The following is a 124,559-nucleotide window of genomic DNA, read 5'->3' on the forward strand; positions in this document are numbered from 1 at the left end:
TAAAAATATTTTCTAGTATATCGTCTCCTATCTGGTATAATCCTGGCTACGCCATTTATACAGTTTCATGGATTTCGTACTTACAGAATGAATAGGACACATAGATAGCATTGCGATGTAAGATTTAAATATTTGGTCTGTTATCCAAAAATAATAAATAAATAATTTATTGTATTTTAATGTAATTTGTTCAAGGTTATTGTAATTTTACTTCTTTTTGTTAATCTACCAAATTATTCATCTGATTACATCTGATCATCTAACCGTTATCACAATCAATATCTAGATGAAGGGCTCAGAGTTCCACTCATCGAGGTAAAGGGATAGGTATTGTGGGGATTGTGGCATAAGGCCTGAACATGAGGCATAATCAACATGAGGGATGGAAACTATATTAAGTGAATTATAAGTGTGGTACAATAATTGACGTTTATATTTATTTTAACGTTGCTGCAACATAACAATTATATTTTTTATAAGTCGAAATAATGAAAATACAGATATAAAACTATTTTCGGGTAATCGTTTTCAGTAGTTTTTATCAATTTTCGGTAGATGGTGTAAATTCAGTCGAATATCATTTTATCTCCATGATTTCGATATTTGTTTATAAAATTTGAAGAAAATTTAATAATAATTAAAATAAACTCTGTATCTAAACAAAATATATAGTGTACGTCTATATTATTATTATAAAATCATCTTTGCCAATATTCGTTAAAATAATTTTGTTTGGCAGCAGTTATATGTTAGCTTAATGTACGGTTTCTCTGTAATGTGTGTATTTATCTGACCGCATTTCGTTATTAAAATAAATAAGCTTATTTCTATCTTAGACACACATTATTTTTTTTTTTTTGTTTTTTGTGACAAGGTGAAGTGGAATCTCTACGCACTGACCACAATCCGGCGTCTCGGAAAGTGAGTGTCTGACTCGCACGGGCTAAATCACTCCCCATCATTCCTAGACACCTTGTCCTACCCCGGGACTAAGTTAGTATTACTTCGAGCTAGGACCGCTATTAGTCATTAAAGATTCCATCTGTGTGACCTGCGTGCAGGCCCCGCTACTGATCTTACATATACAACAGTATTTTATTATATTATTATATTAAATAATATTAAAACTTCAACCATTTAAATATCTTTGAATCAATACTAAATCAGTATGGATCTACATTATTATTAGTTATTTGAGAGAAATACGCGAATAAGTAAACATGTAATTTGTTAATAGCTAAGCGGTGTTGAAGAATAGGACGCTAATCATAAAGTAACAAAAGAAAAACCCATCCTGATCATTTTTTGAAGTCTACTTTCGGTACACAGGTTTGAAAATAACTACAAATACATGAACAACAGCAAAAACTTAATCTTGATTTACAGTTAATAACACTTAAGGCGCACCGTGTGAATGGGCTATAATGTAAGTTTATGTTTTGGCAGTAAACTCTTGACTCTAAGGAAGTTCCTTTAACGCAATGATCTTAAATAAAAATATTGGTAAGAAATGGTAAAAAATACGAAAATCGAAGAGGTGAGAACTTAATTAGAATTAATTAAATTAATTAATTAAAGAATTAATAAGAAAAATTAAATACAAGAGTGCAGTTCAGTGGACTTAAATTTCCTTTTAGACGGTGTAAAGTGTTAAAATTGTATAGTGTAGCGCACCGACTTTGTCAGACAACTGGCGAACCGCACGTACCACCGCGAGCGATCATATACATAACTTAGCAGGAATCATCCCGCACCATAAAAACGACAAACATTTTACCCAGATTCTTCCACAAAGTCATTTAATTGATAACAAAGAATACAAGCGAAAGCAAAAGCAAGAGCAAAGCCAATCGCAACAAACAAACAATCAAGCAAATAACAACAAAAACAAAAACAAAAACAAAAACAAAATTTATGAGAAGCACAACAACAAAGCAAATTAAAAAACAACAACACGAAAATAAACAAGATTTCAAAATAAATAAAATACGTACAGTTTCAAAGCTTCGCCTCATTCGCACTCAACTGTCAGCGTGAGCGGACGGCATAAGCTTGAGCACCGACACCGATACCGATACCGGTTTTAGCGCGTTGGACTATAGTCAGTTAACGGCTGATTGAGTTCCTTATTTCTTTAATAATTGTGGTTTCACTACGACAAAAAAAAGCTAATCAATAAAAATTATTTTATAAAAATTCGATAATAAAAACTAAGAGAAAAGTGCGTTGTTATTCGTTTGTGGTTTGTGGTTTGTGGTGGTCTGTGCGAAGACTGTTCTAACTAATTTGTATTGACATTTTCTTTTAATCATAATCATAGCCATAATCATAGTTGTACTAATTATTAATTTAAATATTTTTTAATTCTAAAATCTAACGAAAAAGCCAACAAAATGGCGCGAAAAATACTGCTCGCCTATTGTTTTCTGCAAATCGTGGTATTCGCGCTTGGAGCTGGGTTAGTATTCCAATACCTACTTTTATATACATATTTAATATATACCGAACACTCAAGACTTTAATATTACCTGTGTTTAAACAATATATAATAATACTGTATGTAATAAGTGCTATAGTTCAAGCTAAAGATATAGTTTGAGGTACTAACTGATTTCAACAGGACAAAATGTGATTTGGGTCAAAGCCATTTAATAATAATATATGGAAATACTATATATAATAAGTGCCATAGTTCAAGCTAAGGATATAGTTTGAGGTACTAACTGATTTCAACAGGACAAAATGTGATTTGGGTCAAAGCCATTTAATAATAATATATGGAAATACTATATATATTAAGTGCCATAGTTCAAGCTAAGGATATAGTTTGAGGTATTAACTGATTTCAACAGGATAAAATGTGATTGGGGTCAGAGCCATTTAATAATAATATACGGAAATACTATATATAATAAGTGCCATAGTTCAAGCTAAGGATATAGTTTGAGGTACTAACTGATTTCAACAGGACAAAATGTGATTTGGGTCAAAGCCATTTAATAATAATATATGGAAATACTATATATATTAAGTGCCATAGTTCAAGCTAAGGATATAGTTTGAGGTATTAACTGATTTCAACAGGACAAAATGTGATTTGGGTCAAAGCCATTTAATAATAATATATGGAAATACTATATATATTAAGTGCCATAGTTCAAGCTAAGGATATAGTTTGAGGTATTAACTGATTTCAACAGGATAAAATGTGATTGGGGTCAGAGCCATTTAATAATAATATACGGAAATACTATATATAATAAGTGCCATAGTTCAGGCTAAAGATATAGTTTGAGGTACTAACTGATTTCAACAGGACAAAATGTGATTTGGGTCAAAGCCATTTAATAATAATATATGAAAATACTATATATAATAAGTGCCATAGTTCAAGCTAAAGATATAGTTTGAAGTAGTAATTTTTTGGACAGGAATAAATGTGATTTACTTTCTAAAAACATTGAAAAGGAAAACCTGACAACAGCGAACTATACGTAGATGAGAACATATTCGAATATAGTGCTTAGGTTCATTTGCTTAGATGTAGTTTGATAACATTTTTCTATTCAACACTTCTATTCCAACTTGTTGAATTCAATCATAACGATTTATATTTAAGTGCATTTCTTAGTGTTATATGTTTACCTGAAGCTTAGCGTAGAGGAGTTTAGTTAATATTATATAGAGGTCTTATCCTGTCCACTCTCCAAACAGTGTGCGATTCCTCATTAATATTAATACGTAATTAAGATATTAATAATAGATTATGTTAGCACTGGCCATATGTAGTGTTTAATACTATTAATTAAAAATATAAATTTCCTGACTGCTCAATAAATGTCAATGATTCGAGGTCCATAAAAATCACTTCTTCAATCATAAATTTAAGAACAAATATTTGCAATTTTATCAGTATTTACAAATATAAGTACAAGATTATAAAATATACGCAATGTATTAAAGGATATCCTTTTAAAACTTTTCGGTTACTTTCTGAAGTGAACATTTTCATTCGTGCCGAGAATCATAATTTATACTCCATTAAATGCAATGTAATAATATACTTAAATTTTTATTTTGTTGTATGAGATTTAAAAAATAAGTTAAATTGAAATCGACTTCTTTATTTCCGATATTATTTAAAAAGTATCATATATTCACTACGTTTTTATTTATTTATTTTTAAGTTAAGTTTAAGTTTTATTTATTTATTTTTAACACCATATCAATTGTTACTTTTCTGCCTTCCGTTCCCCTAATGCCTTTCCGATATTACTATTGTAAGCAGTGAAGACATTGTAATTTCAGAAAATGGGTTCCCGGGCAGAAACAAGGATATTTTTATCTATGCATCTAAATCTTGTCTTCAAATGGGCGAACTGCCATTTCGATCTACCATCTTTGAATATATTACTGCCTTATTATAATATATTGAGTGTATTATTTTCTAATTGGAGAATTTATCTATTATATTAAAAAAAATTTATAAAAATTTTTATACAAATGTGGGTTACAATCTTGTGCAGACCCGAGGAATCAACTGTAAAAGCAAAAGCATTTTAAGATCACATGCTCAGTAAATTGAAAATTGAAAAATATCAAATATCGATTATTATAATTTCTTTATATCCACAAATTTACTTACTGAGATTAGAAGACTTTTTTCAGAGTTAGTACAATTGATTTGAAGTTGCCATTGTATTATAGTACGTGTCGTTCCGTTGCGCCGGTACACATTTAAAACCCAAATAGAAGTGTTGAGTGCACTCTATTCATCAATAGAGTCTACAGTCCATAATAGATTTCATATGTGATCTCTACTTTTTTCATTGAGTTAAACTAGTGTAGATTTTACAAACCACAATAGTGGCAATCGGTCAGTCCATACAGTTCTAGTCTCTGCTGTAAAAAATGCAAAATCGACAGAAGTGGTAAAAAGCACATCGATCAACAACAGAATATTCAAGACATCACATAACTTTATCATATTTTCGAGTAAGTCGCCATCATCTTTATCACAAGTCTTGGCTCTACAGTTCGTATTGTGCAACATATTTTATTTAATTTAAGTTTTTATAATTTGAATTGTGAGAACAATATTAAAAATAAATATAGGTTTTTTTCCAACCGGAACAAACACTGTATATTATTATATTGTGGGGGTTTTTTATAATTCTAGAAAATAACAAAAAAAGAATTTTAATCATTGGTTTATTCTTGAGGTACTAAATAATTCCAGTTATTTAATTAATCAATTATTTAATAACAATTTTAATACTTAATTATATCACAATATCTATTTTTATGAATACTATGTAAACTATCTTTAATATTGTATTTGTTAGAAAATTTGAAATCGTAGATCTTTGCTACAGACCGCTTTAGATCTTATAGATCTTATATTAAGTGCATTCTTTTAAATAATATCAAATCTAATCTGCTCTATCAGTTCTATCATTGATTGTTGATTGAATTCTTAGAAATTATATTGTAAGAGTTTGACCCGTTCTCTCTTAAATAACTTTTACAGTTTATAGTAAAATCTGGAGATTAATTAAATTGTTATTTTTCCTTTTACGAATCTTCTGTGTACCTTCAATACTTTGTTGCTATGATAAACAATTTTACTATAAATCGATCGATTCCTAGAATATTTGTTATTATATGATAACAATTCATGACGAATAGATTGTCTAATAAAATGATCTATCTCCTTTCTTTTTTGGCTAATATACTCTGTTTGTTTCAATGTTGCATGATATGATAATACATAATTCAGATGAGATCCGGTAGTTGTGGATACAAAATAGACAGTAATATTGATTTTAATGGAAAAAAGTAATGAAATTGTGTAAAATTAGAAAAAGTAAATCACTCCCTTCTTAGATGATGCAAACTTTAAATATAAGGACGCTGCTTAGTGAAATAATAATAATGTTGTTAGGGAACAGAGGTTTCCAATTGAGTAAAAATTCTACCTTTAATTTGTCTACATGTTTCTAATTACATGTAGAATCAAGTATCCCCTGACTATTGTCAAAACTGAAAGATTACTCAAAACGTTATAAAATGTCCTCTCTACATGGTCCTCTCTACACGTCATTCTCTACATTCTGCACAGTCCCATCCTTTTTAAATAGTAGCGCAGAGAGAGATTAACTTTGTTCTGCTGTTAAATGTGTGTCTTTACAGGGAATTACATTTTAGAATTACATTCTTTGCTTAATGGTAACTTTTCGTGTTGTGTAAATAGTGACACTTTATGCCTATTATAATTACTATCTGGTAAAGTGATTAGCTTGTTATGGTTGACTCCTTTCAGTTAAAGGATGGACTCTGTAGCAACCACGACCAAATCAATTGGTCCTTATATTGGGTTAAGAAATTAGAATGTGAAATTGTTATTAGATTCCTGATAATACAAAAGAGTCTATAAATAAATAAATAAGATAAATATAAAGAAGTTGATGTGGAGAATATGTGGAGTTGAAAAGCACTTTCAAATGCGATTCCTAAAAATTATCTATTGTTACTATTAATTTGTGAAATTAGTGTGTGAAACTGATTACAAAACCAGGTTCCAGTTTCTTGATTTTGGACAATTTTTTGAGATTTATGTTTGATATTCAAATGCAGTAGTTTATTTATTCGAGCGTAATTTATTTAGTTATGAGGGTATATGAGTAGTAAACTATGATAGCAGTTATTAGTAGTTAAACGTGGATAATATGTTAGGTTCTGGAACAGTTTGTAGTGTAATTTGCTGAATTTATTCGTCGTTGTCATTGAATTTGATTTGCAATTGCAATATAATATACATAAGTGATGGAAAATTCTTTCAGGATAATTGTTTAATATTATACTATATGCATCCTATAATATTTTACAATCTTTTCGGCTTTGTTTTTTTTTTTTTTGGGTTGGCAGCTGTCCACTTAGCTCTTGCGTTATGATGATGGAAACATGATTAACTATCGCATAGAATGATAAATATCGTAGTTCTAAACAGCGTTGAGAAGAACAGATGCTTTGATTGCTTGTGCTAAAACACAGTACCCACTTTGCAAATACTCGTAGCTTTCTTATGACTGTAAATATTTAGAAAAACTGGCTCATAGTATCTTTAAGATATCAGTTTTTGTTAGAAATTTGAGTTTAATGTCCCTTGAAATAACTTTGTTGACTAACAGAGCCGGAGGCAGCACTATCTGTTTATCCTTTTTTCACATAAATTGCAGATTTGACATCAGTTAAGAGTATCTACAACCAAAAAAAAAAATAATAAGCTGATAAAAGTAATAATAGTGAGCTTCTAAAAAAACTGATAATAGTGATCTATGATAATATTAGGCTTATTTATTTAACTCTTCAACAGATCTATAAATGAATTTCTCACATTCTTTAATGAAAAAAGGCATATTTTATTAAAAAAGATCTGCTCGTAAACTGAAAATTAAGAAAATGCATTTTTCTACTATTGTTGATAAACACATTCACATAGACACCACATTTCTGGATTTATTTATTTTGATTGATTTATTCGACTCTGCCCCGGTCGTTCAGTTTTGGCTTGGATTTTTGTCGCTATTACAATTCAGCGCGTCTCATCTGAGTATTTGGTCGCTGCAGTTCAAGTTGATTGCCAAGTTGCCTGCCTTAATTATTTATGAAATCTTTTTTTGATGCAAATAAATAATGTTGAATAAAAATTCGAAAAGCTGGGGGGATTAGCAAAATATTTAATAGTTCCTCAATATATCTCTTCTCTACATGCCTTAGTATGTTACGTAGATTAGATGTGCAGAAAGCATTTAGTAATGCGGTAAATTTTAAGATATTGCAAATTTTACTTGAAAATAAAGATATTAGTTAGGAATACAGAATTTAGAACTTGGAACTTGGATTTATATAGTTTTTATTTATTAAGTTATTCTCAGTACCTCGCATTGCAGTTCACGATGCTTGACGAGAGACGCTTAAAAGTTTACTTAGACGTTTTTTGAAAGATGTAGTTACTTGATTTCTTCCATTTGATTTCTTGCATGTACTCAATTTAATAAGAAGAATTATAATATAGACATTTAAAATAAAATAATTAAAGGTGAAGATAGCAAAAAAGACAGAAAATGCTTTATTAACATAAATGACTTAATGTGGATGCTTGTTTTTGTTTTGAATTAGTGACTTATATTGTAGTTCTATAATCAAAAAGTTGGAAAAAAGAAAAATTATAGCTCATCAGTTAAGCACTTTAATTACTGATTGTAATTAAATTTCAGAAATTTTACTATAAGTTACTATAAGTTCTTTTTTCAACAACAGTAACATATAAGTAATATCTATAACTTTTGTACTTGTCTCATTTAGGCAGTTTTGCTCGTTAAGGCCGTTGGTTAGGATAATTTACCATACGAAGAGCTTTCATATAAATGAGCTCATTATAAGTAAATCAACTTATTTAAGGCGAAAAATGTCGAACGCATTCCTCAAAAATGAATTTTCCACAAGGGAATCATCAAAATTTAAAATATTTGTCACATGTTATGTAAAATGTAAACAAACTAGCCATTTTACTTGTACAAGTCAGCTCGTGCTGATCTTAATCTTCTGAATCTTAATTTCATTAACATAAGTAGTTTAAGCCAAACTCCAGTTTAAAAATTCTTCAAAGAGAGCAAAATATCGCCTTCAGAAAATTGAAAAACGTCCAATGGTACATAAGAGGAGCATATATCCATAGAGATCTTAGAGTCGATTGAGTCGAAAAATACATTAAAGTTCATGCACTGAAACTGTTAAATATAATTGACAGTCACAATAACCCAACACTCAACAACCTAAAAATAAAGCGAAATCTGATACACACTTCTCGCTTCTCTTCCATCTTGTTAATCTGCCCCTTTCCTGTTGTTCTGCATAACAAGTCATTTGAAGTAGTATTTTTCCAAGTTTTTGGGCACCTAACTGATCCTCTGTATATCGGGTATGAAATTATTTTGAACAGCCGGCCAATAAGCGAGAGTTAGAGAGAATACTTTTCATTTGAGTACTTAAAAGATTAAATATTATCCTTTCTCTACTTTCACATATTGGGAACAGATTTTTTACCCCGGTATCTCAATATTATTTTAAATCTATTTTTCAGAATCCATCCAACTTTAATTAACTTCTGTTAAGTTTGATTTACGTCTGTAAAAGTTTCTTATATAAAAGTATGTATTGTCATATATTTGTTGATGGACATATAACAAAGTATTCGATGGCTAGCTATGCAGTTATAGGAAATCCACTTCTTCGATTAGTTTATTTTGTATGAATAACCGGAAAATGTGATTATAATCCGTGTTTCGGTGTTTGATGTAGAAACAAAGCTTACTTTTGTCTATTAAAAAAGATTTTTTGAATAGATTTTCTATTTGTTATTAAATATTTTTAAATAGATATTCATTTTTCTGTAAAGTTTTTTAAGGCAGATTATTAGTTTCTGCTAAGAATAGTGTTTAGACTATATAATTTATGATATATAGCACCAAGTTTATAATTTATAACTTGTTATATTTAATATAAAGCCCTGAAATTATTTACGAAAACTGACAGGCTTACCAACACCGCATTATTGAATCTCCAAATGGTTACAGGCTCCTCGGGGAGGTATGCAGATCTGTCAGTTATGGCTTAGTCTGATGAAGTGATGAACAATAATCCAGTCAAGGCGTAGAGAGAGGTTATGAAGAAACCTCGCAATTAATAGAGAGTAAAAGTGCTTAAGTGCACTGACTCAACTAGTGTCAACATAATAATAATAATATTATACATAAACATTGTTTCATAGTTTGATACTATTTAGAAGTGAATAATATGTTAGTGAGAGTGACGCGTCTTTATGACGAAAATAAACTATTTAAAAGTTAGACGGATTCGAATAGCAAAGAAAAGACAAGGACAAAAATTTATTTAATTTATTGAAATTTGGCTGGCCATATTATTTGGATGAATAATATAATGTTTACTACTCAAAGCTTAAGATACAATTTTAAAAAACTATTTGTTGAAATATTTTTACAAAGTTTGCTTCTTCATACCATATATAAGTCATACGTTCTTTTGTAGACAAAGATAACTTGTCTCTTCGTATATTTACATTTATTTATATCTGTTTTGTTTGAAATGTTGTGTATTTGCACTTCAGTACTTTGTTTAAGTCTCTGAAAGTTTTTTTTAATTATTTATATACTATTTTTTTTTGCTATTAGCATTTAATGATGTTTTTAAGTTTTTACTTTTTTCAAGTAAAGCAATGATTAACATTAAAGTGTGAAATAAACTTGCTTGCAAAGCCAGTGAGTCGCAGAATTCTGAAACTGCACCAGTCGCAAGTATCTACAGCCTCTTCATGTAAACTTTGTATCTGTCAGATCAAATTTATGACCAACAAAATTCCTAGAAATAAACTCTTTCGACTTCGACCACGACTTCGAAGTGGCTAAATTTAACTGCTATATATTGTTTAATTTAAAAATTATAAGTAAAAGATATAGATCAGAAATGAAGCTTATGCATATATATGTATATTATGTGTGCGAGGAAATTGTACGTGTTTTAAAATTAATTACAATAATTTATTCTAAAAAAAACTGACTTTTATGCTCTGCATAATTTAGGTTTTTTAATTCGTGTGAGCTGACAAAAAACGTTACTAAGATAAAATATTTTATTTGCTTTCTAAATATGTAAATAAATATTTATGTTCACACAGGCTGGAATAAATGAAAAATTTAAATTTTTATTTTAATTTTGAAACAAAATTTGTTTTAATTTAATTAAATATGCGCCATCTGGAAGCATCAATTATGATAAAGATGCTTTGTTCGAGATAAAAATACATTTTTAAATTTTTCGATGCTTTTCGATGCTTTTCGATTTTTTTTAATCATTTAAACTTTTTTTGCTTTACCAAAATAATTTTATGTTCTTAGACTAAAATAAACCATACAGTGAAAGCTCTCCATAAGCGAGAAGCTGCAACTTTTATTTATGTTAAGATACTTAACATGGCTTTCCTTTATAGTTGATATGCAACTTAAATGAGTTTTTTGGAAGCTGGAGATGGTAAAAGATATGTGGATAAAAGATAGAAAGAGAAAAACCTAAGTGGACTCTTGAATCACGATACATTAAAAATGCAAATAAAAATCAAGTACTGTTTGTTCTAACTAAACGGACAGAAAGGTCAAGTCGGGTGAAAAGAAGAGCTAGACAGCTACAGTTATCAACTGCTCCGACTGGCAGTTACCATCCATTAAACATTAATCGACTAAATTATTATCCACTAAATGAGTGCATGAAGAAGATATAGGAAACCATGCCTTCGACATTATTGTTTTACCAGATAGAGTGGTATCATGTTTAACTATTTCATCTCATTTAAATTATTCCCTTTCAAAACTAAACTAGACATTCGCCGTGTTTTATTTTTAGAGTACATATAAATGCGTCGGTGCTAGTATTTGCAAGTCAGTATTATATAAATTATTTTTTTTAATAGTTCAAAACTAGTCAAATTACATTGTAAGGTGCTTCTCCACCACTCCACCAACTTTACTAGTTTGAACGCTGTTCCTGTTTTTTCCAAATTTACGAAAAAACACGACTTTCTGGAAAGATATTTTAAGCAAATTCAAGCGTAGTCTCTGCATCTAATGAATGCAAGACTTTTCAGAAACTTGAAGAATCTTATTTTTAAGAAAATGTAAAAGAATTGAACTAGCATTGCAGCAAATCTATAGAGCCCAAAAGAGAACGATTTGAACTTCTTTCGTTTATCACTGGCCTATTGAACAGGTTTCGAATAGATTGAGGTTGATTTAAACACCCAATTCCCACTTGGTATTAAGTTTACAGCCCTAAGAGCAGTGATTCAGAATTGTGCTAATTTCAACTCCTTTAAATGGATCTACACTGACAGTTAAGCACGAATGGGTATTCAGTTTGACGTTTCTGGCAAACTATAACACTACGCTGCAACTATTAGGAAATCTATTTTATAAAGAGGTTCTTCCAACAGTAGTGAACTACAACAACAAAAATTCATTTTAGGTATATTATATTAATTAATTGAATTTTTGGCTGACCATACAGCTGTTAAGAGTATTGCCAAACACCCATAATCAGAGGTCTTGGAAATAATTATGGTATTTAATTATTCTTGAATAATTTTTTTTTGTTTTTTTGAGACTGCAAGTACCAGGAATCGAACTCCGTTTTATATAGAATTTGCTATACATCACTATACATCATATAGTAACTACATGGTTACATTTGTTTACATACAGACCGATTATCTGTATGTCGTATTATAACAAAAATAAGACAAAGTTGATGTAATAAAAATAAATTTTTTATTCAATTCAATTTTACGTAAAATTATTTTGAATTAATATTTTAAATGAAGTACTAATGATTGATTTTGACAAATTATTGCTTTTTAAATTTTGACAGTTTCAAGTACTTACAGAACGTCGTTAATGGGCGCCATAAACCCTGATTATTAATCATTGTAATTTTTTTCATAGATTTTAATTATACGTTGTAATTATAGATAAAAATGAATTAAACTATTTATTCTAAGAAACAAAACAAAAATGTTTTCTCCTAGAAACATAAAAAATTGGAAAAATTCATTATAAAAAGTTGTTCTAAAAACAAACAAAAGATAAGAAACATTAAATTAACATTTATTAAGATTTATTTAAACAATTAGTTCTACTGATATACAACAAATGAAAAACAAAAATAAAAAAAATTAAAAAATATATTAATAATGTATGTGGTTTATTACAAAGAAACACGATTTGCAAATTAGCTATAACTTATAACTTATAGATGATTGTTTGTTGTGGGAATTCCCCGTCAAGTTGTTCATCATTACGGCCAATACGATCATCATCATCATCATTAGCATAGAATATTCATTGTATTGAGTACATACAATGCGAGATAATAGTTTGCTTTTGAAGAATGATGACTCTAGGCAATTGTTTATGGGTGCCGGCAAATTCAGCCAAATCAGTAAATTGTAAATTTTAGTTATACTCATAGTCAATTATGAAAAATTATTTACTTAAATTTATTTTTCACACAAACTCGTACAGGCGAATATTTCATTCGATTTAATTTAAATTGAATTGTAAACAAAGTTTGTTGTGGTTTCATGCCCTTGAGCTTGATAAGCAGTCGCTCTCAGTGACCGGGTTACGTGCTTACAGTTCATAATCGCGACTATATAGACACAATGCATCAGCTAAAATCTTGTCTATCTAATATTAAATGCCATATGCCATATACCAAACAAATGGGATTCTATCTTACTCTGATTACAGAACTATTAGAAAGTCCATCAAAATGAATATGAACCTTGTAGAATTGTATCTTCCGTTATGAGCACAAGTTAATACAAAGTTTTTATCTGATATTCGAAGAAGAAAACAAAAAAGATTCAAACTAATATCAACATAATATACATTTGATGTATTCTGATGAATTATGGTAATTTAGTAATACTACATTTACACTAAAAACCTGATCTGTTCACACCGCAAATCTGAATTTTATATTAACTTTATCTTAATTTTATTTCTCTTGATTGGATTGATTTCTTGGCAATGATATTTTTCATTCATTATGTATTTTTCATTCTTATTTTAAACACATATTCCTCATTAAACTATGTAAATGTGAACTAGATGAATAGTTCGTTCAGTTCATCATCATTGTCAGATCATCATTAGTTGAAACACAGCTATTATTGACTGCAGTAGCCCATCCTACTAAAATGTCGACAACAGTTTTGATAATTCTTGATCCTGTAGCCAACTATATCGGTTGCTATATCGTGAGTTGGGTATAATGGATATATACGTATACGTACGTATACGTAAAATTGGTTAAAATAAATTCAACTTTTGGAGATGATAACATTGTTATTAATTACAACGCTGTGGTAATTAGTCAGCTGTCAATCAATTTGCTTACAGTAAGCAATTCACATATATCAGTTGTAATTATTATTTTTAAAAGACAGAAACAGAAATTTGTGGCTATATTTAAAATACTAGAAAATTTAATAAATCACTTTGATTTGGAAATACGCACAAAATTTTTTTAATTAATGAAACAGAAATACCAAAGAGTCAAAAACTCTGAAAAAATATAGGTCTAAATAGTTGATTGGATCAGATTCACACAATATATACACATCGTGTAAATATGTGGTGAAAATATTGTTAATTTATAATCATTCTAATCGTGTAATGTCAATAGACCTTAGAGTTTTCACACAAAGTGCGTTTTTTTAAAGGGGCAGCTCGTTTAAGTGGACAGTAGTACTAGTTCTGTCGATATCTGTTCAAGAGAGCTTTAAATGTGTATGCTCACAGCAAAAGTTGCAGGTTTTATAGTAACATACATGCTTTTTAGCAGCACTTATTAGCTCAGAAGCTCAAATTTTTAATTTTGTCATTTATTTTCTTTTCTTTCCATTTACACTGGTCCATCTTTATAGATATTTTTATAAATACATATGACTGATAGCTTGAGGCGATTAAGGAAATAAAATATTTTTTTTTCTTCTTGTACTAAAAATACCTAGAGAAAGCAACAAATCAATCTTTGATAATACGCTTCACTGCCGAAGGTTATCAAATAAAATTTAATTGCATTATAAATTCGAACCATGTGTCTACATACATACATATACATTAAAAGAAATTTAACTTAATATACTTCAGGTCATACATAGTTTATGTATTCTATATAGATTTAATTTCATTATATTTTAAATAATTTTTTAAAAATTCTTGCGTTTAAGCAAATATAGAAACTACTATGACACTGCTTGCACTTGATAGATAAGACCTAGGAAAGCTGACTTTGACTAAAATTACCGCTTGACAATTACTTAGTACATTATTTATTTATTATTTTTAATTAATTTGATTAAAGATTGTAGTTTTAAATAAAAAAAATAAACATTTTTTTAATTATTGATAGAAAGTCACTTTTCATTATTTTTCTAAAATATTTTTAATTTTTTAACTTTTAGAATTTACTCTGTAGTGGGTCCTGGTACCATACATTCCAATTTCAAATACAGCGTGGCTATTTCTCTACATAAAGCCGAAGGCCCGGCAAAAATTCAGGTTGGCATCACTGGTCCATCTTATAATGAAAGTAAAATCGTACAAGTCGATCCTATGTCTACTAAGACAGTGGACTTTGATGTGCCAAACTTAAGTAGTGGCGAATACAACTTAACATCAGTTGGTTTGTCTGGAATCACATTCGAGAATAGCACTTCACTGAATGTAGCAGATAGCAAACCATCAATATTCATACAAACCGATAAAGCCACTTACAAACCTGGAGATCTTGTACAGTTTCGTGTTATATTCCTGGATGAAAACACGCGTCCAGCTAAAATTAACACGCCAGTCAATATAGAGATAAGTGTAAGTATTGTTTTCTCAGTTAAACTTACAGAATTGCATTATAATGATAATTTAAATTTTTTTCATGCTTCCGCAGGACGCATTAAAGAATATTTTAAAACAAATAAAAAATGTTAAATTCACGAAAGGAGTCTACACTGATAGCTTCCCGTTATCAGCCGAGACTGTACTTGGTGACTGGACAATTTCAGTTTACAATAACGGCGAAAAAGCTGAGCAGAAAGTGTTCGAGGTAGCCAAATATGTGCTACCAAAATTCGACGTGACTATTGATACAGCTAAAGATGTTGCCATACCATCTAATGTCATTAAGGCAACTGTGCGCTCAAAATATACTTACGGAAAACCCGTTAAGGGTAAGGCCGTTATTTCTGTAAGCCCCTCATACCATTATTATGGAAGCTTCAATGATAATTTGGTTGCTGAGAAGACCATTGATGTCGATGGTAAAGGACATGTTGAATTTGATTTAACGAAAGATTTGCGTTTATCAGCTGATCGCTCTTATGTACCACCATTAAATATTCTCGTTGTTATGGAAGAGGCTTTGACTGGAAATAAACAGAATACTTCAACTACTGTAAATTTGCATATAGAAACTTATCGTATTGAAGGTGTTAATACGCCTTATAGTTTCCATCCCGGAAAACCAGTTGTTTTTACTATAGTCGTTAAAAATTTAGATGGTACACCAGTGCAAGATACCAAAAATAGTGCTAAGTTATTAGTTGATTCACCAAGGGGTTATTTCCATCGTACTTGGATACCAACCGATATGAGTCTTGTTTCGCCTGTACCAGAACCTCCAACAATGGAATTTGAGTCTAAATTAGATAAAAATGGCATGGCTACATTTGAATTTACACTTCCCACCAACGCTGTTAGTTATTACTCAGTGAGAGCAAAATACCTTGACTCAAACGCTTACTTATCTTCTCTATCGCAATATAGTGCACCGGTAGAGCAAGTCGAAAAACTAAAAATTACCGTAACACCAGAAAAGTAAGCAAAATAATTTCCCTTCAAGTTTCATTTATTTATTTTTTTTATTTAGGCCTCATTTGAAAGATAATGTCACGGTAGAAGTGTTGTCGAAAGAAAGAATTCCTTATTTTGTGTACACGATTGTAGGACGTGGTAACATTTTGAAAAGTGAACACGTAGAAGTTCCTGAAGCTTCTAAGTCACATAAATTCACAATTGTGCCTACATTTGAAATGATGCCCAAATTCAAGATCTTAATACATTATGTCTTTGAAAACGATCTGCAATTTGAAGAACATACTGTTAATATGGAGAAAGGCTTTGAAAATTCAGTAAGTTTTTTTAAGATTTTCAATTAAAATTATAATAATAATATATATTAACATTAAAACAATATTCTCATGTAAGATTGAGTTCTCCACCCTTTATAAGAGGAACTATATAAACTATGTGATTATGGAACAAGAATGAAAAAAGATAATCTACTTACAGTTCCGTCAGTTAATATGAAGGAACTGTATGACAATATTTGTCTTTATAGAGACTTATTTTTAATAGATAGATAAAGTAATATTTATCTATTGCTTGAAAAATATTATTAAAAAAAAAAATGCAGTCTTAAAAATATATATTTTTACAAATATTGAAGTCTTAACTTATATTTCCCAATCAGTTGGATGTATTTATTTAAGAATTTAAAAATTTTATTATATAAATTAATTTCTTTTGGCGGTTTTTAAAAAAATATATTAGACAGGTTACTATGTTTGTATATCGAAAGTCAGTTCCAGACCCTAAGAATTAAATCATCTCTACTACATAGCAAAAACTCCGACACTTCTCTTAGACTTTGTAAAAGGAATGGTTGAAATCCACATTGTTAGTAGGAGAATGGTAGGAAATGGAAGAGGATAGGAAAATTAACAGAGGGTGATACTTAAGATAGATTTGTATGGTTAAGCCAAAAATCGAACTGTGAAAGACGTCATATGGTGCATAGCTGCAATTGAGGTAAAATTTGAAATAAATAGACTTTGAGAGAGGTGGCCACAACCGAATTTAAGGTAAACTGGAACAATTTAACTTATGATGCACAGAGTTTTTCTTAGAAAATGTTAGTTGAAGGGTTAATGCAACCCTAGTATCAACGCATGTGAAGTATAGAAGATAATTCTACACCGATAAGAAACACTGATAATTATTGTATCTAATATTTTCTTTATTGTGTTGGTTATAGCAAGTTAAATACAAGTTACAAACGGAGGGATACACATTTAGAGGTACAGAAATCTATACTGCGAAATTAATATAAGTTGTAGACTAAACTTAAGCTGAGCCCGTTTCAAAAGAAACGATAAAGTTATTGTCAATGCTTAAAATACATTTCAAATTTGATATATAAATGTGTCTGTATAAAACTCGAATCTTATTTTTTAAGAGCTAAAATGTTTGACCTATTTTTAGATTGCCATTTCTGCACCAGTTGAAGTAAAGCCTGGTGACGATGTGAAACTTGATGTACAAACGGATCCAGATTCATATGTTGGATTATTAGGCGTTGATCAAAGTGTGCTGTTGTTAAAATCTGGCAATGACATAAAGAAGGATGATGTTTTCAATAAAATAGAAGGCATCGACACAAGCACACCATGGATGCGTGGTTATGGACGGTACCCTGGACAGCAAACCGGTTTGGTAACAATGACTAATGCTAATTATCCTTACAATCATGGTAAGTATTTTTTTTTTTTGATTTTACATCTATCTTCTAAATTACTACGAATAGATAAAATTAAAGAGAAAAAAATTAAGAGCAGAAAAAACTTTTGTGAAATTATCGAGATATTATAAATGTAAATTTTTTACATTTTATTATTGAATTGATTTGCTACTCGTTTTGTATTTCGAACTCCACATAGAGACACTTTATTATGAAGATGGTTTTTTGAATGATGAACCCGTCTACTATGCTGGAATACCAGAAGCAATACCTCACACTATTGAAACTGCGGATATTACCGTGTCTAGTACGCGAATACGAAAAGATTTTATTGAAACTTGGATTTGGCATAGTGTTGATAGGTTTGTCAAGTGATTCTTGTGCAGCTTAGAATGAAATAAGCGGCATTTTTTACTGACACGTATTACTGCAGTACGGTGATGGATATATGTATGCGGATTGAGGCTAGACTATTTTACTAATGTCAAAAAAAAAAGAAAAAAAAACAAAACATATTAAAATTTAAAATGTATCTGAACAGAACAGATTTAAAGATAACAAAACCTAAACTTTTTTAAAAGAAGAGCTTAAACATTAGTATTACGTGGTTCACGATTCTGACATAAGTAGTGTTTGCAAACATTTGTAATTTTGTTTAAATAAAACTTATTTGATAGTATCTTAGTACAATTGAAAGTTTCAGGAATGGTTTTTGTAAATTACAAGGATGAAGTAGACTCCGAATCATCCATAGATCGTTATGATTCAGACATAACCAGTTTCGCAGACCACGTTGAAGAATCGAATTTAAAAATACGTAAAGATTTTTCGGAAACATGGATTTGGCTTCAACATCACTATGTGAAAAATCGGTTAGTTTTCTTTTTTTTTTTGGGATAGAGTGGTTGAGCTAGTCCTCTAAGATATCACAAAAATTGTGTACAATCGTAGACAATCGTATCCAATACACTATATCTCTACCACTAACTGCACAATTCTTCCTTTGGACTGTGGGTGAAATATTTAAGTAAAGCACAAATTATTTTATGAGTGCTAAACTATTTTATCGAGCACTGCTCTGTACAGAATCTTACTTTGCTGTCGTTAGTTAGTATTTGTATAAATGTATTGTACTTAATAAGTATTATTTAAAACAGTTTTTTTGCATGTCAGCACTAATAAAAAGTAATTACTAAATACACAATTGGCTGTTAAGAATATTAAACTAAATACACGTAAAATACAAGAAAATATGAATAAAAATACCCAGGGTTATTTAATAGATAACACATCACTTAATAAGTCATGTGACTGACACACAGATGGCGCTGTTATTGTCAAATCCCTATGACGTTTATGAAGTAAGTAAGTCAGGATAATTTCTCGGGAATGTTTGTCTATACTGTTTATTTTATTTGTTGATATAAAAAAATATCGGGACCTCGTTGCTATGCTGATTCTAATAAAATTGTTAAAAGGGAAAAACTACTTAATATCTTTAATTAGTTTTTATTTATACAACCGTATCTTATTTTATATTTTTGTCAAATCAAATTAATAAGAAAATATACAGTTAAAGGTTTCGATTTTATAAACGATAGAACGTCTACACAAACGTTTCCTTTATACTATCATTATTAATATAACTTTTTCTGCAAACGTTCCCAATTAAAAGGTACTACTTCTAATAGTTTTATTAAGTTTGTGAGTTCTTTAGAATATAAGAATCCACTACTAATACATTCAAATTTCCGAGTATTTAATACGACTCAATTAAGTTAGCTCAAAAATAAATTTACTTACTAATGTCTTAATTAGTTGAATTCGTTATACAACTTCGATATATACTTTTCACTATTTTGAAATGATATACATAAAAATTATTAGGAACTTTATTTAAATAAAGCTTGGATCTATAAATGAATGAATCTAAGTGAGTCAGTCTTTTGCGATGAGTTATTATTTGTATTCAAAAATTTTTCAATTGTTAGAAATAAATTGGCAATTCTACAACTGTGTAGGTCTGCGATTTTTAAGATATTACATCTGCAATATCTTAATAATGTTAGTTCGATTGTTTCACCAATATAATGATGTTACTATACTACTGTATTATATTACCTTTATATTCCATAAGATCCCGAAACTTCTGTTCATTCACACCAACAAACATTTATTTTTGTATATTTTTAATTTTTTTGTAATTTCATTTATTTTTTTAGCCAAACGTTTAAAATATTTTTCGAGAGGGTTTAGAACTCGTATCGGTGGCGATCTTCGTAAGGCTGATTTAGATGAAATTGATATAAGAATAGCGGATTCGCCACCCTATTTTGAGCCAAATTTAATAAATATACGCAAAGATTTCTCAGAAACATGGATATTTGAAAATATCAACCGTACTGAGTATGCGAAAAATAGAAATTAAAAAAATATATTTAAGATATATTGAATGAATATACGTTTGCACTGCTAAAATGTATTTTTAGAGAACTTTTCCCTACCTCCCCCTTCCTCTTCACACTCGTTTCATCTGTTAATAGACATATAATTAACCTTGCATATATGCATTATTTATTGTAGATTTGTTGTAAATTTGTTGTTTTACCCAGATTTCTTAGATTTGGTTAAAGACAGGTCCTTTCGGACGAACAAATTAACACACACACGAGTACTGAAGCATTTCGAAGAAATATAAATTCTTATTTCAACATTAGCAAATAATTAAAAAAGCCGGGGACTAATATTAGAATTTTCAAAAAAACATTAATCATGAAGAATATGCAGTTATTTGTTTTTGTGTGAACTATATAGGTTATATATATTATTTGTTAATTTATGAACTTAAAATCTCCTTTAGTTACGAATTTTAATCTGCATAAAAGACTTTTTTTTAAACCATTAGAACAGCGACCACTGATAGCATATGACAGTCCTATTGCTCTTCTTGCAAATAGAGTTGTAGGTATAAATGGTCCAATGCCTGGTACAGCGACCGCACCTCCAACTATTGCACCGACAGTACGGAGAAACTTTGAAGAAACATGGATCTACGAAGAAAATCTAATGTAAAAATTGTTGAGATATTTTATATATGGTAGTAAATAGAGTAATTGGTTTTAGACTAATTGTGCTTACGGTTGGACTTGTAAGGATTTTCCAAAAAGTTTTTCCACTTTTTTCGAATCACATTATCATATTCTTCTCAGTTGTAAATATTCCATTCATTTATTAAATTTTTAAGTGAAATTTTTACTATAATTTACTACAATGCACTTTTAAAAAAAAGTTGTACACAATTATGATATTATATGTATGTTATTGATGTCATCGCAAACGGTAATTTGAATATCATTGCAGTCTTTAGTCAAACGAAGGATTCTGTGCTTTATAAGAAGTCGGCTGAAGATTATTAATGACGATAGATGTTGAGTTCAGACTCTCGTGTTCTTGTTTTTTCTGGTGTTATTAAGCCTAAAAAAAGTCTTGTAGATTGTAGGTAATATGTATTATGTATTGTATTGTATTGGTATATGCATATTATTCTTCAGTTTTATAGTTTCAATTGAAAAAGCTCACGAATGCCTAATATTCCAGCAAAATTTTTTATCTTAGAAATTTGAAATTTCATATATTGGAACAAAATATAATATTTTCACTCCATAAGTCGTTGCTAGGTTGATAAGTTGTCTCCAGGACTAAATAAGTATCTACTAATTGTAAATTGAATTGTAGGTGGTAGTAGATTTGGAGGCGACTTTAATGACGCAGGTGTACTAAATCATGACAGCAAGAGAGTTATTAGTATTAGTTTGATGCATAGTTAAGCTAAAACTCGTAAGGATTTTAAAGAAGTTTGGATGTTGTACGAAGATCCTAAGTAAAGACAATGACCATTTTTTTTGGTATTTTGCTTCTAACTCAACCTACACACTTACAGTTTTCTTAATCTGTTATAAAAGCATATGTATGTTATGTGTTGATGTATTCTTTAACTGATCACTTTTTGGTTTGCACTTTCATCTTCATTAATTTTCTTCCAGTCAGTTCTGCTAAAATCTGAAGTCTGTTTATGTATCATTGAAAAAATAATTTTTTTTATTAGATGATATTTACTTCGAGCAACCAATAGATGAAGAAACGGAAGGAGCTTATTATCTAGAATCACTCACTGAGTCATTTGAAACCACAGCTTTGTCTGTTAATGAAGATGAGGTCGAAAGTGAAAATACAGAGATACGTATTCGTAAAAATTTTGAAGAAAATTGGATATTCTTCGATCAGAAAATGTAAAATTGATAATGACTAAGTATTGAAATCGTTAATATTTATTTTTCATTTCTTTTTGGTTTTGGGTCGTATAAAATAACAGTTAGGTTTCATATTTTCCAAGAATTGCATGTTGGATTTGTTGATGTCTTGACTATTGTATAATTTAGAGTCTGTGATTTATACAAACATATTTAATGTAGAACCTGATTGATTTTAGCTTGATTTTACAAACACATAGTGCTGTCAAAGTATGAATAGAAACTGCATCTTACGGAGCTCTTAAAACTCGAATGACTTCATTTGAATTCTTTCCAAAAAAAGGTGAATTCAATCAATTCTTGAAACTCTTCTTCAATACTGATAATAACCTTAGTTTAATAAATGATGGTATGTACAATGGGCAAATGCTTAAATGGTTGCAATTTCCGTATTGACATGCATAAAGATTTTCCTCTATTGTGATTAATTAATGGAATTAAGAACGATATGGAGGAAAGAAAAGCTACTTAATTTAACTATTTTGACTGGTTCGTTGCAATATAATCTGAGTCGCTTATATTGTAAGATTTGTTTAAGCAAAAACTATTATATTCAATTTCCCTTTTTTTAATTTCCTGAAATTGCCGATAATCGATTTGTGGCGGTGATTTAATGATAAAGTCATACTTTAAGTTTAGATTGGTTGCACAAAAGATCTATTATAATCGCTATGTTAAGTAAAGATGAGTTGGAAATCTGGAACCCATTCAATTTTCATTTTATTTTTTTTATAAAATGTCAGCTATTTTTAAAAATTTTAGGCTATTTTACTGACATTACTACAGTACTTTTGAATGCTGAAATGGATTTTATTCGGAGGCAATTTTTACATATGAAATGAATGTTAAAACGTCTAAGCATATTCTTTATGAATGCATATAATATAACTGGCCACCAGCTGATGTATTTATCAGGGAATTTCCGTTTCATATAGACAGTCCTGTTAATTTCTTTTGGTTTTTCAAATAGAAGATTCAAGTAAATTCTGATAACGCAGTTAGTGTCATAGATAAGATCCGATGAGAGACTAGTTAGAATTAAACATTAATAGAATTAATAAGTCGTTGTTGAGAAATAAAGTCATGTTTGTAAGTTTTTGTTCCAATACTTTTATTAACATTTTAGAAGTCTTTACATACTAAATATGGGGAGTTCCTAATATTAGGAATTCTGTTGATGAAGGCAAATGCAAATTTGCTGAAATACGTACAGGAATATACTAAAAACGACGATCGAAATAAAATTTTTAATCTGAAAAAAACAAAATCGACTTTAAACTATTTTTGACATAACACCTTAAAACAATTTAAAACAAAATACGAGGGCGGTTTGATAAGTCAGTGACTTTTTGAATAAAATTTTTTTCGGGAAATAAACATTTTATTTTTCTATACAATCACCTTTTAGCTCGATACATTTAGTACAGCGTTTTTCTAATTTTCTTATTCCCTCCAAATAACAGGTTTTCTCAAAGCTCTCAAAATACGCGTTTGTTTCATCTGCATAAAGATTTCTTCATACGACTCAAATCTCTTACCGCCCAGCCATTTCTTTAGGTTTGGAAACAGAAAATAGTCGCAGGAGGCTAAATCTGGAGAATATGCTGGATGGGGTAGCAGTTCGTATCCCAATCATCGTGACTAGACAAGTGTGCACACGTGCATGGAACAGCACTTTCTTCTTCACCAAATGCGGCCGTTTTTGCTTCAAATCAATGTCGAATCTATTCAAAAGCTTTGAATAATATTCGCCGGTGATCGTTTTACCTTTCTCGAGGTAATCGATGTGAATGACGCTTGCATCCCAAAAAACTGTGGCCATGACCTTGTTGGCTAACAAACTCTGATGGATCCATGTTGCGTCCACAGTAACAAAACGGCGCAAAAATTCGTTCGAAACATCGCTAAGCATTTTTTTGAAGTGGTCACACGATTGCGCTTATGGTTGAGTGTGAGCAATCGCGGCACCCATCTCGCAGAGAGTTTTTTCATATCCAAATATTCGTGTAAAATATGATGTACCCGTTCAGTTGAGATACTTACAGCATGAACTAACTCACGCACTTTTATTCTCCGATCATCCAATATCATTTCAATATCATTTATCATTGGTACGACCACAATGGAACTCTGTAAATCATTAAAATTGATGGTGCCGAGTCCCTGTAGTATTTATCAAGTCTCTCCTTAGTTTCAGTGATGGATTTTTTGCGTAAGAAGTAATGCTTAATCAGTACACGAAATTCGCTTTGTTCCATTTTCGTAAAAAATTCACAAGGTTGTCTGCTTTGAACGGCTATCAAACGCCAACTGAACGACGTAGCTTGCTCAAAATTACAAAGTTGCCCACTGGTAGATTACAGCTGATGACAGCACTGTTGTATTTGGAGGAACTGCGCGGGAAATTTAAAAAGTCACTGACTTATCAAGACGCCCTCGTATTTTCCGACTGTTTTTATTCAATATTACTTGTAATGGGTCTGCAAGTATGGGCGGGTGATCTTTTGAAAAAATAAACCACAGTGTGGAAGTTGAAGAATCAGTACTATGAATCGGTAAAGAGTTCCCAGAGTTCCCAGAGAGTAGGCTTTTTACTGATTGGAAAAAGTTATTACCTCTTCAATATTATTTTTAGATTTATTCTATAAATTAGTTTACATAAACAGTTAGGTTCTGTAAACTCGTGTTATTTATAGAGTATCACTCTGAAAAAACACTCAATATTCAATATAGATTTATAGAACTACTAAAATCTCAGTTAGTTAAATTTCTTATACGACTTCGATATTTATTTTTTACTATATTGGAATAAAATGTATAAAAATTATTGGAAGCTATACTTAAATAAAGCGCAATGTGTGGATCTAAGTGAGCCAGTTTTCTTGCGATGGACTATTATTTGTATCCAAAAATTTTTCAACTATTAGAAAAATATATTAGCAATTCTGCTACTTCATAGGTTTGCTATGTTTAAGACGCTAGTTAGTTCTGTGGTTTTATCAATATAATGATATTACTGTACTTTTGTATTATATTACCTCCATATTCTATAAGATCTTGAAACTTTTGTTTATTCATACCAACATAATTTCATTTCTGTATTTTTTAAATTATTTTTAATTATAGTAATTTCATTTATTTTTCTAGTCAAACGTTTAAGATATCCTTACGGACGAAGTAGAGTTCGTGTTGGTGGTGAATTTCGTTATGCTGTTTTTAACGTAAATGATAAAAGAATAGCGGATTCGCCACCCTATTTTGAGCCAAATTTAATAAATATACGCAAAGATTTCTCAGAAACATGGATATTTGAAAATATCAACCGTACTGAGTATGCGAAAAATAGAAATTTAAAAGATATATTTAAGATATATTGAATGAATATACGTTTGCACTGCTAAAATGTATTTTTAGAGAACTTTTTCCTACCTCCCCCTTCCTCTTCACACTCGTTTCATCTGTTAATAGACATATAATTAACCTTGCATATATGCATTATTTATTGTAGATTTGTTGTAAATTTGTTGTTTTACCCAGATTTCTTAGATTTGGTTAAAGACAGGTCCTTTCGGACGAACAAATTAACACACACACGAGTACTGAAGCATTTCGAAGAAATATAAATTCTTATTTCAACATTAGCAAATAATTAAAAAAGCCGGGGACTAATATTAGAATTTTCAAAAAAACATTAATCATGAAGAATATGCAGTTATTTGTTTTTGTGTGAACTATATAGGTTATATATATTATTTGTTAATTTATGAACTTAAAATCTCCTTTAGTTACGAATTTTAATATGCATAAAAGACTTTTTTTTAAACCATTAGAACAGCGACCACTGATAGCATATGACAGTCCTATTGCTCTTCTTGCAAATAGAGTTGTAGGTATAAATGGTCCAATGCCTGGTACAGCGACCGCACCTCCAACTATTGCACCGACAGTACGGAGAAACTTTGAAGAAACATGGATCTACGAAGAAAATCTAATGTAAAAATTGTTGAGATATTTTATATATGGTAGTAAATAGAGTAATTGGTTTTAGACTAATTGTGCTTACGGTTGGACTTGTAAGGATTTTCCAAAAAGTTTTTCCACTTCTTTCGAATCACATTATCATATTCTTCTCAGTTGTAAATATTCCATTCATTTATTAAGTTTTTAAGTGAAATTTTTACTATATATTTTTACTATATAAAAACTTGCAAAAATTGACAGATTTGAACTAGAAAGCCCTGAAGTGTTTATCGTGTAGACATGACACTCTATTGTCTGATATCTTGTTTTCTGATTTTTTTCATTATCTTTTTTAATATTGAGCTGGCCCTTAAAGAGTGATATGAAAAATACTTTTGTCGGTTTTTAGAGATAAAACAATAATAGTTTTTAATACAGAAGTAATGATTGTACCCGCAAAATGGTAGAAGGTGGTTGAAGATTACATGAAATAATTTAATTTATAAAATTGTTTGTAAATTTAAAACATTGTGTTTTTAGCACTAATTAACACCGCTCAATATTTTTTGCCTAACTCATTATAAGGATCAGATAAGGAAAAGTATTCGATTTACTCAAAGGTGAGGACGTTATAAGGCAGGATATAAAGTTCTTTATTTTTGAATTTTGAATTTGATTATTTCTTAATGTGTACATGGATTATATAGCGAGGATGAGTTATGTTAAGAAATAAAGTTGTTATGTTTATAAGTATCTATTCCAATACTTTGGTTCATTTTTTAGAAATCTTTACTTACTAAATATTTATATTATATTTTATAAGAATAAAGATGTTGAGTTCATAGGAATTTCATACAACAGTTTATAAATAATTGATATAATCCATGGTGTTTTGACGAATACTAATTAAGACATTTTTGAATTTAGGGTATCCTTACATGCCCGTTTTATATGATAGCTATTTTGTGAGTTACGCTCAGCCCTTGGCTGCTGTTGGTTTTGCTGTTCCTGGTTCTGCTACTGTTGGTGTTGGTGCTTTTGCACGTCCTCAATATGGAGCTATGCCAGTTCCATCGCAACCTCCACGTATACGTAAACTGTTCTTAGAAGCCTGGATTTGGGACGATATTAATACGTAAAGCAATCCTTTGCATTAATTTATTTGACATTCACTGGTTTTCTTTTTAACATGAAGTTCAATCCTTTTATCTTTTTATGACGTTATTGTTGTGGGAACATAAATTATTTTTAAGATAATATTATAATTCATATAAAATTGGTCATTACAATATAAAGGAACTCATTAAGTATGTGTTGTTAGGCAAATCAAATCATGGGATACATTGAAAAAATCAAATGAAATACAATTCAAGGGATGAATATTTTAAAAGGAATTGAAATACATACTATTCGTTTTTGGGTCTCCTTTTTACATCACTTCATTTCATATATTATATTAATTGTGCTCATCACCGAAAGTGCTGGAACAAAAGCCACACCAGAAACCCTCCGAAAAGGTTTTATCTGGAGATCTTATCACACACTAATTCTCGAAATAAAATGTTATCAAGCCTAGGAGCAGTTCTTTAATGATTTTATAAAAAATCAGTGCTTATCTAGACTTTTCTATGCTAACTTATGTCTAACTAAAATAATTTTTTTTCCATCTGTACTTTCAAATGATCATTTTTCCTTTTATGGTAGAACATTTTTGTTCTTATTGTAACTAGTAAGTGACATAGAAATTCCTGAATATATTCAGTAATGATTGAAGTAATCACTTTAATTACAACACTTTAATCTCTTTGCAAACCAAGTTACTTGCTATTAATATCTCTTTCTGATTTCTACTCTGATCTTACAACTTTTGGTGCACAATTTGGTTCATAATTTTATATATTTCCTCACATTATGCCATTTATTACATATTATTTATTTTCAACTAATATTTTAATATTTTAATTTAATTTTCTATTTCTATTTCATCTTGACGCGTTTATATCTCACTCTAACTAATTTAACTTTTCACCAACGGTTCCAACTTTAATTACCTATCTTTTCTCACTTATGCTTACATATATTTCTTTATTATTATTTTATTACGTTTATTTTGTCTTAATTTCTCTAAGCATGCTGTCTTCTTTTATTCTATTTTAAAATTGCTTCTCTATTCTATTTTTAACTATTATTGGTTTATATTAGCTTTTTTTGATGTGTTTTTTCTTTTATTCTATTTTTACTTTGATTTTATTTCTTCTTTGCTTATGATTTCCATTTTATTTATTTATTGCTTAATATTTATGCTATCTTTTTACCTTTGTTTATTTAAAGAGACTTTCATCTCTTTTAAAATATTTTCCGACTTCTTGTATTCAATATTATTTGCTTAGATATATACCGGCGTAATTGCAGGATATTGGATGGGTCTGCAAGTATGGGCGGGCGATCTTTTAAAAAAATAAACCACAGCGTGGATGATAGGAATCAGTACTGTGAATCGGTTAAAAGTTCTCAGAGTTCCCAGAGAGTTGGCTTTTTACTGATTGGGAAAAGTTATTAGCTCTTCAATATTATTTTTAGATTTATCCTATAAATTAGTTTACATACACAGTTAAGTTCTGTAAACTCATGTTATTTATAGAGCATCACTCTGAAAAAGCACTCAATTTTGAATACGGCCTTATATATGTAAGTCTATGTATACATATCTATTTATATATATTTAAATATAGATAAATTAAGAATGAGTAATGATAGGACCGATTATCTGTAGATGTCATTTGTTAATAGTTTTAAATTCTTTCCTTCTCCTTCTCGCGCGTTCTCTCTCTTTTTCTATGCGTATGCTCTGTTTTTAGTAGAAGTAGACGAGAATTTTTTTGCAGTAATAAGTAGAAAGCAAACTGATCTCAGGTCATTTTTGATCATTCGATTTCATGTTCGTAATGCTGCTTGTGAGTCTGACCAACATTAACAATACTAACAAACGATTTTATAACTATAGCATGGACTTAAAATTTCAGTACGTCTTTTCTATCCTTTTACTATGCTTACACACTGCACTCCCTCAACCTATAGTTACGTTTTAAACGGTTTTAGGTAATGTTTGTTGATATCACGGGCTATGGATATGCCCGTGATTTAATAAAAGTCATGTTTTGTTCATGGTTATATAATCCGTAAGTCTCTTCTCAAAAATGTCCGAAAACTGCGGGAGAAATTTTACTCCTAATTCTAATGGCTGATTACAGTTTAGGTTAGGTTGCATAAAAACTACTATAGTCGCTGCGCTGAGCTCGGTTCGAATCTAACACCCTGTTAATTTTAGCTATTTTTTATAGTTTCAATTTACGGCCATTCGGTACTTTAGAACGACGAAATGGATATTTTTTTGATTATAGTAATAGTTATAAAAGTTTTTTCCTTTGGTGAACATTTTGCTACCTAAAAATTAATTTATTTTCCTTTATGCGTATGCTTTATAGATAGAATTATTTTTTTGCAAGCGGACACAGTATTCCTGGAATCAGCAGTTGAACAAAGTATTGAAGAACTTATCGAATCTGTAGACACTACAGTTTCTACTGAAAATACGGAAAAGGTGGAGCCAGAGAAAAAAAATGTACGAATTCGTAAGAACTTTCAAGAAAATTGGATTTTCCACGACCATAAAATGTAAAAATAATGATGACTAAGTATTCAAATCTTTTTCAAATATTAGTTGGAATAGTCTTTAGTCTTTTAATAACGTTTTGGTTTTGGTTATTGAAAATCTGTCTTTAGACTATATATATATATTTTATTTAAAATTGCATGGTATTTAAAACTACTTTGTTTGCAAAATCTCAGACGTCTTTAGCATTGTGTTATGAAAAAATTTATATATTTTTATATTTTAATCAGTTTAATTTGTAAATATGGAAACTGACTTACATTAAGATATGCTACACAGATCCTAGGGTTCTTATTAATATAAAGTTAGATACGAGGGTAAGACAGTCCCCATGACTTGGTTGTCTCAAGAAACTGTGATTGTCACACTTCAAGTACTTGCTATGTCTCAGTTAAAAAAGCGTTGATTGATTCTATTCATTTATAAGTTATTTTTCAAGATCAGTATAATCTCTGCCCGCTATATGTGTCCGGATAAGTGCCTGGTCCGGAAGTTGGAGATAGTGTTAAAAATGTTCATAAACTGACTTTCGAGCTATAGTTAGGGCTAAATATAGGTAAAATACATATTTGTTTTTATATTCAATAATAATAAACGAATATATCGATGTACCGATATATAGAGTCGATTTTTAATATACAACAATAAAAAAAACAAAATTCTAATATATGTCCTATGTATTTGCTATAATTTTAGACTTCATTTATCCAGTTTATTTAGAAGTGAGTGAAGTAGCAAAAGAAGAACTTCTAGACTCCGTATTCGTAGCAAGTCAAATTAACCGGGTTGACACTCAAGACAATGAAAATTTGAGAATTCGTAAAGATTTTCGGGAAAACTGGATTTTCATTGATCAAAACAAGTAAAGACTGATAATCAAAATTTTTTTTTATCTTATAATTTTGCTTGAAATTATTATTTTTGGAAACGGGTTAATCATTTTTACTGGTTTTGATTAAGCTATTGTAAATAAACAAACAGGAAACGTTAATATTATAAGAATACTTATTATATAATATAAAAACAGATGACATATTGCCATTATAGAAAATGCAATTCAAAATAATTGATCGCGGGTGTAAGTCCATAAATGAAGGATACTTTCAGTGCATTATTGGTTGTCTTTTATATTGTGTATATATACGCCTTATATATTTGTGTAATCGGTTATTGGTTTTCGAGTGATGAAAATATTTAATTAGCGTATTATGTCTGTTCAAGTATTGATAATATAATATAATATCTCGTGATGTCAATGTCTCGTGATATATGGTAAGGCTCATTCAATGATTTAGACATCTCGTTTCCAACTGTTCTTCTCCAACTGTTTTTTTGGGTCATCCAATGCTACGCGGTCAATGCAAATGTTACATGTGTATTGTGTGGGACTTGATGCGTGATATATCTTTTACAACGCCAGGCTGTTAATAGTCTATGGTTATCAGATTTTGCATATACATTGCAGACATCACGTTAGTAATGACGATAAAATTCTTTTTAGAATGACCTGTGTTTGAATATTATATGTGCATATTCATTGTCTGAATGACGTTAATAATCAGTTGAATTGAAGAAGTATGGATATATGAACACTATAAGATGGTGATTACGGTGTTTGTTAACATCAAAAATTGTCAGATCTTATCTAGGAAGTTCTGAACCATTCATCGTGTAATTCCGACATTCTATTGCCTGACATTATATTGTTTTCCAATTTTTGACATTATAGTTTCTAATATTGAGTTTACCTTAAAAGAAGGCTGTGGAAAAAACTTGTGTGATTTTGATATTTTTCAATACAGAAGGAAAGATTGTAGCCGAAAAATGGCAGAAAGTGGTTGAAGATTATATGAAATAATTTAATTTATAAAATTGTTTGTAAATTTAAAACATTGTGTTTTTAGCACTAATTAACACCGCTCAATATTTTTCGCCTAACTCATTATAAGGATCAGACAAGGAAAAGTATTCGATTTACTCAAAAGTGAGGAGGGTATAAGGCAGGATATAAAGTTCTTTACTTTCGAATTTTAAATTTGGATTTTTTTAATGTGTTTTTATAAGTTTCTCTTTCAATACTTTTATTCACATTTTAGAATTCTGAATTCACTAAATCTTTATTTTATACTTTATAACAGTAAAGATGTTGAGTGCGCAGAAATTTTATATAATAGTCGAAAAAAATTAATATGATCTATTAGCACTCAAATGATATAAAGTTCATACAATTACTAAGAAACATGTATTTAAATATAGGATATCGTCCCGTATTTCATTCACTTCCTAGACCTGGAATTCTTTATATGCGTACCGGTCAGCCCTTGGGTGCTGCTGAAATTGGTAATAGAGTTGCTTTTGCAAGCTCTGCACATGCACCTCGACCATTTCCATCATCACGACCATCGCAGCCACCACTTCTGCAACAGCCACCACGTATACGTAAACTGTTCTTAGAAGCCTGGATTTGGGACGATATTAATACGTAAAGCAATCCTTTGAATTAATTTATTAGACATTCACTGGTTTTCTTTTTAACATGAAGTTCAATCTTTTTATCTGTTTATGACGTTATTGTTGTGGGAACATAAATTATTTTTAAGATAATATTATAATTCATATTAAATTGGTCATTACAATATAAAGGAACTCATTAAGTGTGTGTTGCTAGGCAAATCAAATCATGGGATACATTGAAAAAATCAAATGAAATACAATTCAAGGGATGAGTATCTTAAATGGACATGAAAAACATACTATTCGTCCTTGGGTCTCCTTTTAACATTACATCATTTTATATATTATATTAATTGTGCTCATCACTGAAAATGCTTGAATAAAAACTTTATTAAATATTCTTTGAAAAGGTTTTGTCATAGATCTGTGAAATAAGTTATCTTTATGATGTTATTAATTGAAATCTTAATTTCTCCGAAGTCATTCATTTGGAGGGAGAAAAAATGAAAATGAAAATTAATTTATAATTTATGATTAATTTAAATTTATAATATTGATTTTTGTTCAACAAAATTTACTCTAAACGATAATGAAAATCAATCGAAATAGTCTCGATTTATTTACGATTTCTAATAATTTATTTCACATTTCCATTAACTTACGATTATTATTTGCTCGTGCTCGCCAGACGCCACATTAATTTACTTCACACCTGCACCCCTCATTGAAGAAGAACTTTTCGGACACACTTTTGAAGACTCAAGGAAGGCTGGTCAATTAGAAGAAGAAGCTTTGGCTGAAATTGAGTACTTTGCGAAATATATGCGAGATAAACCACCAAAACTATATATACATACCAAGTATTTATTTGCATGGAGTTCTTTGGATGGACTAGCGTAAATGTTTGAAAACGATCTTTTCTCAGCATTAGTACTCCTCGAAAGAGCTCTCATAACCAATCATTAATAAACACACTTAAAATTACAAAAAAACATGTGTGCTTTCAAGCTTTGAGTGAGCTTCGCAAGGAATTTGACCTCTATAGACATGTCATTTTTTCACAATGCATCTATACTAATTTTATTGAGAATTATACAAAATATAGTATAGAACGCTGAACGCTGAACGCTGATTTTGAAGTTTCTTTCCATGCTTTAATATTTTAAAACATCATTTTTATGAGAACTCTAATTGTCACTTCAATATATATTCTAGTGAATTCAAGATTCTGAACACTTGGGTCACCACATCTCTATACATAAAATCATATGTTATGACCTCAGCCATGTATTATTTTTTTCATTATATAAAAAAAAAAATCGTTGTGCGATGATTATGGGTGTTAACAGTAATGAACTAAAAATGGAGTATGACCATTTTATAGGAATGATTGTTTCCTCATTCGCATATATTCATAAAAATAGTCAATATATTTCACTTATTCTTTGTTGTCTTATAATAGTCTTATGGGTTACTGAAATTTAGAACTTAGTTTAGATCATTCTTTAGTTGTTTTGCGATTATGATATATAATGCACGGCACACCCTAAAGTACTGAAATATTTTCAGATGATTTTTAACAACGTGATCGCATATACTTGACAAAACATTGGTAGTAACATGCCCATATTCATCTTCAAACTGTCATATGTTTGATGATTATTCACGTTAATAATTTCTAGTGCTGATAACTCACTTAAGGAATTTGGTGGCATATTATAAGACTTTATTATATTAATAAAATTTCTATTATTTTTTCGTTGAAATACTTGTGTTGTTATTATATTACGAGTATAACTGGGAAATGCATGACATAAGCGTTACTGGATATATTCAGTAATGGCTGACTGTCAAGAAATTATGGATAATTCCGTACATTGATTGGGTTATTTGCAAACGGAGTTATTACCTTCTTTTTTTAAGAAACTAACTTTTTTAAAATATTTTCGTCTATTCTATATCACTCTATGATTTTTTTTATTTATTCTTCAATCATTTTTTTTTCATTAATCTAACTACTCTAAATACTCTATTTCTTTCATTTTTTTCATATTCACTCACATTAAGCCATTTGCTACATATGATTCCTACTTATTTTTTTATTATTATTATTTTTTTTAAATTTATTTTGTCTCAATTTCTCTAAACATGCTGTCTTCTTTTATTCTATTTCAAAATATAGACGATAGAATAGAGAGGGTGAAGTAGATATAGTTTTAGTAATATTAATTTATGTTAGATCGCGATCCTGATGATGACTCTCAAGGAGGTCGAAATATAGACCAATAGCCAATAGCCGGATTATATTAGTTTTTCATATAATTTTGTTTTTTTTATTTAATCTATCTGAACCTTGATCTTATTTCTTCTTTGTTTACTTATTATATTTATTTATTTATTATTTAATACTCTATTTTTTTCTTTTAATTTTATATCTTCTCAAAATATTTGACGGTTTTTTTGTTCAATATTATTTGCTTAGACATGTACTTCTTTCCTTATGATGGTCCGGTATTTGCCTTTGCGGCGGCTCCAATGTTAGGCGGGGCTGCCGTTGATGCACTTGCTGTTGCAGAAATGGACTCTGGTGTTTCAAATGTCGTACCCGCGCCACAAGTCCGTAAAGAATTCCCAGAGAGTTGGCTTTTTATTGATTTGGAAAAGTAAATACCTCTACAATATATGTTATGTATCTGTTAAATTACATATAAGTTAGTTTACATGATCAGTTTGTTGCTTACTTGTGCACACGCTCTAGACATCAGTGTTTCTCTCTTCGAGGTTTCAGGCAAATATTTTAAATACTTAGGTATTTTTAATTGGAAATGGGAATACTATTCCATTATATTTTCTATGTGCTTTGTGTATTTCACTATTTTGTTTATTTGTAAATATTTTTGTGTACCGTCAATACTGTTTTGTTCTATCTTACACAATTGTTTTTATTAAATTTATGTATTGCATTATTTTATTAAAAAAAACAATGTTTTGAAACTGCAGCGATATTTAAACTACGGCCTGTTGCGGCTGGCACAGGCAGTGTACCTATTATGGGTGCTTCCGGACAAAAGTTGTCAAGCGGTGCTACTGCTGTTTCGGGCGCTACTGCTTACCTCACAACAACTTCACCTACAATAATCGACAAGCCCAGTGACTATGAGATGAGGACACGCAAATACTTTGTGGAAAGTTGGATATTCCAAGACCTCAGTTACGATTTGTATGACAGCTACACAAAAAATTGTTATTAAAAAACTGACCTTCCAATTTGTGTGCCTTGTTTTTACAGTGTTAACTATCGTAGTTTTTAATTTGCGTAAATCTTAATGTAACTAAATGTTTTTTATTATTTAAGTGTAAGGGTACAGCTCTTTTAAATCTTTGGTTTCATATTGTGTGGTTAGTGAGGGGTTAAACTTGATGAGCACATAAACACCACACTAAAATATTTCGTACTTAAATTTTTCTCATATTTTAAACTAAATTGGGTCACTAAACTCTTGTGTATTTCTATGAATCTAAAGATGTGAATAATGTTAGTTTCAATGTAATTGATACATTTCAACTCCTTTCATGCAGCTGAATTCTTGTACCCTACGACCACGAGACCACCAATTTATTACACTAGCACAATATATTATACATCAACTATATCGCCAACGTATGCAACAGCACCACCAGCAACGAGTACTGAGGATAACAGCCCGAAAATTCGTAAAGAATTTCAAGAGAGTTGGATCTTTTATGATAAAAACAAGTACATAATTTATTCAGTTCTCATCACGTACTCTCATTTAGTGCCAATCATGTTCAGCATACTCACTTTGAATACAAAGCCTTGAAAAGATTCGTTAAGATTATAATTGAGACACTGCATGCGCATCTCTGTTACTTTGCCTCATAAATTTTTTCAAATTAGGACAAATATATAGGCTCGGGGACAACAGACGATATAAATTTTTAGGGTCACTTTGCGGGTATGTGCTAACGCGACAACCTCATGGAATGGAGGAAGTTGCTATGCCTGATGTATTGGATGAACAGGAAAATATTTTACTTGACATACAAAAAATTTTATTGACATGTAGATCTGGTTTAGTCAAAATTTGAAAATGTTAGTTTCACCTTATACCATTTCTATAATGCATTTGTCGGTAAGCCCCACTAAGTTTCTGGTATATGTATTGCAGAGGCTTGTCAAGAATACTGAATCCATGAATCTTAACAAAAATTTTTTGTGAGCTATGCTGCATATATGGTGATTCTCAAATGAAAGTTATATAGACTAAATAAATCACTTCAGATTTATGTAAATAAACACAAACAAAATAATTTTGTACATTTGTATAGCACAAAAACTTCTACTTATATAACACATACATATAGATTAATATCTATTTTTATATGACATTGAACTCTTATTTATGTGCTTTTTAATATTTAATTGCTTTGCATGTCTTGTAAGAAATAATTAATTATATTATTATGTTGATATGTTGTATACAGACAACACTAATCATACCTGGGTCACCTTTCAACGTATTAACTCTTTCTATTCAAATTAGTTTCCACTCACTACATTTAGTCCATACCCACCACTTTCACTTAATATTCACCACTTTCATTTCATACTCACCACTATTTTATATTAAGTTTTAATAAAGATAAACATACTTTAACATAATTATGCTTTATATCCATTAAAATTATTTTAACACTTTATATTAATGAAAAAAATTTTTGGTTATTTAGTTAACGCTGGTTGTCTTGTTCTTACTAATGCTTTTCTACACACACCTGATACATATCTGCTTGTTTGTTATCGCTTACAATAAAAAAACAAAAAACATATTTTTTATGCCCTGTTAGTAATATATGTATTCCGTTACATAATAGCACTGGCCCTGATGGACTTAAGTTTACTAAAAAAATCCCCGATACAATTACTTCCTGGGTCATAACCGGCTTCTCCATTAATCCAAAGACTGGCTTTGCTCTAACTGACGATGCTACTAAAATAAGAGTTTTTCAACCATTCTTCATATTCTTGAATCTGCCACATTCCGTGAAACGCGGTAAGTCTATTGGATTTCTTCACATTAGATTGATTTCATATAATTTTTTTTTTACTTTAATGCTCGTATATAGGCGAAGCTTTTGCTCTACCTGTTATACTAAATAATTATATGTCACAACCACTGACAGCTGAGGTCACCATGGACAATACTGACGGCGACTATCAATTTATTGAAGCAACAAATGAAGTTGATGAAAATTCCATTAACGAGGTGAAACGTGTTAAACGCGTTACAATTCCTGCAAATTCTGGTGCCAGCGTATCTTTCCTTATTCGCCCAAATCGTGTTGGAGATGTGTCTATGAAGATTACTGCGATTACACCTGTTGCTGGTGATAGCATACATCAACCACTTAAAGTTGAGCCAGAAGGAGTACCAGTATATAAAAATGATGCTGTTTTTATAAATTTGCAAGAGACAATGACGCAAAATGGAAATTTCAATATTAATATACCACCGGAGGCAGTTCCAGATTCAGAAGTCATTGATTTCAGCGTAATTGGGGATGTGCTTGGACCTACATTAAATAATTTAGATCAATTAGTGCGCAAACCATATGGTTGCGGTGAGCAAAATATGATCAACTTTGTGCCAAATATTTTGGTACTTAGGTATTTAGACGCTACCAATAAGTCAATGCCTAGTCTAAGAGATAAAGCTAAAGGCTTTGTGGAGAATGGTTATCAACGAGAGTTAACATACAAACACGACAACGGTGCTTATAGTGCTTTTGGCAAGAGCGACCCTAGTGGTAGTACATGGCTTACAGCGTATGTTGTACGTTCGTTCCATCAAGCAGCTAAGTTCATATTCATTGATCCCAATGTCAATAAGCAAGGTCTAAATTATTTAGCCTCTGTACAAGCTGAAAACGGTAGTTTCACAGAGCACGCAAGACTGCTCGACAGCACAAACCACAATAAACTTGTGATCACGGCTTTCGTGTTGATGGCTTTCTTTGAGAATGTGGTGGGTTGTTAAAACTTTGGGGATTTATTATGTGTATTTTATGTTGTATGTAATTTTATTTGTAGGAACACATTCCTGAATACGAGAAAACTATTAATAAAGGCTTAGCTTATTTACGTGAAAACGTGGATCAGACAGATGATTTGTATGCAACCGCAATTATTGCTTATACTCTTAAATTGGCTAATGATCCAAAAGCGGAAAAAGTGTTGGCCAAATTGGAAACACTCGCTAAGGAGGAAAATGGTCAAAAATCGTGGTCAAAAGACTCTACAAAATCTATGAATAATGCTGTAGAACTTACTTCTTACGTTGCGCTTGCGAAATTGAATACAGAATCAGCGGAAGAAGCATTGCCTATCATAAAATGGTTGGTGGCACAACGGAATAGCAATGGTGGCTTCCAGTCAACTCAAGACACCGTAGTCGGTTTGCAGGCTCTCACTAAATTCGCCGAAAAAACATCTTACGGTTCGGGCGAAGTTGAAATTGATTTCGAGTCCAATGGTGGTGAAAAGAGAACGGGTAATATGAAGGTTAATGCAGATAATGCATTGGTGCTACAAACCCATGTGGTAAGTAAATATACATATAATATTTGAAAGTAACGGTTGAAGTGCAAATGTTTTATTATGTCTATAACAAAACAATTGCAGAAAATAATTTATGATTTATATTTTTACCTCTTACTTCTTGGGTTTCTTATATATTTTAAATCTATTATTTTAGCTACCAAAAACCACAAGACATCTTTCATATACTGCTAAAGGTCGTGGTTCGGCGATTGCACAGCTGTCGTATCGGTACAATATTGCCGAGAAGGAAAAAAAACCCAGCTTCACGCTAAACACTAAGGTTAACAATGCTACACTACCAAATCTGCTCGTATTGGAAATTTGTGCCGAGTATAAACCTTTGGAGAACGCTGAACCAGGCAAAGAGTCAAACATGGCTGTAATGGAGGTGTCATTACCTTCTGGCTATACAGCTGATGCAGATACGCTCACCAAGATCGATGCTGTAGATCGTGTTAAACTTGCCGAAACTAAGGACGCTGATTCAACTGTGATTGTTTATTTCGATAGTTTGGCAGTGGGTGATATTAAATGCGTACCAGTTGAGGCTTCGAAGACTCATCCCGTAGCTAAATTGAAACCAGCGCCTGTTGCCATTTATGATTATTATGTATCAGATCAACGTGAAACGGAGTATTATACTGTGCCTTCTTCTCTGTGTGATATATGCGAAGGTGAGGACTGCGGTGAAGCTTGTAAGGGAATCAAACGTTAATGACTATTTCAAAATCACTTTCAGTCAATTTTAAAAGTTTAAGTTAAAATTCATAAAAAAATTATTTACTTTTCTACCATATATCAATTAAAGTTTTTAAAATAAATCACAATTTTTGAAATTACTAAAGCTTTTTAAATAAATAAACCAATGTCGAAGTAAAATTTGGCAATAGGTACTGAAATGGAAAATTTTATATATGTAGTGCGGATATATACTTACAGAAGTTGGATGTCTCAATTCTCAAAGAAGACATGGTATCATCGAGATCACAGAAATTTTTAATTCTACTATCCAATTGAATAGTAGTCGACCGTCCAAAACACAATTGCGTTATTATTTTAGGGTTACTTAATGTTCTGTGTTCAATATAAAAAGGGAAATTTTATCATCGTTAATATTTGATGATGTGTTGAAGATTTGTTTCTGCAATGAAAATAATGGAATTCTAAGAGCTGTCAGACTTACGCTGTGGAATCATTCGTTTATCCCAACCAATTGTCACTTAGTTCACTAATAAATCGAACCCGGCAGGGATTCGGGGTTATCCTTTTCTAATGTTATTTCTTAGAGTTTTATTTTCAGCCCATATGTACGTCACTTCTATCTCTTTTTAGAATAGTTAATTGTTTTTAGCTTGGAAGTAGCACCAATATCTATAAAGATAATTTCGATAGTAATTTATAGTTTAACAGTAGTAAATAGGCCTTCCAATGAAGTTGAATTTAGTTTCTAAATGTCGAAGTTCGGTGCAAGATTTTTATGTATTGCGAAAAATAGTTTCCTATTCCCTTGCATGCTATTCTGGAGTTACGGGTAATGTAATCTCAGGCAATAGGTTTATTGGTAAAACAATATGTAAAAAATCTATGAAGTTATAGTTAGTGACATTGATAGTCTACAGATTTGATATGGATTATATGGATTATACTAGTCTCACTGAAGTGTTACTGTAGCTAATTTAAATTAAAGGCGTTTATGAAGAGATAAAGTACTAAGTAACTATTACTAAAGATCAACTAAGTTAAATATATTTAATTCACATCTCCTTTTTATTAAAGTTAAATATCTCAAGAATTAAAATAAGTTAATATTTAGTATTAAGATATTCCAATTCTGTTGCTCTTTTCACAAGTGCTAATATGCCATTTAGTGTTTCCTCAGCATTTGGTATTATATTCACCGGCGGCAGTACAAAGCCGTAGCGCCCTAAATCGCGAAACTCAATAGTGTAGGTAAGTTTAATGTCTTGTTCGTTATAGGCCCAATCGATTGTTGTACCAGATGCAGTATCTATGAAAAGACATTAATATTAACATAAGAAATGTATACTAAAATTGGAACAGCAAAGTGCTGTGGGGGTATTTATTAAAATAGGCTTACATAATACACCTGCCGAAGTACCGTATTCATAATTAGTAGCATATGACGTGCCTGCAACAGCATCTACATATGCCTTCGCTACGGACATTAAGTCATCGTAATTGGGTGGCAACTCTTCTTCTGAGTGACCATAAGGTGATAGCAAAACTTGACTATATGAATGAAAAGCTAAAAGTATATTTATTTTAGACTTGATGCCCGAAATGAAATCAGTTAAGCCCTTAATCTCTGGTTCAGAGAATGGGTAGGGTCCAGCATAGTCAGAAGCACATGGATCATCAGAAGCACCTCCGTTTTCCATCCAATGTGAATCAAAATTGCGATTAGGGTCAGCGCCAATACAAGTTGAAGTTGAAACGGGTTGTCTTGTTTTGCGCCATAAGCGGTCCTAAAAACATGAAGCTCTTTAATTATTACGGTTAAAATTGATTAAGGAATTGATGATTTGTATTCGAAACTTACCTTTTCGTGCGTGTAAACAAAGCCATCCACATTTAGCACGGGCACAATATACCAATCATAATTTTCGGCTAATTGACGTACTTCAGCTTTTGTAGATGTTAGTAGTTCGTTGATGAACCAAGTGGCAGTAGCAGAGGTAATCCATTCGCGTGCATGTATATTAGATTCAATGAAGATGCCCGGATTTCCTGCTTTGTAGGAAATCTTAATACCATTTATGGTGCGACCTTCATATGATTTGCCTACAGTGAAACGCTCAGTGATGAGAGGATAAGTTTTTAGAACTTCATCAAGCCAACATTCAATGTCAGCTAGTGGATAGTAACGCGTCCAATCCAGTGTAACTGTGTCATCAATTTTTTGAATGTTGTCATTTATTTCAGCATTTATAAGACTGCAATTAATGTTATTGTTTCATGCATAAATATAAATATTTATATGTGTATACAAATGTATAAGAAATTACACAAACTTTTCATTATATTTATCGAATTGTGAAAGTTTATTCTCACCTTTGGACATTCGACACAATTTTTTCGGTCGTAATGCCCCAAAGCTTGACTAGGCGCATAAATTGTTGTATCACATTTGGGCTTATCATTATGTGCACTTCAGTGCCGGAACTATGCCATAAATCGTACTAAATTAATTATTGCTTTAAGTCATTTTTTGAATAAAGTATTCAATATCTGTAGCTTACATGTTTCGAGTTTTTCAATAATTCCTTGACGATCTTACGCTGTAGATCATTTTGTAATTTTATTTTGAAAACTTGATAGTTCTCGTAGCGTTTGGCAGAGTCAGTATTTGTGGTAGCTGAGACTACACAAACTGCTGTAATGATTCCAATTAGAAATAGAAACGTTTTCATTATATCAGTTCTGATGTTTACTATTTAATCGATTGCTTAGTTCTCGTTTAACTGCTTTAGAATTAGCCAATTTTGTGTTAATATGGTTTGTCTTCATATCAGCAGACGATATGATTAGACACTAATCTACAGCTTAGTACTGTGCTTAAATTATTAGTATCAAAACTTGATTAGATTAGATTTAAATGATACAAAAAACTGATACGGAAACAATCATATTGCACCTATATTTGATGGATATTATTGTTTATATCTATAGAAGGGTAGTATCCTACAATGATACTACCCTATAATAGTAATAGGGTTGTAGATACTAAGCTACATAGCATCCTACAATGATACTACCCTCTTTAAGAAACAAAAAATCATTAAAGAATATATTAGATTTTGACTATTGTATTTTGCCCTTTCTAAAATCACTGAAAGATTTTAGTGATATGTCTTCTATACAAAGTCTGTATTCATATTCAAAAGCCGGTGAGAAGTTATCAGTTCAATCATTGTTTTAAAATTCAATCTGTTCATTTTTAGTAGCTATTTGTGTTTCTTATAAAAGTATTTTGAAAAGAAGAGCTTGGTTTAGCGCGACTTTTCATCGTTCGAACATTTGTGGTGGGTTTTACTGGTTTAACCCAGTTTATTTAAGCTTTTGAAGTTATATTTGCTGGCATCCAGAATTAGTTCTGCCATTAAAATCACTATGTGTAGGTGTCCAGTGTGAAGTCATTTGATTCATATTAGCAAGGTTTTATATGATATTGACTGTCTCTCAAACTACAAGAGAGTTTGTCGAACTCGAGCGTAAATCTTAAATGGCTGTCTGACTGACATGAGATTTATGTTTCTGTGTCTAGTTTTCTGATAGCAGATGTTACCTGCAGAGATTTATTTATATTTGTCTCTAGTTGTAGATTCCAGAGCTCGTTGTATCTAGAAAGTTTGAACTATTTCGAGAAAATATATTTAAAATAGAATAAAGGCTGTGAGATGTAATAATAATAATAATTATATAATAATAATTATATACTAATTAATAAACATAAAATGTATTCATGGTCTTTACCAGCAAATACAAACTGCCACCACTCACTTAAACGTAACTAAAATATAGCTCATTTGAACCATCTTTATACTTTAAATATTTGGAGACCCATCTTATATTTCAAATTGATTTTAAACATAGCGGGTATAGGGGTTACAAAGGCTTCTGCGTACTCTACCGCTAATAAAAAAATTTGGAGGATGTAAATTGGGCATCAGTCCTTTCTCATAATCCTGTAGATTTATTGTATTTGCTGTACTAAATCCCATTTTTATTGCAATCAAGTTAACGTTATATACATGTATGTCCCTAGCAGTTGTTTTTGCAAAGTGTAAGATTGCCTTGAAATGTTGTGGTTATTTGAAGTAGTTGTGTATAAATTTATAAGTTAAGACCAAATGATTTTCTGGATTTAAAAACACTGTAAATAATTACAAATTGATCAAGAATAGAAATCGATTTTTATTAAAATCGGATTTTTTAAACTAATTTCAACTGCCTCTAAGAATACTTTATAGTCCTAAAAAGACGGATCAAAAATGTTACGTTGAGCTTACTTGTCCAAATATGCTTATGACATGGTCCGTCTACGATTATAAGAGTACAAATTTAAGCTCCCATTTTTCAATATAATTACTGTAAAAACATAAGATTATTCAAACCGAAGTATGCCGATAGAATATCGTACCGCTATACAATACCCGCTATTGTACGAGGGCTACTTATTAAGTCTTGCGCTTATTATTGAAAACACAGTGGTTAATCAGTGAAAAAGGATTGGTTTTTCGAAGTATTCTCTATAATATGAATACATTTTTGCATTCGATTCAACCTATTTTCAAAACAGTTTAAGCTCTCTGAAGTTGGTATCTCCAAAACTAGGGTTTTGAATGTCTCAATAGTCTGTTCGTATCTAAAAAACTGCTCTCCACGCCTTTTTTTCTTAAAGTTTGGGAACAAGATGAAGTCATTAGGTATCAAGTCGAGACTGTAAGGCAGATGATTAATCAATTCAACGTTTTCAGTGCTCAAAAACTCATTAAACGCATTATAGATCCATGATTCGTAACCTATCATAATGCCGTAGATGTGTTTTGAGCTATCTCGGCCGTACTTTTTAAGCATTTTCTTGCACAAATCATCACCTGCCTTCTTTTAAGCGATTGTTAAATTATGGAGAATCCAACGAGAACAAATCTTTCTGACAGCTAAATGTGTATGTACAATTGGATGTATGCTGGTCCCACTAATGCCCAAGAACGCCTCTACCTCCCGGTAACATGCTGATCCATCTCAATCATAAAATAAAATAACCACTAACTGCGAATGTTCATTATTTAAACATCTCTCCAGTATCTTAAATGTTAGCATGAAAGACATTGTTTACAAATTGGTTTCCTGATCGAATGTAAAATGTTACCACAAAATATTTATGCTTTTGGCAATGCTCTGCTACTATCGATTACTTTTGAGAGCATTTTCTCTAAAAGTACACCAGCCAAATGGCTTTCACAGCAGCGCTTTGGCATGGGTATAAATAGCACTGCAATTGCTGGAATAGTTTTCAGTTAATTCGGAACTAGATGATAAGTTAACATGTTGAAAATACAAATTTTAGTCGTACTTTTGCTACTCAGCACCGTCGTACATGGCGGGATTATTAAGAAACCACCTGCTGCTACTGAAAAAGTACGTTACGATAACTTCAAAGTCTTCAATTTAAAAATTAGTAACAAAATTCAATTGGCGGTGGTTGAAATGTTCAAATCCTTGGAAAAAAGTGTATGTATTACTATTTCACTGTAATCAGACACAATTTAATTTCCACTTTTTTATGTATAAGTACGATATCTGGAAAGAATATGACTCCTCATCGAAGGAGGTGCATGTCATGGTCAACCCAACTATACTGAAATATTTCGAAAAATTGATCAAACTTTTCGGTTTCGAAAGTGAGCTCATGATATCAAACGTACAAGAGTAAGTTGGTTAGAAAAAAAACACCATATCACACACATACGATATGCTCAAACGACAGAGTAATTTAGATTACCGACAAAAATAACGACAAATTCTTTTGACGGCTTGCTGTGTACGTGTAGATAATGAACTGCACTTAAGTACTTCAAATTAGCAAAGACTTTTTAATTGGGCAATAACAGTTTAAAATAATCGCTTATATACCTAAATTCAAGCACCTATTCTTTCCACTTTTGTTAATTGTTTATTGTAAAATTTACAGTCTTATCGATGCAGAAGTGGCGACTACCAGAGCTGACGATGGCGCTACTTTCGGGTGGACGCGCTATTATGAGCTACACGAAATCGAAACTTGGCTGGATGGAATATTGGCTGCTTATCCAGATGTAACGCAGGAGTTTATAATTGGCAGCTCTTATGAAAATCGACCGATACGTGGTATTAAGATTTCGCATAAGCCAGGAAACCCAGTCATATTCATAGAATCCAATATACATGCAAGGGAGTGGATTACCTCTGCCACCGCCACTTGGTTTATAAACGAATTACTTACTTCCACAGTTGCAGCAGTGCGTGATTTGGCCGAAAATTATGATTGGCATATTATTCCAGTTTTTAATGTTGATGGTTTTGCTTATAGTCACAGTACGGTAAATTATTTGTGAATTCAATCGAAAATAACTATATATTTTTGACATGTTTTTCAAACCTTTTAGGATCGTATGTGGCGTAAAACTCGTCAACCTGTCACTACTTCTGCTTGCATTGGTACTGATGCAAATCGAAATTTTGATTCTCACTGGATGGAGAATAATGGCGCTTCAGACAATCCATGCTCAGAAACATATGCCGGCACTGCTCCCTTTTCCGAACCAGAAGCGAAAGCATTGGCTGATCATCTTACCAATATAAAAGACGAAATCAAAATCTATTTATCGTTTCATTCGTATGGACAATATTTATTATCACCTTATGGTCATGTTGCTTCTGATTTTCCACCTAACTATGATGACCTCTTAGAAATTGGTAATGCCTTTTCATCCGCCATAAATAATCTGCAATACCAAACCAGTTATGCCGTTGGATCAACAGCCACGGTTTTATGTAAGTAAATAAATTTAATGATGCTCTTTAAGCAGTCAGTAATTGTCAAATTTGGCGATAGGTTATGAAATTAGATGTTAGTTCAGTGAGTGTTTAGTTTTATATATAGCGAAAGTCAAAAAACCGAAAAGATGATACTGGTTTTCAGCAAAACTTTATTCGATTTGATTTCTTAGAAGTTTTTTCAAATCTTTGAACAATGTCCGCACATTAAATAACCAAAAACATAAGCAAATCGTATAGAAATATAGTACTTTACAATCTTAGAAATTGTACAGTCGATTTAGGCCGGCGTCTTGTCATATCCCTTACTATTCTCCAATAATAAGGGTTACTCAAGTCAGCTGGCACTCAGTTACTGGACAAGCTTCAAGTTTTCTTAAACAAATGAATCAATTTCAAAAATATTCCCAATAATAGCATTGGTTAGTAATGAACTAGAAACCAATCAGTTACTAAAAGTAATTCAAGCTACGAAGTACTCCTACCAAGAGATTTTTTGAAGTATTAAAAACTTTTTATAAATCTGTCATAATTTTTATTTTAGGAAATTACATATGGTCAAGCAATTATGTGACAATCCCAGAAATCTTAGACCGCACTAAGGGAAAAGTACATATACGGTTGCCTTTAGCAGATATTATTTAATGAACGCTTGTCCAGTTAAAGAACCTTTCTAAAATCCAGTTTAAATTTAATTAGACTATAAAACCTGTCAAAGTTTTTGTTGTTCACTCGAATAAACTGTTCAGATTGTCTCAGATCATATCAGATGCATTTGCTAGCAACAGCAAAATTGATCCCACATATTGCAGCACCTCAGAGCTACTTTTAATTATAACAATATTCGTAACATATCGTATCATTAACATCGTATCATTAATTTAATTTTTAATTTTAGATGTAGCATCTGGATCTTCAGTAGATTGGGTGTACAATATGTTAGATGTAAAAATAGGATACACAATTGAATATCGTGATAGGGGACGCTTCGGTTTTGTTCTACCGCCTGTACAAATTATACCAAACTGTGAAGAACTGATGGCAGGTATGCTAGCCTTAGTAGGTAAAAGTAAAGAACTGGGCTATGTATAAATCCAGAAATAAAGTGCAATAAATAAAATTTTTGATTACAAATTAAAGATAAAATTTAATTTTATTTTTGTGATTTTTCGGAAAAGTATTTAATATATGAGGTAAGTAAATCATCAATTTTGTAGCCATGGGTAGTGCTGCATAATAACTTATCAGCTCCAATCATATTACCGAAATGAATATGGAAATATGTATTACCAGAACTCCAGAAGCTAAGCTCATTGTAATCATGAGATTGCAAGATATTCTAAAAGAAAGTATTTTTGAATTTAATTATTTAATTGGAAGTATTAAGACTGTACCTTCGTCTCAACATCGATTATGTGGAATCCGTGACGGTTAATAGCAACCAATATAGTCTCTGGTAAGCTCTGTGTATTCGTTTGGTTCACCAGAAAGAATGTTGAACCAAACATTTTCTGCTGTTCTAAAAGCGTTAAGAAGTTGTGCTTAGCTTGAGTTTCGTTCAAGTTGAGGTCATTTAGTACTTTTATATTGTTGGAAATTTGTTGCTTCCATTCTTGAGATTTCATTAAGGGAATAACGTCTTCAGGTACCAGATGTGGCAACACGTCATGTATACGCTGTAATGGTGCCAGCATATCACCATGATCGGCTTTGTAAATTAATGCAGCGATTTTGATAGCCAGTTCTTTGCTGATCTTGTAGTAGCCGTTCAGATACTTCGGTAGTTCTTGTGGGTAGTAGAAAATCATATCAGCATTCTTATCCTTGCCTGGAACTGTGTTTAACCATAGTTTCTTCATAAAATAAAGCTGATACTGGCAACTGATTTGTGTTTCTGAGTTGCGCGTAGGCATGTTCAATTTTACCCATTGCATCAGTTCGCTGAGGAAGTCAAATATAAACACATTCTCTGGAACAGAGAAGGCTTTATCACTAATTTTAACAAATATACTGAATCCTTCGCGTGACCTTAAGTCTAAACGGTTAGCAATGCTTTGTGATAAATCAGCACCTCGTGTAAAAGACTCAATTTCAAAGGCTTCCACAGTATTGTCTGGAAAATAAATCTATAAGAAGACATTAAAAGTATTGATAACGTTCTTCGAATTCATTTCTTACCTTATGATATATGTGCATGCAACGATGTTGTATACCTTCGACTTCAACGATGTAAGGAGGAAAAAGTCGTTGCCCATTTGTAAGTGTGCGCTTAATGCGCTTCAAACACTCCGCAGCAAGTACATGTGGTCTGCTACGCAAAAACTCATACAGCTCCCTTATAACTAAGCTGGACGGAAAAAACACTCCTGTAGCCAAATACAACAAGTCCCAACCACGTTCTTCGCTGTGCTGCATGCGATTATCGGTTAGCTGTTTCATAAGCTGGCAATAAAGTTCATCTCTTAGACTCTCGTCAGTCAAGGCCGGCGCGAATATTAGATCGGTATTGACAGTTTGTTTACCATGTGGTATATCACCCATGTACTATACAAAGATATAAAAATAGGAATATAATAAAAAAGTATATTCATTGAAATAGATTACTAACTCTTAGCACATTCTGAAACATAAGAACTGCCTGCTCAAATAGTTCTGATTTTTGTTGTAATTGTTTAAGTAGTGGAGCTTTTAACAAATCTCGAGAATGACGCCAAAGTTCCTCGTCCTTTGCTCTAGCTGTATGCATATGCCCCAATTGTGCTTGTATTGTTACCCTGAAATGTTCCTTTGCAAATTTTTGCAACGTGTGCATACGCTGTCTCTGTACGGTATTGTAAATGGTTGCAGTTTTAAATTTTCTTTCTTTCTCATGCTCCATGCTATCCTTATAGATCTGTACAATTTTTTTTGTTGGTCTCGCTAAGGTTGCCAACACGTTTACCACCTTTGTAAGGAACAAACCCTTCTCACCGTTGCAAGTGCCGTAAGCAACTTGATTACACACATCTAATACTTCAGCACCAGTTACGCCAGTATCAAACTGTACCAAATCTCCTTTCTCCAAACGTAGGTGAGTGTCTGCTTCTAATTCACTTGGTTGATAGTTTTGAATTGCTATACCATACTTAGAGCGTAGTTTCAGATTATCCAACATATAATTTATGAGCACCGCGACATCGTATGACTCATAACACTTAAACACAAAGTCCTCATTTTGCACTGTATCTAAGTGTAGTTCCGCAATATTCGTACCTTCATCGGAGACCGCATATACGGTGGCTATTTCGGCGTAGCACAGCTCGGCAAGCACCTGTTCAGTTTCGTCTATGAAATATACCCCATTGGAGTTTATTGCAATGACTAAACTGTCAGTCGTCAATTTCGGTCCAGTAGTTAATACAGCTTCAAAGAAACGTGAGAACATCATTGGCCAAGCGATTTGTGCAAATAAGCAGATGTCTTCTTTGGCTTGGTATTGTGGTGCACGTGTTTTGACATATTCATTACTTAGAAAAGTTTCTCTTATCAGCGACTCCCACATTTTCATAGCTTTTTCTCCGGTTGACAACAAGTCTTTGGGTACTATATCTGGAATCAATTTACGTAAGATCTGGAAGGAAAAATAGACTTATTATTATATTATATTATTATCTTATTATTATATACGAACTGAGTCATCTAAAATTGCGCCATTTTCCGCATAATACTCCAATGCACAAATCATTGCAATGTCCTTTTCATTGCGACATCGGTACTCCCCATAATTTAAGCCACGGGCGATCTGCAGAAATATCAAAAATTACTCAACTGATCTAATGACGTTGTTTTTTTTTTGTTTTTTTGATTGGAACGAATATATTACTATTATAAAAAAATATTATATTTATAATATTACAATTGCGAAATAACATATCTTGTTTTCTATTTGATACGAAGGGGTGGTATAAAATATATGGTAAGTTTTAGAAAGGCGACTGTCCTATTTGCTATTGTCACTTAATTTTTTAGTTTTTAAATACAAATTATTGCTTATTCATATAATCAGACGAAAACCTTGCAAATTGTCTTTTAATCAGAGTTACTATATTGCGTGGTTAATAATGAGTACATAATTTGGGTTAAAAAACAATAACTATTTATCGCACTTTTGAAAGAATTTTTCCACTATTGTGTTGGTGTATTACTCGAGAAGTAATGAATAAAAGGAAATACGTTTGTCTCTGTGATTTATATACGATGAACTGATGAGCACCAAAATAATCAAATAATTAGTAAATATGACACTTGAGATATCTAACGAATGATAGCTGCATGCAAAAAGGATATTTCATTCCAAACAAATAAAAAGTAAAAACTCTTTTAGAATATATAAAGGCACTTGCCAATCTTGGAAAAAATTATACCAATAGAATAATTTTTAATGAACATAAATAGTTTTTATACTGTAGTATATTGTTACAGCCGATTAGTCAACATTGAAAACGATAGACAACAACTAACCCGATGTGGAAATATTTCTTAAAGCCTAATATATAAATACAAATTTATGCATGTAGCTTTACCTGATCTATCATATTTCTGTTACCTGCTTGTATATTAAATGAGTTGATAACTGATCTAGTGCTGGATCGTACCACGTTGAAAACATTTCTTTTCGCATATAAAGTTTCCAAGGTGCCTTTCTTTCATTATGTCCTTGCTCTTTCGTGTACTGTTCACAATTAGAAATAGCGTCTAGTATGTGTTCACGTCCATTACCCAAAGACATAACCTTGTCATATAGTGAAACTACAATTGAAAAACCAAAATAATCAATCAAACCCATGTGTTCGGCTAGCTGGTGGATGGCTTCTTTAGCTGTAGATGCTGAGTCCACTTGGAGCTTTTTCACATTCCCATCCATAAGGTAAACTTGCAGAGCAATAGGTGATTTATTACGTGTCGCTTGTAACTCCAGCCAAGAGGGTGGTTGTGTGCGTGGCCCATTCTGTATAATAATAGAAATATGTATATAACAACACCTGGTGTACAAAATGGTTATAAATATTTCTTATTTCTTGCCTTCATCGTGCGATCTAAACGGTTTTCACAATATGGAGCAAATAGTGTTGGACCATTACGTATAAAGCAACGTAAGTAGTTTTCGAAGCGCTTACTTGGTGGAAAGCACCCAATGCAAAGCGACAGCAATATCCAACCCTTAGCAAAAGATGTTCGGTAAGGATTATTGGAAAGTTGCTTACAGATTTGTGATAAAATTTCATCTCTGAGGAGAAAGAGTGAAGAAAATAAGTAAAAATTAAAAGTTTGTCGGACACGAATATTAGCTATTAATTGATATTATTAGTTAGTTTCAGTTAACTGTTAACAACTGCTTCAGATTATTAATCAATTCTTCACAGTTTCTTATTTTTACTAACTACTATTAACCTTAGATTTGGTCTCAATATGCCATGTCCAATTATAAAATGTAATTTATCCAAGTTGCTATTTCGTATAGTGATCACTTGCTGATAATATTCGAGCTCCTCGCTATTGTCCAAAGCCTTGCGCAGCACATCTGGTAGCTTTGTTTTTCGTTTCAAAGTTTTACGTATGAGACGTTGATGATTTGTTTCACCCATTGACTGAAGCGCATCCTGAAATTCCTTATTCTGCACAACACTCTTGGAAAGATTTTGTGTCAAACGCTGCATAACGCTAGATTTAATAGTCCCAAATTTGTTATGATCAGCAACAGGATCAGCTTCAAAGTCCTCGTCGTATTTCGCTTCAGCCATATCACCCATGAAACGTAATATCATTACCCAAATGACCTAAAATGTATAAGGAGTTAATATTGAAATATGGGCGTACTCGTAGGGCGATGAGAAATTTGTAATACCTGTGCCGCAATTTCGTCGATTGGCAAGTCATGATCCAGAAGCGATTTTTTCAGTGGTTTCTTGCTGTAATGTCCAGAAACAGTAGAATTGAAATACGTAGCAGCAAACTTGGCAAAGCTGTACTCCGATATGTCCAGTTGCGTTGCTTTGGGCTTTGGCATACGTATAGTACCGCCAGTCGAAATTGCCTTTCGTAGGGGCTGCAAAACAAATAGAAATGAGTCAAAATAAAGTCAAAAAGATTACAAAAAATTTCACTCTTGTATAAATACAAGTAAACACTATGCGTAATGTCACTCAGTCTAACATTAGCGATTTGTTTACTCTACTTATCATATCTATAAGCTCTGCGTTTATCTAACCGCCACTTTGGCGAATACGCCCCTCTGCCTAGTATCCCTAATATAGATAGAATGGCATTAATTCATTTAAATAGAATGCAAGACATTTGACAGGCAATAATCTGACCTGCTTACTGCCAATTTTTTCGGATTGAAGTATTTAGCCGTCCGTCGACTGTTGGTTGTTTACCGCACAGCCAACGGCAGAAAGAAGCATTTATGGTGCGTATTTGAGAGCACTTGTCGGTGAGTAGTGGGTTGTAAATTAGGCATTTTATCATATTTTTAGACGGTTTAAAAAAATTTATGTCTTTTCATTTCAGCGCTGAACTGATAAAGTATTTTAGTAGTTTTTAGAAATTCGGTAAAAGATAAGTGGGCTTACTAGGTAAAGCACTAAGACTTGGAGTTCTCTTGTTGTAGTTTAAATACCATAAAGTTCTAAAGATTTCTACATTTAGTCGGTATTCGGAAGTACGCTTGAAGGTTTGTGGAAGACTCACTACAGAAACTAGCAATAAAAAATTCGATTTAATTGTTTCCACTGTATTGGTAAATAAAAATTTTAATACACATAAAATTAAATAATTCAATTAAATAATTTAAATTAAATTATTTAAATTATTTAAAATTTGAATTAATATATTTTTGTTTGATCAACTATATTTTTTAACTATTTGAACATTTTTTTCACTCATCACTAAGCGGATATATGTTAAGGTTTAGTTCAGCAGTTTTTAGTGGTTTGTTCAGATAAGCTACAACTATTTACTATTAACTATTTATTTTTATATGACACTATTTATAGCTAATAAAAGTACTTCTACACCGGAGAACAAAGAGCCCCGAAATATGTCAATTTTAATTAGGCAAACATCGGAGCCAACACATAATTTCAGTCGTAAAATTGGTAATAAAGCCATAAAGCTATAAAACTGTAATTATGGTGAGTATACTTCAGGAGGAGTGATATTATATCATATGTACAATATGGAACGATGATCCATATTAGTGCGAATTGATAGTTCTAAAAATATGTATTAACAAATAATTTGATACAGTAGATAACAAAACACAATAAAATAAATTTTTGACAGTGTATGATTAATTAATAAACTGTGAGGAAAAATAAAAACATAAGATGATTAAAATGATGAAGACAAATAACTCGTATTTGGGAAAATATTAAATAGTTTTTAGAAATGTTCATTGTATGAAAAAATATAATATGTAAAGTTAATTTATTTTTTAAGACTTACAGTTTTTGAATGTGAGTATTTAAACCTTTTCAAAAGCAATAGATTTTAAGCGACTGTCGCATATATAGAGTAGTGTCCCATGGAAGGATAACTAATAGGGTCTTGAAATGTTATTAAACGATCATGGAACAGCGACTAATCACTACAGGCAAAAATTTGTTGTAAAAGAATGATTATAACTTTAAAAAAATGGATTTCGAAAAATGAATTTGAAAATTACGATTATGATACTATATGAATATGCATACATATATAATAGATAATAGTAATGTTCTCTCATGAAAGAAAAAACCTAATTCTGTTATTATGAATATAATATTAATGATATATGTTGTTAAAGTGTCGTAGCTATAAATGTACAAAAGAGATAATAAAAGACATTTTTGACACTGACTATATCACACTATATAGTTTCTGGACTCTGTTGATTGTATTATAAATATTTAACCAGAAACTGTACTTATGCTGTGGCTGAAGCAGAGATGTTGTATAGTGAATATAGTGTATAGTGTTAAAGTCTCGGTCGTGTTAGAAAGAAAAAAAAATTGTAATTTATTAAAACTGTAATATAGAAGTATAATTGTAAAGGCTTGTTAAATATTTTTTATGTTACTTTTAGAAATCAGAAAGTCTGCATTATATGAAGTTGTTGCTGGGCTTTAAGAGATTACATGGCATAAGTGCTTTGCTAGAGTGTACAACTCATCTATAAAGTCTTTGGTGTTAATATATTGTAAAATCACCAAATTCTAATAAGAAATATAAAACGAAAGCCTAAATGAAGTCTTTTTGCACATTATTATTTGATCGTGATTAAAGAACTTTCTGACTTACCGTTCTTTTACGTCCAAAAACATTTAAATTTAAGTTAAAATTTTTATTTTCTTAGGAATTGTTAATAGAGTCATCAAAACTAAATAGAAGGAAGACTAACCAGAATCAGATCAGAATCAGAATAGCACGAAACCATATGACATTTTTCATTTAATACATATGAGGAAAAATATACAATAGGTTTGATATTATAGTGATGTGGCTCTTGCCCTGTTAAAAAGAGTATGAAAATGCGTGGTTGTATTTTGGTATGATTACATATGTGTTATTTGCTTCAAATTATAGGGTTATTTATTAATAGAATAGGTGCAGGGAAATTAACAAGCCATTATATGCTCTAGGAAAGAAATCTTCCTGGTAATAGGAAAATGAATCATTTGGATAATATAAGGTCAAAAAATATCTGAGCGTTGGAGTCTATGAAGAAAAAACTGATATAGAACAATAGACCAACCAAATTTTAGTCATACTTAATATCAGGAGAAGAATTAGAAACAATTAATCTGGCTCAAAGTTTTTGAAATTCCACTAGTTGGCTATGTTGGCTACGGCATAGCAATATGAGTCTAATGACGATAATGCAATATGAGTCTAATGACGACATATGCAAAATAATATTTTTATAAAAATATTTCTTATATATTTTCTTATATTGAACAAGATGTGAACCGTCGTTATGATTAGTAATAGCAGTGAATATAATAGAGATAAGATCATACATGTCTATTTTAAGAAAGGAGTACATGGAGTTTATGGAGTACAAAATAAGTGAATAGTTTATAATTCGAAAGAAATTAAAAAGTTGATTGCGAGTTCTTAGGTCTACTATCATATTTTTAAATAGCATTTATTGTGTTTGCTTTTATTTTGATATGCCTTAAAGTTTGAATATTTAATTTGGTGTTAAAAATTGTTGTAAATGAACAAATAGCTTTAAAATAATATAGTAAAGATATAGTCTCGATTTAAATAAGTATTAAATCATATAAATGACGTTTCATCTGATTGAAATACATATTTAAAAGCCAAAGTTACTCATCCAAATAATTAATGGTAGGGCACCACATAACTGTCTTATGCTAATGCTTTTTTAACTACACTTCTATGATAACAGCATGCATGCATTATACGAGCAGACAATACACTAACCGTAACCATTACCACACAAAAGCAGTTACATATACTATAACTAAATTATTCGAATAAGCAAAAAATACATACGTGTATATATAGTTCAGTAAACACAACATAAGAAAAATAAATTTTCAATATTTTTTAATATATATTTACAGATTTGTGCTTTATTTACAAATTGTGGTACTCATATTTCCCATTTTAGGAGTGAAAAAAATAAAAAAAAATTGTGATTGTCTATGAAAATATTTCTCAGGATAATATCAACTTAATATACTATATATATGTAATATTAAAATAATTTATATAATTTTCGGTACATTTATTTCCAAAGTTTATTAATACTGCAGTTAGAGAGGAAGAAGAGTTCGAAAAGACAGTTAACATAATACTAATAAAAGTCATGAAAGGGGTACACAGTTCAAACATTCGAACCATATTATACGTTTTTTTTGGGGTCCGAATGTTTTTATATTATATTATTATATTTTCATATTATAATTAGAAAATAGTAACTTAAAAATTTATTTGCAAGATTCTGTAATTAGCTTAGATATAAATTTTACGAATCAGAATTAAGCTATCAATAACTTTAAAATCAATAACTTTATAGGGATGTTCGAAAACAAAGCTCTAGATCTTTTTCTCTATTTCGAATGTTTTTAGCTATAAAATATTGAATTTTATATATATCATATATAATAAAATTTTTATAATAAAATTAAAAATTAGTTAATATTATATTCGTTTAAAATTTTATTTGTAGTGTTCGAAAACAATTCATTGTAAGGAAAATATTTTAATATGTAAAGCAAAAAATGTAAATGATATTACCATAGATTGGACTCATTTAATACATAATATGTTTAAATTTTAAACTGTTTTATTATACTAAACATGCTTTTTAATTTAGAAATAGAGAATACTTTGACTTTCGAACTTTTAAGTTTCGAATTTGGGTTGAATAGGAAGAATACCATATCTGTTTCTTGTTACTTTTATCATGTATTATAGTGACATAAAATTATAGTTTTAATTAATAATAAAATAATTCAGTATTACATGAAATTTTTAATTATTCATATTTGGCATCAGTTGTAGGTACACACTTTGTATTTCTTTGCTCTTAATTATTTTTAATTATATTATATAATAGTTTGCAACTATTTTCCTATTGAAATTACCTTTTCGAACAAGTGTACCTTTTGTTTTTTTTTGAATATGTATAATATTATTTAATATTATTATTTTAATCAAAAAGCAATCTTCTTGCTTTGCAGAAGATATTGAACTTAAAAGTAATACTAATATTGCGTATTCGAATTAATTTTCGAATAACAATTATTTAAATAAAAGAAAAACTTTTTGAATTTTATAAACTCTCAGGTACCGACTAGATTTAGTTTTATATTATAAGCGTTATACGGACTTTCTTTTTACTAACATTCGCTATAACTACTTCAACTACTAGTGTTAACAAAATATATTAGAACTACAGCGAGTTTATATTCAACTTAGATTATTCAACTTAATTAATTAACAAACTACTTATATACACGTATGTATGTGTGTATGTATGTACATAAAGGCGTTAAAGATTAATATATAAAGTACTACTAGATATACTCATATGTATATAAACAACTATAATCTTGTCTGATTTAAGATTTTCCTAGGTGGTGGCAGAGGTGCTTCATAATAATTGACTGGACGTGATAATAATTTCGACGGAATATTTTTTTTAATACGTAATTCCCGTTCGAACATTAAAGACTTCTCTCTAACGTTAGGACCTATAGGACCACTCACATCAGCATCATCCAAAAATCCAAAAACATCATCCACAATTTGTTTTGATGACTCCACGTCTATGTAGTTGTTGTTATCGATATTCTCTATATTGCTACTGTTACCATTGCTACTATGATTATTAGGTAATGCTTCTTTACCATTTACTGTTGCGGTACTGCCATTAACTGCAACGCCATTTAAGGCTTGCAATCGTCGTTGATGATTGGCCTCAGCTGTAGCTTGCCAATGTCTGTCTCCAGTTTGTTTAAGTTTTTGTTCTTCCATCCTGCGCAATTGATGCAATTCGCGTAGTTTCATCAGACGTTCACCATGTTTTGCTTGGAATTGTTGTCGCACTAAACGACCACGACAATAAGACTGTAGTTTGGTAATACGTATACGCAACAAGGAAAAGCGATATGTTAGTTCTTGCGCTGCTACACATGCTGCGAGACGATGGAAACCCCGTTGCATTACCTTAAAGTCACGTCTTTGCTTGTGACCGCGCCAGGTCTTTTGTATTGTGACCACTGCTTGACGATATTTGCGTAGGTAGCGCATGAATAATACTTTTCGGAAACCACGTTGCAATGTTATAATCGATTTTAGTATTTTACGTGATCGTTCGGTCTCTAAATAGTTATCGTCACAATCTTTAAGAAATACCTTTAAGCGGCCGAACTGGTGATCTGAATTCTTTGGCAGTAGTTTTTTGCAAATTTCTTCAGTAACACTACGATAATTATTTTGATTAATTGGACTCTTGCCTGGTAGTAGTAAACGATATCTCTCTGCGAAATCTTTATATGTATGACGTATTGGATAACCTGCGCGACGGATCCGCGCTGTTTCCATCATTCCAGAGTAACGTAGTTGACGCACGCACAGATCTTTGTCGAATTGCTGAAAAATAAGAACAAATTAGATTTAAGTTTCAATTAAGCCTTAAAACACTAGTTTTACACATTACACAAAAATTGTCATCTTAATTTTTCATATGCTATTGTATCTTTTTGTGTCATTTCAAAGCAGTAAAATATATTATTTTCGGATATAAATGCAAAGTGACATTATTTTCAGAATACAGGGATAAAACATTTCAAAAAATTTGCCTTAATATTGCTCGTATGTAGGCTTGCACTTTTACTAAAATATATTTTTTATACAGCAAAATAAAAAAAATAGGACGAATGACTTTTTGCCCTTTAAAAGCAATGATATTTTACATTATTTGCATTCAAGAGTATATATATCGAGCAGAATAAAAACACTTCAATTAAATTTATATTAACATTTATTACTTAAACACAGTACATATCACTTATATTTAATAGCCAACTGAATTAAACGAAAGAAGAATTATAATTAAAACTATTGTCAAGTTTTCAAAAATAATCATTTTTGTAAATTACTTTGATTATTTAATACTATTAGCGTAAATAGCTCATTAAGACTATGAATGTACCTTTAATAGAACCATAAACCATTGCTGTTTCAATAATATAGTATAACAGTTGGTCTGAAGAGTCCCTGCTCTGATTCATACATATGTAGTGCACTCGTTTTATTCATCAAAAAACTCTTCCAACTTGAATATAACTATTTCATTGTTTGTCTTTGTTTTTTACGTTTTTGATCTTCTTTATCAAATAAGTGGAGGCCTTTATGATTCCACGGATTTATAAGTCAAGGCACATTTCTTTCTTTGAAACAACATTTTGAGATTAAATACGTGGGTGTTATAGGATAGAGATAAAGCATATGCAATTGAAGATGCAATTCGGATGATCCATCGTTATTATCGACTAGTAGCATTTTTTGTGATTTCATTTGTTATAGAATTTTTGTGCTTTTTAGTTAGTCAGTAAATAAATATAACTTTTAATATTGCAATACTAGAGCGCATCCCAAAAAATAGGTGCCGATTAATATGTCGTTAGTTATATTGGTTGACTTTTACAAATTCGCATTCATGTACTTAGCTGACTGCAAAGTCTCTCCGAAGTGTATTCATAATTGTATCAAATAGTTTTATGTTAGTATTATCCATAGTTTTATATCGCATGAAGAAAATATTAGTGTTGCGCTTGAAAACAAATAAGCAGCGCTTTGAATATATGTCAACGCGATAAATGTCAAAGAATTATAACAAAAGTACTAATAATCAAACCAGTACGCACTACGATGATTGACATGTTGGAACGAATTTTTTTCAAGATGCGAAATCCATATATCAGACCTATATATGATATATGATATCAGGTACACGTTTTCAAAAGTACTAATAATTAAACTAGTAGGCACTACGATGATTGACATGTTGGAACGAATTTTTTTCAAGATGCGAAATCCATATATCAGACCTATATATGATATATGATATCAGATACACGTTTTCAGTGCACCTATTCAATATAAAATAATTGAACTAAAATTTTTTATTTAAAAATTCAAAGATTTGTTTAGTCTGAAGAAATTAATAAATTCAAATGTTAATATGCCCTGAACAAATCAATAAGTCTTAAGTCTTATAAGTCTTATAAGCTTGCGAAAAAAAATTTAATTGAACTTCAATGTACAAAAAATAGGCAACAATTTTCAAATAAGTAATGTAACTGAATTCTCACTTACGTTTGGTTTCTTGAACTCATTCGGTTTGATGCATCTTATGAAGAACGGATGAGCGGATGAAAGAGTACGCATGAGCAAATCTAAGGAGTTTCGGAATTTAACTGACAGAGTGACTTGTTTCTTTGTAGTATCACTCGGCACATCTGTCGGAAATATACCAACTAAAAATTTATTTGTAGATTTGCTTATAACATCACGCAAATCAGTGCTGAATGCATCACGATTCTTCTCCAAAAATCCATGTGGGTTGTACATAACCACTCCAGCATAATGACGTATGCCAAATAACGAAGGTTGGTTTGATTTGGGCTTGACATATATGGAACGATTTCCGTGCTGAACATGGAGTTTTTCCAGTAACGTGTAGTCAGTGCCTGTTGATTATAAAAATCAGTTTAGCTTGTAGTGATTGATGTTATTGGTAATAAGAGTACAAAAACTATACATACCTTTAGGGAATTTAGACTCTTCATCAATAAGTGACATTATATTTACGGATTTCATACCGATTAAGTCGAGTATTTCTTGATTGTCTTGAAATTCAATGTGCTGCCAGTTTATGCCCTCGTTTTTATACTCTGCTTGTTCCATCTATGAAAAAAGAATATTGATTTAGTTTATTTTTAAGAAGTTACCATTAATCTATTCGATATGAAAATTACCTTGAAAATATGTTTAACGAAAAACTGTTGTAGATTTTCATTAGCATAGTTTATGCACAATTGTTCGAAACTATTATTATCAAAGTTTTCGAATCCGAAAATGTCTAGCACTCCAATAGAATTGACAAACTTGCCCGTCTGCTTATTGATGGTCTCATTTATGCGTTGTACAATTCTGATGAATATTCCGCCATATAGAGATTTCACAAATGCATCGCGACCCTCAATAGCTGTTTCCTTTGATAAACTTGTGACTACATGTTCACCGTGAACGAAAATAGTTCTTTGCGTAAGTGCAGCAGATAGTGAATCCTTTTTTATTCCTAATAGTTTAGCAACCCTGTTCAAATTGAGTTCATCATCAACTTCGGCAGCGTCCATATTTTGTACAACAATAGCCTTAAAATACATATTTCCTAAGTGTAAAATCGCCGCGAGTAGACTAAATATACACCACGACTCTTCCGGTTTAAAGGATAGTACTTGCATAGCCGCGCGCATATCAATAAAATCTTTGGCATCATTTTTACCGGCTAAGTTTCCACTGCCACCTTGCGCCAGATAAAAGTACTTGGTTGGGGATGTCTCCAAGAGTTCCAGTTTATTGCGCTCTTCTTTACTTAAACCAGCTAACATACAATAGAATATGTGATAGTTTCTTTCATCCCGGTTTTGTGAGACAATGCGCGACTTTTCTAATAAATATTGCTCGATTTTGGCACTCTGTATACTGCCCTCAGCAGTGAATCTAATATCGATGTATTTACCAAAGCGAGAGGAGTTATCATTGCGTACAGTTTTGGCGTTACCAAACGCCTCCATTATCGGATTGGCTTCAATGATTTGTTGTTCTATCCAGGAATGTTTGCCACTAATAGCAGCCAAGTACTGTAGTATGAGTTTTGTGCTCTCGGTCTTGCCAGCACCAGATTCACCACTGATGACTATGCATTGATTTGCTTTATCACGTTTCATTTCCTGGAATGCATTATCACTAATCGCAAAAATATGAGGAGGTAGTTCGTTGATTTTCTTGTTCCGATATAAATTAATTTCACGCTTTGTATAGATAGGCAGAACTTGATAGGGATTTATGGCAACCAACATTGAACCAGTGTAAGTCTGCAATATTATAAAAATAGTTGTCGAGGTTTTATAAAAGTTACGAGGTTATTAATATGTGGATACTTACATAAATTTGTTTTTTTTTATAACGCATTTCTAAATTTCGTAAAATGGCATATTCTTGTAGATCTCCCAATGTGATCATATCATCAACTCCATTTTGTGATGTCAAGTGCATTGCTTTCACAATATCACAGGAGGGTACCCAAAACTGTACGTCGTCATCTTTGCAGATTAAAGTTTTTGATTTGTCTGTTCGTATAATTCGTGCCCCGAAAGGTACCGAGAATTCACTGTTGTTGTTTTGAGTTTTGACCCAGACATATTCTCCCTGCAATTTAAAATAGAGTGAGGTGATATAATAAGTTATTCACATTTGTTTTATTTTATTGCAAACGTGTAGAAAATTTATAATAAATTCTCTAGTAGGATATTCATGACTATAGTGAAGGGTATTAGAGCTAACTTGTAAAGTATATTTTTTAGTATGTAATTTAAATGAAATTTATTATATTACAAAAGTTCACTTTTGAACAGATGGAGGTTTCTTACATTAGTTTACATCAGTCGATTCTGTTGTGATTAGCAGATAATGCAGATAATGTCCAGGTTTGCACTGATTGTGGAGGTTAATACAGAAAATTCTAAGAGATTTTTATTAACTCCCGGCACACATGGGTGTTTATAATGGAATGATTGAATCAGGATACGGCAGCATCGCTGGCTCCTGTGCACTCTCCAACTGAGATGAACGACTTTCAACGCTCAAGTGCATTAGAGCTAGCACTGAGCTAGCTATCTTTCATCGAATCAAGGGTATTCTTATGTGTATAAACAGTAATAATGAACTTGTGTTTCTTTTGTTTGGAACTACATACAAATTAGAATAAAGTGGAATAAAGCTCTTAGAAATAATAAACTTTATCAAAATGCAATAAATTTTGAGAACTAAAGTACTACATGACCAAAGCACGTAGGTTCTTTGTTTTCTCAGAAACTTTTATTGATTCTTTTTAATTATTTTAAGCAGCAGTGAAAGTTTTAGCGAAACGTATAATTCTATATAAATCGTGAGGTCTTAGTCTTATTTTTAGTCCATACTAAATAATTTCAGCTGGTTCCCAAGAACCATTTCAAATAAAATTGCGGTTTGATATGCAATTAAATACTAAAGTTAGTTATCCAAACTATTATGACAAATTATTTATATTAGTCAACAGAACGTTGTATGGATTCTAATATTTGGATAAATTAGTCATGGGACGGACAGACGGATAAACGATCAAGTTACACGACGTATGGGGTTCACATAATATTGTTTTGATATTACACTTTAAAATTGCTTTAGTAGAATGCATGTAATAATTATTTTAATATCACGAAACCAATCTACATAAGAGAAACTATTAAGTTTAAGATCATACCTTATTAATCTATTCTGAAATTCATAAAATTTATTGACATGGTCGCTCAATCAGAGCTAAGATGTCATTTTTTAGATTCTCAATACCGATTAATTATAATACTTGCTGTTATGAAAAACTATGTTTATTTTGTTCATTCAAATGAATATTTTATGATTGCGGATAATTTTAAAAGTGACAAAATCTTTTACATAGAAGCAGACGAATTAAAATGAATCCATATTCCATAAAATTCGTATGGACGAAGAATTACCAACACAGATTTGTACTAAAATCAAATTTCAAATTTTTTTTGGAAGAAAATTTTATCTAATAAATAAAATCTTGTCCAATCCTGACTAATTTGGACTGACACGGCTTTTTGAGTTTGATATGGACTTCATCAATATTAAAGTGATGACATATAATAAAATGTACTACTATTGAAAATAAATTGCAAATAACACAAATAGAAGAGGCGACAGGAGAGGTTCAGATTTAGTAATGACATGAAATTTTTATGAATCCATACGATTATCCATTTTAGATTTCCATTCGATAGTACAATTTCAGTGGTATTTACCAAACAATCAAACAAAACGGTCATTCAAGGCATCAAATTTCTAGTATAAATTTCAATATTTAGAAATACTTTCCCACAAAAATAGTGGTTCTCTAGTAGAAATATTTCTGAAGAAATGCTGCAGTGATGAGACTTATTATTTTTTTTTTTGCTATAGCTGGAGCTGTGAGACAGTAAGTTCACAAGTTAACTCTCAAAAGACTATTATATCCGCAAAAAGTCATTGGATAGTATAACAGTTGGTCATTAACTCCTGAGGTGAGATAGAACCGCATTTTCTTAAAAAAGAACGAATGTGCTCTAAAAATCATTGAATCTCATCGGTATGTAAGTAATTTTTTCTCAAAAAAATTGATATGGATATGGAGGACATGTCTGGCTTGTGGCATACAAGTTTTGCTTTAACTTTATTGCAGGGGATCCTAGCTACAAGGATCTCACATTTTGTCACTACTGCATTTTATATGTGGGGTGACATTTCTCAAATTCCTTAGGTGCAATACACTTGTCTTAGGTTTCCTTAGGTGCGGTACTCTTGTCTGCCTTGTGAAGTCTTGGTGTCTTGTGGAGAAAATTTTAAAGGTTGCTGTGTTTCACACTTAATGACAAAATTTTAATGATATATTGACAAAATTTTAATGGAAATTTCAATGACAAATGTCGTTTTTAAAGTCATTTTTCGAACCTTGTCTTAGTGCAATTCAAGGGACCAAGGTAAAAGTAAAAAATACAATATATGCTTCTATATATGAATTAAATTGCCTGAGATATGAGAGTAAAATAGTACGAATTTAATCGACGGGAGTAAAAGATAATATAAAGACAACCAATCTGAAGAGTTGGAAAATGGTAGGAAAAATCATGTATATGTATGATTTCAGAGTGTACAGCAGATTAAAAGGTGATAATAATTTGTCTCATTGTTGAGCAAAGGGTAAATATTGCCGTAAGTAAAAAAATATAAAGATAAACCAGAAAGCAATTAGTACTTCATAATTGTATGCATCTAATAACAGTTCTATTAAAAACAAGCTTTACAATTATTTAATAAAACTACACATTTGTTTTTTTTTTTTTTTTAATTTTTTTTTTCAATAAAACATTGAATCTTTCATTTAGAAACTAACAAGAAATGAATTAAATCTTAAAACTAAATTTATTTTTTCCCTAGACCATTGCTTTGGAAAAAACTATTAACACTAAATAATTTAAAATAAAATTAGGTTTAAAATTAAAATCAAAATAAAAATTAATTCAATTAAAATTAAATTAAAATTAAATTAAAATTATTGCAGTAGAATATAGCACTATATATTACCATTATTATTGTAGAATATAGCACTATATATTACCATATTGCAGCACTATTTCAAACAAATTAAGTTAATCCTGGCAAACATTTTTCGAGAAATATGGGTGAAACCTGTGAATGGTTCTTCTATTAGTTTAAACAACGAAATATATATATTCATTTAATTTTAATATTTGAATTTTCAGAAAGTATATATAACTATTGTTGTGATCAGCAGCTGACTTGCCTATTTTAGAGACAGACTCATTATCCAACGTATAAGATATAGATTAAAACAAAATCATCCAAACTGAACTATTAAAAGCCAAAAAATCCGTGAACATTAAATGTCTAAAAATCGATTTGAACCATTTGTAATAATATTTCTCTCAGTAGATACGAGTAGTAATTTTTGAGATCCTATCTATTACTACAATAGACTTCTTTAACTATCACTTAAATGCGGTGATTTTTTGGCAGCAACTGTTCTCTGATATTCGTTTATCCGTAATTTAAATTATTTGTAAGTAAATAAATTATTTTGTAAATGAAAGAAGAAATCTGCAGAGTTCTTAAATCAGGCGACTTCCAATATTCCAGCACATGTTGTTCTTTTTAATGTGATCACCTGTTGAGGTCATAGCTAGCTTATGATTTTGGTAATAAATTTTCGCGGCTTCGTTTTGAAAAGTGATAAGAATATTTTGACAGCTGAGAATTATATATTAGGCAGAATTACATAGTTCAAATAAATAACTTTCACTTTCGTAGAAAGTATGTGCTTTCTATGAGCTCACCTTTATAATTTTAAAGAAAATAACTTTCATCGCATGAGCACAGAATGTTCTGATTTTGAAGATACAGTAAATCAGGTATTGTCACAATGACAAGCAAATGATATCATAATGCAAAAATAATGACAAACGTCAAATACTTAGTTGAGTGCTATTTCAAATGATTTCATTTCATTATAAAATGATTATAAATAACATTAAATCAATGGTAAGTGCTTAAAAATAAATTAGTTCAGGTGTAAGTATATAATCTCAAACATATCAATACCTACGTACTTCTATGTTTATACGATTTGTGTTTGACTACTGTTTGACTATTGCTTCATTCACTTTTAGAAATCTTATCTGCGGAATGCATGAAGCATGTTGCTTTTGAGCCGTGGATTCTGAGATATATCGCATAAGGTGATTAAGTCTTACCATATGTCGAAAATGGTGTGAGGAAGAGGTTGAGAGGAGTGCAGGCGCTTAAAACAATCGTTCCATTATCAGCGCGCAATCAAAGTAGGCAACACGCTTTCACTGATTATAATATCGCTCATATTAAGTAGTCATGCTCCGCATTTTATCAAATCGATCGAATAAATCCACTGCCGCCTCTGCATGTCATATGGGTGACGTCTCTCGTGATCCACCAACTTTACTAGTCGCTGCCAATACAAACACACACTGACCATTCATTCATTTAAGTAAATGCATTTTAGTTCAGTTCCTATTCGAATGAAAGTTTTTTTTCGCGGAGGTGGAATGAGGTGAAAGGAAGTGCATTCTGCTGCGAATCAAAGGGTTGCCAACGTTTCCCACCGGGTACATTGCATTTCTTATTGTTTTTCATATCGAACTGATTTTGTTTGTTTCTGATATATTAGTTAATTTTCTTTATTCGTTATTAGTTCTTTTGTTTTTTTCCCTTTGATAAAATTTTAATATCTTCATGCCTTTGATTAGATAATAGCGCTAATTATGTGTATTTATGGAAGCTAAAGTTGTCAGAAAAGCAAATAAAATGCGGAATATTTTTAAAACTTTTTCAATTGAATCACAAAAACAAAAAACCATCGTTGTGTGCGGTTTATTTTCAAATTACTTGGGAATTTTTAATATATGTACTCATTACTTTAGTTGCTTTTACTAATTATTTTGTCTCATATTCAATATTAAATTTATTATTTACACACTTTTTGGTTGGGCCTTTCTTATTGTATTTCCTTCGCAAATGTTAATTGATAAATTTGGAATTTTGGAATTTTGGTATTTCGTATGAACAAATGATTTCAACGGAACAGAAGTCACAAAAAGAGATAAACCTTCTAGAACTGACAGAAAACGAATCCAAGCTAATAAATTATAGAAGTATGACATTTTTATTTGGACTTTAGACCGACTAGTATGGTTATGCGAGTAGTTTGCAAATTTAATAAGTAACTGCAAATAAGTAGAGTATAAATATAGAATGCACTGGCAGTCCATTTAATAACTTCCATGTACCTCAATTATCGATTTTACGCCGTTTGGCTATCACATTCCTCGCAAGAACCCTAGTATAGAAGAGTACAGACTAAAGCCATCCCGCCGAATTTAGGTAATTTAATAGATCTTTCGTCTTCACCGATGAACAGTCTGATAAACTATCAAAGAAGTAACTTCCTAAAATCCTACATCTTCTGGACGTCAAAGCCGGACATGCACAGAGAAAATGTATAATGGTTTCTTTTTTTTTGGGTTTCCACAACTTCTGCAGTGAGGATTACGGGGAATGCGCAGTTTCTCTTTGTGGGTTCCTATACACCAATGACCAGAAAGAATTGCAGTAAGCCTTGTAGTGTTCACGCGGTCTCTTTTAATGAATATAGTATAGTATGAATTATTTTCTCTATTAAATATTTAATAAATAAAATTTAACAATTAATAAGTAATATTTATTAGTTTTGCAGACACGATGAAGAATGGATATGCATTAGACCAAATATTTGGTATTTATAAGTACAAAGGATGGCAAATAGCCATCATATGCAGTATGGTAGAATTTTTTGCACTCGTAGGATCATATCATTAGTAATTACTTCACTGGATAGTAAGATTAAATATTTGCAAATATATTAAGATGACATTTTCAATGTGAATTTCAAATAATTTAATAAAGCACATTGTATTTATAAGCTCGAAAAACATGAGATTTGTTTTAAAAAAAAAAATCAATATTAAATTGATAGACAATTAAGAATGTTAATGTGAATTGCTTATTATAAAATAATAAAATAAATAAAAATAATAAAATAATAATAATAAACAATAAAAATATTGTTTCCAATTGCCAGGACAAATTTTGAAAGTTAAGCTTTAAGCCTTTAATACCAAAAAAAGCACTTGTTGACAAACACTTTATCTTTCTTTCTATATGTCTGGAGTGGTTCCATGTTTCATAGCCGTAGTACAAAATGGGTGTTATATTTGTGTTGAAGATTCGCAGTTTGATCTGCCTCCTGTGTTTACTGGATCACCATATGTGGTTCAGATTGCCAAACGCGACTTTCACTTTATTGATACGAGCATCAATATTTTCATCAGCTCCACTCTTATTTATCACAATGCTTTACAGGTGAGTAAAAGATTTAACGCATTCAATTTCTTCTCCACCATTTACATGCAACCATACATTTTAAACTGCGCTGTACCCGCTCGACAGACTCTGCTTCTTCGCTTATGGCGAATATCATCTATAACAATTCATCAAGTCTGTAGTTTGACAACAGAACACTATCGACGAATTCTTAATCTTGTAGAAACTCAAACAGTACCTATTAGATACCCCTGCTACTTTTAATGCTCTGCTGAGGATATCATCTAGCGTGAGAATAAATATATAAAAATTGGCTTACACCTGTTTTGATGTCAAAAGACTCAGACAGCTCCTTTTTGTGGATCACACGACACTTAGTATAATTGTGCAGCTCCTTCAAAAGGTTTATAATTTTTTCTACCATCTACCTTTTCGAGAGTGCTGCCCAAATGTATGGTCGGTTGAAACTATCAAAGGCTTTTTTGAAACCTAGGAAGGCCACATAGATTGTAGCTCTAAACTCGTTTGACTGTTCGAAGATAATGCGAATTGTATTTATCAGATCAATGCCTGATCTATTCTTATGGAACGTAGATAATAGTTAAGATATTATTTCTCTATGTTTCATGCATCAAGTTTTTTTTATGTTTTCTTATTTTTTGCCTATACTTTTTCAGTGCTAATCTATGTGACTAGCGAATTAGTAACTGTTGCTCTGCAGTCACCTATTATTTTGTAATTAGTATGTTCGAAATGTTCTGATTATTGCATCAATTAACAACTGAGAAAATCATGTTCGTTTTTTAATGAAATGTTATTGAATAGAAATTTTAGTGCTCTTCCCCTCACCTTTCAAGAACATATGTCCAAAATATTGGCAACAACTTTCGAAGATTACTAATCAGTTAAATTCAAGCTAATCTTCCGATTTTTATTGCTTTGAAATTGCCTTTGATTGCTCGCTGGCAGCAAAAAACGTGACACTAAAATTTCCGAAATTAATTTAAAAAAAAAACATTTAAGATAAATGAGTGCGTAGTTCCATAAATGTTTTCATTTTATAGAACCGAATTAGTTCAAAAGTGATGGAAATTTCTTTAAAATATTCAGTAGTGTGTTGCTTACAATCTCTACGAGATATTTCCTATAGAAGTATCATATCAGTTATGAGGTTTCTTCTAAAGACACATAATTTTAAACACAGATCAGTCTATATAATATATATAACACAATTTTTTGTTACATGCTAGGTTTATTAGGTATGAGATTTGTCAAGATTTAAGCATACTTGAAACAATTCACTTTCCAGTTATTAAGAGAAGTGCAAGTTCTTTAAGTCATAATATTCACCTGCAAAGAGATCTATTGATGGCTAGTGAAGGAGTGTTCATTGTTGACTTCTCACTAGTTTTTTTTTATGAACTACCTCGTTAGTAAATATATTAATAAACATTTAAAAAATATAGAATAATGAAAAGAAATTCATTTGATCAATTTCATATTATTATATATAAATATATATATATATATATATAATATATATATATATATCGTAAAAACTTTAATTGCTTGAACAGACGCACAAAACTTTTTTTTGAAAATAGTTTGTCATTATGATTTATAAAATTTGTTTTCATCGGAGGTGCTGTTAGTTTTCCCACCCAAAGTACAGTTAATCAATTTTCCGAAACAGATCTAATAGGACTTTCGCAGTAGTAATCGAAATGACGCTACTGTCATTTATAGTGACTATAAAATAATATGTGGTAAATATATGTGATATGTGATAAATGTTATTACTTACAGTTTAATATATAATAATATGTTTGCATTTTTATGAGTTCATTAACGGCCTAAAATCTTACTTATAGGGCTGCAATTTACAACCAAAACGTGAGAGACGTACGGGACAAGACAAATAATGCTCTTCAGAAAAAAATACTAAGTGGATTGATAAATGCTGCCACAATTTCCCGTTGGCATATTGCGAAGGAAACTGGATTGAGTATATTTTTATTTACCTAACAAAATTTACTTTTTAGTTTCAATTATTAAAATGAAATCGAAAAATATCGAAAAATTAAAGAAAATACCTACAAAAATAATATTACATTTTGTAAATGATAAGCGCATTACACACAATGAACTGATCTATATTGGTAAATATAAGGAACTTTAAATATTTAGAAAGGATTAAATTTCGGCATAAATAAATAAAATAAATTCATGTCCATGTTGAGTGGCTATGCATACATCCTTTTGGAAATTAAAAATACTTTTTATTTTCGTAAATCGAATGGATTTGTCATGTGTTGTGGTTACCTTTGCCTGAAGAGGAGAGGTCAAAATGAGAGTCACTGGCTCTAATATTTTAAGCTCCTTTGATTTTGCGGACTTAAAATTTAATTATTTATTAAAAAAATATTATATTTTATTAAAATAATAGCAGCCAAATTATGATACGTGAACTTAAGTTGAAAGCTAAGTACTCCTCTTAACTGATTTACCAACTATTGTGTTTTCAGATAATTTTAATTTGTTACTAGAAATAATCCACGATATGTTTAGACTAATAGTTTTAAACTCAATAAAAATGCAGCAATATGTGCCATTTTTATACAAAATCTATACAAAGTTCATTAAAAAATACGCTAAATTGGTTCAACAAATCCTAATGTAAGACATACCTAAAATAATTAAAAAAAGTGATGACATCAATAGCACAAAATCGTGAAAATACTCGTGAGTTCCAAAGCGTTGTTTTTTCAAAATATATCAACAAAAAAAAAACGTTTAAGTCTGTCTTGAAAATTATATCTAAATTATATATAAAGCAAAAGTACTCCATATGATTTTTATAGTAATCACCTCCAATAAAAATATCTGTGAAATTTTGCAGCGTTTAAGTAATCCAATGAGATTGCAACATAACGTCTCACTGGAGGGATTATAATATAATGTATATAAGATTATAATAATACGAGTACCAACGCAAAATTAAAAATTAAATTATATTAATTTTAATTGAAATTAATGGAAATTAACTTTCATGTGTTTTGATATGATCAAACAAAAGACTTATTTATATTTTTAATAATATTTTATCTTTTGTCAATCAAACGATTGACGTAGCTAAACTCATCCAGTAGTAATTCTCAAAACATTAGGTCCACAAATTCAATGAGAAAAAAAATTTTCTCATAATAAGAAAATAAAAATAAAAATGGAAAACAATAAAGTCGCTTAAAGCATAAATCAATTGATACTTTAACCATTGAGACCAAATCGAAATTTTATTATCCTGACGGAAAAGCCATCGCTGCCATTGTGTGTCATACGTCAGAGCGCTCTAAGAAATCGTCAAACATAACAATGAGCCATAAGCACGTGGAACCCTCGCATATACACACATACACGTATACACGCAGGTCTAAGGATAAATAAGCAATAACCAACATACACATCCACTCACATATGTGGATGGCGCTGAATAAGACGACTGCCAGTAGCGCAAGGACATTTGCATATACATATACACTTCAGACGATAACAAATATAACAAAATCATTTCTGAAACACTTTAGATACTGCGAAGCGAGCTCAAGTTCAGTTCTTTAGTTCCTGTGTATCCTTGTTGACAGAGGCGGCACGGCATGTCCATATAACAATGCGAGAAAAGGACGAGTTCGCGGCGAACGAGGACCAGAATATCACTGTGTTGAGTACACGTTCATTGCGTACTCAACACAATTTGCGTGTGAGCTTATAATTTTTGGTATCTTCTTCATATATTTGGAATTATTTAGTGCAGCTGTCGTTTAAAACTTTACCACATATACAAAATATAATATAATATAATATAATATAATATAATATAATATAATATAATATTATATAATATAATATAATATTATATAATATAATATAATATAATATAATATAATATAATATAATATAATATAATATAATATAATATAATATAATATATAATATAATATAATATAATAAAATCTTATAATATAATATAAAATAATATATATTATATGGTATGGTATATTATATTATACCATATAAAAAAAGTAGTATAATATAAAAAGTGTTATAATATAATAATAATACGATGTCATACATAAAACAATATTTATAAAGAAATATAATATATAAAAAATATATATAAAATAATAAATATAATATAATATAATATAAACATAAAATAATATAAATATAAACATAATATATAAAATAATATAATATAATATAATATAAATAATAATATAAATATAATATAAATATAATATAATATAAATAAATATAATATAATATAAATATAATATAATATAAATATAATATAATATAATATAATATAATATAATATAATATAATATAATATAATATAATATAATATAATATAATATAACCGTTGCCATTTATTTTATTTAAAACGACACAAGTGATAAATTTTTTCAACAATAAATGAGATGAAGGAGAAATACTGTAGTCGAAAATGCGGTAGCATATCCAAGAGAGACTACCTTAAATGGGATGAAGTAAACATTTTTATAATTATAATATATTTTATATTCTAAGGAAAACAGAATATAAAATATTCTCGTTACTCTCTCTACCCGTTCCTGAAATCCTGACGATTTAATATGAAACATTGTGAGTAAAAGCATATATCTTTTCAAGTACTCGTATATTAGGTAAATGCGGAATTAACTGCAATAATTACGTTATTTTAATGGTAAGTTAAATACATTTTATCTTTTTTGAATAAACAAAGTTGCAAGTTGTGCAACAATAAAATTCTATGATAAACAAAAACAAAACCAGTGAGTCATTTTACAATATCCAAACAATATACATTTATGTGTGTCCACTCTCGAAGATATAATCTACATAGAGTGTTTTATTTCAAAATAAATTATATTCGAAAGGTGACTGCTACGTGGGAGAAGAAGGAGTAACAACTTCCATGTAAGATTATTCTTCATTATGTACCAATCTCTTGCAAAAGACATCTAGAATGAGTTTATATGCAATAGTTTTATTCAAGATTTATCAATTGTGAACAAATTTTATATATTTAGTTCTTAATACTATTGGAATCCATATTTAGTAGCTGACTAAATAGTATAATCGAATAATGTCATACATTTATTGAGGTTTGTTCACATTGGAAATATATTAGCATGTAGCGAATCTACTGATCCAACCACTTATATCTTTTGAGTGGTAATTATATATACCTTATTTACATTTCATATGTTAGACATGAATTACATTGTTAGATCCACGACAGAATTTGCTATTACATCCACACCTAATCAAAATTTGTAAACATGACTAGACCTAAAAACCTGATTTGTATTAAGTAAAGAAAAATTGATCCAATTTTGATATGAGTCTGATTCATCCTGATTAGAATCGATTTGATCGGTTTGATTCTCTCAACCAAATCAGCGATGACGTGATTCTCCTAAAACGCATCTGATCACAGCGGCTGATCAGAATCTGGTTTTTACTACAGATAAAGTATTCGGATAATGGATATATTTCGGTTTGCATTCTCAAGAAATTTCCAAATAGAAACGTAAAGAGTCGTATGCTTCAAAAAACGTTAATAGACATTTATTAACTTAGCCCGAGCTATTGCACATAACATAACTAGTGACGATAAGTTATGGAAAATTATCTAAAAGAATCCAGTCCTAAATGAAGTCCTGTCGAGAACATTTCAAATAATGTTGTATTTAACACCTAATAACGAAGTCTAAACAATATATTAAGTCTATAGCTGAAGGCCTCTGTAGCCATAGCTATATCTATACATGTTAGTATTAGTTTTATAAACTGAACTATCATTATTTTTAAATAAAAAATAAATAAATATTAAGTCCAAGTTTTAATCACGTTTAATCACCCTGCACACAACTTGAGTATGACTTAAATGGGAGAACATTTGCACTATAGTTAAGAATAAGTAGAAATCAGATAATGCTCAAAAAATATTGAGATATTCCAGAGATAAAGTTTAATAAATTTGATCAGAATTTTATTTTTATTAATAGATTCTTCCATCTTATGGTTTTATTATAAGCATTTCTAGTAAGTACATTATAATAATGTAATGTATTTAATTATTTCAATAATAAAAAAAATAAATTTATTATATAAATAATAAAATATAATTTTTAATCAGTAATAAGTAAACGGACTATTGCCAGAATTTTTAAATTGAAGTCGAACGAGCTTCGGTAAAATCTACTTCAGTTTCATAAACAAAATTTTTTACTACCTTAAGTTTTCGGTACCACGATATATTTTTTTTTTGTGATATCAAATCTTTGATAAAATTGTATCCAAAAATAGGTCTACATAAATTTCTATATGCAGCCTATGGTTTTTTATCTACTAGAAAATTTTCCAGTATCTTGCAAAATCATAAAAAACACAGATATTGTTCATGTAGAGATACTTGATGGTATCTCGTAGATTCTGACTTACATGGCCACTCTGGAATTGTGACATTTTCAATTATTTTTGAGGTACAAGTATTCAGATGTGTTGATTCCAATGCTGCGTACTCAAATGTTTCACACTACAAACTTGAATTTTAAAGTAAAAACACTTCGTCTCATAAACTGTCAATACTGGGCGAAATTTTTAGCTCATTTTTCTAAGCATTCTTAAGCGAAACTTTAAATAAAATTTGCAATTATTTGTAGAACTTTTATGTAATTTCTCTTATTTTTTTTATTTTTTTGGAGTGAAAACTTGTTATATTTAATAATTTATTTTTAGCGATTTTATTAATTTCTATAATTAATAATTTTTTATTTTCACAACTGGTTTCGGATTCGCTGAACGTTCTTACTTCGAACACGACTCGCTTACATTTAATTTAACTCAAACAAATTTTCATTAAAAGGCAAAAACCATTAAGAAACACTAAACAAAATTAAGAAAAAAGTGACAAAAAATGCAAAATAAATAAAAAAGCACACAACTGGTTGTATCTTTTCTGTTCTTTAACTGTTGTGCCGATATTTGTCGTTGCCACTGGCATTTCAGTTGGCTTTCTTATCATTCTTTCCACTGATAATGATATTGAGAATTCGTTATCACTGGCGAATTCACTTGATAAAGCCAAATTGTTTTGAGCGAACGAATATTCGGAGTATTCCCACTCAATTCCAGATACTCTATACTCAGATACTCTGCCATACTATTTACTCTGGAGCAAGAATGTTGCCAATGGGACCACTGTTTCACATTAATTTGATATTTTGACTACTGTAATGCCGATGGAAAATTAATAAATCGCGAAAGATATGTGTTTGAATCAACGGCGAACGAACTGTCTTCGAAGTCTTTGAAGCCTATGGGTTTTTTATCAAATAATTAAAAATGATGATCAGCTAGAATCATAAAAAAGATAAATAAATTAAGTAAATGCGGCACTAGTTACGGAATTTGTTTTTATTTACACACTTCACACATATAGGGCGAAGAAAGTATATTAAGTTCCTCACAATGTTTGTTACGCATCAGAGAAAGTGTTTGGTAATCTCTAAAGTATGCACTACCTTGGAAACTATCCACGGTAGTGTCAATAAAAATGGCTAGCAATATTCGTTTAAATCATCTTTTTTTTTTTGTTTGATTAAATAACTAGTATTACTGGTTGATATTCATAACAATTCCCATAACCACAACTTAGTCGGACGTGATCAGCAAGCTATTAAGCTATTTCAAATTAATAATAGTGAGGGAGGAGAGACTAATTGGTTCATCATGCACAAGGCTCCACTCACAGGTGGGTAATAAATGATTCTAATACGAGTGTACGCTATTGCATATTTTATTCTATTTTATTATATATTTGATTTCGGGGTGTGCAAAATTGGATATGTCTTCTTAGGTCACTTATATTAACCCACTAAGCACCAGACAATTTCAGACTTGAAATTTTACGGAGAAATTTCTATAGTAAATATTTATTGGAAAGTATACTCTCGATTTCTTTATATCTAAAAAATATAAAATATTCTTTGAATCTAAAAAAATATTCAAAACTAGACGTGTGGTGGTCCGTGTGGTGGTTCGAAATGGGTTAAGTAATAAATAGGCAATCCCTACATATATAATTCGGTTTCAAATAATAATCTATGTAGAAAATACTAACGTTTTGACAAAGCCAAAAACTAATTAAATTTTATATAAAGTGTAATAATAATGAATTAAATTTATACCGAAATATTGATAATAAGGTGCGCGAACCAACCAAACGTTTATACGGACAAGTCTATTTTGTGATGTCTGATTAAGTTTCTGAGATATATATTGTCTTTCTGTAAACATCCTTCAATATTTGTCGGAATTAAGTACACAAGTATATCATTGAAAAAGCTATAAGACTATTAGAAAAATTAACGGTACTAAGACTGTGTAAGAGAAAAGAAAAACCATTATATGTGGTATCATAAGGGGTCAGAAATAGGCTTAAGTTCATCAACAATTATCGACCGCTGTACAATCTTATCCAATCCAAGTTCAAATAATCATATAACATTTTAATTATTCTGCGATGGGATATACCAAGCTATAAAATAGCATGGTAATTATAATTTATGCAGGTACTATCAGCATGATTATTTTTATTATAAATAGAAGTTATCATTACGGTAACCATTTACGGAAATCGCAACAATCGTTTCTTTATAATTTTTTTGTTAGACAAAACTTTGTTTGAAATTGGTAACAATAACATAAATAGAGAAGGAGAGAGAGAAAAAGATAAGACAACAATAATCAAGATGACCAAGAAGTAATTGTTTTTCAGTGATCAATAATTGGCTGACTGGATCTATTTCTTTAACTCTTATTGGGACCCAAAACAGTATAATCATTTCAACGTATTTTTATTATCTGAATTCTTTTATTTTTACCTTTAAAATAAGCAGTTATATAGGTAATGATCATTTCGATATCATATTTTCCTGCAGTACCATTTGATGTTTACGAGCAGATCGTAACTTACTTTGTTGACCATTACAGACGTGATTCCATGTCGGAGTATAGATACTTGTTGCCAATGCGTAAAGGAACATATAGTACATTTTCCGAAGAATTTTTCTTTCGAATACTCCTAACACCTTCTCATCACTGTTTGTAATTGTCAAAGCTTCTAGTTAACAGAGATAAAATTTAACGAAAAGGATGGTTGAGAACGGTTAACAAATTGTATTATTAAGAACTTGTGATGCGATCCATTCTATTGGGCAAATGCCAAAATGTTGTCAGTCAATTGTTAAGCTTTAAAAAGATTTGAATAGAGTTTATAGACTTCTCTTCACTCACCTAATAGTCGTTATGATTATAGTAATGTACTCTTCTGTTATTTATTGCGACACACTGAGATTCAAACTTCTATAAGGTACGTTTTAATAACACCGAACGTTAGTACTTCAATAACAATTTGATATATTTGGGACTCCTAAAACACATGCCATTCTCATTTTCGAAACAATCTCTGCTACATGAATGCTTTGTCTAAAATTATACTTACACTACATTTCAATGTCTTAAAGGCTTTGAATACATCTCAGGATATTTGGCAATTAAAATTACTTCATCGGCTTAATTTTCTGGAGTTCTCTGGAGTAATAACTGTAAGCAGGCAGCAAGGTTAGTTATAGTCATCAGTATCTGCATAACCCCGTCTAAACTCAGAAAATCATAAAATAGTTGATTCCGATAAAGCAGAGTCCTTTTAACAATTTTGAAACGATTTCTGGGTTTTTATGATACATTTTTCCAACGAAATATGATACTTCGTTTTCTTTTAATATTTTTCATATATCAAAAGCTATAATTCAATGGATAATGGACGCAATGTCTGAGAATCATTTGATGATCTCCTCCTACTTCTCTTTTCTGTCACCATAATGCTCATAATGATTGGGTGCCTTTATTTTTTCTAAAATCATCAATTAATTACTCATAGCAAATTTTTTACTTACTAGTTCACTCTGGACGTCCCTCACCACATTTCACTAGCTAATTATGATTCAGCAAGAATTGCCAAATTGCGTACTCATATTTGGACTTTGTTTGCATAAAATAGAAATACTTTGGCAATATTTTTAGTAAAATTCATAAAATATTTGACGTATGACTAAATGCTGCATATATTGCATTTATTAATGAATGGTTTCGTCAATCTATTAATAAGCACTTTGTATAAAAAATGTATATTATTTTATTTTAGATACGACTACAACTATATAAGTCGTATGTTATTTAGCTATAGTTTTATTATAAATACAATAAAATAAAACATTGTCGTAACAAAATTGGTAATTGATTATCGGATTCGGTATAACTACTCCGATAAGAATATCTATGAGTTAGTTTGGTTGAAAAATAGTAAATTTTGCTTCCCATTTCATATTATTAATTTGCAGTTAAGGTTGAGAGGCATCTAATTGTGTTCTGTGATTCACCGAATTTTAGTATTCAACAAATTCGGTCGTCCAAATAGTTTTGCTTGCCATGAACCTGTTACGTTTTACCACTTGATTTCTATCTGAGGTGATTTTTCGCAGTTCAGTGACTATAAAATACGGCAAATCACGATTAGATAGAAGAAATGTCTGGAATATGCGCATATACATTATTACCACTTCCTCGCTTCTCCGATCAACTTATCACTACTAATGGTCAATTTATGGTCTATTTATTTTAGCCAGTTTACAGCTCTTCACGGGAACTCAACCGGATTCCCGGTAATGATGACATAACGCTCGAGAGCTCGAAACTATATCGTCGGTTGACATTTATTCTCTATTTGCGTAGCTGAGCGCTAATTGTCATTGTTTGGCTATGAGTCACTCACCTTCTGTCAACGCCTGCACAAGTGTTTCCCTTATCAATCCAACTGTAGTTAGTTTTTGTTGCTATATTATGTTAAATTCTGCTAAATTTCTTACTTGTGTCAATTTTAATGAAAAATAAATAAACTTTGATTGCGACAATAAAAATATCGCATATATATTAATAAAGACATTTATTTTTTTAATTAATTATTTGCGTAGAACTTTTTGTTTGTTGACATTTCACACTGAAGTATTTCAAAATTTTATTACGTTTTTCTATTACAAAAAAAACCAAAAAAAATTATATTTTTCAACAAAATTGTTAATACACGAGGGATACGGCATAAATATCTTCTCGTATAGGAATTAAATTTTAAGTTCCACTCAATTAAGTGGCTACTTGGACGACATTCCGTTAAGGCAATCGAAAACAAGCTAATAATATACAAACATACGTACAATTTGGTCCTACGGATCCCAACTCTGGGGTTGTACATCTCAGTCAATGACGTGAAATGATGTCAGATAAGACGTGACTGCATTAGCAGGCTTGCTTGGATTAGGTATTATTATCACTTCTGACATATTCCAAATTAGCGGACTGCATAGCTGCTTCTCAGAAGTAATCAGGTCAAATTCAAGTAGTTTCCTTAGTTTTAATTAGGTATTAATAATTTGAATGATTTTTATTTACGATATGCTGGGAATCTCATTAGATGTTAATGAGAACTGTACATTATCTAAGTCCAATTCATTGATTTTTGAACACATGAGTTTTTTTTTTCTTAAACGTTTATCTGGAGAGTCGGTTTGAAGATTTAACCAGATCCTAACCAATCACATTGAAATTTACTTAATTTTTAAACAATTTTCTAAACTCTTATGTTTTATATGACCAATGAAAATGATTGCCAGTTAATATATTAACTAAAATTCAACTAAACGATAAATTTATTTCACCTATTCCTTTTCCAGTCCATTGTTCGTACCTCAATAGTGTGACTATAGTGTGACACAGATAGTAGGCCACATTTGGTTGACTGAAGTATCTGCTAACCAACGAGTTAAATTCTGTAGCTCTGCCTTGAATAAGCCATGTGGCCAAGCATCCATATCTGTATTGTTATAGAGAATTAGAAATTTGGTCTTTTTTTTGTTTCGACTTTATACTGTTGTTAGTGTATCTCCACATTGTAACAGATCCACCTTCAGTTGCTTGTTCCGAATACTCCACCATACTATCGACGCGTATTTTACCATACCATCAAGTTCTGTTGTTGTAAACTGTGAAAGCCAACTGCTACTGCTATCCGAACCTTCCCCTTTTTAGTTTTTAGGGAAGAGACAAGATAAGTGTTATTGTATTATATATAAGCAAATTTATCAGTTAAATAACATGTTTATTTATTCGAACGTAAAAGATATCTGAATGCTAAAGTATTTTCTATTTCATAAATTTGATCATTTTTATGATATATTTTCAGATTGATAAATATAGTTAAGGATGCATCTATTTTTACCATATTAATTCGAAAACTATTTGGTCATTTCCTTAAATATTGATCATCTGCTGTGTTTGGTTAGTCTAAAATTTTATCTTGTGTGGCTCCACTCTAGTGTCACTCCAGTGCGACTGCACTAATACTGTAATTCATGCTCCACTGCTGTTAGCAGAAATGTCCATTGACTGGAACGTTGCTGTGTATTAAAATATTTATATATGTTACTTTAATTATATATTATTATTTATTTATTATATTATTTATTTATTTATTATTTATGTAATATTTAAATCCATTTTATTCGATACATATATCACGTCTTGAAATTTTGTTTCCTGATAGATAATAGTTTCACACCGTCTACATATTTCAGATAGCTTTGTTTTCTTTCTATTTTTATTGAACTGAAACCTACAAAACTGATATGTAGAACCGTAAGATAACAAAGAAATGGTGTTGTCTTATTTCAGAAACAATTCTATGAAAGTTAAATATGTATTACGCAATTGGAGTGAAATCTAGTTCATTTCTTTAAGTATAGAAACACAGGTAAAATTTTTTTCATAATTATTAAAAAATATGACAGAAGTTATGATTTATTTCACACCTACATTAGGTCTTTTCTGGCTTGGACTTGACGTGGAAAGTTGGGTTCAGTTTCTTGAAATCTTAGCCGTTGTTTTTGCTAATCATTTTTATACCTTAATGATTAATCTTTGTGGGTAATATCGTCATTCAACTTGTCTATAAGTTGAAGCACATTAGTATTGTATTCTTTTTGATTATTGCCAGGATCATATAAAAGATTTCTATGCCTCAATGGTTAATCTCCAAATCATGAACATCTGCTGTCAGGCAGATTTCTGGACTTACTTTTTGTCTTTAATAACTACTGCAGATTTTATTACAATTTTATAATTTTATTTATAATTTGATTATCATAATCTACAGTCTATTTCAGGCTCCAATATGATCTAAACTTCAAAGTCATTAATGAATTTAATTAATTCTTTTAAGCGTAATTGTCGATAATTTTGCTCAAAGCTCCATTTTTAGTATTGAATAATTTTAGTATAATTTAGTTGAATTTAATGTGAAAAGGCGAGACTAACTTCTTTTTCAACTAAAATTATTTAATAATTTCTAACAAATATTTATTGAAAATAGTTTACATACCTTCGCACATACACAGACTAATACTAGTACTTAGTTAAAATATAAAAAGTATGTCAGAGTTAATTGAAAGCAGCAACTTTTACATGAAACCTTCAATTATATTTTTACGCTTTGATTGTCCTCTTGTGAGCCTTAACTACTATCAAATCCACACCCACAAAAAGTACGTATCGCATTTCGTCTGGGCCAGCTGGAATCTAGTAAATAAATAGAAAAACTTTGTCCAATAGCTGTCAAAAATTTCAGTGACGTCATTTTGTGTTCATCCCACAAAGCCCTAAACAGTTTTTCGGCTCAATTGCAGACAACAAAATGGCAACCAGGAAGAAAAAAATCTAAGAAATCCACTGAAAGGCAACTGCAAAGGAAGAGGAACTTGAGCCAAAAGTTGATTCGTCCTTAACGACGTCATCAATTATATTTGAACTATATTTGTGGGTTATTTTTGAAATAATTTATGCATTGATGGTATTGCTTTAATGTAGTTTGCATGTAGTAAATTTATGTAGTTTAATATACTCTGATAAGTCTCTTCTAAGAACTCCTACGATGAGGTTGGATGAAAAACCATTTTAATTTGTTTAATAATTTGAATCCATGTATTCATTGCTCTTCTTCTTGTTTTCTTGCTTTTAACGCCTTCATTTTGTTTATTAAATCAATTCTTATAATTAAATTATTCGCTCATAGGTAATTTTTCTTTATTTACTTCATAAATGTTTAATTATTAAGGATAAAATATAGTACAAAGTATTATAGGTTAGTGGAGTGAATAATAAACTGATTAGGTTAAGTAATAGCGACGATCTTACGAATCCACTTACGGCAATAGGCGATTGTATTGTTGTTTATGAAACATAGAGGAGAAAAAACTATCTTGAACCTTTGGAAAAGCATAAAATGCTCTTTAAAGGGAGGTCTTGAAATAAGCCAAGATTCTCGATAAGATAACGTAAGCCCCTAACATAGTCAATCGACGCAGTGCATGAGCTAGATAGTCATAAAGCAAATATGGAGGACGCTCTTTTGGCAAAAGCGGTAAGGTAGGTTTTGTTTAATAATGTCAAACTTTCGTATAGAAATTTCAGATAACACTTGACAACAATCATTGTAGCCAAAGTGCTGAAAAAATAAATAGTAGTAATAAATAGTAATGAACAAAATGTGTGGCATCGCAAATGGCTCCAACTATTTCAAAATTTCCTGACATTATTTACACATTTCTCAAAGTTTCTTACAAAGTCGATATATAATTATTTCTTAGAACATTCCCAATTCGATTTGAACGATGATATTGTCAAAACAATAGTTTGTAGAGTTGATTCTTCGAATGTTTTTGTAAAGGGAATTTCAAATTTCGACAAATTTAAACGAAAGATGACATAGTAAAAACGCGTAAAATGATTTCAAAATTTCTGGTTTCATCTTAGAGCTCTAATTTTCCATAACTTTTTCGAATATTTTAGTTGCTTTCAAGGATGTTATTATTGTTGATATGTCTGCATAGACCAATAGCTTCACATACTGGCACAAAAACTGCTCAACTGGTGATAAATTAAAGAAACCAGAATAATATCGTCTTATTTCCAATTGTGTGGACAATATAGTAATCGAACGGTTACTATAATAACTTATTTGCTCTTCTGACAATATAGTATGGAACACTATTTCGTTGCAACAAACAGCTGTCTTGTGTGAAACTATGAATTATACTAATTAATTAGTAAAAAATACCCGTAAAATAGGATTTAAAAGTATTTACTATCATTTCTCATGCAATTTTATTGTCTTTATTTTTAGTAAATCTAATAAAATCTAGTACGCGATATCGGAAAATAGTTGAATGCATCAAGAACTGAAGTAAAATTAAAAACTCGTTAATTTCAGTTAGTAAAGCAAACTATTATCCTTAAACAAGGACACACATTTCAGTATATCACTATTTGAAAATTACATAAATCAAAACGTATTCATACTCAGTTAAAATCTTATACAAGAATAACGAACTTCGATTTCCATTTACTATATTACCACACAACAACTGTGAAAATCAAAAAAAAATTCTTTAATTATAGTTTCTAGCAAATCCAGAGCAAATTTGTGCATACAAGGATAATCTTAATGGTGGCAATAATATTACATTGCACTTTTGCACGTGCACGACTCCTACCGACTGCAACTAATGAGCAACCAGCAGCTAGCAAACTGCAAGGGAAACGAAATTTAATATAGAAAAACTTATTAATTATATATAAAACAAAAAAATCAAAATTCTTAACTCAATTCTTTACAAGGAAATCGAATTATCCTGTTGGTTATGTGTGAGAAATCAAAGACTATCTATTGCCGCTTCAACACGTTTTTCGCAACACGAAACTGCAAAATGGAAAAGAATGCGATTTAAAAATACAACAAGAACAAGCAAAATAAAATTGCATTAAGAAACTTTTAAAATAAAGTTTCAGAAAAGTGAGTGTAAGGACTAAGGATTAAAATTACGCTAGAGTCAATCCAAATAAAAGCAACAATAATAAAAGCATAATGAACTGAAACTAATTTTATTGCAGTCACAGCGCGTAGTTGCATTCGTAATAAAAACGCGTACATGTCTGTCAACATTAGCTTTATCCTTTAAATTACTTTATCCTTGCAACGATTCATTGACCTGATGTAAGCAAAGAGTAAAAGTAAAAAAGAGGAAAAAACAAACAAAAGGAAAAAATGCACAAGCAACGCCATCTGTTGGCATGGTTTTTCACTTGTCATGCTATAACAACCCTTATATGTTATTTTCAGTAAAAAAATTAAGTTCGTTATGGCATTTGCAATACAATATGAGAACAGTTATAGTATAGTATAGTAAATCAGTGTAGAAATGAAGAACTAACACTATCGAGAAAAGATATAGTCTTAAAATGTTGTAGGAGATTGACACAAATACAATAATAAAATAAAAAAGAATTAAGTGTACTTCAAATTTTTGAAGTTCAGCTCAGTAGAGGAAATGGTGCACGTTGCGTATGAGTGACATTTTTTACTCATATACTTTTCCACATAAATTAAAGTCCTTTTTTTTATATATGTGACTGTCTTGTAATAAATCTGTAAGAAGGGTATCCGAACCTTCGGAAGACCGCAACCAATTTTTGTTTTTCCTTATTTTTGTTTCCTTTCTTCGTCCTTAATGCCTTAATGTTATTTTTAGCTCTCAAAGTGAACCACAATTTCATGCACGCACACATACATGCGAAGAAAGAAACAAATTGAAAATAATAAAGTTTTACTAAGCAGTAATTTCACGCACACACTTACACCCAAGCACACAAAGGACACATGCATGTAGCATTTTATCCTACAAGGAGCTAAGCTAAGCACAACAAGCGCAGCATGTGTAAATTTTATTTTTAATTCAAATAACAATTAAAATTATCCTTTAGTGTTGCACGGAAATTATAACTTTTGCTCTACTCTCCATTGCAGCAACCCAATTTGAGGCCGCACAGTGGGCCAAATACACTTGGTTCAGCTGAAATGAGAAACTACAGAAACTTTTAATTTGAAAAGTTACTCGTGATTTGATCGATGGAAATATGATAACCTTCAAACTGGCATACACAGAGGTAGGCTATCTTACTTTCCTAAACGAATAAAAAAAGATCTATACTAGATCTGCCAAAAGATTGGAATAATATTTCTTTTAAAAAGTTCAGTGAATATATATAATATTTTTGGTACCATTCATCAAGTTTTTTTATTTACTTATATATAAAGAAGGGAATAAATTAAAGAAATCATCATCACCAGCAATAGAAACAGTGTCCGATGGTGGTCTCCTTCAAAAAATATTTCCATCGATTCCGATTGTTAGTCGATGTCATCCAGTGTGAATACTCCCAGTGTCATTTATTACACAGTTGCTTTAGCTGAAATCTGTAGCAAACAGTTTTCTGAACAAGATTTTTTACTCTAATTCCTGCTAAATGACCTGTAGTAGTAAATAGTAGTAGTCAAAATATACATGATTTTTTCTAAACGTGCTACTCCTACTTTGCTTAAATGAGCTGCGTCTTCTTTTTTGGTAAAATATCTTATATTATATAAATTTAAAATTTTATTGCTATAAGAAAGAAAGTGTTCTTTGCATATCATAATATCATTTAAGGTCTTAACATCTATTGCAGCTACAATATTTATAAATAAATTTTATTGAATAATATAATATTATATACAAAAACTTTGCGCTTCAAAAAATACTATTTTCTTTAAACGAGTACCAAAGGGCTATACGGAAAAAGTTTCAATTTTGGCACTAAACTGCTATATGTGGCAAACGTGGAAATAATACCGCAGTATTGTCAGTGTCAGGTGTCGAATAATAATTGGAGAATAAACAAATGAAAGTATCTTTTGGCTTAAAAATAAAAAACTTCTTTATAGAAATATCAAATATTTAAAAATAGACAGTAACATTTTTGTTAATATAAACTAATTTTTTTTAGCTGTATGCTTTGATTTTCGGTTCCACTGTAACTGCAATGGTTTTTGTACTTGAACTGCTTAACTTTCCCTTCTGTGCAAAAATGAACGCGTACTTTTTGGCCTAATTTGTGCGATCAAGATACGCAACAGCCATAAATCATTAAGAAAAGTGACGGAAAACAAAAAATTTCGTACTCTGGGACATGTGTAAGTTGCCGGTCCGGGCGGGTGAGTGATGGTAAGTATGTGGGTAATAATGATAAGAAAGAATTGAATGTGTGTGTCCTGGCAAGAAACGATGTTAAGACATTTTCCACCAATAAATGAAAAAGAAAAATTAAAAGCAAAAAAAAAAAATAATGTAAAGTATTCATAATATATTTTGACTGACTAGATATAGTAAAATCTTAAAAGATTATTAAGAGAATTATAAATATAATGTCTTAAATAGATACTGTTCCTCTTAAACCACTTTTACATAACATAGAGAGTCTGTAAAAAGGCCATATCCATAAGAAATATATATATGTTAAGTCTTCATTTAAAGATATCTGGTCACTGATGACATACTGCTTGGATGTATCTGCAGTTTTTTACACCATGATTACCACTACTTCTATGTTATCAGCTTAATATGCAAAATTGTCATTGATACAACTTGAAAAATAATCATCTCCGTGTTGTTTCTGGACTGATAGTACACGTAGAGTTGCACTTGCTCAAAAACAAAGTTCTGCATTTTAGTAGCAGATTCTGTTGTGAAATAAAATTCTGCTTGTACTTCTTGAATTACGTGTACACTTATTAAAAGTTAAATAAAATCTTTAAATAAAATTGAATCGCAATGAAAAAAGATGAAATAGATTTCTGAATGCAAGTAGAAAATAAATATTACGTATCTAAGGTGAGCACATAGATCTGAGCAAGTCATCTCCGTGCTGGTTTAAACGCCTCAAAAGGTCACTTGTTTTGAAGCGACATAAGCGTTTGTGTTTGTGCATCGCAAAGTAACGCTAGAATAGTACTGTTTATGTGTTGACTCAGCCTGTCATAATGTGTTTTACCAGCCTTCTGTAGGTATTTCAAGATCACAATGTAGATCAGCATTTCGTACGTACCACGGAGCGTTAACTGCGTCCCTGAGTGCTTTGTTTTGGAACATTTGTAGCATATCTATTATATGTTTTTTTTGCACAACCCCAAATTTGGACACCATAGAGCCATGTTGGCTTGAAGATTTGTTTGTATATCATAAATAATGGAATTTAATTTTCTCTTTTGTTAAAAAAGTCTACGTGGTTAGATTTTAAACTATATACTGTCAATTACCATTTCTAAATCCATTATTCAATTTCTTGAAGAGCGATTTGTAGCTTGGTGGTAGACACCTTGCTGTTTGGACCTGAAGCCATTATTACCGTGTTATCTGCGGAAGTTCCGACAATACACTTTGAGTTCACTGGGAAGTCATATGTTTACAGCAGGCACAACAATGGATTTAGTATACTTCCCTGTGGAACCCCGCTATTTATAGAATAAAATTGTGAATAAGCGTCAAGTATATATCGTGATGAAATATAAATCGAAACGTTTCTCTTTCGTTCTCAATTTTTTAGTTTACATGGAAAACAACAAAAACTTTAAATTTGCAGTGACTATGACCTTCTGTACAATGTGGCTCTAAGAATATGATAGGGACGTGCTAGGATCATCATTGATTTTCAAATTAAAAATATAATAATATTTATTAAAAGATTTCAATGAAACGCAAAAAAATTTTAATTTCTTTTGAATTAAAAACATTTAAATAATGTTTATGCTAAGAAATGAAATAGATACGTTCAGTTTATTGTACATATCTCGCTTGCTCTTTCTTTCTTCATTGCTATTGAATTCAATTGAGTGTAAGGCGTATATTAAACCAAAAAACAAAACCCCGTAAGAATATGCAGAGGAAAAAGCATGATGCGTGCGGAAATCTTTACGAACTCGTCTTTATCTTTAATTAAGCACCGATATAGTTGTACCGCAATTACAACAACAATCATTCCGTTTACGCCAAGACTCAGTGGTAAATGCTAAGCAATCGCTTTCTATTGTCTTATCGTGTACATAACATAGCAGAGCAAAGCACAGCTGTGTGCGTCTTGCCAAATTTTTCTACAACAAAACGAACATGAAAACAACATTAACACACACATACACACATGCAACATACAAAGTCTAGAGGCAACAGCAGCTAGTAAAAGTGCAATAGCAGTAGTGATGGCAGCCAAGCAAAATGATGTTAACATAGGCACGACTTAATGAACACCTTTACAGCGAGGCCGCATCCCCAACAAATTCAAAATTCAAGCAAAATGACGTTGAAAATTGCTTACAAAAGCTCACGTGAAATGATGCGGAAATATGCAATCATCATGCCGATACGAGCCCACAAGAACAAAACTCAAAGGAAAATAATAAAAGACTTTTTAATAAATGAGAAAAAAAATGGCATGAAAAAAAACGTATTTGCTTGATAACATAAGACTATAACAGCAAAATATATCTTTTTCGTTTGGTTTCTTATTTTTTATTTATTTCATTTTTTTTATTTTTTTTTTTTGTTTTTGTTGCATTCAATTTGGTTGTGTTATGCGGTTTTGGCACTCATGCCGTTTGTATTAGCGTTCGTTTTTTGTTTTTCTTTTCGTTTTTGTTGTGAATTGCAGTTGTTGTTATGCCTACTCCAAACGCCATATAGACATTCAACCAAACAAACAAGTAAGCTGCTTACGAGCACAGCAGCGCAAACTGTGCCAGTGGCAGCAGCCATTGTCTTTGCATCAAAAGCAAAGAAAAGAAGATGCAGGCATGCATGCCAAATCATTTATAAATATTAGTATATGTGAGTGTGTGCAACACACAAACACACACACACACATACACACACCATTTTGAAAGATTTCTTTTCTTTTTATATGCCCGTTGACCTTAGCCTAGCGTATTTTACTTTTAGGCTTTACTGTATTCCTACTCGTACGTATTATGGTATATGACAATTTACAGCAAGTTACAGCGATTTGTATACGCACACTAACAAAAGTAATAGCATAAATTTAAAGACTTAATGGAAAGAAAAGTAACACCTCAGCATGTTCGTGTATATACATATACATACATATATGTATATATATATATATATATATATGTGCGAAATTTATAAATGCATTTATTGTTATTGTTGTTGTGGCTATTACTATTCCCCAAAAGAATTTTATTTAATTTCTTTTAATTTTACTTTTGTTTTAGTTGCTTTTTTTTTTCTTTTTTATTTTGTTTTGTTGTTGTTGTTTGTGTTATTATATTTGTTGTTGTTGTTGTTGTATTTGTTGTATTACAATTCGTACTTCATAGAAATTATATTTCATTGCATATTGTATGCCGTTTTGACACTGATAAATTTTCCCGGAGCACGTTGTTGACCTATATTCGAGCATCAATGAATCTTAAAGCACTTTTTTTCACATACATTAAGTTTTGTTCCTTTCATTTTTGTTTTCGTTTTTATGTAGTGTAAGAAAGCGTCACTGGAAACGGTGCTTTTGGAAATGAGAAAAGCTTTGCTTGTGTAAGCAACACAGCACATTTGTTTATGTGTTTGTTTGTATTTCGCTCTTTTTCTCCTTCTAGCATCGCATGCTGCGTGAGATGAAATCACTCTAAAAACCATTTGGAACGTATTTCTTTAAAGTCCAATGAATCGGTTCGGTTGTGGAAGTTTTAGTTGCCGCTACATAAATATTAATATTTGTTAAATTAAAGAGGTAGAGAGTTGTAGGAAATGCGTAAAAATCATTTAAATCATATATACTTTGCCATATTTTACAAATACTAAGCCTCTTAAGTTTACCTCCTGATTACTGTAATGCCATTTCAGCCGGAACATTAAACTAAAAATGCTTGTTAGACTTAAGTATATTTACTAGTTGCATTAATAATAAGAAAAAAAAAAGAAATCTTCTTACTCGTTGAAAGTACCGCAAAAAAAAAAAGAATATGTATGTTAGACAATACATAATTTTATTACTTATATATGCAAATATGATATACATTTTATATAATATGACATATACTAGTTCTATAAAATGTAATAGTTACTTCCATCTGAAAAATTTGTCGTTAAAAAAATTACAACTTATATTCACAAAATATTGCTCTCGTCCGTGCGACTCGTGGAATAACATTGGCATAAATTTTTCAGTACTACATTCCTAGATTAGGTTCTATACATAAGAAAGAATATAAAATTTATGTACAAATAAAGCCTCTTCAAACATAATAGTATTGAAATTTAACAATATATATTAAAAATAAATGTATGATTAATTAATTTAATTATTCTACAGCTGGTTTATGATTTCGTTCTAATATAAACACAGCTAGTGAATTTGTTAATAAAACTTTTACAGCAACGCAACAAAACTCCAGAAAAATGTGCGAACATAAAAGTCACTTGACAGCTTTTGGTAACTTACTTAAGGTACCCTGACTCTGAGCTTCAAATTTGGCAGGGCACAAGTTTAATCCCTGGTACTTGCAGTCACAAAAAAAAATTGTTTACGAATAATTAAATACAAGAATTATTTCCAAGACCACTGATGATGAGTATTTGGCAATACTCGAAGCAGCTGTTTGGTCAGCCAAAAATTTAACTGATTAAAATAATATAAAATGAATTGTTGTTGTTGTAGTTCACTACTGTTCGAAAAAAATTTTTACATAATAAAATATATAATTATAAGTATATTTTTTAAATATAAGCGTTTCATAAAAGATTTTCAAATAAAAACAATGTATGTATGAGAAAAAATTGTAAAGATAATAAATTTTCGTATTAGTCGAATATCAAGGTAAGTCTACTTTTAAAAGAACTAAGACTGAATACTCTGGTTTAACCAATTGATTTGTATCATATATTAACTTCAATTGATACCACATACATGTGTTAGAATCGTATATATTCCATTAAATTTATATTATATATGCGTAATTTTTTTTAAAGTACATGAAATTGATTTATATCATATTCATTTGATATAATTTATATCATATAATAATGCATCATATACATTTATGCATATAGATGACATGAAAATATCGCTTTTTCAAATGTAGCATTTACATTTTGACAGTTCTAAGAGAAACATTTGAACAAATATTAAAATTATTTAATACCTATATTTCGTAGATACTTTTATACTTAATACTTTTAAGGAGCAAACACTGTAGAGCTTATTTTTTAAACATTCTACCGTAAAGAGTTGTTTAAGTACTTCATTTTATTTCACATAAGAATTTCAAATATTATGATGAATGATATTGAATGGAACTTAAATAATGAAAATAAATGTTTTCTTTTTTATTATCTCAGACTCAGACCACTTTTTTCTAATTGCTTCTAGAAGTGTAGTAGTGCATATAAACATATGACATAATCAAATATTTGCTGTTCATATTTTGATTACACAGTTTGAAGTTGTATTTTTATTGATTACAAAAAAAATATTTATTTTTTAATTTTTTATATATACAGATCATAATAACAAATATAATAACATTATATAAAGTGCGGAAATAATTAAATTCAGTGCCATTATTTTCTCATATACTAAGACGATATCTGAGAAGAGTTGCTACAATCACATTCACATTATACAAAATCTAATACAAATGTAATAATTAAATAATAAATATTGTACATAAAATATATATACGAAAAATAAAATTATTTAAGAACCTACTAGGATATTTTAAGCTTTGCATACCCCTTAGTTCAGGCATTTCATTTTACGGTATATTTTTATACGGAGAGTTCTCATTGCATGAATTATTTTTATATGCGCTTATGCTCACAGCGTGCGTAAACGTCATCGATTTTGTTTACTGTTGCTTGTATCATAAAACAAAACGTCAAAATTTTAGACAAAAACAAAAACAAAAATATTACAACTAACACACAACAACAACAGCAACAATAACCACAATGACGAAAAAGCAACAAAAAATCAGCTGTAGCACGTGAAAGTTCTCCAAACAACGACGAAACAAAAAAGCTCACCTAACGTTGCTAACGATACGAAAGCGTACCACTGGAATGTAACATGTGCTCTATAACCAACGAAAGATATTAGTTATATTGCTTAAAAACTTCAAGAAATACTTATATATCTTTAGTTGCTTAATATCTTAAACGACTATTATTTTTAAACCCATGGGCAAATGGGGGGCAGACGAGCACTCTTCTCGCTGACATTCACTTCTCAGATATTGGCGTTCCACTTGCAATAGTTAAGCTAGCAATTAAACAAAAATATCTAAGCAACACTGGGCTGATGAACACTACGAGCACTACGGTATTAGTGCTGACGAGCCATTTATAATATGCTATGAGACTGAGTTTACTCTATAATGACTTTCGTCGCCGCTGTAGCTCTGAGATGGAGGAGGAGCTTCATCTCATGTGTCAGTGCCCATCTGAAGCTAGGAGAAGATCAAAAATCTTCGTCATCCTACAATATTAGGAACGTGACCAAGTTTATAAAATTGTCATGTTGAACTACCTTTACTAAACGGGCGAGTCATTACTAAGTTGTTGCTATACTGAAGGCATGGGCTTATAGCCACAGAATTAGTTGGTTATGGGCGCACGAAGGTGTCATCGCTCCAGTTACTGAGTTTTTGGAGTTCAATTGGTGATTGGTGATATGTACAGAAGAGTAGATTAATAAATTACATGATATTCCTTATACAAATCGTTTGTTAGATAGAATATAGCCGAAAAGTATCAAAAATGACTGGTGAGTACTAAAACTGCCTAAGTATTTGTTATTATATTAGTCTTTTAGTAAATGTGGTTCTCATTTAAAACATTTATTATGAATTTAATTCTTTCTAGTTATACCACCCTTTCTCTCTCCCTTACCCACTTTTTGTCATTTCTTTTTTTGTGTGGTGAGGAAGTGAAATGCCTTATGTACAAATCTTATTTAATTTTTTTTTCTTCCATTTACATAATAAAAGGTTGGATTTATAGTCTAAAATGAAGATTAATATTTATTATATATAAAACAAGTCTATAAATGAAAGATGAATTTATTTTTTGAAACGTATAACCACAAAAATGACTTTGGAAAACAAATGTTAGCAACCCAATTCTTTATTGGTATAAGAACCACATCTGCAAAGAATTTTTTGTAAATTTAAATATCTCAGAGCAGTCTATAGATGAAACTTCTTGACTACGCCATCTAATGCACCTACAATATAATGCACTTACACTTACTTATATGAGTGTAAATATTTTTTATATTGTGTGTGGAGGTGGATTGGTTTATGCACTGTCAAACCGACCATAACACATTTGCATATTAGTATATGGACTAAAACACTTCCTTTACGGAGAGACTAATTTCCTTCTAAACCCTACTAATTTACATTACTTCGAATAAATTAAACTTATTTCCGTATGGCAGATCAAATAATGAAAACCTCTGTTTTGGACTTTTGTACTGAAAAGCTTTACTAAGCTTTTTGTTTGGCTGTACGAAAATACTGAATAACGGCTGGAGAAATTGATGACGACGAAATTGAAAATGCTTAGGAATGAAATTTACTATGTGAAACACAGTGCTGACGACGAGCTGGCGGGCGAGAGGTGGAAGTGTCAATGGAATATAAACTTTATGGATACACTCACGGTCCTAATGTGAATGCTTCGACAATAAAAGTTGAGGCAAAATGTTCATTCAAGTTGGAGTCTCTTCACGGAGCAGACGTACTTGCGGAAAATAGAAAAATAAAGTTAAAATATAGCGCAAAGTAAGAATTGTTTGAACGTTTGAAGTCAGAAAGTTCTGAAACCTAACTTCACCGAAATCTAACATTTTTATAGTTTTGAAAATTTTGAAAATTTTGAAAATTTTGAATATTCGTAAAGTTTTTGAGTTGTCATTGGCAAACTGAAGTCCCGAAATGGGCATAAGTTAAAGAAGTTAAAGTGATTCAGTAGTGAAACAAACAAATAGAATGTTTAGTAAACAATTTCCGTTTTGAAGCGTTTTACAGTATCTTTGAGATACATTGGCATATCTTTTGTTTTTTTTTTTTGTTTTTTTAAAAAATGTTGGACATGCTTCAGAAGTTTGTTTGGTGTTTTTCTTTAGCAAAATTAAATTAAAAACTATTTCAAAACTCAAATCCCATAAATTACTCGTAATATAGTAAAATTATAAGCTTACAGATATCACAAGAACATAAAGATACAAAATTACAACAGAAAAACATGAAAATTACGAAAACTTTGTAGTGAAGAGTAAAAATTCGAAATCAGTTCTGTTGCGTTTCTGCTCCTCATGTTCAACGGGGAGATGCTTTTGGGGGAGATGCTAAACGCTTGCTAAATTGTTCATGTCAAACGCTCTTCATGCTTAGCATCCACAACAAATCAAATGTATCTCGTATCTCGTAAATAGTTTACATGGCATCATCTGATGTGCCTGACTTTGTTTTCCTACAGTCTCAGTTGTTTTTCTTGTTCATTTCTGTTAATTTCAATTTGTTTATTGTTTATTGTCCCAGACAATTCGGGGGTCTTCACTGCATTTTGGTAACGAGATGCGGTATTTTTCCATAATGTTGACCTAATATCATTTGAAATGATTTTCAATCGAAATGAGATTTCAATCAATGGATTGAAATTGATTAATTGCAGTTAATTAAATTATTTATGCACGGTTCATTAGAAATGTCGGATAATTCCAATCCAAAACGATTTGCTGCGTGCCCACATTTTTAATTGAATTTGCGGCTACCCCGAGCAGGGGCCACTCTGTGGCTATTGATATAAAAAAATGTGTTTATCTAATTGCATGTAATCAGATATATAAAAATAGAATTGATTTTCCATATAGAATTTAAAATGTATCGCCACAACATTGTACGTCAGCACCGCTAATCCATGCCACACAAACCCAAACATCCAACAAACTTTAAGCATTTCCATTAAGCAAATAAAAAAATATTTTAATTAAATTAAATTCAATAAAATAAAATAAAGTAAAAAGTTTGCAAAATTTATTTAAAAATAAATTTGTTATTGAAAAAAATCTAAAACGAAAATCAAATGAAATTGCACTGAACATCAACTCAACTCGTCTAAGTGGAGCAGTAGTTGCCGTTTCGAAGGAGTTCAGCACGTTTCGAAGGAGCTCGTGAATGGCTTTTCGTTGCAGGTAAGCGGCTTGTGTCCTTTCATTTAGCGCTTATCAATTGAATGGGATAATCTCCTCTTGGAAATGCTCATCGATTCAAATGAACTGGTGCAGTACTTCGCGGTATGCACTGAGCACAGGACAGACATTAAAGTTTATTAATGGCACTTAGAGTCATTTTAATATAAATTTATTTTGGTACATAACAGTTTGCGTGCATAAAAATATACTTATTTCTTCTTCATGTAGGTATGACTACATGCAGGAGACGAGACCTTATCTTCCATAAGGATTAACATCATGAAAGCAGTAAAGTCAGCATTTGCTTTTAAACAATCTATGTATCAGAATATTTAGTATTTGTTAAATATATACACATATATATACATATATACATATATATATGAAAGCATATGCGTAAACAGTTTTCAGTACATAGAAGGTCATAAAACACAGCACTCCCACTTTAGGGATAAAACGCTAAAATATTCGTATTTATGTATGCACACTTAAAGATGTTTCGAGTTGCAATGAAGGCAAAAATATGTAATTTGTATCTATCCGTATGACTGCTCGAAACGTTTGTGGGACGAGCTTAAAATTTGTAAATGATAACGATTACAATAAAAATGATTTATATGCATTCTTGCAGGAACTTATTTACGTAAATTACTGCAAATTGGCAGAAGAGTTTCGGTAAATTAACGTGAGTCTATAAAACTCGCAGTTGTTATCAACAAAAGAACAATAGACCTGAGCAGAACAACAATACTCCTTCTGTCGATAATAAAAACCAAGAGTACCGTATCGTACGAAAATCTTTAAGGTATTCTTACATTAACAATATTCAGCTTATTGAAGTTCTACTTTACTCTGCTTTGTTACAAATATATAATCAAAAAAAGGGGTGCTATTAAAAAAGAGCAGCGAGTCTGTTCCCAGAATGGATAAGTTGTGTGAAATAACGTTATATTCTGTAGATCGCATTTCAAATTTCAAATGTCAGGTGAGGTGAACGCCAAATAAACTACTTAATCGCTGAAAACAACTTTCCATTTGCTGAACTTTTAAAAGACTTGAAATTATTCTAAGCGAATAGACAAGATATTTCCTATTAGTCTATACATTTAAAATCACCAACTCCCCGAAAACAAAGTACAAAATATTTTCCTAACAATACTACAGAGGAATAAAAGCTATATTATATGACATATATCATTTATATTCAACAGAAATTAGAACTATGAGATATTTTTCGAACAATATTACATAGCATTACAAACATTAAGACTTACACTTAGCATTTCAAATTAACAGATCTTGTTTGAAAAGAGCGTATACTGATAAATTAACAACACTTTCACTCATAGACATTAATTACCCATAAGGATGCCCTCAATATTACCTGAATGAAAAAGCGAAAAATTTGGCAAATCCATCTGCAGTATCTCTACAAAGTCTCTTACAAAGACATATGGTAGAAAAAAGTTGATTGATTCTATCATCCCTTCATTGTGACAACTCCTGCATAATACACTTGTCGGAACACACTACCATTGGTGCTCGACGAAATAATACAGAACCCGATAAATAAATGAACTGTAGGTTTGTTAAAGCCCAAAATATATCACTCCATTCTTGTTTAATCTAGGCTATATGGTCCGGGCGAGCTCCTAATTTCCTTGATTATTCCGCAAGTTATTTGTCAACACGAATTTAAATTCGTCTATATACATTCGTATGTCAATCCAGTTTCTCGTTTGCAACTCTTTTAATGCAGTATTCCTGTGTCCAGTAACCAAGATGGGCTTTTTAATGTTCCGGAAATCTCATTTTCACCCTTTTAGTTTGGATAGTTTTCATTGCTGCCTGATTTAGATAGTTAGGTAGGGAAATTAGGGAAGATAGGGAAATTTGAAAAACATATTGTGTTATCTAGTTGTTTCATCAATGATATATATTCCCGACGTATACATTTGCACATATCTCGTATACAGGGATACCCTGATTTAGTACCTGCTTCCATGATTAAATCTTATTTACAGATAGTAAGTCCACGTTAACTGTTACTGCTACCGGCAACCATCACTGCTTGAATGGGTATTATTGCAGTTTAAAAGCACTTTTAACGGCACAGCTGTGAACAAACATCTATTAGGGCGTTTTTGAGGTTAATGTATTGATAAGTGTACTGAGAGATAGTAGAGGTGGAGACAAGTAATTTAGTTTCAGTAATTTAGCAATTTACTTAAAGCAAGGCTGGTTGCACTTTTTACCAAATGATAAGAATGCGCAGTAACAGTCTTCATTAATAAATTTATTTCAATCTTATCTCGGGGATATTGACAACACTGAGTAGTACGTTTATTATTCCAAGAGATTCTTAAGGATTGAGATTGAGATTGTTAGGTTCTGATGTCGTGATTATGTTTCTCTTTGCTGAATATTTTTAGCTTCATTAAGGAAATTACGAAACACTAATAAATTCAACCTAAATTATTTTCCTGATCTCTGATCAACTTTTATTCTGCTTCAACTCAGTAATTAAACAAAAATCCATAATATATATACTTCTATAACGTAATCATTATAATTCCAAATGAAATTCTAATTTACAACTCCTTAGAAAATTACAAAAAACACCGTTTTTCTTTAAAATTCTTTTACTCAAAAATAAACGTTCGCAATGGTCAATAAAAGTACAAATAAATAGTTACAAATAAAAATAGTGCAAAAAATATACTGAATTTAATCCAAAATTTGAATGGGTCCGGCATGTCCGCGCGAGGTAGTATTACGGTCGGCAAAATGATGTCTTCATCATCAATAGGCTCAGGTTGCTAAAAAAAAACAAGAACGTGATAAGTCAATAGTTTTAAAATCTTAAAGCATTCTCTGACGTACTGCCCTTGCACGCGCAACATGACGATACCGCTCTCCTTGAGCATTACCACCTTGCCCACGTTGTCCACGTTGTCCGCGTTGTGGTTCAGCCTGGCCGGCTTTGTTATGCCCCTTTTGACCTGTTTTTGTTTTACGAAATGAGAAAAGTCTCTATTTTTCTAATTCTTGCTATAGTTTATTCTTATATACATACCACGTGGCATTCCGTACACTTAACCCTTCCTTAAATACAATATACGAAAATTTGGTTCCTTTGGACTCAGATTAAAAACGTGGTAGTTTTTCTTTAGATAAATTTAAAACACAAACTAAGCTTTTTTTTTTATTCAAAAATAATTATATAACTTTCTGATTATATTTGAATTTTCAAAACTAATTCGATAATTTTATTTTTGACCCATTCACATATTTCATTCAAACACAACATTGATTTACTTAACAAATATATTTCGTAGTTCATAAATGGTCCAATAAATCTTCCAACATCCAACTTGATGCGGCGGGTAGATTTCATTGATGTCTATGAGATATTTTCGCAGTTAAAGGAAGACCTAGTTGTGTTTTTTCATTCGCCAAAGTCTGAATACAAAATATTGAACTTACTTTCTACTTAGGAGTTTTTGGTAATATAACCGGAAATAAGTTTTGAGCAGTAATATTATATTCCACCTTTTGCATTAATTTTATTTGTAACCTGATGTGTTAGAACATCTATTATTACCGTACACATAACCGGCAATATGAGTGGAAGTAAAAAATAGTGGAAGTTTACCAAAACAATAAGTAGTTCACTTACAATCATTGCTCGAGAACAGAGTAATTGATATACACAATCCCATTATCGACCAAAATGGTTCACCACAACGAAAATTGTGGTTTTATAGCATATGAATATGGGATTATAGATTGTCCTATTAAGAACACATTTCTGGACTTAATGCTCCATATACTGTTCTCTGTTTATTTGTGCACCGTTCATTTTGTTAGTTTGGTAGTTCGATTTTATTTGCTTCCTAATCTTCTGAGTGAAGGCTTTCTAATAACTGTAGGTTTTTAAGAATTTTCTCTACTATCTCTTGTAGATCTAATACGTCCGTAAATACTTTCGCCCTGACGTCTTCGGAGAATTTGCTTTCATTTTGATTGATTTATTTATTGGTTGTCGATTTTTGCTGGTCCTTATCTTCTTTATCAAGAATTTCTAAAACTTGTACGTCCAAAATATTTGCTAGTTCTTCAGGTCTGTAATCTTGGAAGAACTTGGTTTTGATTTTCTTTATTGATTGTCGGTTTTTTTGACTCTTTTCCAAATGCTAATCTTGAAGCCTATGATATTTTTGGTATCTTCTGTATTGCAGAAGTTGGTATGAAGCTTCCTTATGATTAGTAGAGAATATTAATAATATGTATTTGAAGACGAAGTATAAATTTTAAATTGTCGTACAATTTTATTCTTACTAATTTCTTGATTGCGAAGACGGCAGCTTTGAATTTGTCTGTAGTTTTGAACGGTTATCCAAACTGACCTCCAATCGCACACCACAACATTTCTAAGTTGAAGTGCCTTCCAGCGGTCATAAATGTATTTTCGAAATGTACATACGTAGTCAGCTGAGCGGCGAGGGAGTTGAATTGTTTTATAGTTTTGCAAAGTTGCCACTTCATTTACTTAAGTACATCATTCGCCTTACAACTTACTTAACTCCTCTTCACTTCACTTCACTTCACGTCACGTCACTTTACTCTACTCTACTCTACTCTACACTGCTTTCCCATTACTTGAGTGCTTTAATTCTGCTTATACTTCGGCTTTCTGTCTGCCATAGCAATTATGTTATTCTTCTTCCTCAGCATGTTACACAATCGCACCGCCCGCCGCACTCTCCAGAATATTTAAGTAATTTTCATAATTTTGCCATTTTTGTATTTTTAATATTTTTCTGCCATTGCTCCTTTGTCCATTTTGACTTTAAATCTGCTTTGATATTCTTGTCCCCATTATTATGACTGCTCGTACATATATTTTTTGTTGCTTCAAATCTCTAACAACAACAAAACAATATTTTAACGTTTTAGTTTCCCACAGCTATTTTATTTTGTTTTGTTTCGTTTTGTCCTTTTTATTATTTCTACACTGCTCCTCTGCTCCTCTGCAAATTTGTTTATGTGCCTTTTGCCTTGTGGCTTCGTGCAAGTGGTAGGTTTGCTTCAATTGCATTTTGAGGCTATTTTTGGCTTGATAAGTGTTTGATGAGCTCTTTGATTATGTTGTCATTATGGCAGTTCCTGTTGTGTGTGTTTGTTGTATTGTTGTAGCTGTTGTTGCTGTTGTAGTTGCTATACTTATTATTGTTGTTTGGATTAATGCATTCGAATGTATTATTGTTAGCTATTGGCACTCGTGTGTGTGTGGAGTATGTTCAGCGAACGCTGTTGCAAATGTCAGAATTCCTATTTGTGCTACTACATATGACAGCAGTGTTGGTAGGGGGTCTGGTTGCATTAGTGATGGCAGTCTTTGCGAATCATCTAGTGTCACTAATGAGGATTGACTGCAGACTGGTTACTTCAATGACTGTGAAGGTTAAGTTAGTTTAGTCGTGCATTCCTGTGGCAAATAGCAATCATTCCACTTATGCACTACTACTCCGCTTAGAAGGATCATCAACAGTGCTCCTCCTGTCGCCATAATTGTTCAGATTGTTCTCCATCCCGCACTGAAAATGAAGCTGTTACTATCATATTTGTTCGAGTTTAGTTGAAACTTGAGGTTGATGTTGTGTTGATGCTTGTGTTTGTCATATTAGTATTTCCATCCAGTTCCCGCATCCATAGTAACTTCCTCAACAATTTGCACTAAATATGTTGGCGTGCACAATTTAATTTAATGGAAAATGCAAGCAATTCGTATTATTTCCATTCCGAAAATTCTATTAAAATTCCAATATTCTTACTGACAAATCTATTTTAAAAATTACATACTCCCAGCATGAGAGGAGGAAGGAAAGTATATTTACAGTGAGTTACTGTAGTTATTGATTACCTAAACAATTCCTTTAGCGTCACTAGAGTTAAACAAGGTATTGAAAATATTTAGCAAAAATCATGTAGAATTTAATTTGACTATATAGTTGATTGATTGAATGAATGATTGATTGTCTTGGGTATTAGTCAAGTGATAAAAATGGAAAATGAAGACGCAACGAAATTTCTGCCTTCAAAATGTTAAACTTTCTTTGCAGTTTAAACGTAAATTTTAAAATTTTTTTACTGTTTAACTTTTGAGTAAATCGTTGATACATTAAAACAAAAAAAAACTGGAAAATTATGATTTAACAAATATATTTGGAAACTGATTAAGTTAAAATAAAATAATCAGAGAACTGGCATCTCAGCATAATATATTGAAATAAAATATAGAATGTTAAGAGTTTTGAGGAGTACTTGGCGCGTACCTACTAGTGGTCCCGGTTCATTAGGGACACACTTGTCCATCACTCGCTATTCTTTTGCCACTACATCTCTGAAAGAATCTCTAGTTTATATTAGGCGCATAAAATCATGGTGTAGTTTTCTGTATTGTTTTCGCTAGTAAATGAACAATATTCGATGAAAACTTTGGAAGTTGACGAAACATTCTATTAATAACTCAATTAAGTGGTGCGATAAAAATGATCTTAATAGAAATTCACCCAAAATAGAAAAAATACTGTTTAACACGATATACAAATCATTCTTTACTTACTTATGTATTGTATTGGTATTGTCTAGATAGCAGACTTAGATTATTAATCTAGAAAATAGACTAAAAAATAAGTTTTTAATCTAAAATATTTTATTACCTCTACAAACAATGTTTTTTTTTCTCACTTAAATGGCCATAAACCACGTTTGGGGTTTCAGTTGGACGCAGTAAGTTTCTCCAGGCGTTTGTGCTGCGTGCGGGCCTCTCCAGGTCTGCACATCAAGCACGATTAGTGTTCCCTCAACTTAGTGAATCAACCTGTATGTTAATTTGCTGAATTATATCTGCCAAATTTGAAGCTCAGAGTCAGCGCTCCTTAAGCAACTGACCGGAAGTCGTACTTGACTTTTATGTTCGCACATTTTTCAAAAGTTTTTGTTAATTTGCTGTGAAAGTTTTATTAACAAATTCATTTGCTGTGTATTTGTTTTATATAAGAACAAAATCATAAACCGTTTCTATTACAAACTTAATTAACTTGTGCGATAAACCTTTCTAATATATTTTATTTATGATTTAAGCATAAAAATTAATTTACTTTGCAATCCTAACGAGTTAACAGCATCAGAGTAAAGGGGAAACGATCACTACCTAACCTAACGAGTTTAGCATATTTAACATATTTAGCATATTTAGCATATTTTGCATAATAACGCACTTGCAATCGCAACGCATTCGTTGCTAATAGAATTTATAATTTTTCCTAATTAAAATTTAAATTTCATCAAAGTTAAATAATAAATAGAATTTACGTGGGTAACTGAGTAGTTGCGTGTCACCGAACACGCCAAATGCATGTCATGTACCACCGCGAAACCGAAACTTTAAAATGCTTAAATGCTCGGTAAATGGTGCTGATGCCATTGCAGGTGAAGGTACAGGTGCAGATGCTGTGGCGCTGCTATGCTAACATACAAACGTTGCTCTGTTCAATGCAGTCTGTTGCTATGCTTCTGCTCATAGTCGAGCGCTGTTGTACGCTGGTTGTGCGCTGGTTCTATTATAACATTTCGCTGTGACTGCAGCGTGGCAGGGTGGCAAGCATCGCTGCATTGTTACATTTCACCACGAAATCGTCGCTTTTGTTTGACGGTGGCGGCAAATGTGTTTTTATTTTAATTATGTTTTTAAATTGAGAGCGCGACCAAAATAAATAAGGAAACAGCAAGCGGAAAGCAGAAAAGCCTGCATCAAGTCAATTATATTTGTGACATTTACCGCGAAAGTCTTTCGCCGCACGCTCCGTGGTTTCAGGTTGTTGATGCAATTACTTGACTGTACGCACGAACTCACAAGCGAACTGCATACAAGAATGCATATTCGTCGTTTGTGTATTGACTAAAGACTTTGAAATGCATGTGAGCGTAAACATACCTAAGCTCAACTAAAGTAAACAAGAAGCAATTCTATTTGTGGAAATAGTTGCACTTATTCTTGCCGTAACTAGTGACTACCTAGTCACTGACATTTCACACGACTAAACGACTGACACAATGTCAATATAGCCCCGTTGCACCCCGTGCTTTTGTCGCTATCGCCCTGACTCATTGAAATAAAATTAGACCAACAAAATTTTGCACGGGTAGAGATATTAAAATTAAACTTTTCTCTTAAGTATAGATGGGCATTCCTTTCAATGCAATTTAAGTCCAATTCGCTTGCCAAAACCTCTTCCAATTTGGATTTAAAAATGGCAAGCTTTTTTCAAATTATTTATTATGTTAAAAAATTTTTTTCACTTCTTTCACATGAACGGGGTACCAGCTTCCAACGAAGCGGAGCACTGCGACCATGGTTGATCCATTGTGCTAATCGAATAGAAGACATTCCGCCTTCCAAATGAAAGCCAGAATGTTAGCCGGTAAGGACCTCTTAACATCAGTACGGTAGAGTAGTTATAGACGCAGTTACCTTCTCCTGACTCAGATTAAGGCTGGTTAGTCACAGAGAATGTGATTGGAAGTCTCGTCTGCTTCTAAGCAGAGTCGACAATCTATCTCTTCGGACAGACCCATTTTGTTAATTACATATGTGAAAATACAACTTAATGCATAAAATGGATGTGATCTGCTTAATAGTTTTTGAATTAATCTAAGTGTAATGAATTTTTGGAATGAAATTAAGATTTTAAAAAATTGTATCAATTTTAAACCCTTAAAACATTAAAATTGATCATATTTTATGGATTTTAAAGAAATTAATAATAATTACTTGAAGCGCATGTTTTTAATTTAAACGAACAAAACAATTTACTAAATGAAAATGTGTAAAAACACAATCATTTTCTTATGAACTTTTTAATTCAATCTCTTGTACCCAAACATTGCCGAGTTTTTCATAAAAGTTTTCAGCATTCACGCCATCTCTTCGGCGATCGACCGGGTAATATCGCGACTGTTAGTTGCTTTACCATTGTAATCTTGACCAGGCTATGATTTTCTATTCTTTGAACATGCAGATTTCACTCCTTCCGTCGCCATCTACTTCATTTAATTATGTCCCGTACCTCGCATATTCGCCATTGCGAGGTACGTCATTGCGCATTCGATCCCAACGAATGACGCCAGCTATCGAGCGAAAAGTGTGCATTCCAGTTTTCGATATAGTATGTTCGGTGGTTTTCATATCGGCTCTTTTCTCAATGGCATACGTTGATATATTCGCACTTTTCCTCTTACGCTTAGATATTTGTTGCGCCATATAGTATCTCTAAGACAACCTCCTACGCGATCCACAACTTTGGTAGTTTAATTCCATGACCTGCGCTATAGGAGTATTGTAGACTGCAAGTCTGCATCGAAGAGGCTGTCTGGAGATTGTCAGGGACTTCATTGAGTTGATATGACGTACTTAAGTTAAGTCTTGATTTCAGTAATCTTAATTAACTTAGTTATTGTTCCAAATTCATTTAATTACTTTAGTATTATTATTGTTAGGAAATGTGACACTGCCACCGTGTCCCCTTCTGGGTTTAGAGTAGATCTCTAAGCCCTGTTACGTCAATAAAAAGTAGTATAGAACCAATTTTACAGAGTTTTATTGCCTCTTCTATAAGAATAGACATTCCCAAAAGTCTATTCCATATGTGCATTAGCACAGGGTATTCTAACAGCACATGTGTGGTCGACTCCTTATTTGCTGCACAGAATCTATAGTTTGTATTCGTAAGTATACACAGTCTCGTAAGGTGGTGATTTAGTTCACATTGCACTGTTAGAATTTCTGTGATGGATCTAAGTTTTTTTAAAATATGTTCATATAATTATTATTATAAATAGTTTTTATTTAATTTTACGGAAATAGTTCCTAACAATACTTGCAAAGAAATACAGAAATTATCATCGCTCTTTCGTCAGAAGCATATTTTAATTACAATGTGTACTTATTATCCTTCGCACATTAAGTACACTGTTAACGAATTTAAACAAACATTTATCAGTCCTTTATTTCCATTTTGATTTATTAAAGAAGGATATTTTTCACCACAGAGGCAAGCACTAACAGAATAACAGCAGCTACCCAATAACAATGCGATAAAAAATTGCCTCAGAAAGTAAATCGTATTTTGAAATGACGGAAAGGAGTTAAAGCTGCTTAAAGTAGAGCAGTGTGCCTTTCTCCAATGAAGTAGACTTAAATTCTTAAAATCCTTAAATTTTATTTAAGAGCAAAATGCTTTCATTGGAAGCGAAAAATGATGAAGAAACAGCACAAAACGACAACAAAAGAACAAAAAGAAGAAAAACTCAAATCCTTGAAGAAAATAAAGCAGAAAAGGAATTTCCTTCGAGAAAAAATCGGCGAAGGCAGTAGATAAGCGCCAATTTTAAGGATTTTAAGGATGCGGAAGGTTCGGAATATGTACACAATTTTATGAATTGTTCTTGATTTATTTCTCGTTATTTATTTTGTGTGTCGGCGCCTTTGGTTTTGCGTATTCCTATTATGAGAACTGCGTGTATTTGCGTGTTTACTCATTCAACGATGGCGATAATTTAAAAAATAACACGAATGGGCAGTCTACACTTAGATTATTAATTCAAAATAAGTAAAAAATAATCAACTAAACAACCAACTAAGCTTAATCTGATTGCTACAAATTACGAGCATTTAAAAAAATATTATAATCCCATATCGTCACTCATACGCAGTGTGGTACGTGTCAAATCAGGGTGAATTGTTGTTACGAGTATATGGTAATCTCATATTTTTTAAACCGTAAAGGTGCAATCTAGCTTAAAAGGAAAAATTATTCCCTTCTCGGTGATATACGACTGATTTTATGCCTAGGAAACAGAAATGGGAAAATTACACTTAATGCGCTTTTGACGAGCTCATATAAAACTCTTTAATGCAGAAACTTTTTAATTTGCTTACAAATATTAGAAACGGAAGTTGATACATAACCGGAAGTTATTTCTATAGTATTCCAAATAAAAGTATATCAATCAAATATTTATACGTAGCTTTTTTCATATTGACTTCCAGCACATCACACAATGACGATTGACGACTGGTGATTGTGTACAAAAGCACTAATGAGCGACTTAATAAATTCATATTTAATATTTATATATATAAACAAATACACAGAATGGTATAAAGATATGTATTTGTATTTCCTTCAATAATTTAAAACATTTTTTTAATAAAAAAAGTGATATATGTTGTCGGACACACACACGCTGCTTTGCCTTTTGTGTTCGTTTCCAAATTAATGAGCTTCAAAATGGTAGAACACATAAACTGAAATTTATATATATATATTTATATATATGTATGCATACATACACCTAATAAAATAATACAATGTTTGCACACATTGGCATGACTCAGGTAAATTTTTGGCAAAAAATTGACTTAGTTTCAATCATTTGTAGCTCCCAATTGACTCAATTAACTGGGGCATTGAAATTAATGTCTGTTCCTGACGTTTATAACATTCACAGTTGCGTCAAAAATATCTAACCTAGCCGTAAAAATAAGAGAGACGGTGTAGGAAAAAAGTTCATAACCACATTAACTTTTGGAGAAACTGCTTTTCCCTACTCCCCTGCCATTATGAACTCGTACTTACATTTTTTTGTGGGTATTTATTTATTTGACGGGAAGCTTGTTGTTGTCAGTGGGTTTAAATGTTAAGCCTTGCTTCTATATAAGTTGAGAACTTCCCACAACTGTTAGTAAACCTGACACTTTAAAGTATGTCGATCATTGACATGACCGATAAAGAATCTATTAAATCAAATTCTTACATTTTAGTGCAATTGCTAGTGCCAACACCGCAGTATATTATATATACTCATATATATTTCTTTCGTTTAGTTTGTTACAAGTCACCAACAAGTGCAGGACAGTAAATTGTGAGACAGTCAGTCCACAGTCCTAGTAAAACTGCACAATTGGTGATCATAGTTAAAGCTTCCGTGTATAACAGAAGAATAAATTTAATAAGTAACTGTTAAAGAGTGCTTTCCGGTAATCGGGAAAATTTTTAATTTCAAAATGCACGCCGAGCTCTGATTAAGGCATATTTGCAAGTCCAAATATTCTTGGAATTTCTTGATTACCTTTTTTAAAACGTATTGATTTCCAGAAAGGTGTAGTGTTTGACTAAGTCATTGAATGATATGCCATTTTAATGCTATTAATTATTGCTTGCAGCTGCATTGACAATCTTGTGGGTCCAAGGAATATTTGGCAAAGCTCTATAGTGTCATGCTTCAAAAGTGTACACTCCAAAAGGAGGTGTTACTTTATTTTAACTACTTATTTACAATAGTTATTTATAATAGTACAACTATTTTGTTTCAACTATTCATATATTCGAACGCGACGTTCAAGTTGATTACGCCGTAGCTCAGGTAGCCGTCTCAAAGGTCCTTAGATTGTTAATGGTTCAAATATTTGCTGTTCCCGTTTTTATTTCATCTAAACAAAGGACTCTATAAAAATGTCAACATATACATTTCTAATGCATAAAAGGTGGTTGTATTTTAGTAAAAGAATATGATTATTGATTTTATGAGGAAGATTTAATTCCCCTGAAACCAATACTTTTCTAATTACTTGCAAAAAAGGAACTTTTTTTTGATTTTTTAATATACGAATGCAAAGCACTATCTCTTTTTTTACTTTAATCGATAAAACATAAAACATAAGTCTCTGTTAATTTTTATACTTAATGGAAGAAATTAAGGGGGTCTAATTTGGAAAAATTAGAAACAGCCTGCACATATAGTCCCTCATCTCATTAGGAGACTTAACTACTTATATAATACTAATATAAGAAGCGTTCATACTTTCTTTTCTTTTTACTAAACTAATATGGATACTTAAGTATGCTGATTTCCTCTTTGAAAGTACCGCAGAAAGATTAGTCACCAAATGAATTTGATACTATGATTCGGTATATAATACATAATACCTGCGTTTTTCGTATTCCCACTGCGTCTTTAAACCTCTGAGTTACCCATAAATTATATAGCGGCTTAACTATCAAATTAAAGTGGTGACTGACTATTCTGCGATATCTTCTCTGAATAAGTTAGCCAACACAAGCAAAGATATTATTTCGTTTACCTGGATGAAACCTTTAACTAGAGAATAAAATGAAATATTTAATGAAAAAAAACGCTGCCACAATTTCCCGTTGGCATATTGCGAAGGAAACTGAATTGAGTATATTTTTATTTACCTAACAAAATTTACTTTTTAGTTTCAATTATTAAAATGAAATCGAAAAATATCGAAAAATTAAAGAAAATACCTACAAAAATAATATTACATTTTGTAAATGATAAGCGCATTACACACAATGAACTGATCTATATTGGTAAATATAAGGAACTTTAAATATTTAGAAAGGATTAAATTTCGGCATAAATAAATAAAATAAATTCATGTCCATGTTGAGTGGCTATGCATACATCCTTTTGGAAATTAAAAATACTTTTTATTTTCGCAAATCGAATGGATTTGTCATGTGTTGTGGTTACCTTTGCCTGAAAAGGAGAGGTCAAAATGAGAGTCAGTGGCTCTAATATTTTAAGCTCCTTTGATTTTGCGAACTTAAAATTTAATTATTTATTAAAAAAATATTATGTTTTATTAAAATAGTAACAGCCAAATTATGATATGTGAACTCAAGTTGAAAGCTAAGTACTCCTCTTAACTGATTTACCAACTATTGTGTTTTCAGATAATTTTAGTTAGGTTCTAGAAATAATCCACGATATGTGCCATTTTTATACAAAATCTATACAAAGTTCATTAAAACATACGCTAAATTGGTTCAACAAATCCTAATGTAAGACATACCTAAAATAATTAAAAAAAGTGATGACCAATAGCACAAAATCGTGAAAATACTCGTGAGTTCCAAAGCGTTATTTTTTCAAAATATATCATCAAAAAAAAAAACGTTTAAGTCTGTGTTAAAAATTATATCTAAATTATATATAAAGCAAAAGTACTCGATATGATGTTTATAGTCATCACCTCCAATAATAATATCTGTAAAATTTTGCAGCGTTTAAGTAATCCAATGAGATTGCAACATAACGTCTCACTGGAGTGATTATAATATAATGTATATAAGATTATAGTAATACGAGTACCAACGCAAAATTAAAAATTAAATTATATTAATTTTAATTGAAATTAATGGAAATTAGCTTTTATGTGTTTTTATATGATCAAAAAAAGACTTATTTATATTTTTAATAATATTTTATCTCTTGTCCATCAAACGATTGACGTAGCTAAACTCATCCAGTAGTAATTCTCAAAACATTAGGTTCACAAATTCAATGAGAAAAAAAATTTTCTCATAATAAGAAAATAAAAATAAAAATGGAAAACAATAAAGTCGCTTAAAGCATAAATCAATTGATACTTTAACCATTGAGACCAAATCGAAATTTTATTATCCTGACGGAAAAGTCATCGCTGCCATTGTGTGTCATACGTCAGAGCGCTCTAAGAAATCGTCAAACATAACAATGAGCCATAAGCACGTGGAACCCTCACACATACACATATACACGTATACACGCAGGTCTAAGGATAAATAAGCAATAACCAACATACACATCCACTCACATATTTGGATGGCACTTCAGACGATAACAAATATAACAAAATCATTTCTGAAACACTTTAGATACTGCGGAGCGAGCTCAAGTTCAGTTCTTTAGTTCCTGTGTATCCTTCTTGACAGAGGCGGCACGGCATGCCCATATAACAATGCGAAAAAAGGACGAGTTCCCGGCGAACGAGTACCAGAATATCACTGTGTTGAGTACACGTTCATTGCGTACTCAACACAATTTGCGTGTGAGCTTATAATTTTTGGTACTTTTTTTTGGTACTTTCTTTATATTTTTGGAATTATTTAGTGCGTCTTTTTTTTTCTGTAAATTTCAGTCAACTTTCAAAATTTCACATAATGAAATGATAACTACGTAGAAAGTAAACCCTTAAATTATTTTTTGAAAATGGAAACATTTCCCATCCAAATGTCTCATTTTATTAACCTAAAATTATGTGTCACAGTAAGATAATTGATTTAGTGCTGCATTACACTAATAAAGTGCTTTATAACAGCAAAATTTTGAATTATACCTGCAATTTTAGTAGATGTAGAGAACGAGATGTTATTGGAGAATGAAAGCTTTATATTAATATAAACTGAATAGTGAGAATAACGAAAATTGCATGATCTTCAACAGCTTTAAGTCATTTCTCATATATAAATATGGAGAATATTTATATCGGCATTAAAAGTATTTATATTTTTACTACTTTTTTCTTTTACACTATGTTTTAACTTTGAAAATGTTGATACAGAAATGTTTTACAAAACTTTTACCTTCAGGAAGTTAGGCTTACCTCAGTGGAAAAAACATAGCCTGCATATCTGGATGCACCAAAAACCGCACAGATTTTTAATATTAAGTCTTTTTAGAGTTAAAAATATGCAGTCCTTGCACGAACCAATAAAATGATCATAATATTGTCTACTTTGATGAGAAAAACGTCCCAATCCAAGAATTTCATAATCGCAAGATCAAATCTTTATGAGTAAATCACATACTTTTTTGAGTTCTTATTAATAAAACAATTATTACAACAATAACTGAGCAAGGTTTGTGTTAGAGAGGTGAAGAGGGATATACGAGAAAATTTTTGTTTGCAAAATTTTTGCAACGCTACACCCTAATCGCTACTGTGGTCTTATATCTCATATCCAAATATGTGGTAACAAAACGGCGCCTTTGCACTACTTGCACTGAAGAGGAAGTCTGGTGCCGGTAACTTTTTGTTACAACTGAACGATAATGGAATTCGGTACAAACTCAAACAAAATTAGAAGTGCTTTAAGTATACATTAAAGATTTGATGTAGACTGATATGCGCAACTTTAAAAAGTTTTAAAATTGTAGAACTTATCATGACATAACACAATCATGTCACAACTTAATTTATTGTGAATTATCTGATGTTCTTCTTCTAATCTCAATATTTTCGTACAAAACGCAAAGTGTAATTTTTGATGATTGCGTTTTGTGCTTCAAGCCAAAAGTTGACTTGGTTTCATCATTAACCAGGATTTCATGTGCCCTGCAAGTAAAAAGATATCAACGTCTCAGTTTTCCTTCAATGTTTGTTCTACTTTTTATGGATGTGGGAATATGGGGTAAGATTCGTTGAAGTAGAAAGAATGTTTGCGGCTAAATTCAAAATATTTACATAATTTCGTAACAAACACTAGAGCGAACTCAAAAAATATTGAAACAACAACAACAACAACAACAACAACAACAACAACGACGACGATGACGATGACGAGATATATGAAATATGAAAACAAGGAAACGGATATATCGATATCACATCGATGGTGTATCATAAGTGCATTGAATTAATATGTCCTTGAGTTGATATCCTATTTTAGTCGTCAGACAGGCGAAAACAAATAAGCACACTCACACACACACCCACACAGACACACACACACCCACACAGACACACACACACATACACACAAACAGACGTACACACGTACATTGGCAACAAGCTCATCTTTGCCACTTGAAGTGTTTGTTGTGTTATTTCTTTCGATTAATGTGAGTGTGTCAGTTAGTGTGGCTATGTATGTGGTGTGTGTGTGTGAGTGTTTCAGATTTCTTGAGAGTGTTTGTATGTTTGCAACGGCATTTTGGCATTTTGTGTAGCATATTGCTCACACACGCCACAGGATATTCTAATTTATCGCATCAAGTTGATAGCAATTGACATGATTTAGCATTTGACATTAAAATCAGCGCATAAATTCCTGCTCCTCCGTGGTAGCGATTAAAAATTATGTCCGTGAGTCATCCTCATTCGGCATAAATATTCGTCCTGTGAGGACGTTATTCACATATTTTGAGTTTAGTTATTTTATGATAAGTTCAGGTGATACAATCGCTTGGAATAAAATTTTCACTGCTAGTCGAAGTGCTTTGAAACTTTAGCTCTAATTTGTTGGAATAAAATCAAAAAAAAAACTTAAGTAAATATCCATATAAATTTAATAAATGGGGTTGACCGGCAATAATTGCTCCTTGTTTTAGGAATGTAACACACTTACTCTGCTTAACAATATGTATTAAATATATTTGATCCAAAATTTTGCATGAACCTCAACTTATTTTTACTTATAGTCTACTGTAACTACTACTGCAACTGTCTTCTGACTTTGATCTGGCTTAAAAGTAGTCTGTTATGGCCGAAGTTTATATTTTCGTCTGAAGTTAGGATTTTTAGGAGCAGTGGAAAGTTTTCATTTGAAAGGCAAAGTCGATTCTATTCAGTTAGGGTTTGTAAGCAACACATAAGTTCAATAGTGGTCTTAGTATTCTATTACCTGGAAGCCAGTATCTGTTTATATTTTTTCTGCTTTATTATATACTTATCTATCTACTCTATAAATCTCGTGAACATACTTTAAGTAGGTAAATTACTTAGTCACTCATCACAGACTTGATTCGTCCTTGGTCGCATCCGGCAGCCTCCACTAATCAGTCCTATCAGTGGTTTGTTGTCATCAATTAGTTCCAAGTGTTTTCAAATCATTGGTCACCTGGTTCAGCCACCGAAGGTATGCACAACGGTGTTTTAATCCGTGGCTTTCTCTTTGTTTTCGTAGAAATAATATTTTATATAGAAAATTGTAAATGCCCATTGTTTTTAAAGTAGCTTTAATAGCAATGAAATTCTGCGATGCTGAATGGTAGTTATAATAATTTTTCTTACAAAAACTCACTTACTTGTTTGACTATAATAATCCGTTACTGGGTTTCGACCTGACATAGTATGTCTCTCCAATCGCCTCTGCTGTGTGTACGCCTTTACAGTCTAATACATCATGTTCGGTTAGTGCTTCTTCAACTTGATCACTGCACACGGACACGATATATGCCTCCTTCTTTCAACTACTGCTTCAAATGCTATTTTCACTGGAGCATCTTCATCCATTCGCATAACATAACCAAGCCAGCGACCATGAAAAGATCTAGAAATTCATAAGTATATTAAACATCATAAATGTATTTCCATGATTTTACTGACCCTCTCTCAACTTTATAGAACGCATAAAATTTAAGTGTCTTTTTTTGTTCCCTTGTAGTTCCATTGCAACTCATCTGCCTTCAGTATGGACATCGCCTATGTTAGCAAATTAAGTAATTCGCACGCCTCCGGATTAGCTCAGATAAGCAAGCCAATTTTGTAGTTTTTTTTGTTTATTTGTTTTTTTTGCCTTTTTTTTTTGTTTTTTGCTGTTTGCTTAAGTCAACAGAAATGTAAAATAAACCGAAATTACAAGTGCAAATAAAAATGCAAAAAAAGCTGGAAAAACACAAGCAAAAGCAAATAAAACGGCAAAATGAGCAAACACAAAAAAGCAGTTTTCACTGCGTTTACTGTTTCTGGTGTGTTAGTTTTGTGTCTTTTTGTGTATTTTTGTGTGTATTTTGTGTCTTTTGGTAAGAAGTTTCTTGTGTCATTTTTGGTGTTTACATTAGGCAGTTTGCGTATGTCGGTGTCCTGCGTGACTTTGTTTACAAAGTGGGCGCTATGAGCGCACATTAGCAAAATCATTAACACTTTGAACTTTCACTTCCGCCGCTCTGGCTTCATTTCACTTCGCTTCCTATCACTTTGCTTCTTCCGGTATTCCAAGTTCAGATTTTCCACTCCTTGTTTGCATTTGTTTTTGTTAATTTTTCCTACCTTTTTTCTGGCCAACTTTGCTTTTCTTGCCAACTAAACTTTGTCATGCTTAATTTTTATGTTTATTTTAGCACTTAATTTTTTGGATTATTCATAACTGATTTATTAGCGCTTAGCTGTCATCGTGTGTGTCGGCATATTTAATGGATGTAATTACACCTTTTCGGGACGCACCCCAATGCAGCTGTAACATATTTGACACCACAAGAGTGCGAAGACGAGCGCAACTGTACGGCTTACATTGATTGTGTGTCGTGGTTTCCATATGCATGCAGAAATAAGGGCCAATACTTTATTAAGACAATACTTATTCACATTATAAGCTTTAATACTACTAAGCACAAAATATCTGATCTGAGCTTTAATACTACTAAGCATAAAATATTTAAAAATGTTTAGAATATGCTTGGTGGTACAGTCTCCGAAATAGAGCTTCAAATTCGTCTTGGAACTGCTAAAATTTCTATTGAACAAAAACCAAACTCATTGTCTTTACATCTTAACATCTTCTAAAGGATAACCTGAAATTTAAAGTGACATTAAGTAAGTTATGTTTTAGACAACCTAAACTGAAATTCAGCACAAATTTGCGGGGAATCCAGCCAGCTGCACCTCAGCAACTGGTTAGGCTAAGTTGTCATTCAATGGAGCGGTACACATACCGCTGTTGTAAAGTCAGCCAATTGTTAAATTCAATTTTTTAAAGTTGAGGGGACTGTTGGAGAGGGTTGGGAGTCAGATTGCGAGTTAATACTTGCAGGCTTAGGGACATGCGTAGCCATTAGTGGCTGAGGTGGGATAGGTTGTGGTGTGGACAGAGCCACATGTCTTGGATTTCCTTGAACTTAGTGCAACACTTTAGAAGTGTGCTGGGAAGCTGAAGCTGGGTGGCAGGATCAAAGCCGAGGCAGGGACTAGGCAATCGCCTTGGTGTGAGTTTCTCAAAATTTCAAGATTCAAAATTTATAAGAATTCTTCTTTGTTGATTGTAAAGTTGAATCTGCTGAAAAATCTGAAGCCCAAGCCAGTATTTAACCGAGTGTTTTTTTATTTTATTGTATTGATTAGCTTTATCAATACGGAGCAAATAAATAATAAAATAAATGCCAGTGTCTACCATATAAAAATAGTTTTGATTACAGATGAATAAATAATGTACACAAGATATCGGCCTCTATTAACTAAAATAAAAAACAAAAATAAATTCATTCAATTAATTGTTTTTTGTATTCTTTTGAAACTATAATTCATCGACTTCATTTTGATCCAATCCCTAATTAATTTTTCATAAGTAGGTGTGGCTTTAAATTTCTCTATATTTTTTATTAATTTCGGATAACACATTTGTTCCATTTTACATACGAGTACTCGAATTTCAATAATCAGTACAATCATTCACATACTAAAGAAAAAACAAGAGCGATAGACTTAATATAAATCACTAATGTATCCTAGGTTTCTTATTTCAATAGGCTACCCCTTAGTGATTTATTTTCTAGAGATTTTGTGTAATGTTTATTATTGATTGATATTCGATATTAATTTCTGATAGCTTTTCAAAGTTCTCAAAAAAATTCATTTGTAAAAATTTCAGTATTGCTTATTTGCTCTATCTATCTCTTTCTATATATCTGCAAAAAGAAGCGATATATCTACCTACATACCTCAATACATAAAGATTAACTGGAGCAGTTAATGGTTGTGCCTCCGCGTGTTAGTTGATGTGCTGTATTGTTGCAGTAGTAATACCCATATTTCGTAACCATCCAGCGGACACATTGTTGAGCTCACTAATCTCATTCAAAGATATAACATGAACAGGCCGAATTAAAAATTAAAATATGAAGAATATAAGGTTTGGATTCTGTTTAACTGCCAATGAAATATGTAATAACTTTTCAAATATATTGGACATATATTCATCCAATTCTATAAATACTAGCATTTATTTCATTTTAACTGTATTTTCTTTATTGAAAGTAAGCTCAGCACAACAATTTTCCCACTGGAAGTATAAATATGTACATTTATAAATTAGAAGAGTTCGAATAGAAATAAAAAGAAAACAACAACATTTTTAGTTAATTTATTGAAATTTGGCTGACCATACAACGCTGTTTTGAGTACTGCCAAGTACTCATCATCAGTAGTCTTAGGAAATATTCGAAGTTCTTTTTAATTAGTTTATAGTCCGTGTATAATTTGTTTCCAAAACAATCGAATTAGTCGAAAATATTCAAGCTATTCGAATATATTGTTTTATTTTATTTTAATGTTGTTTTATTGATATGTGCATAATAAGCCTGGAGCACCAGATAATTTTCTAACATACCCTCCATCTCGTTATTCTCGAATATTTAGCTAGAATATTACACTGCACCATGCTTTAAATAAGTCGAATAATATATGTAATAAGAACTCATGTAAAGGTAAAGTCGAAATCTTAGTTTTTAGAGAACATCATTCGCAGATGAAAGGATTCTTTTCGAATACTCAAAATACTCAAAAAGGATCAAAAAGGTGTTGTTGCTTTTGATTCATTGTAAGTTAATTCAGTCCACTTTCATGACAGCTGTCCATTAGCTTAATGTTGATATTACTGTAGCTCAAAACCTTCTTTGATGAATTCATAACGTCTTCCATTCTTTAACTTGACTTCATGATCGCTTGAAGTGTATTTGTGTGTGGTTATCTTTATTCTATTTCTAGTTAGTAGTTACCAGTTTCCAGAAAAATATTCATAACGGATCAGCATACAGAATACCAACAATACCAAGAAAATTATACCAAGCGCAAGTTTCATTGTTTTATACTCCATGGGGGCTGGATTTGATTGATTATTAAATGTTTGAATTTTAGAGATACTTTAAGTTATTAATGTATCGAAACTACAACACTATATCTGAAAACATCTTTGAAAGCTATATAATCAGTACAAAACTATACCACAATCTCCGTTAGTTTGTTGATTACAGTCAGAATGTAGCACTGAGAAATTCAATTAATATCCTTTTATGTGCCATTGGTTCGTAGTAAAATCAATTTTATTTAAACGATTTTGCCGTAAAGTTGTGTGTAAAAAAATCTTTATAAAATTTCAGAACTTAAAACTTTTTATTGGTTTATGAAAACTTTCTTTCCTATGTGCGTTTTTTTTTGTTCCAAGAAGTTTCTGTTTTCAATTTTATTAAATGGATACTAGTATATCCTTAATTACATTGACTCAATTTCTTGAAAATTTAAGCTAATTAATATTTCCATTAACATTTCACGACCTCCGTCTAAATTTGGAACCATTGATGAGTTTGAAAATCCAATGAAAAATTTATTTCCAACGATTTCATTCCGCTGCCCTAAACAGCTCGTAGGACGACTTCGTCAATATCTGCTATCCTGTAATAATTTTCTCTTTTTATTATCATTTTTATTAGAACTTTCTTCTACATTCTTTATGACTGCTTTTTGGCTCACTTTCTATTTTTTAATGTTTCAATCTGCTTTTTATGCACTTTTTGCGCCAATGAAACGAGATTAAAAGTTCATAAAAGTTGAAGTTGATTTTTTAATTTCGTTTTGAGTACCGAAAACGGCACTGCATGACTACCAAATGAACGCTAAAACGAGCCAAAGCAAACCGGTTCACATGTGTGTATCTGTATTCCCAACCCCTCACCAGTACTCAAGCCCATCCGTATCTCTATTCATACCCATTTATGTGGCTGACAGCGTAGCTGTGTGCAGGCGGGCTTGTATGCCTCTGAAATGATTTTGCGGTTTAGCACGGAAATGAAAGCTGCACGCCGCCTTTTCGACAATGGCTTGGCAGTGTGCGATGGTGCCGTACGTCGCCCGACGGTACACGGTAGTGTATTGTGCTCCTGTCTACAGCCAACTGATACCGCACCTTCGGCAATAACTTCCTGCTGCTCCGCTTTAGCACCCACACATCTTTTGTTCGCGCTCGAAGAAGCTCCAAGTCGGTAGTAAAGTTAATAACATTAGCACATAAAATCGGTGAAGTGCTGAATTGCTTAAGTAACGTTTTTGTGCCACAAAAATATTATCCTTTGATGCATTTTTGCGGCAAGACTTCTGTTGGTTTTTGCCTTGTTGGAGTTTTGGTAAGTAAACTGCAGTTGCATTGCCACATTCTGCAGGAAGACAGTGAGCGTAACCAGCAGGAAGCCAAAGCATATAGAAATCTTGCTATGTCTACATTGCGCTACTGCAAATTCGTCCTTTTGTTTCTCGTGGCGTGGCTTGAATGTCTTCCTGCGGAATTCCATCGCTTGTATATTTAAATATTATATAAAATTTATTACTTTCGAAAGAATGTTAAACTTGTCAAAACGCATAATTTACTGTGTAATGTTCATTGTAAGACATTTATGCTTCTATTTGGAATGGCAGCTACGGAATGCCAAATTCTTTAGGAATGTTCTGTCTTATCTGATGAATAACTAACTGATTTCTGTGCTTGAAATCAGTAAAGGGGTTTCTAATATCGTCTATTATGCATTTTAATGATGATGTTTACTGTGTGTTGAAATTTATAAAGCTTTTTAATGTTGAGGTTGTTGCTGTGATAAATAGTTGTGCAAATAATATTTGAATCAGAGTTCGGTGATGGTTTTTTTTCCACTAATAATATCTGCAATACAGAAAAGCAGTTGCCAGGTAACATAATCAAATTCTTCCATAAATTTTCTCCTCATAATTAGTTTCAACAAAAAATATATACTTATTCCTTTCTACTTTCACATACACTTGAAATCGGTCAATAAAAAAAAACTGTTAAAAAAGCTTTGAAAGTAAAATTACTATATTCGAGGTCCCATTTTAAAGTACTGTTAATAAATTGAATTGAAAAAATGTTGCCTTAGTGAAACATCTGCTAAGCCAAAATAGTCGTAAAACCTCTCTAATTTCCACCACAAAAAATCGTCAGATATTATTAGTTTAACGCATATAAAATTTTGATATCCCTATACAGAAATATTTTATAAAAAACTTCGCCCATTTACATATACATTTATACGGCTACTTCAGTTTAGCCCTATTTACGAATAATTAAATATAAGAAATAAGGCCAAAAGCACTGATGATGGGTACTTAGCAATACTCAAAACAGCTGTTTGGTCAGTCAAAAGTTCAGTGAATTAAAAATAATAGTGTTTGTTGTTGCAATTTATTACTGTTTGAAAAAATTTCTCCAACAAAAATAATAGTTTATATTAAGAATTTAATTTCGATTAACCTCGATTAACGGCCTTAAAGTAATTACATACATATATATGAAAAATAATTGAACTGATTCCAAAAGAAAAAAAAAACATATATATAACGACTTCAAAAAAAAAGAAAAAAAATTTATATGTTATCACTAAATCTGTTATATATTTATTTACTGATATATAAATTTTTAAGATCTTCATGATTGCTTAAGAAACAAATATAATACTTTTTTGTTGCTCTTTTAAAACTTTTTCCTATGATTACATAGCTTTATTAATTGTTTGAGAACGTCCGACCTTTGCGAGGGAATTGAATTTGCTATTTTAAAGTCACTGAGTACTTAATCAAAACACTTCTTCAGAATTTGGGATGTGAATTTAACTCTTTTATCTAATATGGTTGCCTTTTCCTCATCGAAGTCATCTGAATCGTCTAGCTTCAGCAGTTTCTCAATCGTAAGCTGTTCTCTGTCATTTCTTAAAAGTTGGCTGACTTCATCTATTCAGCCTATTCAGCCTAGATAGTCATCTATTGGCTGACTATCTATTCATATATAGCAAAACCAGTCTTTACCAACAACATCTGACCAAAAAGACTTGCAAAATTTTTTAAGAGATAACATTTCCACGATTGATCTGTTTACTACAGCATCTTTAATGTTGTGGCTTTTTCAGACACCTTTTCGACACCTTCGATTATCTATTATCTATCATACAAGTTATAAGCATTCGAAACATTTTTGTAGATAATGCGTTTTAAAAGTGTATATAGCACATTGATCCATTGGCTGGAGTAAAGTCGTGGTATCTTTTGGCAAAAACTGCACTTTAAATCTTTTGGAGAAATTGCAAACGGTTTGTTGGGTATCATGGCGTGTTGTCTAAAAGGAGTAGAGCGAGATATGGGTGTAATTGTAAATTTTTTATTTTTTGGTTTTTTTTTTAAATTTTATTTTAAATTTTTCTATATATTTCCATTTATAATTGCAAGTAGTTTAATTCAGTGTAAGTCTCAATATTTAAAAAATTTTAATTTTTGTAAAATTTAATAGTGCTTTAATTTAATTTTACTTTCCAATTTGTTTTTGTTTTTTTGATATTAAAAATTCAATTATTTTATAGAGGCTTAAAAATTATTAACTGATTTGCACCTTTAAAAGTTTAAAGGGTAATTGAAACCTTTAACTTAATTAAACTCTCCCTATGTGAGGTGTAGTGTTGAAATTATTAAAATACTATTAAAATTTTAATTTACTGAAATAATTTAAAGCTGCTTTACTTTGAATTGAGTATTTTAATCAGCTTAAGTCAATCAACCGATTGCAGTTAAATTATATTAAAAATAATAAAAACTAAAATTCTATAAAAAGAATAATTTCAATGCCTCAAGTTACAAATTATCGAAGTTCAAATTTAAAAATATTTAAGTGGAAGTAATGTGATTTCCATGAATTGATATTGATTGATGCTGTTATAAAATAAAGTTAAGCTCCCATTAGCTCAAAACTATAAATTTATTTCAATAACGTTTACTTACGTTCTATGCTACTGACTTAAGACCATATTTTGTTGTTATGTACTTAAAGGTACACATATAACTCAACATGAAATTGCCACCTGGCTATATCTTTACAGGCATATATTTGTAAATGCGAGCCTCGGTAGCAGATACACTTTCTAAGTTAAAGACTGTATTAAAAAGTAATGCAAAGAGATAAAAAATATGATTTTTGATGAATATTTATTTCATTTCATTTCGATTGTCTTAATCTTCTCAGGTTTTGACATTTGCATAGAAGAAGTTTAATTAGCGCTGTTTTTTTTTTCCCGGAGCTTCTGTAATTTTGATTACATATAAAAACAAATTTTCCTCATCGATATATACAAGTTAATGAGCTGCCGATATCTAGTTGTGTTCGATCTTAACTTTACTCAAAAGGTTCTCCGTTCTCGATGAACGACCATGTTAGTTTGGATTATCAACAGTCCACCATAGTCTTCCATTTGCGTGCTGTTGATCCCAGAAAGGTAATTTAAATATGCTTTTTAGCATTAACTATTTACTTTCTGTCAATATTTACTTTCTGTTAAAATATCTAGATAGTTCATTTGTATTTTCCATATAATCAAAATTAATAATTAGAAAGACTGGTTACTCGCTGGTTACTTAACTGAGAGTTCTGCATAAGGATTTTTTTCATCGTATTTTTTATTCCTCTGGTATCCAGATTAAAAGTTTTGTACACTGTCTGCATTGACCTAAGTTGCGGCTTATACTATGGGTCAGTTCAATAGCCATCCCAAATTTCGTACACTGACTACTCGCTGATCTTAGTACAGTTTTGTACTGATTTCTCGTTATTCGACTGTTTATATATAAACCAATATAAAATATATAAAATATGTTAGCATTTGAAGTCAAGTTGTTGAGCGGAGCAGTTGATTTTATATCTTTCGAAGTTCACACGAATTGATCGAAATATTTCACTTTTAATATTTTATATTTTGTACTATTTAAATTATTTTTAGTTTAACATAGGACATACTCTACACATAAACTAAATAAATTAGCTAAATAAACTAAATTTTATGAATTGAAAGTTATTCAATGCTTAATTTTTCATTTATTATTAATTCAGTTCATAACAATTTGCTCCCTACTCCTCCCTCTCTGATTATTTTGACTAAATAATAAGACCACATAAACTAAAAAGAAGAAAAAAATTATTTATTGGATTAATTAGACGTCTGCTTGCCTATATGAACAAGGACCAAAGTATACTTTACTATAGCAGAAAAAATCGTGGTACTTCATGGCGTATACGTACCCAAACAACAAAGCAAATATTTTAGAAGAAATGTGAAACTAAAAACGCGCTTTGCTCTATAATTCTACAATTCTGTGCTCAGTGCTATTCTGTTCTGGATTTGGGGTATTAATAAAATATTAATTACTACAGCAAATCTAATAAATCTACTTAGGCTATTAGCACGCTAGCATGAGCAAGCTTATGTCAAAGCTTAAGCACGCTAGTTTCTGCACCACTGATTGCCAGCCCCACTCCATGACCCTGCGCCATTTAATAAAACAATTACCCAAAAACAGAGTAAATTAGTGAAATCGGTGAAAATGCTGTTTGCGTTCGCTTTTAAGCGAAGAACTTCCGTTGCTCCATCAACAAAATTTGCACTTTCATACAACAAAGTCCATGATGAATGTGCGGAAAAACGAAGTACGATTAAATAAATTTCAAAACATAAACGGAAAGCAAAGTAAAAGCAAAGTAAAAACTAACAATAACGAAGTCTAAAAAGTGAAAACTGAGAACTGAGTACTAAGAACTGAAAAGGTTCTACATAAGAATGTCTAATGGAATTGTCTTGAGTAAATGAATTTATAATTGAATCATGAAAAAGACTAGAAACACAAGACATGCAAAGGTGTCTGCACAATGCTGAGGAGAAATTAAGCCAACAAATCCCCACTAAGTGAGATGGATCGATTTACAGGTACGTAACGCGCTACCACATTTCTACCGCTTTGCTTGTGTGCGGCACAAACTTTCAAATGAAAGTTAAGCACAAAGAGAAGAACTGAATGTGGAATGCCATAAAGGACCTAAAGGACCTAAATAACAGTCAGCAAAACTATGCTCCATGTTGAACAGAGAAAAATGCAAAAAATTTTAAATGCAAGAATCAAAATGGTCGTAAAAGGACAAGCCAAAGGATGTGCATAAAAGCTTAAACATGCATCATCATTTTTCAAATCCACAGTCAATGCACACAAACACATTCGTATAGATATGCGTATACATATACATATACAGTACAGTATAGCAGAAGGTGGTTTTAGGTTTGTAAGGATCAAGAGTTCTTGTTGTTGTTGGTTGAATGAAACGTCAAGGCGTAAATGCAGGTAAGACCGCAAAAAAAGCAGCAGCGTCAAAAAAAGAAAGCGGAAAAACTGTGTTAAAAATATGTCCTTTGGCTTGTTCCTTGTTGTATTAACATATGTGTGTAT

The 124,559-nt window shown here is 31.1% G+C and overlaps 4 protein-coding genes across 14 annotated transcripts; 2 read left to right on the plus strand and 2 right to left on the minus strand.

Annotated features, from left to right (window-relative positions):
- The first annotated feature begins 2,008 nt into the window (after positions 1–2,008).
- LOC119687727 (CD109 antigen-like) lies at positions 2,009–40,046 on the plus strand. Of its 10 annotated transcripts, none has more exons than XM_038102160.1 (10): positions 2,009–2,458; positions 15,101–15,506; positions 15,583–16,508; positions 16,561–16,822; positions 17,955–18,222; positions 18,410–18,572; positions 37,504–37,682; positions 37,756–38,654; positions 38,720–39,229; positions 39,384–40,046. In XM_038102160.1, exons 1-10 carry the CDS (start codon positions 2,394–2,396, stop codon positions 39,942–39,944), a joined length of 4,239 nt encoding a protein of 1,412 aa, XP_037958088.1. In that variant the 5' UTR covers positions 2,009–2,393; the 3' UTR covers positions 39,945–40,046. The 10 variants fall into 10 exon arrangements, with proteins under 10 accessions (XP_037958088.1, XP_037958086.1, XP_037958083.1 ...); XM_038102158.1 differs by lacking the exon at positions 18,410–18,572 and adding an exon at positions 18,908–19,082; XM_038102155.1 differs by lacking the exon at positions 18,410–18,572 and adding an exon at positions 22,316–22,499.
- Positions 40,047–40,994: 948 nt separating this feature from the next.
- Positions 40,995–42,721, minus strand: LOC119687728 (zinc carboxypeptidase-like). Its single transcript, XM_038102161.1, has 5 exons — positions 42,490–42,721; positions 42,302–42,429; positions 41,790–42,183; positions 41,328–41,715; positions 40,995–41,237 (listed from the first exon to the last, which is right to left on the minus strand). Exons 1-5 carry the CDS (start codon positions 42,658–42,660, stop codon positions 41,032–41,034), a joined length of 1,287 nt encoding a protein of 428 aa, XP_037958089.1. The 5' UTR covers positions 42,661–42,721; the 3' UTR covers positions 40,995–41,031.
- Positions 42,722–45,292: 2,571 nt separating this feature from the next.
- Positions 45,293–47,922, plus strand: LOC119687730 (zinc carboxypeptidase-like). The gene is made up of 5 exons (XM_038102164.1): positions 45,293–45,484; positions 45,546–45,682; positions 45,945–46,332; positions 46,399–46,786; positions 47,688–47,922. The coding sequence occupies exons 1-5, from the start codon at positions 45,299–45,301 to the stop codon at positions 47,879–47,881; spliced, it is 1,293 nt and encodes a 430-aa protein (XP_037958092.1). The 5' UTR covers positions 45,293–45,298; the 3' UTR covers positions 47,882–47,922.
- Position 47,923: 1 nt separating this feature from the next.
- Positions 47,924–75,831, minus strand: LOC119687729 (unconventional myosin-VIIa). 2 transcript variants are annotated; one of them, XM_038102162.1, is made up of 15 exons: positions 75,590–75,831; positions 62,519–62,782; positions 61,327–62,448; positions 61,114–61,255; positions 60,665–61,038; positions 58,052–58,936; positions 52,674–52,874; positions 52,220–52,605; positions 51,851–52,055; positions 51,375–51,776; positions 50,460–50,570; positions 49,398–50,399; positions 48,968–49,333; positions 48,184–48,915; positions 47,924–48,128 (listed from the first exon to the last, which is right to left on the minus strand). In XM_038102162.1, the coding sequence occupies exons 1-15, from the start codon at positions 75,611–75,613 to the stop codon at positions 47,943–47,945; spliced, it is 6,402 nt and encodes a 2,133-aa protein (XP_037958090.1). In that variant the 5' UTR covers positions 75,614–75,831; the 3' UTR covers positions 47,924–47,942. The 2 variants fall into 2 exon arrangements, with proteins under 2 accessions (XP_037958090.1, XP_037958091.1); XM_038102163.1 differs by lacking the exons at positions 47,924–48,128; positions 48,184–48,915; positions 48,968–49,333; ... (4 more) ...; positions 52,220–52,605; positions 52,674–52,874 and having other exon boundaries at positions 57,641–58,936.
- Between the last annotated feature and the right edge of the window lie 48,728 nt (positions 75,832–124,559).

The sequence above is a fragment of the Teleopsis dalmanni genome, chromosome X (assembly GCF_002237135.1).
Source record: "Teleopsis dalmanni isolate 2A chromosome X, ASM223713v2, whole genome shotgun sequence".
NCBI classification, from domain to species: Eukaryota; Metazoa; Arthropoda; class Insecta; order Diptera; family Diopsidae; genus Teleopsis; species Teleopsis dalmanni.

What these genes read in the sequence shown, in the direction of transcription:
- LOC119687728 (XM_038102161.1), bottom strand. Translation starts at nt 42,660, where the DNA reads ATGAAAACGTTTCTATTTCTAATTGGAATCATTACAGCAGTTTGTGTA. An exon ending in TATTGAAAAACTCGAAACAT is followed by an intron (nt 42,430 to 42,489) that starts GTAAGCTACAGA and finishes TAATTAATTTAG; the next exon opens with TACGATTTATGGCATAGTTC. An exon ending in TTGTTTACACGCACGAAAAG is followed by an intron (nt 41,716 to 41,789) that starts GTAAGTTTCGAA and finishes TCATGTTTTTAG; the next exon opens with GACCGCTTATGGCGCAAAAC.
- LOC119687729 (XM_038102162.1), bottom strand. Translation starts at nt 75,613, where the DNA reads ATGTCACAATTCCAGAGTGGCCAT. An exon ending in TCGACGAAATTGCGGCACAG is followed by an intron (nt 52,606 to 52,673) that starts GTATTACAAATT and finishes TATACATTTTAG; the next exon opens with GTCATTTGGGTAATGATATT. An exon ending in CTCATTTAATATACAAGCAG is followed by an intron (nt 50,571 to 51,374) that starts GTAACAGAAATA and finishes ATATTTCTGCAG; the next exon opens with ATCGCCCGTGGCTTAAATTA.
- LOC119687730 (XM_038102164.1), top strand. Translation starts at nt 45,299, where the DNA reads ATGTTGAAAATACAAATTTTAGTCGTACTTTTGCTACTCAGCACCGTC. An exon ending in TCAAATCCTTGGAAAAAAGT is followed by an intron (nt 45,485 to 45,545) that starts GTATGTATTACT and finishes TTTATGTATAAG; the next exon opens with TACGATATCTGGAAAGAATA. An exon ending in TTGCTTATAGTCACAGTACG is followed by an intron (nt 46,333 to 46,398) that starts GTAAATTATTTG and finishes CAAACCTTTTAG; the next exon opens with GATCGTATGTGGCGTAAAAC.
- LOC119687727 (XM_038102151.1), top strand. Translation starts at nt 2,394, where the DNA reads ATGGCGCGAAAAATACTGCTCGCCTATTGTTTTCTGCAAATCGTGGTA. An exon ending in ATTACCGTAACACCAGAAAA is followed by an intron (nt 16,509 to 16,560) that starts GTAAGCAAAATA and finishes TTTTTTATTTAG; the next exon opens with GCCTCATTTGAAAGATAATG. An exon ending in TGGTGCTACAAACCCATGTG is followed by an intron (nt 39,230 to 39,383) that starts GTAAGTAAATAT and finishes CTATTATTTTAG; the next exon opens with CTACCAAAAACCACAAGACA.